Source organism: Solea solea, chromosome 20 (assembly GCF_958295425.1).
Source record: "Solea solea chromosome 20, fSolSol10.1, whole genome shotgun sequence".
Lineage (NCBI taxonomy): Eukaryota > Metazoa > Chordata > Actinopteri > Pleuronectiformes > Soleidae > Solea > Solea solea.
Genome location: NC_081153.1, coordinates 19,881,774 through 20,025,952, shown reverse-complemented (window position 1 = coordinate 20,025,952; position 144,179 = coordinate 19,881,774). Strand labels below are relative to the sequence as shown.

General features: G+C 41.4%; 2 protein-coding genes across 4 annotated transcripts; both read left to right on the top strand.

Moving 5' to 3' along the window:
* The first annotated feature begins 32,510 nt into the window (after positions 1–32,510).
* tmem170b (transmembrane protein 170B) lies at positions 32,511–42,049 on the top strand. The gene is made up of 3 exons (XM_058618464.1): positions 32,511–32,893; positions 39,590–39,760; positions 40,344–42,049. Exons 1-3 carry the CDS (start codon positions 32,737–32,739, stop codon positions 40,472–40,474), a joined length of 459 nt encoding a protein of 152 aa, XP_058474447.1. The 5' UTR covers positions 32,511–32,736; the 3' UTR covers positions 40,475–42,049.
* Positions 42,050–74,483: 32,434 nt separating this feature from the next.
* On the top strand, positions 74,484–140,528 carry hivep1 (HIVEP zinc finger 1). 3 transcript variants are annotated; one of them, XM_058618454.1, is made up of 9 exons: positions 74,484–74,574; positions 78,518–78,654; positions 126,579–126,632; positions 129,326–135,123; positions 135,215–135,348; positions 135,470–135,645; positions 137,116–137,217; positions 137,933–138,465; positions 138,687–140,528. In XM_058618454.1, the coding sequence occupies exons 2-9, from the start codon at positions 78,615–78,617 to the stop codon at positions 139,869–139,871; spliced, it is 8,022 nt and encodes a 2,673-aa protein (XP_058474437.1). In that variant the 5' UTR covers positions 74,484–74,574; positions 78,518–78,614; the 3' UTR covers positions 139,872–140,528. The 3 variants fall into 3 exon arrangements, with proteins under 3 accessions (XP_058474437.1, XP_058474435.1, XP_058474438.1); XM_058618452.1 differs by having other exon boundaries at positions 74,494–74,610; XM_058618455.1 differs by lacking the exon at positions 74,484–74,574 and adding an exon at positions 74,800–74,865.
* Positions 140,529–144,179: the final 3,651 nt, after the last annotated feature.

Genomic DNA, 144,179 nt, shown 5'->3' with positions numbered 1-144,179 from the left:
GACCTAAGCAACCTTAACCAAACCAAATGACAGGAACTTACCTCCCTAACTACTTAAACAGGATGAGGAAGTGTGTGTCGCCATCTGCCATGCTGCTCTTTTTGCCCCTCGTCGTCCACCATATTGGCTCCTTTTGTATCAGGTGGTGATCAAGTGCAGCCAATCGAGCGGCAGGGCCCAGAACCACTCCACCAATCCTGGCACGGCTAGGACACACAGCAATTTTCCTAGGAGATTGAGGACAAAAAAAACACAGGGCACACACACAAAGCACACAGCACTTCGACTGCAACATAACGACGACAGTCGTAACACCACATGAATGCCAATCCCAGCCGACGGGGCAAATGGTGGGGTTACACCCTGGACAGGTCATCAGTCCCTCCAGACAACCATCCACTCTCACACTGAGTGTCCAATCAACCGCTGCATGTTTTTGGACTGTGGAAGGAAGGAAACCCACACACACACACACACACACATACACGGAGAGAACATGCAAACTCCATGCAGAAAGCCTCTTCTTCCAACCGGGTCCCATCTCTGGTCTTTTTGCTGCGTAGGCAACAGCGCTTACACCCACCGTGTGGCCTCATGAAGACATTTGGGTGTGAATATAACTATGACATGGCTGCTCACTGTGCACAAATACAGACTGCCATCACGTACCTGTTAGGAGGTTCATTTCCTCTTCCGCCGTCATTGAATATACAGTACATACCGGTTGCGTGACACGGGCCTTAAAGTACAGTCATTGTCCATCTTGTTTTTGTTTTGTTTTAAATCCAAAGAAACCAAAAAGACACTGCGTTACCATCTGTTATTCTCTAAATGGGAACCACAGTCTGCAGGATTCTTCTTCAGGTCACTCTGTGAACACCTGACTGTCAACTAGCATGACTAATTATGTGGTGGCACGTAACGGGTTAACCTCCAGGCTGTGTTTGCTCAATGGCTCTCTGAAAACTCACTGTGTGTCCTGTGACAGTAACTCATTCATGTTCAGCAGAGCAGACGGTCGCACAGTCAGGACGAGTGTTAACATCACGGTGTCAAAAGAACAAAAACGTACTTCCAGAAATCCACTTTCTTAACACCGTCCTGTTTTCTGGCCCATGGCCTCTAACTTTACAGTCGCAAACACCTGCTAATGTTTGTGAACGCACACACACACACACACACACACACACACACACACTCGCCAAAGCACGTAAACTTCATTTACCCAATCCTTCTGAGTCTGCATCTCCAGTGGAAAATAAAACATCCTCATTGTGCTGAAGTGTAGGATTCCTACTTTATATCAAGAACCAGACTTTTGGTGCAGAGCCAGAGGGGCTCATTAGGTCCCTATTGACTCAACAACTAGGAGAACAGAGGTTGTAAATCCTTTACATGCAATGTCAGCATTGATGTAGTGGCAAATAAAAATGTGGTAAGCCCCGGTTCAGACCTTCATATGTGAAGGTTAATCCTTTTACAAAGTTTTTTTTCTTTAAACAGCATCTCACTCTTCCTTCAGTGTTCAGAAATGTTAGTTAAAGAAATTCATTTCTAGGTCTAGTTTACTTAATGTCTTCTGCAGCTTTCAAACAACTACAGTTGTCAACAATGCTTAGTCTTTGTGCACACTGCAGATGTTCTTACCTAAGTAATATCAGGAATATGCATTAAAGTCCCTGTAAAGACTGTAAACTCACACATTCTATATTTTATGGTGCTTTTCCTTTACTCAGTACCTGGTACCTGGTGTTTTTTTTTGGTACCTACTAAAATGTGACGTCAACAGACTGCCGACCACTGCTTGGTCACAGAGTGTCGTCACTGAAGAGTCGTGAGACACAAGAATCAAACTGCAGAACAGTTAAAAAGACTTAGAATCCTGAAAACGTCTTAATCTCCAACATTTAGCAAAGGAAATGTCTAAAATCTCAATATCTAACAGAGGAGTCAGAGGAATCTTTTTTAATTCTAATAATTCAGTTCCACCGAAAACAAGTGCTCTGCTCATCACTAGTTTGTTTGTTTGTTTGTTTGTTTGTGTCGCGTATCAAACGACTTCATGGCAGTTTCGTGCAGCCGTGCTATGATGATGATCCCGCCCACGTGGAGGAGGGACTATGAAGTAATGGATACCAAACTGAGTCGTGCTAGAACTGTATAATGGAAAAGCGCCCTTAGATAATATGTAGTGTCTGAGTAAAGACTGCAAACTGTTTCACTTCAGGATCTGGTTTAGGCGTGTCTAAACATATGGCTCAATTACACACAAAGACCCAGAGTTAACATCATTTCTCAAACACTGCAACGATATAATTACCCTCAGTGTGATTTATCAGTGCTTACCCGTGAGTAACTAGACCTGCTCCTGCACTACTGCCTTTGTCTTGTAAATGTGTCAGAAAAGCTCTGACACTTTATTTGAAATGACTAAAGATGAAGAAATGAAGTAGAGAAGAACAGAAAGAAGAGCAGACTCCTGCTGTGAGGCTGCAGGTACCATGGATGTTAGCTCCCCTGCTGAATTTGGTCCCCAAACGAGTAGGACAGTATGTGTGTGTGTGTGTGTGTGTGGCTCCTCCAGTGGTTTTTATTTAAGTTTTTAATCATTAAAGTTTGGTAAGGTGGTGAGTAACATATTTTTCCGTGTGTCAGAGGAGATATTTTTATCACTTTAGAGCAGTGGTCAGCAAAAAAGAAATTGGCTGTCAGCATCAGCTCTTGTTCCAGATTATTCTAAAAAAATCTGAATTTTTTGGAATGAGTTGCTAAAACGACAATTTCATCTAAAATTCAGAGCTTTTATTCTGAAAAAAAAAAAACGGATTGAAGGAGAGTCTGTGGCTAAAATTGACAATGGAAGGACATTTGTTTTATTGAAAAATCAAAATAAAACACTGCTGTTGTAAGGGATAACCAGGTTTGTTTGTTCACAGTACGATAAGGGAAAATATGGATTGTTAAGAGCATTTTTGTGGTATTTTATTCTCGGTATCTCACACAAATTTGTGTCTTAAGAGTCTTGGTAACAAGTCGGTGATTAAAGACAACTTCCACTTATCACCAGGCCACTATTGTTAGTTTAGCTTAAGGACGGTCACAAATGTGGGAATTTGTCTCTGACTGACATTTTAAGACAAAAAGCATATTTAGTTACTTCATTTTAGTCATTTTTGTACAAAATTGGATAGTTTAGATGAGAAGAAATAAGATTTAATAGAGAAACCCCCTGAGGAAGGCACAATGGGTTGGCTTGATACTCAGTTCCTTAGAGAATAAGTGACCCTCAGACAAAATGACTTGCTGACCTTAGCTTCAGAGGGACTTTTATATTGGTTTCAAAACTCCAGCTGAGAGTTAGCCTTCAAGTGTCACACTCAAACCAGACCTGAGTATCATTCCAGAATCTCTGTGGTGGAAATGATATCTTCTGTTAGATATGAAGTGGGATTATTCCTCACACTGGATGGAGAAAGGTCAGTAAAGGTCGTGGATTAATCTACCTGAGCTGCTAAAGCTGCACCTTTTCAGTCTTACAGCATTTACAGTAGGGCGCTGACAGCATGGCCCTTTCAGGTAAACTCAGTGTCTGACGTGGGAGCTTGTAAGACGATCGCCCTGTGTGCTGCGATCCCTTTAGCCTGGATTGAGGAGGGAGGAGTGTCTCGTTTCCAGTGTTTCACGCAGGACAGAACGTTCTAAGGCCACTCTGCTCCAAGGGTCTGTGGGAAAACTGTGAATAAAATACAAGTGGCTCACTCCCACAGGAGAGCGTAACCTGAGAGTGGACCACTTAAAGCACAGGAGAGCTCAGGTGTTCCTCCACCTTGTTAAAAGAATTCCTCAGGGACAGTGTGAGAGAGACATATGTCGCTGTGCACCTCAATGAAATGTTGACTCACGAGGCCCAGAGAGAGGAAAGGACGTGGTCCGGTGGGTGGGCAGCATGCTCGATTCCTTTTGTGACTCATTTACACTCAACACACAGATGGGCATTAATTATGAAACACGGGGAGCACCGCAGCCATTAATTATCTCATTCACGGCTGGATTACTAAACAGGCCGGTCAGGGACAGACCCTGAGTTCATGTGGTCACAGGGTTTTCTCACTTCCATATGAATAATGTCCCTGAAGTACACATGCAAATAATAAGGACAAATGACCACAAGAAGACAAAAATTAATGCAGAGTAATGCAAAACACATACAATGGCCAACAGCAAGACAAGAAAACAACCACAGCAATACACAGACACCTTCCATCAATATATGTATTTCCTCATCTGGATGCAGTTTGTATTTTAATATAACTTTCCTTATTTAATCTATTTAGCATTTCCAAACTCAGCTTGAACAGAATCACACTCTAATTTAACCCTTAGTGCTCATGTGGCATGGATCAGTGCTGTGGGAATAATACACAACTCCTTATATGGACATCCTGGGGGTGTGTGTTTGTATGTCACATAAACACGCTATAATAAATGGCTATTTTTTTTTTTGTGAAAGTTACGATTCATTTTATATGACATTTTTAGTAGTGATATTAAGTAGCAAGAATTGTGCAAAACAGAGCATTTTTCTTTTATTTTTGTTCATAAAAACTAGCCAAGTGAACTTTGAACTGTGACGTATTTCCACAGTTCACAAACTGAATCCTTTTTTAAACATTTTGAGTTATTTTTGCTCAGGTGTGTTTATATATTTGGTGAAAAAGTAGTAATAGAAAAAGTAGTAATGGAAAAAAGCATCCAAAGTGTTCTAAGGGTTAAACTAATCTGGTACAAATGTGGCATTAGCCTCATTCAAAAGCCTATCATTTGTTAAAATATCATAAATGTTTTGTTTTTTTTGGATTAATGCAAGTAGTGTGCATCTCTCCCTTAGATAATGATTGGACATGTGTCTCAATGTAAGGGTTTCAATTAAATTCAGGGACCGAAATCTCCAATATGGAACAATTCACTTTGATTTAATTATAATCTATATATGTATAGCCATCTATAAAAGTATCACTGCTTACCTACTACAGACATTTCATAAAGGACCGGAATCATGTGTTGATATTATTGTTTCCACTTTCACGACACATGTAAAGAAGTGAAATGATTTTCTTAGAATTAGATCCCTTGAGTTTATTTACTTTTTTTTTTACATTAATAAAAAGCAAAGTCTCTCAGACACACTCATTCCCAGGTGCCTCTTATTAGCTGTTTTGGGGGAAATGAAAAAAGGGAGGACCCTTAGTTTTTTTCTTCTGACCAAATTCTCTTTAACACTGAGAACAAAATTAAGAAAAATGTAATGTCACAAGTGGCAGAAATTAGAGCAAAAACCGATAGAAGGGAATTATATTTTAAAAAAAGACAGAATCTGTTCATAGCCTGATTATATTGATGAAAAACAGGTCACATGAAAAGCATTATCTCTGATGGGTACAGATTTATAGTTTAGGTTTTAAGCATGTCATAAATCTGCTATGAAGCTCGCACCTCGCTGCAGAGTGTTTACCCCTGAACCCTGTAGGATTCACCCCTAAACTCTAACCTTTGCCCTCAACACGTATCTCAAACTGATCTCGTCTTCTTTTACAATCCCCTGGAGAATTCCCCCTCACAGACGGACAGACTGACAGCGTGTTCTCAGAGCTGACAGCGCCACATGGGGAGAGGGTTTGTTCACAGCAGCGTCTCCAGTTTAAAACAAAAAAAAAAGAGTTCTTTCTGTGGCCCAGGAGAGTTCAGTCAATACAGTCTTAAAGCTGGATTCTAGACAACTAACCCTTGATCCAACCATCACTCAGTTGTGAAATCTGGCAAAGCCCTGATGATGATGATGATGATGAAGAGAGTTTACTCACGAGGGGTTTTTGTTTTTCCAGGTCTTGCACCAAAATGAGGTTTAAAACATTTGTTTTTCATAGACCCTTAAAGCAGCTGATGTAGTTTTTATTCATCATATTCTGGTGTGACAAACAGATAAGTCTTTAAACGGCATCGACAGAAATGTAACCTAATACTTTCAAATCCTGTGTAAGTGCATATTTACATTTGTCACGAGTTGCAATACTCTAAGTCAGGGATATATAGTTGGTTACTTAGGAATATCGCTGGTGAAATGCACTTATTTGCTTTCAAAAGGTAAATGAGATACGTAGCCTATGGAGCTTATGCTGTATTCCATTTACATTGGAACTCGGAAGTCGGAACTTGGAGTGACTTCACCCCTGAGTTCACCATGTTCCAGTTGAGAAGTCCGAAAAAAAAAACATGGACACAAACTTATCTCGAGCTCCCAATTATTAGCCATTCTTAACAATACCAGTCAATAACAACGCTCTACAAGGTATTTTGAACAAGGGCTGGGCAATCTCATTAATTATCGATCAATACAAACTAGTTATATCGTGATATGCTTTTCAGCCATATCGCCCAGCCTTATTTTGCACACACACACAGATAAACATGTCTAAGATTGAAAATGACAGTACTATGTGTATGATTGATCAATTTACTTTGAAACAAATAGGTGGAAATAATAAGTTGGAAATCCTGAGTTCAGGGGACGTTCCTGTGTAAGCACCAAATGGATCGCACCATTAAACCATTAGTCAATTAGCCAAGCTTAGCATGAAGATGGGAAACAATAAAAAAAAGCTAGTCTGGCTGCATTGAAAAAACAAAACAAACACCCACCTCTCAACGGCAAAGCCATTTTTAATCTGTGGCTTTAGAAGCAGTTCTGTGCTGTACAATAACAAACGAAAGTATTTGGCTTCTCTCTTTAGGGCGCACCACAGCAGATCATCTGACTCCATCTCATCCTATCCCTCATGTCCTCGACTGTTACACCAGCTGACCTCACGTCCACCTTCACATCATCCATGAACCTTGTCTGTGGTCTTCCTCTTGTCTACAGAAAAGACAATAACAAAGCAAAGTACTGCTATGTTTAGACTTTCATACATTTTGCATGGATGGACAGAAAAAGTGGAGAAACATCAGTAAATGAGGAGAGTGGGATCGGAAAGGACAAGTAAATATGAGGCCCAACGTGAAATGGATACATTGTATGGTATGATGGTGCCATATGAGTCTCTTTGTCCAGTGTCAAAAAATAAAAAATGTGCAAGGACTGTCAGAACCTGTCAAAATCTATCGCATTTAAGCCTATACATTCCAACTAGTTGTGCACAAAGTATATGTAATAAATGCATAATTAAATGAAAACAGACAGTGCCCTAAATGATAGTTTGGTATCATCACATCATGTGTGCAGAGAAGGAACTTTATTACCAAAACCAGCACTTCATTTGAGTCGGCTCGTTTATAAATCACATTTCAGCCAGGAAACTTGCTTGAAAGCCTTTGAACTACAACCTAAATCTCCAAATTCTCTAATAAATTTCTTATGCTCAGTGACAGATGTTTCCTCAGTTGGAAACACAATCTAAAATGTGAAATTAAGTATGGCATCATGGGTCAGAGTCATGGAGACAACACAGCTGTGAAGGCCTTTCTGAATCAAACTATAAATAGCAGAAATGCAAATGAATTCCTGCAGCTTTCATCCAGGTGCATTGTTAACATGATGAAACTTAAAATGATGCAAGACGGTAACATCATCAAACTTTTATAGCTTTGATTATAGAGCGGTGACACATTTTACGGGTTTGTTGTTCATTTACTCAGCACGGGCAATAAAATGAAATGACAGGCTTCTCCTGAAATAAAAGTACGAACCCAGTCACAGGTTTGAGCTCATCAGAGCTTCACAGCCTCAGCTCTCCGCTCTGCTTCTCTGGTCGTCCATGTTGTCTTACGGCATTACCTCATCCATCAGCCTTGAGTTTGCCGCTCACAGACTGTCACTTACTTCAGGAGACATGACACAAGTGCAGTTTATCATTTGCCAAGAGGCGAGCCAGCGCTTCACAAAGAGATTTACTAGGTCTAACGTCTAGTCAATTGGGATTATGAGCGAGGATACAAACGAAAACAGGATAAGAAGAAGCAATGTGTGCTGTGAGGGATAACTGATGGGAAAAATGACCATTAACTGGCTCATCTGCTTTTCCACCTGTGTTGTCATCCATTTAAAAAACAATCTGACGTGAATCCACACACTTGGATTAGAAATCTTTTCATTAATCCATCATCCTGCCATCCATCCAATTCAGAAAACAATCTTTTATCCAATATGGTTTCTTAGCATACAAAGTGACATTCGTATTGCTTATTACACAATTACAAGTAAAACTCAAGTGTAATTCTTGTCATTTCTTTCTTTGTAATGAATCATTTCTAATTATTGTGACTAGTTCCTAATCTCTGAGATTTGTTATTCACACATTTTGAATGAAATGTTAACACCAAATAATGCTAACACAATGTTAGCTTAGCTGGGCCTTAGCCTAATGCTGCCATAACTTTTGTAATGTGAGATATTTTATTTACCCAGTGTCACTGTGGGTATATGTGCTATGTTAGGAAAAACAGGAACAATAATGGTAGCTTTGTTAGCAGTTTCTTCTTTTTGTTTAGCTGGACAATCGCAATCTAGTTGTTAGCTAACAAACCTGCTAACCAATCATTAGCTGGCCGGTTAGCTGGTTTTTTTAAATGCTCCTCACTGTTTCACCAGTTGGTTTATAACAAGTATAATCTTTAAGTAAAAATGCATTCTGTGGTAAACAGTTCAATCTTAACTTTAGTCATGTTCTCGCTCTACAGCGTTTCCTCGTAATTAGCAAGAAACATCGTTTGTTATTGACGGAAAGGGGACAAAGAGGGACAGAAGCTGCTGAAAGTGTTGATTGTCATCATCATTGGTTTCTTTGTGTGTTTAGAGACAGAGCAGTTGTTGACCAATGAGACCACCCACAGGCTTGTGTCATCACATTAGCTGCTCTCAGAGGATTAGCTCAGCTCCCTGTTGTGTTTGGATGTGTGGGTGAGAGAGAGACAGACAGAAAATAAAGATTAACACACACACACACACACACACACACACGTCTGTCTCTGATGGCAGAGACTGATTTGAAGACTTTTACATTTTAAATAGAAATCACGTGGTAAGATCGACAGAAGTGCATCATGCTTTTTTCTAATCATTAGGACTATTTATATCAACATATGTGTATGTGTGCGTGTGTATACATATATGTATGTATGTATGTATATATATATATATATATATATATATATATATATATATACATAACGACAGCATAACGAAAATAGGCGGGCTGACAAATTGAAAACCAGGAAGTGACAATCTTTCAATACCTGCTAATTTTGTACCAACTTTCAGGACCAATGATTTGGTGATAACCTGTCTTTAGTGCCACCATGGGGTTGGGTCCCATACTATTGGATGTAATGTTATGAATCCTTTGCCCAGAAGATTTGATGTCAGTATGTGAAAAAGGAATGAACCCATCTTCAAATTCATTTCTTAGGGACACACAGTATGAGTTATACACTGATAGTGCTTTCATATTGTCATATGGTACGCTGTCAACTATAAGTTATAGTTGGGAGGAAGACGGAAGAACAAAAAGTGTTTGTGTCGCGTATCAAACATTACAGCAGTAATGACAATGCCAGTCATGTTACATTATAATTGAAGCCGCAGATAAAAAGATGTATTGATCATTTTGAGCTGTGGTTTGACAGCAGCAGCAGCAGCAGCAGCGGCAGGACAGGAAGCAGCAGTGGACACAGGAGACGTCCGTCTGTGTGTGACCTCAGTGACTGTCTGTGGTTCCACCTGGAAAAGCAAAAAGTTCGGCCATCGTCAGACTCCCAGTCTGTCCGACCAGCCTGTCTAAACATGGACAGAGGTTCATCTCTGTCATCGGCCGGGCAGCGCGTGTGTCATACACAAACACCGACACACATGTTGACTCTATTAGTTTGAAGAGTGGAGACGTGAGCGACAGCGGTGATAAACAGTTTGAAGAACATCTAAAAACGCAGCGTAGGTCGTGCAGTTACTCTCTTTCTGTCAGCAGCACATTACATCACCCTGCAGTTGTTTCATTTACTCTGTTTATCTATTATTTATCTATTGTTTACTTAGATCTATTATTTACTCTATATGTAGTGGTTTCATTGTAAATGTGTAGCTGCTTTTAATACATGATAAATACAGTTTGTGTGAGTTCCTCCATATGTAAACCTGAGATAATCATTTCAATTTCTTCTTAACTCCTGTGATTTATCCATGAAAACAGTTAAGTGGTTTTTGAGATATGAACCGTGCTGTCACTGAAAGAATACAATTATTGTTCAGTAGAAATTTTGGGAAAACATGCTCACCTTTTTGTTTTCATTTGAAAAAAACAAACAAAGGGAAGATTATGTGATATGAGTGACATAATGCAGTGAATATAATTTAGCTAATGCATTTTCCAACCTAAAATCTCAAAGTCGGACTAATGTATCTTAATGTAATGTACATTTTGGCAATACTTGAATAACTGAATTTTAGAAAACTTGTATGTTTTGTAAGTTTTGTTGATTTCAGAGCTCCAGTGTGTAATTTCAGTTTCATAATCAGACGTGTTTGTTTGTTTAATTTCCTTCACTCTCTCTCTCTGAGTAAAACAGCTGAAACACTGTGACGTGTGACTTGCACGGCTGCATGGCATAGTGATACAGGCCAGAAAATAGTGCCAAACTGATGTACAGTGTTTTTATGCATGCATGTTTGTGGTTTAAAACCTGTTAGTTATTTGTCCCAAACTCTCTCTCAGAACTACTTTTCTCGGCTCCTAGGGTCTGTGTCATAACTTAATGTTCCAAAACTATCCCTTTAAGTCAGCTTGCGATAATTTGAATGTAAAGGACATTTATTTTTAATTAAAAGTGATACCAATATGTCTTTTGGCTTGAGAGCCTGAAGGAAACAACTGTGTATGCCTGTAATTATTTTACCCTTTCTGGCATAAACACTGAGTTTGTCAGGGTCTGTAGTCCTCATTGAGACCAAAACCTGGTCCTTATCTCTGGTTAAATTTAGGGCTAGGATTTGTGATTGTGTTCAGGTTAGGGTAAGGCATTGACTGGTTAATGTTGGGGATAAAGCTTTGTTTAAGCTGTTTAAATCAAGCTAAGAAGAATACGTGTTCAAACCTCTGTGTGTGTCACACTCACACTGACAAAAGCAGGCTAATGACTTGCTAATAAACTTTCCTCCTTCTGTATATAATTAAATTTCAGTCAGATAATGTTGATGTTATTTGCAGTTAGCGGTGCAGAGGAGGCTGATTTGTCGCTGTTCTCTCTAACTGTTTTCATGATTTGCATTTCAAATTGCATTCTCTCTTGTGGAAGACGGACTCCTTTCACGTCCCTCTTCCCTTTCACGGTGTAAATAATTTCTTATTTTGTCTCACAAATGCAGGGTAATGACATGCAAATGAGTTCAGCAGACTGAGAGAAGAGAAAATAAGACGTGATGAGGAACAGATAGCACAACTGTTTGTCTTGGCACTGCAGATCATTTTGGGAAACCGACGAGTTTATTCCACTGCGCTGGATCGAGACAATAAGAACATTTCCAATTTAAATTGTTGAATACATACAGTCTGAAAATAAAATAAAACAACTTTATACCCACAAAAAAACTCTAATGAAAGTTTGTCCAGTTAATAGGAACTGGATTATGATCATATTTATTGGTGGATGAGTAAATTTTATTTGGTGGATTTTATTGCTTCTTTTGTTTAATTTATAGTTGGTGTGTGGACACACATCAAAGGAGTGAGCAGGGGTGTTTCGTTACAATTTGTGGGCTCTGGGCAAAAGAGACCAGGGGGCCCCTACAACAGACCAGAGAATGATATAGAAGAGACTAGCATACAATACAATAATCGATACACCAGGGCAAATATTTATATTTTAATTAACAAACTAAGGTACTCTAAAGTTATCATTCTGCCAGTTTCATTCACCGGGCGACCCTACTTCATGTCTCCTCATGGTGGTGCTGCTCAAATGAATGAGGAAGCTCCATCCACATTCAATACATAAAATTTACGCACTTTGTTCTCTATGTTGTGAATAAATACAGAAATCGTAACTTTTCACAGAAGTTTTGTTTTCTTCAGTTAGACCGATATCGTGATGAATCGCTATATGATTGTCTTGCAATATATTGATTACCATAGAGTCATTGTATCGAGATATTATTGGTATCGTGGACCATGTATCGTATCGTATCGTGATGTAACCTGTGATTCCCATCCTCAGAAGAGATGGACCACTTACATCATTTTGAATAGAAAAGTATGTATGAAACATATCCCACCCCCTTCTTCCCAGAGACCAATCCTCTGCTTTGTAACAGAATCAGGAAATGTATCTGTATGGACAGACAAGACATTTATTCAGTATTTCAGTATTTCCACTTCTCTATGCTCTCTGTCCTCTCTCTGCAGATACCTGTGACTCCACAGCTGCAGGATCCAGATCCAGTTATGAGGCAATTATAACCACTCTGATCATTATCTCTGATTATCGTGTTTATTGTGGATATGTTTACAACATAATGGTGTATCATGGCGGCAGCATATAGAGGAGTGGCTGAATCTATGAAAGCACAGCTGCATCTTTACTTATCTTGTATAAATGATACGGAGATTATGGAATTATTTGCATTGCTGAATCATTCAGTTTGTAATAGAGAGGATCAATCAACAGTAATGTAACGCAAAGATCATGGTCACCTGGACATCGATTTATTGAAGCGTGTTAAAACAGGACTTATTAGCCACTACAATAATACTATAACAATTTGATTGGACTTCCACTACTTCCTTAGGTGTCCTCTGTACCTAATAAAGTGACCAATCAGTATATATAGCATTAGATATTGACTTAATTGTAAATTAATACATATTTACTGTATATAGTGTAGTTTTTTTGTATTTCTGTTCAAATAGAGAGGGAAACAAAAATAAAAACAATCAATGCAAATGAATTTTCTCTGGCTCCAAGAATGATCCACTTCAAAGCATCTGTATCCAGCTGTGATGGACATAATGGTTTGCACGTGTCCCTTAGGACTTTGTCTTCCGATGCACTGAGCGCGCGCACACACACACACACACACACACACACACAGAGCTAAACAGCAGCAGCACATTGATAATTTCAGGAACACAGCTGGCTACAGAGTCGGCCAGGAACTAACACGCTAATGATTGGCAGTAATTGAAAAATGAGAGCTGCTGTAGCTGCTCCACGCTCAGGTTGAATGATGTGTGACCACGTTGACCCAGTTTGCTCTAACTCAAGTCACCTGCTCAATGTGGACTGAAATAGCTCATGCAGGAGGAGTGGGCTGGATAATCAGGTCTGTTTTTAATAAACAGTGATTGAGGATGGATGTCACTGCAGCGTGGCCTGCTCTCCTCACATCAATGGCCCTTTCAGTCGTCTCTGAAGCCTTTTTCACACGGAAATTAGTGGGATTTTTAAAAAAGGGTGATTAACACCATAGTAGTTATTCTGACCTGTGGTGTTTTTTCACTCCTGCGTCACCATAGACAGACCCGTCCTTGTCTTGTTTAGACTGCAGCTCAAATAAGATCTGTAAGCAATATCCGATCAGATTCTGATCTTCCTCACCAACTGTTCACATTATATATCACAAGTGATCTAGATACAATTTGTATATGCTTAAAAGTCTGAATGAGGCCTTCCAGGATAGGACTGAGGTTAGTAAGGGTACCCTGTGTGTCTGTAAGGCGAGGTATACAACACTCCTGGTATAGGAACGGGCTGCACAGAACAAGAAAAACAGAACAAGTGGGAGGAAGAAACAGCTCCACTGTTGTCTAAAGGCAAAGCTAATGGCCATAAGATGAATGTGTCTTGCAGTAGTCCACTGGAAAAAGTGCATCACTGGCAAAAATGAAGCAAAAAAAGTCGAATAAATGACCATTTTCTCCTGGGTCTTATGTTCCCACTGATAACAGTTATTTGACACAGGAGTGAATGCAGATTAAACACATTCCCACTGTTTAAACCTGGTAAATAGAGTAAATAGGTATTTAGTGTGAAAGGGGGGTAAAACACTCCAGGAACTTTAAGGAACAGAATGTGCCCTCCGGATCCAAACCCCCCCCCCCCCCAGTCAATAAAAACCTGGCTCCCCGCCTTTCGTCACATCACCGCCGGGCACTGAGTGAATGGCTTTGAGACTTTGCCGTATGTTTATCCGATCATGTGCCCCTGCCATGACCACAGAGCTGTGCTTCCTCTCAGTGTCCAGTTTAATTTTTCCATGGGGCCTTGCTGGTGAGAGCTCTGTGGCTTCAGCTTCAGAGTTGGGATGAGGGTGGATCCTTCTTTGGATGTGAGCGGGCAATTTTTAAAGGGAAGCCTGTTATTATGGGCATCTGGGCAGGTAATTACTGGTGCAGTTGCTGTGTTAAACCTAGAAACACCAAGGTTCAGGTTCTTGTGGGCTTTCTTCTTTTTGTTTACATGGGTGACTTATTGTTAAGTCTTGTTGGTGTCCTCTGCGGCTCATATTGTGGTCAGATACTAAACTCATTCTCATGCAAATAGGTAACGCTCGAGCCAATACAGAACATAGTTTCAGCTCATTGACGACACATTTAGGGGCATTTCTGGGCAGAGTTTTCATTTTTTCCCAGTGACTGTGTGGGTTTTCTCCAGCTTCCTCCCACAATCCGAAGTCATGATTGGGGTTAGGTTAATTAGAGATTGAGTTTAGTTGTTTGTCTGTTTACACCTGCACTGGAGTCCAGACACTTCCCAGAAATGATCCACATGACCTCAATGTGAGAAGCTCAAACGTTTTCTGGAACTTTTCCTCCCGGCTCATTAGTCAAATGTCCAGATCATGTCAGACTGAGCCCATATAATGAGAACATTGCAGGAAAAGCTCCAAGTAGAAGAGCGTTCTACCTCCTGCGTGGTCAAACCGCATCTCGCCTCAATGTTCCAGACATTCTGCTGCTGTTCTGTCAGCTGTCAGCTGGGACTGGCTCTAATGTGGATGGATGGATGGCTGGAGAACTCTTCAATGTCCTCTTGTTTACAGTTTCGGGATGATTTGAAATCCCTATCATGACTAAACAAGAGTGAAATGCCGGTGTCACGCGAAACCAAACCAAATCCGTCGCTTTCATCAGCAGTCAAAACAGATTAGTGATCCATACACAGACCGGCTTTAGTCTGGAGTACAAACCAAGTGGCTTTTCCTCCTCTGGCAGAGAGGATAACTCTGTAACCTCACAGGAAAACATGAGTGCCTGATCCACTTCAAGGGATCCTCATGAACCGTTTCCCACCAGCTGAGGTTTTGCCCTTTGAAGACGTTCAAAGACCACATACTTCATATCTCGGAAGCTGAGTCACTGCGGCCTTCCTGACGCAGATGAAGATGCACAAACACGCTGCACATGCAGGTGAACACACTGACTCCGTCTCATTCTCTCTCTCTCTCTGTGGCAACAAACCTCTTCATTTGACTGGCTTTTATCCACCGCAGCTTTTTAAGCGTGGTGACCCCGGGATCAGGCCCTGCATGCCTTCCCTTTGAGCTCAGCCCGGATCATGAAAATACTCTGCATTCTGGGCACTATGAGATCGGGCAACTCTGCTAAACATATCAGATGGGTGAAGTGGGAGGGTTTTATCCTGAGGAATGTCTCTGTTCAACACGCACACATGCACAAACCAAAATCTATCGTCCGACCCCACGTTCGGCCCCTGCTATGCTGCGTCTGCTGTTCCAATACTGTCAGAGGAAGAATGTGAAAATGTTTTGTGTATGGAAACATCATTAAAGCTGCAGTACGCAGGATGACCAGAGAAATATTGTTCAGTTTCGTCTCGTCGTAAAAAGTTTGATTTTTCTACGGTTGTAAGGTTCTGACACATTAACAACACTGACTTTTCCAAATGTGCTCCCATTTCAGTGAATTAACCTGGGATCAGGACTCTCTCACAAAAGCTCACCTATTAAAATCTGCACCTGCTTCTACTGTATTAACTCTTCTGTGACCATCCGTCACTGACAGGGTTGGGCATGGGTACTTCTCATTATCGTGTAATTATGTACTATTTTAATTATTTGTGTCTTATGTATTATAATCTGTTTGTATGTGTCATCTTAAATCTGATAAAATAAATCAGGGTTTTTTAGATTTAAAGTCACATGATAACATTTGAACTTACTAATGGAGGCAGCAGTGGATCAACAAGTCATATGTCCTATGATGTAAAATTTAGTATTTCCTCTATAGACTTTAGTGCAGGTGAAATGTTGGAATATAGCACTATAGCACTTATTCACCTTTTAATCGATGCATTAACGTTTGCACCTCCCTTAAACATAACATTGTGAGCACAATATTTCAGTTTTCTTTTTAACTAAAATGTGTAAATCAAAAATTGAACTGGGCTTGTAACAGGAGGGTTGCCGACTCGGATCCCAGCCAGGTCATGGACTGGGGAACACCTGGGCAAGGTACCAAATCCCCATTGATTACTGTTGTTTGGACACTCTATTTTACATACAGTTCTATCACTACTCTACTAGCTCTACTCGACACGGCTCGACTCGGTTTGGTATCAGACACGTTTGTTTTCCATTAATTCACAGTATCTCCTCAACGTGGGTGGGGGGGTCGTCATAGCACGGCTGCACGAACCTGCCGTGATGTCGTTTTATCTGGATCCGCTCGTCATCCACCAAATACAGGAACTTCTGCACCGTGCTCATGACAACATGCTGGTCAGTGGCTGTTATTATCACTAATGGCAAAGAAGTCAAAAGGTAAAAAAAAAGAAGTGTAAATTGAAAATGGCTGATGGAAACCTACTAAATTATACACCTGGACATCACACATGTGCTGTGTGATGAAAGACACTGAGGGAGTGTCAGTGGTAAAGCAGATGGAAGAAGCAGCCATCCCTATCAGGCCTTCCTTCCTCCTCATTTGAAGCTCCACCGCTGAACTGTGAACCCATCGAGTCGCTGAGCCAGGATGCATAATGACCTGCTGCACCTCAGCTGCCACCACACACACACACACACACACACACACACACACACACTGATGATACAGAGCAAAGTGAGAAGCTGGGCATCTGTTGTTCATCCAATCCCTTATTAAATATTTTAAGGGGAAAGGGAAATAAGAAAGGAGGCAGGAAACAACAGAACAAGTAAGAGCATGAAAACCACAAAGATCTCGTTCACTGTGCAGTTTGAAGACTTGGCAGCTTAAACCAGCGGAAAGCACTTGTTTTGTAAACACAAAGGATTGAACAGAATTGTTTGCCAAAATTAAATAGTAAAGGCTGTGATATACCACTCTGTCTGAGAAAAGCCTTGTTTTTATGTCGCAAAATTAAATATTCTGTAAACCTTGTAAAATAAATGTTATTTCCCGTTGTTTATTATTATCAAATCACCATAATAGTGAAAAATTCAAGAAAACCATTTGTTTCCATTATTTAAATTTCACCCATTTTTTTCTATTAACTTGTCAGGTTAAATAAATGTTTTATTGTCATTTTTTTATTACCCCAGATGTGAAACTTGTTCGACAGTCACGTTCTCAACAATGAGAGTTATTATGTTGCTGTGTTCCAGACCTGGATCATAACCGTTCACATGCTGTGGGAACTTTCCCTGCATTTCTGATACTGTCAGAGTTTTGATGCACGCTGTCAACGCCAAAAACTCTAAATCAGTCTTCAGTGAACTGTCGTCTTTTCCTAAAACTGTCCACTTGTGTCCAAGAAAAGCCAGATGTGCACATACAGGGCCTTTTAGTGTCAGTGACACTGTGAACCAGCTCTAGTGCATGTTGTAAGGTCTTTCTACATCACACTGAAACTGCACCAGGCCACAGCTATGGGACCTAATTTGGGGGTTTTCTCCCCCTGGTGTCATATAATACACTTTAAATTAAAAAACGGTTACCAATTCAAGAAATGAAGTTACCAAGTTGCATTTATATAACTTACTTTTCAAACGGGGTGATGGTGCCTGACTTGCCTCGAGGTCGGGGGTTTGATTCCCAGCTCAGCTACTCTACATGCCTAGAGAATGGGTGTTAATGGGTGAAACTGAAATGCTCTACAGACCACAACACTGCACTATGTTTTATCAAAAATAACTTTAGAAATTGTCGCAGCTGCAGTTGTTTACCCTTTTTTTTTTTTGGCATTGAACGCAACATAAACAGCACAAATTTTCTCCCTAAGTTTCCTGTAGCTTTTTGCTAGGCTAAGCTAAGTGTAGCTAGCGTCAATCTTGTCTTGTGACTCTTACCAAGAAGGCGAACGAGCCAAAGTGTCTTTTCAGTGTAATGTCAGGGAATTTTCACAAATTGTTCTATCTTAACATATGCAGGGTGGAGGTGGTGGTGCATGTTCTCCGTGTGTGTGTGTGTGTGTGTGTGTTTTTTTCTGGGTTCTCCGGTTTCTTCATGCAGTCCAAAAACATGCAATATGGGGATTAGGCAAATTGGACACTCTAAATTGAGTGCGAGTGTGAGAGTGAATGTTTGTTTGTCTCCCCCCCCCCCCCCCCGTAGTGTCACAGAGAGGCGTCAATCAGAGAAATCAAGCCGAACAGTGCTGAACTTTAGATCAGTTAAAACTACTTAACAATCCTAAAGAAGTGGGTTAATCTCCAACAACTAGTCATTTGTTTGTGTGTGTGCGTGAGTCGTGTATAAAGCGTGGTCAGCCGTGCAGTGATGACTTGAGTATGTACTTTTTTTGTAGTGGAGATGCAACCTGTGCCGTGCCGTGCCGTGCCGTGCCGAGGCGAGTAGAGCCAGTGGAAATAAGCCACTATATGGTTTATGGACGGGGTTTTTAGTGATGATGGGTGCAGCGTGGAGTTTTGGACCAGTTGCAGTTTATGGATGAGTGAGGATGGCAAGTCAGCTGAACCAGTGACATTATCGATAGAATGCTGCTTTGGATGAACTGTGGACACGAGTCGCACTGTAATATTTTTTCAATTGATTATGAAGGGGTGCCTTTTTCCCCATTTGAGCCCCTGTACTTGAAATGCCTGTACACACCGCTGATGAGCTCCAGAGTCATCCAGGTGTGGTGAAGATCCGTCCATGTGTGGCTGCGTTGTCGTGTCACGGTTCTAAGCTCTTACTCAGTCTTTCTCTTGTAGTGTTGCAGCGTACTGTAAACACATCATAACATTCAGACACTGTAGAAAGCAGAGAAATGTGGACCAGAATGAAGTCCAGATGTTTAAATGGTAAAAACCACACTGGAGCTCGGAACTGCTCAGGAAACTGACACATATCTCTGTCATCCTATCAACACTGTGTTGTTACTTTCCATGTGTCATGAAATGCTCAGACTGCTTTTTATAGCACTTGGAGGACATAACAACCAAGAATAGTTTCCAGCATTTTTCTCTCTACTCTCTACTGCTTTTTTATAACCTGTGAAAAGTGGAAACGTGTTATTTTAACTGTCCATAAAAAGCATAAAAAATTTACTACTAATCACAGCTGCTAATTTTGGGCCGTTTTTTGAGAAAGGAACAGAAAATAATCCCGTGTCATCAGATAACGACGCAGCCGTGTCAGTGGACGCTGTGTTTTGTTTGGTCTCTGCTGCGTCTCCAGGTCGGTGGTGAGGGCCTGTAATTTTCAGCTGTGCTGCTGCAGCTCTGAGCCCAGTGACATCAGCTCTGCGGGCAACAAAAGCCAAAGAAAAATGATTTTTTGGAGCAGTTTCTCATTCTGCAAAACAAATACCAGTGAAAGAGCAGCGTTAGTGTGCAGACAGGCTGAAATGTGTTCCTCCTCTTCTCTCGGACTGTTTGTGCAGGTATTGGGCAATTCTGAGGTTCACTCTTGTTATGCAATGACGCTCGTACCGCAGCCTTATATGGTGTGAGGTTTGTTAAGGATGTTTGTCCAGTTAGTACATGCCTCTCCGTTTCCTGACATTGGCGTTTTGTGAACAAAGTATTCCAGTGTAGTGAGATTTTTGAAGGGTTATTGTCCCGAAACACTGTATGCTCTCGAGTCTCATGAAATCCCAGGCAAAGGTGTAACATGACCCCAGACGTAGGCACCGTACTCGCAACCACCAGTGATTAAAAATCTCCAATAGCATGCGTCTATGCCTGTAAACAACATCGCTGTCTGTGGGTCAGAAATTCCACAATCCTCCTCCTGATCTCAGGTTTCTTTTTGTCAAGATTAACATGTGAATCGAGTCACGTCGACGCCAAGATCCTGCTTCGCTTTTCTTCCTTTTCACGCGTCTTTGAGACAAAAGGTAGCGGTCTGACTGGGACGCTGCCGCTTTGACAAATGTGCACATCCTCCACATCTATTTATCACGTCTACAATAAGTGTTCACTCACAGCCACACGCTGCTAACCCTCCGTGCTCTTCTTGAATTGTGCTGAATAATTTGCAGGGTTGGCTCTCTCCTCCTCTCCTCTCTTTTCTTCTCTTCTGCTCGAGCAGATCCTCGTCTCAGCTGGAATTAGACGCTCCACCTGCCCCGCGACTCCCCGTTCTGATTAAACCGTCCAGGCGTGAAGGGGCTGATTGCAGGTCTGTCAGGGAAATCAAATCAGCTAGAGGAATATTTCACTGCTGTGGATTTGCCACTCTTAAAGCTGAAATTCATTGTGGAATCGATTGCGCGGCGTAATGGCAATTGAAAAATGACACCATCTACTCTTACTGCAGGTGCTGCTGTCACTCATATATGAAAATGATGAAGTCTGTGTTAATGAACAGTGCAGAAAGAATGATGGAAGATCCATTTGTATGGAAGTCTAAGGGGGAAATGAGCCTAATTCTCTCTTGGTTTATAACATAAGTAAATATTTTCCTGAGGAGTTAAAGGTCTCAGTCACCAGTTTCTGCTCTTTTTCAAACAAACATGATGTCGCTTTATCCTCCGTATGAAGGTCACAGGGACGCTGGAGCCAATCCCAGCTGACACACGGCGAAAGGTGAAGTCACACCCTGAACAGGTCACCAGTCCATCACAGAGACAAACAACCATTCACTTTCACACACACAGTCAATTTAGAGTGTTCAATTCACCGAAAAACACACACACACAAACACACAAGGGGAGAACATAAACCCCACACAGGAAGGCCCTCAGTCAAACCAGGACTCAAACCGCTGCCCTTCTTGTTGTGAGGCAACAGTGCTAGAAAATCAGACAATAAAGCATGACACCACTGTGATTGACAGCTGCTATCGTCCAATAGGAGCCTGGTTGGCGTTGACACCTGAATTTGTGGTTGTTGAGGACTTTGAACTTGTTTAAATCCATCTTTCATACTCATCAGCAGCAAGTGAGTGATTTGAGATCAACGCTTCACTGAACACGATGCTTCATAGTGTGTGACGGCCCTGCTGCTCGAGCAGGTAAGTGGGCGGAGTTAAACAACACCTGGCCAGTCTCCCTGTGTCTTCACTCTCTATCCAGCACCATTTCAACTCTTTAGTTCGCTCAGAGGCATTGTTCTTTTATTCAGTATTGATTATTTTTTGTGTTAGGACCCATGAACCAGGTCTTGATATAGTGTCACACAGGAAAAGGTGCAGGCGAGTGTGCAAACCCTGCAACTAGACTGATAAAGATAAAGGTGTAGATGGTGAAATGAGGCGTTCACCTGCGTGTCATTGTTACATCAGAGCTGATAAAAACCTGTATCTGTTACAAAGTCAAAGTACCATTGTCGTTTCCAGTGACTTTATGACAGGGACCGAATGATATCTGTTATAGCAGCGTCTGTGATGATGGTTTTGTTTCCGTTGGGACGGTCTAGTTGCTGTGCAGGGCTTTGTCTTTGAACTGGGGTCCAGACTAACGTGACAAATGATGGGGATAATGGTGACAGTGACACGTACACACTCCCACCAATGAGATCAGATCTCTGAGCAGTTCCAGTTTGTTTAGTCTCTGACCACTGCCCACTTTAAGCATGACTCATCCTGGGTAATGAATTCAATGGAAAACGTATGGTGCGTATGAAGTCATACGCTGTACTACGACTGGTTAAGCAACACAACCACGGTGTGTGTGTGTGTGTGTGTGTGATAGCCTGACTCCTCCTCTTGTTAAAAAAGGCAGACAGGAAGTTGTGTGATGGAGGCTTTTACTCTGACAGGCTCATCAGTGAAAATGGCCCCAGTGGAACTGACAGTGTTTTGAGATGGAGACGCACCGTCTGTCACGTCTATAAATCTGTCACATTAGTGAGATAAACGCAGATAAATGACTGAGAGAGATAACACAGAATTTAATAACAGTTTCTCTTTGTAAACAGTTATCTGCAAACCTACAAATAAACAAAGGTTTTGCCTCATTATTGTATAAGAATAATGTATTAAGTAAATAATATTATTCTTTTGTTATAGAGTAATACACCAACATTGTTCTTAGTAATACTAAATTAATGCAATTAACAATTCTTTACATGTGATTTCAGGGGTAAAAGCAACAAATGGCATGAAATTATTTTACAAATTAGTTTTCTCTGTGTTTGGAAAGTGAAGCAAATGTGGAAGTGCCTGAAACCTGTATTCTCTTGAATGGCCATCAGGGGGCGATGTCTAAGTCTATGAGAAAAAGATCCAACTTGATCAACAGTTTCTTGATGGTTCCAGTCCCTTGTTCCATGTCTTCATCTTCAAAGAAAGCGGGACATATACTGGAGCGTGGACACAGAGTGACTGACGACTGTCCAGCAGGTTCATGGTAACACGTGGACGTGTTCTCAGTGAAGCCTGCTCCCATTCTTCCAAATGTGGTTACATCTGGTTTCAAAAACAAAAAGTTACTTCACTCCTCTATTTCAAGAGACTGGTGCGTAGGTGCATTCAAACAGAGAACAAAGAATCCCACACATTGTCTTACGTGCACTGATGAAATGATTTGCAATGTGTTGGTAAGTCTAATACCAAAATACTTGTTGAAGGACTGGCTTTAGTGAGAGAGTCTGCTGGATTCTTTGTTTGGCTGCTTGTTCTTTTGTTTTTTCTAAAAAAAAAACAAGACGACACTGACATAAATACTGGATTCATGGATTCACAAAGAGCAGCTGGTCACTTCTTAGTTTTGATTTAAAGGAGAAATACATTTTAGCAGTGAAATTGGCAGTTCACAAAGTTCCTTTTTGCCAGTGAGGTCGCCCCCTGATGGCCATTCAAGAGATCACAGGTTTCAGGCACTTCCACATTTGCTTCACTTTCCAAACTCAGAGAATACATCCATGTTTTTATGGCATTTGTTGTTTTTTTGTTTGTTTTTTCCCCTGAAGTCACATGTAAAGAATGCTTAATTGTGCATGTTTGTGTTACTTCGATCAAATTCATTCATTCATTCATTCATTCATCGTTTACCACTTCATCCTCCACCTGATGGTCGCGGAGAGCTGGGAAAACACATAGAACAAATATTCACTCTCACACTTAAAGTCAATTTAGAGTTAAGAAGGGGAGAACGTAAACTGCACACAGACAGACCCACACATTCACACCTACGCTCAATTCAGAGTCTCCAATTAACCTCTGTATGTTTGTGAAACTGGAGAACCCGGAGTAAACCCACACACACACACACACACACACGGGTAAACATGCAAACTTTATACAGAGAGGCCCTCGCTCGCACCGGGTCATGAACCCTGTTCTTTTTTTCCTGTAGTGCAACAGTACTAGCCACAACCCCACCATGTGGCGCTCTGAAATGGTTATGATAAGGGAAATAGTGTTTTGAGGGCGAAAAGCGTGTGGAACAGTCCCAGTTCAAATAAGAAGCTACAGTATAGTCGTAATATGAGCTCTACTCTCATGTCCTCGTCTGTCTACTGTCTATTGAGTCTATTCAGTTGATGAGTCTCTGACACATTCTCCGCTGTTGATGCGGGATCTATACTCAGGTATGTGGTGTACGTCCTTGTCCTTTACTGCAAAAACATGCGGGCTCTTATCTCACAGGAGGTCTCTGCTCTTTGTAATCCAAGAGCTTTTCTGTCACAGTCAAAGTATAAGACGTTCAATCAACAGCAACCGTGATGGTCAACTGAGAACGAGGCCGAGCTGCATGTCACCTGGACTTTGAGATGCTTCAGAGTTCTGATACTGACAGATAAGCCTGAGTGGCTCATTGTGTCCCCTCTCGCCCAGGAGGATGTGTATAAACCAGATCCCAGACGCTGATAGGTCTGCAGGGACCGGCTGCCCGACTGACTCAAAACATGCCGGGAACATTTACGCCCCTGGAAAGTTTGGTGTTAAGCTCGTCTGCATCAGCCACATACCACTGGTATGTAATCCCCCCCCCCCTCTCGTCTCCAGACGGGTTATAGTGACCCTGGAATGGATATAGGCCTCTGGGGAAGGGTTAAGTTAAAATAAGTGAAGTTTCAGATTTTGGCAGTTTCACTGTATGACTGCAGTTTACGGTGCAGAAACAGAACGTGCGTCTTTTGTTGCACTACTGTTTTTGAATTTGTGACATGTATAGAGACATCTGCGATTACACTCCACATACTTTCCTTTCACTTTGTTTGATGTGTTCAGTTTTAGGTTTTCTACCACATAGTTTATCACGTCTTAACCATGTTAGCGGTTTTGTCTGTTGACAACTTTTAAAGGTGCTATACGTTAGATATTTATTATATGAAGTAACAGTGGTGTGTTTCCTGGAAATTTCCTGAATTCTTATTTCCAGCTTGGAAACTCAGAGCAACCTCACCAACCCCTACGTTCAAATTTTTATTTGTGGAACACGAACTCTGTCTATGTTTTGGTTTTGGTGTTTTGCTCACCCAATAACACAGCTTGTATCACTTCAGCACTATTGTTGGTTTATTGTCTTTATTATGAGAGCACCCACAGATTATAAACAAGCACGTGGTGAAAAATAATCTTGTGGAATAATAAAAAGCTTCATCTGCTCTCTTTCTTTGGAAACCTTCCTGTTTTTGATGTTTATTTTCAAGCAGAAACATGTCATGGATTAAGCCATGACAAGATGATTGACCTATGTATTGACTGCTTTGCTACTAAGAACCTGCCACTTATATCAGATATCAGAACTGCTGCAGAACATACCAGTGTTACCACGTACGTCAGTGCCTGTATCATGGCTGTAGATTTTGTCCATCACCTCTGGAGTCTAATGGTGCAGAAAAAGCACATTTTTATCTATTATCTGCCTTTAAATATTCAGTTTTTGGCCTCTTGTACAAGGTTATGTTTTTATTGAATTCAACTGGTGTTAAAATAATTGAAAAATTAAGTTCCAGACTGTTCTCCTCGTGTGTGCGTGGGTTTTCTCTGAGTTCTCTGGCTTCCTCCCACAGTCCAAAAACATGCAATATGGGGATTAGGTAAATTGGACACTCTAAATTGGTCATATGTGTGAGAGTGAATGGTTGTTTGTCTCTATGTGTGGCCCTGGACTGGCAAACTGTCCAGGGTGTCCCGCGACCCTCCTGTGGAGGATAAAGCAGTAGAAAATGGAGGGATGAAGTTCACAGACTGGGAAGAGACACTTGCCAGGACCATGATAGAGATGAAGAATACTTTGCTGATAGTAATATTGCAAATTAAGGCATATTGCATAAACATTTTGCCAACATTAACTTTGTTATATGACCCATTGTTAGTTTGAAAAAATATGTATTAATAGTAATTGATAACAAATTAGGTAAATGAGTTGTTTTCCTTTCAGATGTGTTTTGTTAAGCTTCACAATTTGCTTGCTTGTAAATCCTGAAAATATCAAGTAGAGAGATGGGTGTTGTTCATAGTTAAATGCAGAGACCTCAAAGAAACAAACACATTTTGGTAAAAATGTTCATGTACTTTTCCACATTCCGACTTCAAAGCACACAATCACACCAACATGTCAGTGACTTTTCCAAAAATGGGGAAAAGGGACCTTCCGAGAATCCCATGAATGCACCATTATTTTAGTTGCAGTGTTGTTACTCCTATAACTCATCAAAGTGAAAAGTTGGCTGCTTCCACTGCATGATTACCTCCCTGTTTTCTGACACTGTCCAAAACAGAAAATGCTCCCTGAGGGGAAAGTTTCCTCGACGATGGCGCAGATCCACCCACGTGCAGGAACATGAAGCAGCTCGTCCTTTCTCTAATGACTCACCCACTGCTGGAGTTATGAGCCTGAGCTAAACAGTTCAAACCAGAAGCTAAGGTCTGGTCGTCTTTCATCAGAATTGCATTGCCTCGAGCCATTTGGATCTCAGTCCGGGTTTCCCACAGTCGTAGAGCTGCGTCAGTGGTCACTCAACACTTTTTTTTTGATGTAAACCTTCAAAGAGACCAGATCCCTCTAATTACTGTACATGAACCACTGAAATAAACTGCCTGTACTACTACATTAATCCTTTGTGTCATGTTGTTGTCTTTACCCTTGAAACAAAGGAAACTATTAGGGAGAAAGAGAGGAGGATATTTTCTTAGAAGTGCCAAAAGAAGCACCAGGAGATTGGGAGTTTTCTGATGAAGATAAGGGAAGATAAACAGCTGATTGAATGGAGTCAAGTGCATCCTGGGGGCAGATTTTGTCAGACGCAGGTGCAGGCGTTGGTTGTGGTCAAACGCAGGGTCTCTCAGGTGCAGCTAGTTTCACAAACAGCCAAGGCGGGATCAAACCTCCATTTGTTCCCTGGTGCCACTTCAAACGGAGTTGCTGTTTAAACTGTGATTGTGAACACCTGCCTTTAGAGAGCCATCAAAGGTGAGCTACAATATCCCTGCTCATGATCCACCGGGAGCTGCTTGTTCTCGCTACAAAGGGAGTCAGTGTGCCTGCCCACGTGAACTCTCTTTGACTTTTGCATTTGTGTACCAGTGCAGCAGCAAAGAATTGAGGCTTACTGAAGTTTTCTTTGTGTGAAATAAATCACACGGGCCCACAATTCAAGAATAGGCATCAGCCGTTGTACCAATGTTTCATGGAATAATGCATTCATTCAAAAATACATCATCTTAAATGAATGTGGTCATTCTTTTGTGCTGCTTGTACAGTATATTATTGACGACAGGACAAGAATGAAATTCAATGACATGAAATGATGAAATGTTATTGACCACTCAATACAGGAGTATGTACATATGTATACATATATGTATACATATATATATATATATATACATATATATGTGTATATATATATATATATATATATATACATATATGTTGTCTTTTTACTGAGAGTTAAATGAAAACCTCTAATAGCACTCACTCACACATCTGTACAGAAATCCTGAAGCTAACTTAAGCGAAAAAAAGCTAACTCGCATAAAGCTAACATAGCAAAAAGATGTAAAACGAGAGAAACAATCTCCTTAGCAGAGCTAAAATGCATAATGTAATTGATTAAATAATATTATTTCATTATTTTTTTGAATTGTCCAAAACTGACATATAAAAACACAACAAAACATTGTTTTATAGGAGGTTAGCATATAGCAGTAGTTGTTTGTAGCATTTTATTTTTGCACGCTTGTTTTTAGGAGAAAAAAATATTTTGTCGACTTAAATAATACTGTAATGTGTGAAGGAAAATCTACACTCATGCCTCAGGTAAAATTAAAACAAAGAAACATTACAATGAGCAGTTTGGGTTTTTTATGTCGTGGGCTACAAACTAGTTTGGTCGTAATTTGTGTATTCTGTATTTTGTATTATCGCAGTTGTATTCATTTTGTCATGTCAAATAAACAGTTACAACAAGTCAGGTTTATACTTCTTTATACTTATACTACCTTGATGCTGTACCTATGGGGAGTTCCAAAGTTGCCAAAGACCTGCTGCTATAGCTTCTCCGACTAGTGATGAATTGCTGTGCGTCATTCAGAGGATTACGGCTGCCGGCATCAGTGTTACCCAAAACCAAAGTTGAATTTTCTTGCCTAAACACAACCAAAGCGCCGTATCAACTGGGCGGAATTCTGATAGTCAGCTCTGATGCAACACCGGCTTGTAAATTTAGCATGCACTTACTAATCCAGAAGGAAGAAGCCAGACCTGGCAACCAAGATGAACTCTTGTTTTGTCTTTTTCATTTCTTGACCTCTTCTGAAAGTTTCCGCTTTGGTTTCATTGGCTCCCCCTTGAACTCCACAGCATAATGTACCTGACAGAGAAGGCTTCCTTGCAGAACGTCGCACATGTGCATTTTGGACTTAAAGGTCCGTCCTGGATCACAGGCTGAAGAGAGAGCCAACGTAAGAGAAATGCTGACATTGTGGAAATGGTAGAGCGATCATTCATCATATCTCCAGCCAATATAACAGTAAAATAATTATGATGGATTTTTGTTGAGGTAAAAACGTTGCCCTGTATTACTTTAAAGTATTTTGAGGTTTGTTTTTGTAGGAAGTTTTCTTTAATTTTGAGAGGGACAACCAACATATTTTGACCTTATTAGAGGTTTAAATGCACATATTGGATGTAACAGATGTTCATCCATAGAATGGAAACACCTGGAGGATGATTTGATGTCTAATAGTAAAGCAGTTGCACCTTGAGTCATGACACAGCTGGTTGGTTCCAGTTAATGTCCTTACTGTGACAGTGATGTTACCCAGATGGGGCGGGGGCTTTACTGATGACTCACCTGAATGAAGGCCATCTGCCTGAGGGTGGGCCAAAATGAAAAAAAGACAAAAAAAAAATATGGTGAAAGAAAGAAGGACAGACAGAAAGACCACAGCGCCCGCAGATGAACGGCTTCAAGGGCCAAACATCTCACCTTGCAGATTCAGTTACAGCGACGCAAGAATTAACACAATAGGCTCAATGTACATGAGATCAAACTTTGGATAATAGGTCCAAATATCGCTGCAGGTCCTTACAGAAACCCCGGGCTGACTCCATGACTGAGCACAATGCCTGCGTGAGTCTGTCCGGGATACAGTGACGTCTCATGTTGCCCCAAAAAAATCCCCATTTCAGACAAAAAAACATTTGTTTGGGCTAAAAAAAAAAAAAAAGGAGGGGATTCAAATGTCCTTTGAAGATTATTCCTCACCCTCCAAAAGCAGTGACTGACAGTTCAAAAGCCTTTAGTCATACTTTGCTTGGTGACATTCATAGAGACAATGACAGTGGCAATGAGTCAAGAGTTCAATACTATAATTTTATCTCAAAGCCAGGCAAAGGTCAAACACAGTAACCCAATATCCTTTTTTATCATATTGTGTTTAGTTTTTTTGACATTTAAACATGGACTTGATTGTTGCAAAAGAAAAACCCTCTGTTATTTGAGACTAAAGGTGCGGAGACTTTGGAAAAATGGGAGAAGGAATCCACCTGCTGGCCAAATGCATGAATCACAGCACTGATCAAAGCAAGGAGTTTCCTGGTGGGGGGGGGATGATATTTCAAAGCATAGACATTTTACATGACATTTTAATCTGTCTGCTGCCCTATTCACTGAGAATAATTCATTATGTTTCCCACCTAAATACTGCGTGACCTTTATTTCAGCATTTAGTCATCGGCTCATTAAATCTACACTGACTGTTAATAACTTGTTTGTTTCGCCTGTGGTGGATCCACAAGTTAGATTCTCATGGGGTCAGAGTTAAAGCAGAGTTAACCTTCACGGCATGTGTTTGTGGTTATTAGGCAGGCAGGAAACTAAAGAGGCGAGAGCTGTACGGTAAATGCGTCTTTTGTTCTTGGAGCTGAGACAGTTCAGATCAGTGCAGGGACGCTGTGGGAGAGTCAAAGAGTTCTTTCATCCCACTGCTGTGACCACTGATGCGCTTACTTCTTCATCTCCTCCCACCACTGCAGCCCGACCTCTGTCAACACAGCTGACCTGACTCCACACACATTACACTAAAAATCATTTTTCTATTTTGGCGTTAATGCAAAAGTAAGATAAACTATAATGTAGTTGATAAGTTTAGGCATTGTGATGCATTTATTGTTGAACAGGCCAGATGTTTCCAAAATGTGGACTGTGGTCCATTGATGGGCCTTGGGGGTATTGCACAGGGGCCTCAGGGATATACAATTTTATTCATTGAAATATGTATTCTTTGTTCTTTGAAGCAATCTAAATTAAAAAGATATTAATATCAATATGTCTCCGTTTGTGATTTACATTTTAATGTTTTATTTATGAAAACCTCAACCCTCTGAAGTTGGGAAACCTACAAAATTCAACACAGAATCTTAAATTAGAAGTTGTTTCTTTTGCTTTGGGTAAATATTACATCTGTTCTTGATGTAAGATTTGAAGCTGAAGTAAACATATTTGTTTAAGAACTTCTATTTCCTTTAAAGCCTCAAGTTAAGTATTTTGACCAGTGCTACGTTTGTTTGTTTGTTGTTGTGTTTTTTTTTTTTAATCAGAAGAAACCATAGAGCTTCTACAGACATCTGCATCCAGGCACTTAATGATAGCACTAACTGTCAATCACACGGTGATATCTGACAATAAATGGGACCATACGTACAAAATGTGATTAAGGAAATAAACTCCTCTGAAAATGCACTAAATTGAGTGAGAAACTGGCTTAGTTTCTCATAGACTTACATACAAAACTAGGGAGTTGCCCCCTGGTGGCCATTCAAGAGATACAGATATAAGACCATTCCATATCTATATCATTCGGACAATACGTCCTTTTGACATTGGTTCATGTGTAAACCTGCTCTTTTGTAATATTGGCTGTGCATGAATTCCCCACATGACTCAGCAGGTTTTTAAAATCCCACTCTTTTAACCTTTGCATTGTGTAGAGAAAGATCTCCAGACTCAGAAGAGGTCACATGTCAGACGTGGCCCTCGCCCTCGTACATCTGAACTGGGCCACATCTTAAAATACTGCATTCCTCTGAGAAATGTTCCAGAACATTCATTTGTGTTCATTTCTCACCGTCTGTCTGAGGAAGGTGAATCAATATATGTTACTCAGCAAAGACGTGTGGATTTATTTTTTAAACTCAGACATTTAGTCATATTTTGTGTGTTTTAAACCAGAATCTTTTAACTAAAACATACTCTTCCTTTGTGCCCTGCTCATATTCATCCATTCATATCATTCATGATTATATCAGGCATTTTGGATGATACAGGAGCCAAAAAAACAAAAAAACAATACTTATTGTTACACAATGTATAATGTTGTTTTAAATGTTATGTACCTGCAGGTGTGTTCCTCTCCTCTGATTGGCTGAGAAAGTAGGTGCCAGATGGAACTATTTAACATAGTAAAAGGAAGATAATTATTTTAAAACGTTTGTATTTATGGTAAAGTCATCAGCAGCAATTGAACATACTTGTTGATGATGACATCCTTTTTGGTGACGGTGCTTGGAATATGATGTCATATTACCATTAGATGTCACTATTGGTAATACACATAAATGCACATTTTATACCACTAAGGGTCCAGTGCATAACAACTTTAGCTGCCTGCCAATTCTTCATGTTTTATTCCATTTACATAAGAAGGTTGTTGGTTGGAACTCACTGAGTTGAACATTTGAAAGTCGGTAAAAACATGGACAACTTGTGTATTTTTAGCCAAACCTCACTTTGCTAGTGTTATAGTCTGTATTGACAATGAACCGATCACTTTTGTGCAGGGTTACAAGAGATTAGCATTTTTGTCTTGTTTGTTTTTAAACTGAGAAACATAAGAGAGTCATGTGGAGTGGAAACCCCAATTTTTGGTTCCCAGTTCTGGGAACGTTATCTTATGGTTGCGGGAACTTCCCTGAAGGTTTCCGCTAGGTTCTCCTGAGGTTAACATGAAAGGTTTACCTAACGTTAGATTTTGGTTGCACATTTGGTTCCCAGAACATTGTCACATCCTTTAAACAACCTTTAAAGAACATTCTCTTTTGGTTCCCAGAACGTTCCTCTAATGTTACTTTTCTAGAACCTTCATACAACCTTTAGAGAACGTTCTCTTTTGGTTCCCAGAACGTTCCTCTAATGTTACTTTTCTAGAACCTTCATACAACCTTTAGAGAACGTTCTCTTTTGGTTCCCAGAAAGTTCCCCTAACATTGCTTTTATACAACCTTTAGAGAACGTTCTCTTTTGGTTCCCAGAACGTTCCCCTAACGTTACTTTTATACAACCTTTATCAGCATTGTGTGAAATTATATGGCAATGGCTCGAATAGGACGGTTATTTATATTTAAAAGTTACATACCACAGCTTTAAAGTGGCCTTTAGAGAACGTTCCCTTTTGGTTCCCAGAACGTTCCCCTAACGTTACTTTATCAGCGTTGTGTGAAATTATTTGGCAATGGCTCAAATAGGACGGTTATTTATATTTAAAAGTTACGTACCTCATCTTTAAAGTGGCACATTTGAATGGAAACCTGCCTAATATAATAATATATGATAAGTGTAAACGCCCACATCCACGTCACATCATGAGGCAACTGTCCCTTTAATGGTGATGTAGCAGGGTTAGCTGATGTAGGACGGTGCGTCTCCTGCTGCTGCTGCTGCTTCACTCGCGCTGAGCTCCACCATCATGGCCTCCACACCGACACCACCGAGGATGAAGCGAGCAGCCAGCGGCCCTTCTTCCCTTCTTCCCGGTGCGGAGACGGACGTCAAGCCGAAGCAGAGGCACCGGTAGAGGCGAGCCGCGCCGGGGAGGAGCCGCCGCCTCACATCCCGATGCCACCCCGGTCTCCTCCATGCCTTCGTCGAAACACAAGTACAGCTACTCCATAAAGAAGAGCGGGGAGAGCCCGGGCACGAACATGACCACCAACCGGGATTATTCCGTGAATCTGTCGGTGCAGCAGGTGCTGAGCCTCTGGGTGCAAGGGACGACGCTGCAGCATTTCACAGGTATGAAGGGAGGAGGATGGAAGGTGCAGTTACTCTCTGTTTTCATGTGTTCACACTCAAATCATCACCATTATCATCACCATCATCATCATCATCATCATCATCATCTGCAGCTTTGGCTGTGGAGCACAAACCTTCATGCACTAGATATATAAATATGATTGAATGGCTCAGTGCTGAGGGAGCAAAGGGAAGAGCTGTGACCGGGTAGAGGAGCTGAACACCGGCTGCAACGCTCCACTGTCCACGCGTGCACTCCGTAGTTGTTGGCACAGACATCCTCACACACCATGCGGCTAATCAGTCATTCCGCTGCGTGATTGTGTCTTGACTGTGTAGTAAATGAGGTGTTGCCCCCTCTTTATCCATCACGCCATCCCATCATCATCCCTTTGTCTTGCAGTCCGGTGATCAGAGCTCTCTGGGTGTCAGTGTGTGAAGAACGTTTGCATTCTGAGGGAAAATTCACGTTTTTGTCAATGGAGTTTTGAATGGAAGCCTCAGATACTTTCTTAAAGGGATAGTTCTTTTTTTATTTTGCTGTTGTTGAAGTGTGGTTATATGAGGTAGTGACACATATGTGTTGTTCAGTTCTAGCTCGACTCATCAAATTTTTTTGCTTTTCCATTAGTGATGATACTTGGTGTTTTTCTTTTTTATCACCTGCTCTGACAAAATGTGACGTCAACAGACTGCCGGCCACTGATTGGTCGGATAGTGTCGTCACTGGAAGAGTCATGAGCGCAACGTCCAACACAAGAATCAAACTGAAAAATGCCAAACGGTAGATCAGTTAAAAAGACTTAAAAGTCCCTGAAAACATGTGTTAATCTCCAACATTTAGCAAAGGAAATGTCTAAAATCTCCATATATAACCATATATAAGTACACCATATATTGAGTGGTATTTCAGGAAGTGCTGAACGATTAACGTTTAAAACAACGTCATGTCAGTTTCATGCAGACCCCGCCCATGATGAGGACGCACTATGAAACAATGGAAAATGACACCAGGACAAACAATTTGGCAGAACTTTCAACTTTAAGATTTATGTGTGTATGAAATGATTCATTTACCAATTCGATAAAATTAGATAATCCTTAGATAATCCGACAGTGGGGAGATTTACGGTGTCACAGTAGCAAAGACAGTAAAAGTAATAAATAATACACATGCATTTCCACATCTTTGAATGTATAATTAAGAAGATATTGACTATTAACATTATAAAAAAATAGAATATATTACACAGTATATACAGTACATTAAGTATAAACGGAATGGGCTCAGTATTTACATTGTAAACCAGGATTACATATGAGATATTGCACATTCTGTGAAAATTACAGTGTAATATTAGGTGTAAATGATTTGCTACATTTTGCACAAATTTGCAAATTTGATATTGTTTTTTTCAGGGCTGATATTGATATTGATTATTACGAGTTAATGAGGCCAAAAATCAATATTTGCAATCACTATGCTGTTATGAAAATTCAGAATTGTATATACCCGCCTAAAAAATAATCCAGTAAAAATATTTAAATAGATAAAAAAATGAAATCAAAAATAATCAGCCAGGCCAATAATTGGTTGATCCCTACTAGTCATGATAGCCATCGTTAAAAACAGTGGATGTGTTCAGAGGCTTTAAGGAGAATTAGTTGAGGTTAAAATAAATAAAGTAAAACAATTTAGGAACATGAGTGTGCAGACGTCTTATCAACAGTGCAGGCACACCACACTTCCTGCCATTCATTCTCAATATTGTAATGGTATGTAAACGTTAGTTCTTTTAAGTTACGGGAAACAACAGAATATTCATATGAGACTATGAAAAAAGACTGCAGCAAAGGCGGACATGTGGTCATAGCTGACTTGGCACATACTGCACTGTTCATGAAGCACAGCTGGCATCCTGTGTTAGGAAACACATTAAGCAAAAACAAGAAAAAACAAGAAAAAAAGAGGTAGTTGATGATGCTGAGTCAGCAGGAAGCTGCAGTGCATGTGTTTTTTTTTTTTTTTTTTTTTTTTGCGGAAGCCAGTGAGCAGAACCCTGCGAGGACGAGCTGACACCGCTTGGCTTTAGTGAGCAAGGTTCATGAAACTGTCACCCGATCCTTCTTAAACCCACACTTAACCAGCCAGATGAAAAATGACCTTCTGGGACATTAGATAAGGTCAGGTGGGGGCGGGGGGGCGAGTGTGTGAATCTTAAACATGATGGACTCCATAGGCAGATGTACACATTTGGCTTTCTGTGTACTGAGGCCCATCGGGAGCTGATTAAACAATCACATTTCCTGTTGATAACTTGAATTCCCACAACAGTTTCAGCTCAGCACAGGAGAGAACATAAACATAGTTTGTCTTATGGTTTGAAAATAAACTATGTGTCTAATAATCCACGCTAGGGATGAACGATTTTGCATAAATATGTAATTGGGATTATTTTGACTGAAATTGAGATATGATTTGCGATATGAGAGGGAATGGTCATTTTTACGTCATTATTCTCATTTTCATTTGAAAAAAAAACATATTTAAAATGATTACTGTGCGATATTTGCTCAGATCTGTGAGATTCTCCCCAGTCTGTAGAATAAGATGTGTATAAATCAAGGCAGTAATTCATCTAAAATTATCATTTTCACACACATTTTGGCTTTAACATACATTGCGCTTGTATTGCAATTAAAGTCCAGATACTACCAGATTTATCTCTTCTCATCAACGATATCGCAGCTCTCTCTTTCTCAAATGTGCAAAACTGCGGCATCGTTGCAAACTCCGTGCTTCGTCACAATCTTATCAAACTAGTTCATGGTTTACTGTTGACAGACGAGCTCTAAAGCTGTCTGTAGCTGTGGTTTAGCAGACGTTAACGTTGCTAAACGTTCTTTGCTTCTCTGAACATGACACAGCACATCTCTGAGCCCACAGCTGCTCACCTGCAACTGCTCTGCCAAACATCCGGCGTCTGCTAAACACAAAAAAATCACCTGCCAAGAGTGGTTTGGACCGGCCTGTGTCAATGTAACGAGCCGTGGTTTCCCTCTCGCCTTTTTCTCTCGCTAGTGTTATTTAAAACGTAATAGCACACACACAGTATATTAAGCTTGTAATTCATAATGAAGTGCAGCAGGAATCGCTGCAACCAAAGCATTAATATGTTGCTCTGAATGTCGTCCACCAGCCTGACAGGTAACGGTCCCTCGTTAATCCACCCAAGACAGATTTTACTGGCATTTAATTCTCAGCAGCTGTTAATGTCAGAGCCCACCCATCTGTGCCCAGCAGGGGGGAAAGAAGCATTCAGATTAACCAATATAGGCATTTTACACTGTGTTTAGTAAAATACTTGCACGCATTCAAAAATCGCAAAAAAAAAAGGTTTAATTCTGCATAATTCTGATCCCTTGCATTGATATAGTCACTGATAAATTAACCCTTAGAACACGGAGCATTTAGGCTGCATTTTCCCTTTACTATGCTAAAATGTACAGTATATATAGAGGGAATAAGAATACGCAATATAGAGTGTCTTTTATCCTTTTTTCAAGCGTAACATAGAAAGTCTGATGATTTTTTATTTTTTTTATTTTCACCAACTATATAAACAAACCTGTGCAAAAAGTAAGTAAGTAAGTAAAAGTAGTAAAATTGAAATACGTCACAGTTCAAAGTTCACTTGGTTTGTTTTATGAACAAAAATAAAATAAAAAACGCTCTATTTTGTGACTTGTGCACAATTATTGCTACTTTGTATCACTATTCAGGAAATAAAGTGAATCAAAAAACACACATTTTTAAAGCCTGAATATGTGACCTATAAACACAAACCCCCAGGATGTCCATATAAGGAGTTGGGTATTATTCTCATGACATTTTATCAAGGATGCACTAAGGGTTAATACTGATGCATCTTGTAAGTTGTTATATAATTTACATAACTTACAAAATTGACATTATATTCTATCAAAAAATACCTGAAACTAATAACTTTAAGACCATTTACTTGTTAGTAACTGACATTATAAATAAAGTGAGAAGTAGAAGCTCATTTTGTTTATTTTACAAAGGTTATTTTTCATATTTGATCACTTATTTTGTTAATTTAAAAGAAAAGGGCAAGTTGTCTCACACCAGCTCCTCTAATGGGGCAATATTTGTTTTGTACAATTAAAAGCTGAATTTGTCCAGTTTTTAACTAGGGATTCACTGCAGAGGTGATGGAGTCAATAACCGATAATGATATATATAAATTATCCCCTGTGCCCATCTGCACTGATCATTTTGTCTCTTTTGTAGTGAAATCACACAATATTTTGCATTTCAGCAGATCGTAGAAGTCAAGGATGTAGCAGCTTATTCACTCTACTGTTTTAGTCATTCGTCATATTGGGGGATCTTTGTATGTTTGCCATTATCCAATTATGCATTTTAGAAGTCAATATCGGTCTATACTAATTTTGTGCCAATAAAATTGTGCATTCTTATGAATAGATGAGGTTGCAGCTGCTGACTGTGTCCTTGTGTCCCCTGTGTCCCCTCTGAGACACATTGAAGGGACGTGAACGTCCTGGATGATGTTGACCTCAGTCAGTGTCTGGTTCATGGGTTCATGCATAATGACAACGATGGAAAGAAACCACTGTCGTCCTCTCCTCCTCTGTCTCCCATCTGTTTGTACGGCGACATCAGTGAGAGGCCCGTGATGCGTGATCTAACTCAGTCACGCAGAACAAAAAGCCATTGTGTTCCTGTGCTGTCACATCTCTCTCGAGTCGACTCGACAGCCAACGACCTGATCGATAAATAGATGCAGGCGCTCGGTGGACTGTGGAACAACCAGGTTAAGTGCTTCGATGCTAAAGAGCTTCCCACTGGGCTCCAGAACTGAGAAATACTTTGTAACGTGATCGAGTCTTTGGGTGTTTACACCCACACAACAATGTCATATTTCCTGTTTGTATTGCTCCATCCAAACAAGACAGGCTCAGTCCTTTCACACAACATTCCCCCTCTCTGGATTGGTCACAGTTATCCTTGGCCGATCTCTTCTCTTGTTGGATAATCTCAGTTCCAGCTGGCTCCTCCTCGCTCCCACGGTGCCAGTGGTTCAGAAGCACTAGCACTTGCTGGCGGAGTGGGATGATGCTGGAGCTCTGTATGCAAATCTGTCTTTTTGAGACAGAAAAACAGAGAAAGACTGAGGGACGAAGAAGTGGATGAGAGACTAATGATATCCTCCAGCTTCTGTAAAATAGTTTCCTATTATATAAATAATTTATACAGACAGAGGCGGCACAATTAGGGATGGCTCGGTGCCTCTTTTTGATTCTGATACCAATATCACAACTGGGAGTCTCCACCAATACCAATCACACTCTGTGATATTAAGGCTTTTGGGATCATTCCAGAGTTTGACCAGTGTTGGACTGACACCAATACTGATTATCAGGGATACATGATATTGGTATTGGCAGATATTGACTTTTAAATGTATCAAGGATCTAAGAGTGGCTTAGATCTGACTTATAGATTCTGGCTCCTTGACTTCTATGCTGGCGCCTTCTCCAACTAATATTGTTTATGTTGATTTATTTTTACACAATTGATCAAATGTATGAATGATACTGTTCATTTCACTACAGAAGAGACTCAGTGACCTTTGCATACTGCATACTGTATCTCAGTATCGTAAACATGACTCAGCTAAAATGGGTTTGCTGATTTTTATTTACATTTTTACAGTCTTTGCATAGTGAAGCAAGCAATTCAAAAGCCCCCCTGGCTCACAGCTACTTGTGCAGGTCTGATGATACTGTATCTCTGCACCTAAACCTGTGTGCTAATCTGTGAAATGAATCAGGAAATATGCCAATGGTCCACATAGCTGGATTATATTACATCTGAGCATTAACATCCCAGAAACTGCATGACAAGGACATTTTATCTTTACTTGACCAGGAAGAAATGAATCTATATGTATGTTTTTTATTCTATATTCTATATTATACTCAAAGTGTTGATTTAATGTTGTTCTGACTGATGTAATTGGACTGAGAGACAAAAAATTATGAGATTTATTGGTCTAGATCCAAAAAGTATTAGATCACATATTCTTCCTGTCTTCCTGCAGTTTTTTCACATAAACATGTAGTTTTTTAAGTAAAAATAGAAATACCCTAAAGTAGAAACACCCAAATACTCTATACTATTAAGTAAAAGTCATCTTGTAGTTTTGTTATTATGCTATATTATGTGTTTTATTCACTAATATTAACACATTTAAAGGGTTAGGGTTAGGGTTAATTGAGGTATTGACTACATTCTCATACTTGTAAAATCTTGTTTAAATGATTGTCATTTGGCAGAAATTGAAGATTGAAGAATAATTATACAACCGTCTTTACTCCAGAATGAGCCTTCTTTATTTATATTATTTATATATCAGGAGTTGGCCATCATCCACCATGTGCTTTGTGTTTTGATTCATCATGAAGGCTTCATAGGCTCTTGGAAGGGAAGGTTAAGGTCATGGATATTCAGCTGCATTCCCCACACTGTACCTTTACATTAGTACACATTTCATGCATTCAGAAATGTGTGAAAGACAACAGGTGTTGTTGAGAAAACAAGTGTTTTCCGTTGTCTTCAGCTCGTATCTGTTGTCTTCTCCTCATCAGAAATGTGGTACTGGGTTTTCCTGTGGTGTCTCTTCTCCTCGCTCTTTGTCCACGGGGTGGTGGGGCTGCTCATGTTAGTCATGCTGCAGCGCCACAAGAGAGGCCGCCTCATCACCCTGGTGCTGGTCAGCGTGGGTTTCCTGGCATCGCTCTCTGGAGGCGTCATCACCAGTAAGTCGGGTTTTTTTTTCTTCCCTTATTCTCCTTTACTTTCACATTGACCACAACAGCAGTCAGTGTCCAGAAAAAGACACGACGTGACACTGAGGGACAGAAAAGAGGATGGTGGGAGTTTCTATGTCGACTCCTGTCAACCAAGAGCTGACAGAGAGTCAACCTTACTTTAGTTTATGTAGCACAAGATGTTTCTGCTATTTATGTCCAATAAGGACAAAACATGTTTAATTGATATTATATCTATTTAGAAAACATGATGGTATTTGAGGGCACAGTGTATCCGTCCTACATTGACACAACCAAATAAGAAAACATCACCTTCTTATTGAGCCAAGGGTATTCAAACTGTGCTTACAGCGCCATCTGCTGGACCCTGCAGTCATTACTACAGTCTGATGGGCATCTAGGCTACATATTTTCAAATGTTAAGGTCTAGGTTTTAACTTTCCCCTCAAAATTCAAATGGATATTTGAATTTCAGATGAAACCTGACTTTATCCTGGTGTTTTGACAATATAGGATTTTAGCACTTCTCACACTGGTAGTTTAAACACTGCTGCCGTGTTTTTCCCCTCAGGTGCAGCGGTGGCAGGCGTTTACCGTGTGGCAGGGAAGGACATGGCGCCACTGGAGGCTCTGGTGTTCGGTGTGGGCCAAACCACACTCTCTGTCGTCATATCCTTCTCACGCATCCTGGCCACTCTGTGAAGAACAAAAAAACCCTCGACAAGCAGAAGGACAGATGCCGACACCACGCAACATGAATTGAGCCAATCAGAGACTTCACGTAACTCGCCATGACCTCAGAGAAGAGGAGGAAGGCAGATATCCTTTGGACCTTTAGGGCTGGATGGAAGGACAGAGCGCCCCCTTGTGTCTCTGTCCTGTTACTGCTAGAATCACAGAGCAGCAGCAGGTGGAGATCCTCTGAACTTGAAAGCCATGATCGGGGAGGGGGGGTTTCCAGCGTTTGTGCCAATGACCTTTTCTGGGACAAAGATGCTCTCTGTTGCACTCGTGTGGGAAAGAAAAGCAATTTTTAAAAAATGTGAATCAACAGTGACGACCTGTAGTCACGATGTAATGAGAACAAAAGGAGCTACGAGGGGGGAGTTTAGGAAGCGACGACCCAACAGTGTTCAGGAGCAGAAACACCCTCTTCATCAGCCTCACCATCATGCAGATACAGGCTCAAAAGCTGCACCATTGAACTCCTGAGTCGAAGATACAGCTTTGAATTGTGCACGTTGCATTAGTTGGAGACGCTGTTTGACCTGAGATGGAGGTGGAGCTGAACGTGTGGAGGAGAAAACCAGCATCAGTGCTACGTTGGTTTGTCGTGTTGAAATATTGATTTCTTACGTGTCAACCAGAACAAAACTCCAAGAGGAGACATTTTGGGGAATACAGTTGTTTACGTAGTGTAACTCTTACTCTTGTGCCTGTGTGGTAAAAGATTTTGGGTCCAATTGAGCGCCAGACCACATAACCTTTGAGATTGAGTATGAGTCTGGAAAGGGTTTAGTCACCTCCCACGTCCAAGTGGCATCATCAAAATGCCTCTATACGCAATTGAATAGACCTACAACCAATCAGACCAATGATCCAGGTGAAGTATGGCTTCTTGACTTCCAGACGTGTAGTGAGAGGATTAACAGACATAATCCTAATCTTAACAACCAGTCAAAAATCTTTGCAGTTTTGACTCATTCATAGAGTGATTGTACTGTATCTTGAGCATATTTGCTGTTACACATAACTCACACAGTCGTCAAGGGGCAAGTTTTGGGTTCAGTGTCTTGCCCCGAGGACGCGGAACAAACTAATATCTCCTGACCCTGACGCCATAAACTGCATTTGATCATTTATGACGCAGAATCCTGGTGTGTTAAAGGAGCTGTGATGTGTATGTGTGTGTATATGACAGCGAGGGGCCTTTGGAGCAACGACAGCTGGATATTAAGTAACAATAAAATAATCCAGGTCGTGCTGCAAAACGAATAAGGCAATTTTCTTTTTTGCAAAAACATTAATAATCTGTTTTGCTCTAAAGTCACAGTTGATGAGGCGAGTGTGTGGTAATCCCCACTCTTAAATCATGTGTTTATCAAACTTACATCAAATATCAAATATTACAAGTTGGGTCTGAAGTCTTGCACACTCTTGCTCCATATGTATACATTCTTACTTGAAGTGATGACGTTTTAGTCTTCAGTGTCGTTGTGACATTGACACTCATTTATAATGTAGGTCACTCCTCCTTGACACATGTGCTGGTCATCACAGTGAACAATCAAAGGAGATTTAACAGTTTTACAAACACAGAAACAGAATACACCTTCAAAAAAGTCAAATATTTCTAATGGATGTACAGAAAAGGCTTTAACGTCTTCATACATGCCATAAATACAATTTACTGGACATAAAAGGAGAAACAGAAACACTAGGTCACGGTCAGTGTTCAGTTTTCAAACATTTTCTCTCCTTGAAAATAAAACCTTAATGTTAGCTCCTCTTTTGGGGAGAAGATACTTTTTCAGTACCAATGAACCTGAGAGATGGTTACATTCAACAATTATGTGTTCTGCAATTTGTGTCATACTAGTATAGTGTCAATACTATACTAGTTTTTCCAACATGTGACTGACCAAGGGCAATTAATGACATTTGTATGACTCATGTAATCAGAAATGAGGTCATTCCTTTCAAAGAAATGTATTTATGTGTCTATACAAGGATGTTTGAAGATGTTACAAAGAATAATCTAATATATTAAAGCTAATGAAACAAAGCTACAACATTATAAAGCTAATATAATGAAGCTAATGAAACAAAGTTACTAAAACTAATGAAGCTACTAAAACTAATGAAGCTAATCAAATAAAGCTAATCAAACTAATAAAGCAAATGAAACAAAGCTACTAAAATTAATGAAGCTAATCAAATAAAGCTAATGAAACAAGCTACTAAAACTAATACAACTCATTAAGCTAGTACAATAAAGCTATTATAATAAAACTAATAAAGTTAATAAAATGAAGCTTATAAAATAATGCTAAAACTAATAAAGCCACTGAAATACAGAACACACACAGAAGAGCTGCAGAACATCTATTAGAAGTCTTTTTTGTGTTGATATATTGTGTTTTTCTCTGTGTTAACGCTGTTAAAACTCGATTGTTTGTTCCCTCCTACACAGGTGGAGGCTAATTGTTGTGATTACCAGCGCCTGTGTCAAGTGTGAGTGACCTACATTATAAATGAGCGTCAGTGTCACAGTGTTTCTGGTCTTGTGTCATCAGTTGAAGTCAAACGTGTGCATATGGAGCGAGAGTGTGAGGCTTGTTCATGTCTTCAGTCTTGTTTCTTTGTCAGCTTGAAAAGCAACATTGTTACGTGCTTTGCTTTTTAAATCTTTTCAATCTGTCATTGTATCCGTTTGCACACATATTTGTAAGATCTGAGGATCTTCTCGTGTGTGTCAAACCTCAAGACTGAAAACAGGAAACATAATGTACACACCAGCTCCTCTGTATATTCATAAGAACACATTTAAAAATAAACCAAAAAAACTACAGATTCTGGTATTTTAGTTTTGTGGAGGTTTTTCACTTTTAATGCTCTCAAATGATTATTATTATTATTATTATGTGATTTTGTTTGGTTAATCTGCGTGCAAGAGACGTTTATTCAGATCCAAATCCAAATATTTGTCATAGAGGGCAGAGAAAAGCATCAGGATAAAACTGGATGTTTAAAAGAAAGAAATGTTCGGTTGTTAAATTGATTCAAAGGTGTCACAGAGCTGCATTTAATCTTTAAAGTTGTTCTTATTTCTTTCGTACAGACACAAGAGTTCTATATTCTTCACATCAAAGTCTCAACAGGAAAATGAACAAGTGTATTTCCTGAAGGTGTTAAACTGCGTCTTATAAGATAAGGTTGACGTTTGTCTTCAGCGGTTTTATTCAGGTCTGGTTTGATTACGATCTGGTTTTTCTACATCAGTTTTAAAGGGAAGTGTGTCAGGGTTGTGTGTCTGTGTCTCTGCAGTTTGAGAGCAGATTTTTTCTGTGCTAACCCTGAAAAATCCAGCCCTAACTCTCACTAACTACTGTCAAGTTACTACTCCCACAAAGTCGTCCGTCCCCAGAGAAGTTCAGACACATTCTGCTGCTCAGATTTGCCTTTTTTTTTTCTACGGCTCCTTCTTTTCTTTATGTCGTTTATTTACCCATGTTCCGTAACTTTAACTTTGCATTTTGCACTGAATTTAATCTGCCTTGTTTTTTTTAAGCATGATGTGCTGATGATGATACGACTGTGGTGTACGTGTTCCAGTTCAGTATTTACACCAAACATGAAGAATGTGCTTGAAACTACTCTTTTTACACATTTCAGTTCTTCATTATTGAAGAACAGCGAGAAATTGATTCAATTTCAGTTTATTGCCCATTATAGGTGCAGTAGGCAGGATATACATATGTGTATATATGAATATAAAATGTTTATGTCTTGCCTACTGCACCTTTACTTGCTCATTCATTGGCACAGATCGTCAAGCAGATTTCTTTTTTCACAGCACCAAACCCGGGGTGAGAGGATTTATGTGATAATACCAAAGTATCACTCACATTATAGATTTATTTATCTTTATTTTTTACATTTTTAATTAATACTTTAAAAGATAAGTTTTAGTTTTCATCCATTTTGTGACATTTGCACATTGGCTCGGTATCACTGAGCTTGTGAAACCACAATCTTATGAATTTGGAGAAACAGACTTTGTGTAGTGAACTGTGTGCTGTATGTCGTTATGTAATTGTCCCGGCTCACCTTCAGTGCTCACTCTGCTCACAAGAGGGCGATATTGCACAGCGAAGGAGCCTGAAGGAAGAGTTTGACTGTTTGGACTGAGAATTATTTATTTGATTCGATTTTTTTTTATTTACCCCAAGACTCTTATTCTTATCTTAAAAATACACATTGTGAATGTTTTAGCTCAGTTCTTCAGGGACCATGTGTGAGTTGCTGCTGATGACTCACCTGCTGTCACAGCACTGATCTCTCTCTGTTTGACGGTGTCTGAGGGGCAGCCTCTGCATGTGTGTGTGTGTGTGTGTGTGTGTGGCTCGTAGCAGACGTGACATGTGAGTGTTGTTGCCGTGTTCAGTGTCGTAGTTAAACAGGAAAATCTGTATTTTCTTCTCTTGTTGTTGAGGTTTGTGCACATTTTCTCGTGGACCCTCAATTTGTCAAAAAGGGTGCGGACAGGTCACTGAGCAATGTCTGACACGATGTGTCAGGAAACGTTGTCAGGTCAGAGTTTTTGTTCTGCATCCTGAGCTGCGTCGAGTAAAAAGCTTCGCACAGAAGAGTGCACATCACAATTAACATGGATTATATTTTTATTTTTAACCAAGGTGCCAGGATCATACACTATACTGACACTGTATGTTTCTGCAAACCATCTGGTTCCAAACGTACGTTACTTATTGACATGTCTGCAGATATAGGCACAAAAAACACTCGTTATTAGTAGGAAAATGGTTGTTTTCTCATAGTTTCTGTGTCACATCATGAAAAAACACACCTGGCGTCCCCTTGACTCCTTTAAATCTGAAAACACACACTGTGTTGCAATGTAAAAAGACTGGTCATGTCCCTGTAACACCCTCGAAACAGAGTACGCACACAACTGTCCAAATCTCTGGTTTAAAACACACCTGATGTGCCCGTGAAACCTTTAAATTGATAATAACACACTGTTTCACTGTGGTAAAAGACAGTGGATGTGCCCCACACCGCTGTCCAAACCTGAAAAACTCACCTTGTCACAGTGTTAAAACCCACAATAACACTGTGAAATCCATTAAACACTTTGTAACAGGTGTAAAAAGTCATCTTAGCACTGTAAAAAAAACGCTATTGTTACAGATTTAAGTTCTCATAATGCAGAAAAAAAGCCCATAACACTGTAAAATCCATGAAATCACACACCATGTTACAATGTTAACACTGTAATATCCACAAAGACAGACAGATGTCCTCATAATGCTGTAAAATCTCGACTTGTGACTGCGTCTGTGCAGAATTATTCAAATGTTACATTTGCAGAAAAGAAACGAGTGTTCCCACCAAGTGCCATGAATGTCGGGCTTTTGTTTCATTTTGCTTCAGGTTTTTCTGTGATTCAGCCACGGTGTGTGACTGTGTGTGTGTGTGTGTGTGTGTGTGTGTGTGTTCCTGCAATATCTGAGGAGACACCCAGCAACTAATAACACCTTCTTAGACCTTTTGGAAATGCCACTGCACTGCAGCGAGATGCCCGGCTCAATAATCCTGGCTCCTTCACAGGCTTTTAAATGAGGCTGCCCCTTCAGTCCGCTGATTAAATGCCACATCTCCTCTCCATACCACGTCGTTCCTGCAGCAGCTCACATAATGTGTGAATGGACTTTACGGACAATCCAACAAGAGACAATGTCGTACAAAAACCCAAAGTGGCACATGTAGATAGTGTACAATATGTTTTTTTTAATTTTGTACCAGCCACACTGCTGATATTTATAACTATTGCCTATTTCTGTACAAAATAGTTTTCCTGTACATACTCAACAGTAACTTGAAATAAAAACATCTTTTGCAGAATAATTGCCGTGTCTTTTCTTCTGCGTCTCTTCATAGCCTTTGACCTGCAGCTGCTGTCGACCTCCGCTGATCCCCCCCGTGACCCAACATCGCTTCCCCTCCAGTTTTCTGGCTGCCTCTCGACTTTCCTCCACTTTTTATTCACATCCTCACCTCCCTCCTCTTTCCAGTCGTTACCTCAATGTGAAAAAGTGTGGAAAAATACTTCATTAGCTGAGGACGGGAACAGTTCTCCCACTTTAGTCCAACTCAGCAAAGTTGTCTGTGTTTAAAGTCATTTAAGTCCACATTCGTTTAAATTCCATTTGATCTTTTTTGGAAGGAGCGATATCGATTCTTTAAAGTCTGGAAAATGTGCTGCGGAGTGAGGAAATAATGTCTGATCTTGATGGCGTCTGCGGCCTCCATCAGTTTAAAGTGAGGATTTTTCCATCATTTATTAGAGATTATGTCTTAAAAAGCTGATGGTGTTGATTTGGGAGGGTGTTTTTGACGATGTTTTTGAATCACTCTTCATTTCAGAGGAAAATACTGTGCTTTTTTTCTCTGATTTTATATTGAAAGATCATATAATAAACTCAGAAATAAAGAGGTCAAAATATCCATTATATCATATTATTTAAGTTGTTTTGGTTTAAGATGATGGTGCTAGTGTGACCTCTAGTGGCAGTAAATATAACCATCATAATCTGAAAATAGAATTTGAGAGGAATTTAGAGAACATAGTATTTATTCTATATTTATAGAAATGTTGTGTTTTGAGAACTTTATATTACTTCATGAGCAGGTTGTTGTTGTGCTTCCACGACAGCGTTTCTGTCTTTATATTCAAGAAGCTCTTCCAAGAGCATCTTCTGTCCTAGCACTTAAATTACCCCCTCCTCTGCACTCTCACCTTCTGTCAGTCTACTATTCCTATCTAGTGGATTTCTTTCCAAGACTTCTTCTATGTAGATTATTCCTCTTTTGAAAGTCACTTTGGATAAAAGTGTTTGCTAAATGCTTAAATTGGAGATAAGGGACCTAGTCTGATTGAAACACCTGAATTCAATACTTAACAGGTGTGGCCAAATCCTTTGTATTTATGTAGTTTAGATGCGACTAGCTTCTACGCACTGTTCTTTTAAAGGTCCATTTTGCAACATTTAGACGGGATTATTGACAGTAATTCTTACTTACATTATGTACATTATGTATATGAATGTGTACATGTATGTGTTCAGGTGTGCAGCTATACTATATGCATATATTTTATTTTTTTCCTACTTTTTTTTCTTGTTTATTGTTTTCTTGAGTATCAACATGGACACTACATGGTTAGCATTTGAATACCATATGTAACCATAATTATATTATATTCACCGCATTGATGCTGCTCATGTTCTGTTTGTTAAAAAATCTGAACAATAAAGTAAAAAAAAGGGCAGCAATAGATTATAATTACAACCAAAAGATTAGCTTGATAGAAATAAGAAGTATTTTTGCTAGACCTTTTTCGACGTTAAACACTATGAGTTACTGTGAGTGTTATCACAGGGAGCATCAGGCGCGGACACAAAGCCTTAGTTTGTGAATGCGTCATTATTCACTCAGTGTGTCTCTGTTTTCCATTGTCCCCGGGGTCAGAGACGTCCTCTCCAGTCATGGCTCGTCTCCTGGTGGCACCAGGGCAGACGGAGCTCATCAGAGAGGTCGCCACGTACTCTGCTGCCACCCAGCCACGCAGGCCCTGCTGCGCTGTGCTGAGCTGTGCTGTACGTGCTTCCCTGCAGCATCCATTTTTAGAGAAGCAAAAGTTGTGTTTTGTCTGCCACCAGGGCAAAAGGAAACTGGCTGTTTTCTTTTGGTGGTATGATACCCAAAAAAAGCATCTAGTACACGAAGCCTCATCATTGTAATGACAGGGGCAGGACCTCCTGAAGCCTCCACGACTCCATGACTGAACAAAACACAATCCTGAGCCAGACACAATTCCTTATTCTCGTATCTGATCTGACATTTTGTTGCTATTTCAGCCCCGTGAGGTGCTTTCCTCCCCAGCATGAAAGGATTTGAGCGCTCGAGTGGTCAGCTGTCTCCGCTGCTGAGTGTAATGTGTTTATAACGCACAGAGGAGGCGGGGAGGGCGGAGGAAGCTATGAATAACATTGATGGAATTTAATCAGCATGCTTGTGGATTCAAAAAGGACAAAGGTCTGGAGTTGTTATCACCCTGTTTTTTGTTATTTTATTCTTTAATGGTGGATAACTGAGCCTGTGACTGGCCTTGTGGTCTCAATTCATCAGCAGCACAAGTTCTAACCAATAAGACTTCAGGCTGAGCAGAGCTGATAAGAGGTCATGGGGATGTTTTACAGGCTCAGGAAGTGTTTCATAAGACGCCAGAGAATGTGGCCTTGTATATACGTGTTTGATGTACGAGTGTCGCATTGCATTCATGTGTATACTGTGTATATATATATATATATATATACAAGACTATTTTTATGCACTTGAATACTGCAGCTATGCATTACTGTTGTTTATTTAGACGTTGAAACAGTATCCTGACAACAAAATATGTAGTGCTCAGTTATGCTAACTGTATCCACATGGTTTTCTTAACAAACTTATGTAGCATAAGTTATGATCTTAACGTAACTTATGTCTTTTGTTTTTAAAATTGGTTTGTTTTATTTAGTTTTTAGAGCAGGTTTGCTAGTTTTTATTTTTGTAAATGTTTCGTTTTAGTTTAGTTTTTATCAGTTTTAATTTTCGTTTGTAATACGGAGTATTTTCCAGAATACCCAACAAAAGATGCAATTGTAAAAGTTTATTAGAACAGATGAATCAAATTTAACAGTTTAGTACCAGAAAGTTACATAAAGTTCTGAGATTGGATGCGGTTAGTGTGAAAGGTAAACATTCACAATTGAATATGTTTTGTTTGTATTTGTTTACATCTGTGCTGTAAATTACACGATCTGACAAATGTTAGAGCTTCCTGTTAGCATATAGCTACTTTTTTTTCTGCTTGGCTAGCAGCATAAATGTACCCCAAAAATCTATTTTCTAAGATATTTTTTCTGTTGAGAGTTTTTATTTCTTATTATACAAATATTATATCGGCAAATAAATATGATTTTTTTATAACATGAATGGGAGTTTGTTAGCTGGCTAACTAAAGAGCTAGTTGGTTTAGCCAACTTCTTTCAGTTAGCACAATTAGTGATAAATGGAGGTGCATACAACTCATAGGTTTTTAAAATTCACACATACATTTTTACGAATTTAGTTAATTAATGTCCCCTGTGTCCACTCCTGGCAGTTTTCAACTTTTTAAAACTTATTAGAAACTAGTTTTCACTTCCTGTATTTGTTTTAGTCTCCAGAAGTACTTATGTGTTTTTGAAATGATACGCACAGGTATGTTTTATATGCTTTGTATAAATTATTTTACTTTTGTGTCTTGAAAAATAACTTCAATTTATGCTCAGTTATTGTGATGAAAGCTTTTGGGGAAGTGGAAACTGTAACAGTTCAGCAGAACCTCGTTGGTATGTTTAGTGTTACATTGTTTACGTTTCGTAACGGCTACTTTACATATCAAAACATTTCATCATAAAGTCCAAACTCCTCCCTCACGCTGAACACTGAGCCACTCGCTGCTATTGTCTTATTGTTTCCTCTGCAGGAAATACTCAAGAGCAGAGCATGAGTGCAGACAAGGGGATTGCATGCAGTCCTGGGGGGGGGAAAACACCCCCTCAACAATGACTGGAACCAGACCAAGTCTTTTGACCCAGCAGATCACCCCACATTACTGACCCGAGCCTTTGTGCTCGCTGACTTGACTCCAGTTGCACATAATGTAAAGTATATAAAGTGCAGACAGCAGACAAACAGTCCGTGAGGCCAGTCTCCTCCAGAGGTCCGACCCGCTGTCAGAGCAGCGCCAGCCATCTGGACCGAGCTATGATCTCTGTCTACGTTTACTTTCAGAGAGATTCTCCATCCTGACCTCCTGCGTCGCCATGTCCCAAACACGGTGTCAGCGCTGTGAAGTGTGTGTCAGGATGTGGAGAGCATTTACAGTCAGAGGAATGTTAGAAATGTGCTTTATTCCTCTCCAGGTTTCCAGTCATTCTAAGGTTGAGCAGTGGGAATGAGAGTTTAACTCAAGGGTTCCAAATTGTGAGAATTAGTGAGTGATATCTAAAGGTGAGACTTCAGCTTGCAACAAATGGAGGATTGAGTGTGGTGCCTCAGGGAACTACGGTGGCCTTTGCACACCAGAAAACTCTCTCCACACTTCCACTATTACTAGTTAGCTTCAATTTAAAATGTGAAATACGCAAACACTAGTTTGTCCATTGGAGCTGCTGTAGAAACATGGTGGCACAAAATGGTGGATTTGTCAAAGCTTGACCCTTTGCCTAAAGTAAACTATAGAACATTTAGTTTTATGATCAATAAAACACTTCTACAAACACACTTATGTGTAGTACGTAAAATTTCCAACAATAAACACTAAATGTTACCCAATGGACCTTTAACCCTTTAGCGCACACTTTGCATTACCCTAGTTACGCAATAGTTTGTGCTATCGGAAAAATTCCTACGGTTTCTGGAACCTGAGAAGTTGGTTATTTGTTTATTAACTTAAACAAATGTTATTTTAAATATGTTTCACTTAATGATGTTGTGATAGATTAGAATATAAAAACAGCCTCAGACAGATGATGCTAATGAGTTTTTACTGTTCATCAGGTCAAATCAGTTTTACAGGAATCAATGAAAGAATAGAGTGCAGGAAGACTGCAAAAATCTTTACTAACTAAACTATCTTTAGAAGCCACCTCATCCTGTGTCAAGGTCTCCGTCTCACTAAATGATGATGAAGTGGAAAAGCAGCTCAAGTCGGTCTCCATTGTTCTGCTGAGTGTCTGCTCCACACGTCCCTGTGTCTCCTCTTCAGCGAGAACAATGAGGGGACCACGCTGGGCTCCTCCTTCATCTGTAATAAATATAGTTTGTGATGAGGGGACGTCAGTGTTGGACAACAGTGGTCGCGTGCGAGGGAAAGAGTCACAGATCAGCCGACTCCCATCATCCTCTGCTTTTGTCCTCTGCATCAAACATGAAGACATGTACACTTTGGTGGACGCATATGTAACTGGACTCACTTTGTTAGGTACACAGGACAACACATGCTGCAAGGTTCAATGTCTTTTCTTCTGCATAACTTTTCAACATGTTCCTTACTGTGTCATGATCTTTCCTCTCGGTCACCTCAGCTCCCAGTGTTTCCACAAGCCCCTCCTTCTCCTCACCTGCCTGCCAGCCACTCCCTTCTCATTAGTCCAACTCTCCCCACCTGTTGCACACCAATCAACCCTGTATATAAACTCACCTGCAGTTCAGTTTTGGACTGATTCCCCCGGTTTCGACCCTGCCTGTCCCAGACCTGTCTGCTCTGTTTCGGTGATCGACCATGCCTTCCTTCCTTCCTCCCCTGATTATGGATTCTGCCTGCTCCCCACCTGTCTTCGGTCTGCTCGCTGTGACGGAACAGCTCAGCCTCAGGTCTGTTTCCTGCTCTCTCCTCAGAGTCTGTTTGCTCGTCATTGAACTATCGCTGAACTTTGTGTAAATAAACGTCATTACCAACTGTCTGCCTGCCTTCGTGTACGACATTTGGGTCCTTCCCTGACTCGTTATAGCGCGTGCATCGTTGTTTGAAATGTTTGGCCACTTATGTAAAATGTGGCCCCTTTAGGGCCCCTACCTTAAAAGTCCTACATCTGCCACTGCATGTTTAAAGTCACTTAAATCACCTATTTTCTTCATTCTAAAGTGAGGTTTGAACTTCAGCAGATTGTCTTCACTGTGTCCTTGTGCCTTAATGCATTGAATTGTTGTAATTTGACTGAGTTGATATTTACATTGACATGCAGTTAAACAGGTGTACCTAAATGAAGGGATGGATATACTGGGATGGATTAGGATCCAGTGGGCCCTTGGGCAAAGACAGGAACATTACCTTTGTTATTTGACTAAAGGCTCCATCAAGGGGTGGATCACATAACCTGTGTTATATGATAGAAGGGCCCTATTAAAATATCAGAGTGACATAGAATTACAAAGAAACAAAGATATCAGGGGCTCAGGGTTCAGGGCCCGTTAGGCCCATTAAGTAATCCATCCTTGAGTGTATATGCTAAGACACCTGGTCTTTGTTCCATTAAAATCAACAACAAACCTTTCATTTTAAATGAATTGTTAACCTCACCAAATTCATCCATTTTCTACCGCTTTATCCTCCACATGAGGGTTGTGGGGGGGACTTTGGGGGTGTTCTTGCTGCAAAGGCAAGAGTGCTGACCACTACCCCAACCGTGTGGCCCCTCACCAAATTCTTTGTTTTAATTCCAGCAAATAAAAACTCCAACAACAGACAGAATGTGAAGAAATTATAATGTTTTAGACTTAAGGAATCATCACTTATTTTTTTCCATGTACATTCACCCCCTCATAAGTCATCCATGCATGACTGATCATGTGGCTCACCATCCTCAATCTGCTCCACTGATGCTCTTGTAAATGTTATCCCCCAGAGAAGCCAGGAGAGGGCAGCATTGCCCGCCTCTGCTCTGTGGCTGTCAGCCGTCCAGCTCTGACTTGTCTCACCCACAGGGAATCCTGCAGTGATTCATCCTCTGAGCCGCTGGGGCTGAAACCTGAGTCAGAGAGCCCATCACTCATTTAAGCCGGCTGATGTCAGATGAAAGTGGTGGTGATCCCCTGTAAACAGAGGCATTAGCCTCACATTCACCTGTGGTGCCTCATCCCACGTTTGAGGCCGCGGTGTGGAGAGTCTAGAGGCAGAACCTGTGCAACCAGGACATGGAATAGGTGTTTGATTAGTAATCGACAAGTGTACTATATGGACAAAAGTATTCGGACGCCTGACTATTACACAAACAGGGACTTTCATGACGTATTTAAACACTAATTAGAAGATATTCCTCAAGATTTTGAGGAAACATCTTTTGAGTTTTGGTTCTAAGTGAAGGCTACACTTGGAAGAGAAGAGTGAAGTGCAAAAAAACTGACACTGTGCCTTTACTGTCAGTGTTTCCTTTAGGTTAGGAAAAGACACATTTTACTATTTCCTGACATCAAAAAATCAGTTAATTGATTAATTGCATAAAATAATCTGTTGGTGATGAGTGATGGACATGTACAGTAGATAAATACAGACATAACTGTCTAAAAGTCTAAGTAATTCCAATATTTATCTCAACCTTATCTTAGCATCTTTTTTTTTAAAAAAACATTGTAGCTTCTATTTAATTCTAGACAGAAGGAACTAAAACATAAAAGATAATGTTTTATCTCCAGACACAACATTTGACTGACGGGTGAATTATCATCACTTAAAAATCAAAGAAAGAAACCTTTACTTTTACTCAACATTACTGTCACAATAAATAAGCAAGAAAAAAACAAGTCGGCAACATTCAATATTTAATCATGTCATATACGAACAGTAATTCCATTCTCAGCCTCAGTGCCAACTCGCGATGATCTACGACAGGAAAATAACATTTTCATCGCAGTAACGTTGATACAAACGCGACTGTTCACTTCTGCACAAACACAATCTGAAGAGAGCAGAGAGGACGAGGCTGAGAGAAACAGCAGCAGCAGGAAATGATGGGATAAATATTTGTCAGAGTCGGGTTTATTTTCTGTCAAGTTGAACCAACAGTTCCTCAGCAAGCACTCAGAACTGCCTTCAAACTCTTGTTTCTTTTCTGGAGCTGGAGTTTGACGCCACACAGGCTGAGGATGAAGCTGAATGTGAATGTGCCTGATGCTTTCCCCTCTGTTATGTAACGTGTTCACATCAGTAGTAACTGCAGAGTTAGCGCTCTCTTCATCCTCACGAGTCCGTGCTAAAAACAACCTCCATCTTCATCTATAATGCATCTCCAGAGTTAAGAAATGTCTCCTGTCGTACTCCACATCCCACCAGGACGTTTATGTAACAGCAGGAGTGGCTTTGGAAAAACTCTGATAAAGCTTCTTACAGGGCCAAAGATTAAAGGGACATTCAGGCTAAAGAGCTCCCAGTTCAACATATCATATGTCACAAACTGTTGTTTTTCTTTTGCATATTTTTGATTGAATCTTTGTATCGGTAACTTTGGTCGTTGCCAAGACCAAGTCCTATTATTCTCAGATTGCCCTTGAAAAGGTCGTCCATGCTTTTCGTTAAGTCTAGATTAGATTATTGTAACTCCCTGCACGTCGGCTTGGACCAATCCTCCCTCACACTCATACACAAACGCTGCTACTCCACTTATTGTTTTTACAGATTACTGTCATTTTATTGTTTTTATTCTCATCTATTTATGTATTTACGTATTTTTGTGTGTAACCTGTGCCCCCTTCTGTACAGCACTCTGGTCGAGTGCTGGTGTTTTAAAGGTGCTCTAGAAATAAAGTTTGAGTTGTGTTGAGTGTTTGCTGGGCCACATCTGGGATCCTGAGATTGTTAGAATTGTTTTGCACTCTTTTGGTATCGATTGAACATCTTTTAGGGTTGTTTTTCACATCTCTGTGGTGGTTTTCTGTGTTTTTGCAGTTGTTTTATGCATCTTTTAATATGTTTTGTGTATCTCCTTGGTTGTTGTGCATCGCTTTTGCATCTAGGGGCTCATTTTGTGTCTCTTGTTTTGACATGTATTGTGTTTTGCATCATGGTGGTTGTTTTATGTATCTTTACTGTCTGGTTGTTTTGTGTTTGATTGTCTTTCAAAATGTGCATCTCTTTGTGTCTCATTGTGTCTTTTTGTGTTTCTTCTGTCACTTTGTGGTTGTTTGATGAGTCTTTAAAGTTGTTTTGAGTATCTATTTTGTTTCTTGTGCTTCTCTTTGGAATGGTTTTTGCATCTTTAGGGTTCTTTTTTGTCTAATACAGCTCCGGTAGCTGACGTCACACTACACTGTTCACCTCTATAGATGTGTGTACTCAAGGCTTCCTCTGGTGATACTTGGAGGAAAATCAGAAATACTGTTTAAACCAGGGTATGTGATCAGAGCGGAGCTGAGGAAGTTTGACCAGAGTGCATAGAAAATGAAACAAATAAGTAAAATAATAATAATTAGAGTCATCTTATCTCTCGCTCCATCTTAAACTAATGTCACTGAATTAGACGAAACATAAATCAGGCATTATGTGTCTTCACCGGTTGTTTTCATCATAAAAGTGAAGGTTGTAGATTGATAGATATTGTTCCCTGGATGCCAAAACAGTGGGGAACATTTGACCAGATCCCTATAGGTCCAGACAGATCCAGATCCAGATCCAGTGACTACAATGCTATCTTTAGCCGGTAGACTCCAGAGTAGAATGTTTGTCCATTTGTTTCCCTCCAGGCTGTTTTAAACTTTCAGTGACTCTCTGGAGTGAGATGAAGGGAAGTTAATCAGGAAGTTCAACATGTCAGGAAATAATGTAACCCAAACTGGTAAGAACTACACTATGGGCAACATAAGTGTCAGATACAGTCACTCTGTCGAGCTTCATTGGTTGATCTCTGTGGATGTAATGTGACAGTGAACTCAGCATGGCAGAGGCATGTGACGTCCAGAGCTCTGTCGTTTGTGTCTTTCTGCTTATTTTGAGTCTCTTTATCTTTGTCTGTTTTGGACTCTTCTGTTTGGAATTCTTGTGTGTATTTCTGTGGTTATTTTGTTTGTTTTGTTGTATTATATATTCTAGTTCATCCCTTTGGCCTCAGTTTTCCCATGGCACAGTTAATAATAATAATTGGATTCTTTAAGAATAAATGATGGTGGAGCGTCACTGCCCCCTCTGCCTCCCTGTACCTCGGGCTTCCTGCCACACGGAGATGATAACTTTTTTGATTGAGCCCACTTTGCTGGTGGAGGGAACGAGCCGCTGCTGAGATGTCACTGCTGATTTGGTGTTTGTGTGGGATCCTGCTACTTTCACTCAGTGAGTGGGAAGCACAGGTCACTTTCATCCTGCTCATTACTCTCCGTCTGCTGACCAGGACACTGACCTTTCTGCTAGTGATAGCTGGGAATCAAATGGCAATTATCGCAGTTGTACTGAGCAGGAATGGGACGTGCTTTCAGGTGTGAGCTGAGTCCGCACATTTATGAATGCCAGATGAGAGGCTTCAACGCAGGTGTGGCATCATGTGATGAGATTTCATTCTGGATTTGTGCTGACTGCAGCCGCTTAACAAGTCACCATGCGAGTGTAATGCACCAAATCTGATCTGCTCCTGTCAGAGCGAGCGCAGAGCAGATCTTTCTAACTGGACGTTAAAATGAGCCACTGTTTCAGAGCGTATGAACAGACTGAATGAGTCACAAAGAACGTGTTCTCATGTTTGTGACTATGTGACACAAACATGACACGTTTATTGCATGTGCAGTGCAGGGACACGGATATTGTATTTGTAATTGCATGCTCACATTTTACCTATTTCGTGGGAACAAATTAGTATTTGTGGGAACATTTTACCTATTCCGTGGGAATAAATTAGTATTTAGTGTAAATTAATTAATATTTTGTGTGCACATTTTACCTATTTCGTGGGAGCAAATTAGTATGTCGAGGAAACAAATTAGTATTTTGTGGGAACAAATTAGTATTTCATGGGAACATGTTAGTATTTTGTGGGAACGTTTTACCTATTCTGTGGGAATAAATTAGTATTTTGTGTGCACATTTTACCTATTTCGTAGGAGCAAATTAGTATTTCACAGGAACAAATTAGTATTTCATGGGAACATATTAGTATTTTGTGGGAACGTTTTACCTATTCTGTGGGAACAAATTAGTATTTTGTGTGCACATTTTACCTGTTTCGTAGGAGCAAATTAGTATTTCACGGGAACAAATTAGTATTTCACGGGAACAAATTAGTATTTCAGAAATAAAATTTTGGGGTTCCGTAGATTAGTTTGTTGCTGGTGGTTTCTTGGGCGTTGGGAAGAGGGAGTCACCACATTGTTGTTGTGATCAGGTTGTAACATTATTATTGATAATAAAAATTGTGATGAATCATTAAGAGCATAAGCACAGTTTATAAAATGAGCAAATTTGTGTAATCCTGGGTTGATACATGAAAGTGGTCGCCCTCCATATTATTCAGAAAGGTTGTTGAACTGGAAAGGATCCCAACACACATATAGGGACATATTTATCTAGAGGCTGGTTTGAATTGAGATTTAATGACATTTTGGGTTTTGATATTTATTCAGCAAAACCTGAGAGGCGAGAAAACGAGCAGAGCAAAGATAGGAGAGGAAGTGTATTTGTTTGAGCGAATGTGATCCTAAAGGAGCCTGATTAACCTTATTATATTTATATTATAGGAGATGATGTCCCAGATCTCACTCAGGAGATAAAGTAATGATGTTATAACAATATTGTACAGTTAGGAAAGCGATAAAACTAACATGTTTTCTTCTTTTTTTTGTCTTCATCTTCTCCTTCGTCTTACAGATAGGCGGTGGGTGGGTGGGTGGGCAGATTGAGGGGTAAAAATAAAGAGCAAAAGAGAATGAGTCACTGTTCCCTCAATCCCAGTCTGGATATAAATACATCCACGTAGACACACACACACACACACACACAGACACACACATATATATATACGTGCATACGCTTCTCCACGCGTGGCTGACATTACATAAGCTGCAGCGTGGGAGGTGTGATGTGAGGCATGTATAATTCATCAATGTGGGACTCAGCTAAAGGGGCAGCTCTCCTGAAAACTCCCCCCTCCCCCCTCCCCCCCAAACACATCACCCGTGTTTTGGGCTGAATGTGATGCACGAGTGCGAGGATGAGCCTGAGAAGTGAACTCTGGAGGCGAGCGTGAAGTGACAGGTGACCCAGAGGCTTCACATACGACAGAGAGGGTGGAGCAGAAGTGGAAGCAGGAGGATGTGAGAGGAGGATGGAGTCTCATCAGTGTAACTAATCCAGATTTAGTTTGATTTGTGTCCATTCAAAGCTGCATGAAGTGAATTTAACACATTTTAAGTAGATTTTGTTAAACTTCCCCTGTTGCAGTAAAACACCCAGGAGACAATTTCTTTTCCAAAATATTACCTGTGTGTCTCCGTTTTTGTCCACAGGGGGCAGTAGAGAGTTGGAAACCCAGTGACTCCACTGCAGCGGAGTCCTGCAAACTGAAAAACATACAACACTGGACACATGATTTCCTTCTGTATCATCTTTAAGCAAATGTATTTTACATTGCAATATTGCTGGTTTATAAACTTATCTAAGTGTTCGGTATAGTTACATATATGTGGAGAGTGCCCTTGATTTTGATTGCAGCTAATATCTTTTTTAAACTGCATTAAATCCCATGTTTCCAGTGGAGAGTTCAGATTTATGACCAGTGAAGATGAAGAGGAACTGGAAAAAAAGCTTTGATTATACAATGAGAGGAAACTCTGTCCACAGTGTGAGATCAAAATGTCCAAGAGGACAAAGTAGCAAAAATAATGATCTCATATAGTTACACTTGCATTTCACTGTCCATTGGAAACACAGGAAGTCGTTAGAGCACCATACGTGACCCTGATGTGTTTTTAAATGACACATTACATAAATGTTTGACATAGCGACGCTCGCAGCCGCCCTCTTGCATTTGTCTGTGGTTTCATATTTAACATTCTAACCGTCCAGTAGCTGCGCCACTTATCCGCTGATGGTTGCTGCGGTAGCAGAAACAAATCCCAGCTGACTTTGGTTGAGAGATGGTCAGAGTCAATTCTGAACAGGTCACCGGTTTATCACAGGGCCAATGACCTCAGTCTTAAAGGAAACCTGTGGAAACTCCAAACAGAAAAGGACGAATCAGAGCGGGATTTAAACGGGGAATCCTCTTGAAACGCTGGGATAGACAACGTCTTTAACTATTTAACTATTTAATTCCTCAGGAGGGGGCAAAAGAAGTTCTGCACTGGAATTTTAATTTAAATTTTAACTGATGCAACACCGTCCATATCTATATTTCCACACAGCCAGCGGTGCTTATTATGACATCCCACTTGTTCTGAGGGAAAGTCCATGTGTCCTTAACAGCATCTTGCTAAGCCTTTATCTTTATGGCTATGACGCTTGTTCATATAGAAGGTGAATATGCAAATTTTTGGTTGCACAAAATCCCCATTTGAGCCAAAATTTTAGCATAAATAAAAAAATATATTTATCTTTTTTTTTTTTTTGGCCTACAAACTTTGTAGTTTTTTTTCCACATGCTGTTGCAACAACTAGTAACGTTAGAAAAACTACTAGAGCGGAAACCAAACAACAGGCACGCTGCACACACGACAAAGAGTCGTAGGCTAACGCTACATTTCGAGTGGATGGCGAGCACTGTGCGCTTCTCCGTCTCCAAGGGGGCTCCCCGTATCCAACGCAGCCTGGATCATTTCTCGACGCACTCCCCACATCCAAGTAATGATGTATGCAGTGTTACCAACCAAGCTGGCAGATCCCCGAGCCGTGTTAATCGTAGAAATCTGAAGACCGCTAGCTCCTTTAGCTCGGATTAGCTCTTTTTTTTTTTTTTTTTTTAAATAAACAAAAATATATATTGTCTCAATAAAGCAAGCCGATCCACTTTTCTATGTTGATAAGAGCATTAAAATGAGAAAAAATAATGGGACAAAAAGAAGGGACATTTACTATAGATAAAAATGTGCACTTAATGTTTTTTAAATATTTGAATCTTTTGACAGCACTGCAAATAAATGATCAACATGGTTGATTGTATCAGCCGTAGACGTCTTATTCACAGACATGTATTCCTGGTTAAATTGCGTTGACGGGAAATAATTGCTGACTCAGGTCTGTTGGGAGGAAATGAGGCAGATATTTTAAAGCACAATCAGCTTTATTGACTGACTGTGGTACAAAGCAAGTACAGACTGCAGCTTCTCGTGGTTTCCACCGTGTTTACACACAAACAATGAGCAGGAGGAAAACAGCCAAACACCAAGGCAACTGTGCATCGTCCTGCAGTCCAATCAGCAGGATGTTTCCTTTACACTTACACAATGAGTTGTATATGCACATGATGTACAGCACAGGAGACAAGGCTGTTCCTGTCTCCTGCTCAAGGACTTTAGCCCTCCTCACTTTCACTTCAACCTCACAATGACAGTATGTGGAGGACAGACGGTGCTTTATTTTGACAATCCGCTCTTCTTCCTACTCCATCAGGAGGAGTGATCGATCTAAAGAGACTCTCATTGTGACTGGGGAAGATTTGGGATTAAAATGGCGCCGTGTCACTATCACCTCCTGTGTTTTTGGAACCAGACGTTCGTCTGTCGCCGTCTTCTTCTTGTAAATCACACTAAAGCATTCATATGGAATGTGCTTTCTTATCTATTTTCCTACAAAAACTGGCATCATGTTCTATTGACAAAGACCTGAAACTAGCTATTGACACCATTAACTCTTTGTGACGTGATGTTTAATGAAGTTATAAAATAAAACCAGAAGTCCACTCATTTTACAATAGACTTCCATTTAAACATCCAGTAATAAAACAGTGTTGACACCCTGAAACATGGCCGCTTTGACTCTAAATAGGACCATCCTTTACACAGTGGACATAGTATTGTATTGGAGAAGACCAGAAACTAGTGATTAAGACGATAAAATCCTCAGGAAATTGTTTATTGATGTTGTTCAAGAGCGTAAGTAAGGTCACTTTCTCATAGTCGGCCCTGAAGGAAGAAATTCCAGTACATGTATTTGCAGATGACGCCATGTTTTCAGTAGATTAACGGAGAACTGTGTTGTAATAAACCACAGTTACAGTATCCTGGAGTTCCCTTCAGTCTGTGTTTGTGTGTGAACACGTCGATAGACTCAAACCCCTCCCAGCTCTCACAGAACAATTAAAGGATCAATAAACTGGATTTTGGAGGTTCCCTGGACACTTCAGCGTCTCTCTCTCTCTCTGTGCTTTCAGGTGTTGCACTACTTTGATGCTCCCCAGGGCCGGCGCTCGCAGCGACAGTGCTTTGTGTAAACCATAAATCAGCTGATGCATGAAGTACCCCGGGCTGCTGCGTCCGGCTCCTCCTCCTCCTCCTCCTCCTCCTCCTCCTCCTCTCCTCGGCGACTAATGCGGCAAACCCAATGTGTTTCTTTGTTTCCTGCCCTCCGTCTTTTTCCACAGAAGCGTCTAAAAGTAGCAACAGCGCAGCTGACAAGATCCTTTTTTTCCCTGTTATTTCTTCTGCCCGCAGATGTTTTCCATGCATTCAGAGGGCAAACAAGTGTAGACTCAGTATGAAGTTGACCGAAGAGTGTGTTGCTGCATGGATATCTCATGAAGTCCTGAATTCAGAAGCAAACACAAACTCACTTACGGGATGTTTTGCTACGAGATGCAGCTCTGTGCAACCCTCTGTAATAATTCTTTTCCACTCCTCCCTGGAAAGTAATTATTGAATCTCTGCTCCTCTCAAAGCCGAGTATTTATTGTCATATAGGCAGACACTCAAAGCATTTTCCCTTATTAGCAGAGTCTGGCCTTCCTAGCAGCAGGGATTTTTCCCTCTGTGGTAGCGTCACTGGAAATGTTGACACAATCCCAGGCTTCTCCCCGAAACACTCCTCCTCTTCTTCAGGGTCCAGGATTCCTGGAGTCTGGCCTCCCTCGTCCCACATCCCACTGCAGGGACACTGTTGGGATGTCGTCACAGCTCCGTGTCGGTGGAGCGAAAGGCCGGCGTCTCTGGCTGAATGGAAACTCTGCAGGATTGTAGTCATTTACCGGCATATGTGTGTGTGTGTGTGTGTGTGTGTGTGTGGCAATGACTCAACACGGGGCGACAAACTCCCAGAGAAGCTTGAAGGTGTTTATTCGCTATTTGTGCAGGAACACAGAGTCCAAGCAGCACAGAGGAATTCTTGTGAAACAATTAAATAAATAAATAAATAAATGTGCAAAAATAGGCAAGGCAACAATGATCAGGCCTGGATATTTGACACTACACGAAATATAAAAACACATACATGTACAAGAAGTGGGGAATAGTCAAGCTTTACGTTGCCCAAAGGAATATTTGAAGAATGAAGGATGTTGGCCCTGCTTTGATTAGTGGCTTAGAAGTACTTTAATTTTCCTTTTGTGGGTCACAAAGGAACAGTGAAGAGAGGGAAATTTGACTTTTCTCATTTTGCAGGGCATTGAGAGCACAGAAAACAAACAGGGTTTTTACCTCAGCTCGCCTTTTCTTTCTTTCTTTTTTTATTTCCAAGGAGAACTTTCTGAGTTTGGAGCTGGCAGTGAGCAAAGTGATTTCCTCACCAGGGGATTAGAGCACGGCGTGAAGTCTTTCTGCGAACGCAACATCTTTCCACTTCTGCTCTGCTGATTAAACATCAAATCCACACGTGAACTGTACAATGCTGCGAGTTGGCCTTAAAAAGTGGATTTCAGCTTTAAACAAGACTTACACAAAATAACAGGGCCACCTAAAATAGACAGAAGGACGACGGTAAACGTGGAAAATGTGTCACAGCGACTGCAGCTGGGCCAGTTTTAACCATATCATACTATGATTAAGGCCACACGGTTGGTTTAGTGGTTAGCACTCTTGCCTTTGCAGCACCTGGGTTCAAGTCCCAAATTGAACATGGTTCTTTCTGCATGGAGGTTGCAGGTTTGTCATGATTCCCCCTCACAGTTCTTCTCTTCCTCCTTCTCATCACCTACCAGCCACTCCCTCCTCATCAGCCACTCCCTCCTCATCAGCTCAACTCCACTCACCTTTTGAATGTATGTTGTTTTCATCGTCTTTGCCGTGTTTTTCATGCTGTATTTTCACGTTCTCGTCTCGTGTTTTTATGTTGCTTTGTCTTTGAAGCACATTTTTTACGCATAATAAAATGTGCCGCATGTATAAAATTGTCATCGCCATTTTCCCGAGGAACTTAAAGTCTCAGTCGTTAGTTTCAGGTCTTCTTCTTCTTCTCTGCAGCACGGCGTGCGGTTATTTAAATGACGGTTCCATAAATAAAGAAAGCACGCTTCGTTTTGTCACATGCACACGTTAGTGCACGGTTTGCATAACTTAACACTCTGCTGCACATGAAGCAAAAAGGGAATCATGCATTCAATGCACAGCTTTCCACAGCCGTGATGGATGACGTGGGGACACTTTAAGGGCCAATAATTATCACACACACACACCACTTGTTTTCATGTCTTAGTCAGGACACCTCATAGACATAATGCATTCCTGAGCCCCTTACCCTTTCCCTTACCTTAACCATCACAACCAAGTGCCTAAAACCAGGTCTTAACCCTGAAAAAACACTTTGAGCTGTGCAAAAAAGGTAGATTTGGACCTCATAAAGACAAGTACACACATACTGTCCTTTTTGCTGAGGATTATCTCGTCCATGTTTATGTAGATGCTGTAAAAACTCATATACCAGATATAAATGCATTATCCACACAAGCTTATTAAGTTATGAGCGACCACTGAAACATTTAGACATGACACAACTTACTGTAAATTCCACATATATCTCTAAATATCACTACAGTGATTCATGTTCTTCTGCTGAGAGAGTCATCACGTGGTTGACATTTGGTTTTTAGTACAACATATGTACTATACCACTTTTTGTTTGATTCGTTTGTTGCTTTTTGACATTTGCATTAAGCTAAAAACACCACAGTGCCTTCTAAGGTCTATAATTCACTAATTAATGAAGTGTCTCAATCCCAGCTGTCACAGGGTCACACACAAACAACCATTCACTCTCTCATTCACACCTACGGTCAGTTTAGAGTGTCCAGTTATCCTCTGCGTGTTTAATAACACGACCAATCTCTTGGAGCGATTGGCTGGTGTACCTGCGTTGGGTTAGATCCAGGTAAACTGGTTCTGGCTGCATCTATGTCGTGCTTTTGGGCTCAAACCTCCTGAGTTGTTTCATTACTGGAGTTTCCACAACAAGCCAGAGAGAGATCTACACTCCTGAAGCAGTGATGATAGCCAGGAGTTTGTGTGTCCGTGAGTCATGTGAATAAAATGGTAGCGACCGATTGGCCAAAATTTACATTTGCACTGCAGCCAAAGCTCCCAGCGCTAACCAGGCATGCCTTAGGAAAATAAAAGTCCGACTTATACACCCTGATTATTTTTTATTTTATTTTATCTTAATAGGGACCAGGAATATCATGTAAACATACAAGATTATAGTCTTGATTACTTTTTTCTACGTCACCTTCGTAAAAAGCCACCACTGACACTCCCTTCCCCTCTTCTGTCCATGTGCCCCGGAGCCATGACCATGACCATGACGACTGAAGAAAACATCCAACTACCCCCCGAAAACAGACATCGTTCATAAAGAAGGTCGTGCAAACGCCTTTACAACAATAGCAAACGTCGAGGAATTGCAAACACACATAAACACATAGAATCAGAGAGTTTATCCCAAAGATACAACAGCAAAAACATCTAAAATAATGCTCTCGCTGCCTTGATCTTGGAGGTGTGTGTGTGTGTGTGTGTGCCGTAAAGCTATTCCTCGCCAGACCTCTGATTTGGGGTTTTCCACTAACAGACAGTAGGGGGAGTGGAACAAGCCATTTAATTATCACAATGTTAAATGAAGGTAAAACTCCTGCATTGTTCCACTTTCATTTCCTCAGGCGAGATCGACAGATAAATATGAATCCTGAAATCACACTTTAATGTGACGGACGCGCTGTTATGCTCGAGAATGTAAAGAAAAGACTCGCAGGTGTCGGCCATTATTCTCACGCACCCTTTAAAACGGCAGACGGGTAAAAATAATTGCAGAAAAGTGGATTTTAATTGATCCGTTTGCTGACAGCTGTCAAGGTTCCGCCAGCCAGAGGCGTCTCCTTGTACCTCCTGGACCTGAGGCTGCTCGGATGGGCTGTCACATGGTGTTGCAAGAGGAGCGAGTCCTCAGCGCTGTTCCCCTCAACACAGAGAGACAGCTCCAGTAACGGGGGGAAGCCTGCTGACGCGAAGCCCCTCCGCTCCTCCTGAACTTGAATGCATCGCGTTAAGTAATGAAAAATGACTCACTGTGTTGCCATTCAGGTCTCTGACAACACACACACACACACACACACACACGTGCGATGCGACCTGAGAGACTCGGCGAGGCCTCCAGGGTTCCGGCTGTGTTTTGATGGACAGCCATAAATAACAGGTTGTTTCAGTGCTGGCAGTAAAAATGTGGTGAATGTTTAATTTGTTTATCAAACAACACCGGGGTGAGCCATCGTTTAGGAGCCGTTTCGCCTCCTGGTGAGTGTAAAATATCTCTGAGGAACAACATTTTCCGATCACCGCGGCAAGCGAGGCCATCTTGTTAATAGTGTGTGTCAGCGGGCGATAAATCAATCAGTCAAGTCCTGTGTGGCTGGAGAATGTCCTGAGCGTGTGTGTGTGTGTGTGTGTTTATATTGTCTAAAGGGCGGTTGGGTGGAGGGGAGGGGCGGGGAGTTGGGGGTTCTTCCCGTTGCCAGAGCAACAGCCTCAGTTATGTAACATCATCTGCTGTGGTGTAAACAAAGCATCTCGCCGTGTGCACACCCTGCCGTTCGCCGTGCAGCGCACACGCAGACGTTATTTTCCATGACAACTGTTACATGTAACAGCGTGCCCCCCCCCCACACACACACACACACACACAACAACAACAACAAATACAAATCACGCCGAAAGCAGGGAGCGCCACTGACCTCATAACTCACCTCCTTACAGCCACGCGTGTCTGCTCTAATTGAAAATAGTGAAATACAGTTCACGGGGGAGGCGAGTGGCTGTTTGAGTGGAAGAGTGTCACTATATGAGCTGCAGCTTATCTCCACAGGACAGCCCGTGTGCCACAACTATTGGATTGTATTTATATATGTGTTCCTGCAATAGGAAGAGGGGGGATGAAAGGACAACACCCCATAAATACTTCAGCAACATCAGTCTCTTTCTCCAAATGCCTCATTGTGTGCCAAGAGAAATAGGACACTCAGGCATCCCCTTATGAATACGCTCTTTCTTCACAAGGTCGCCTTTAATAAACAACTATTTTTGATAGAAGAGGCAGAAAAACAGCTCAAACAACTCCATGGATACTGGTAACACAGACAGCGGTGCCGTCCCTTCACATAAGAAGCTATTGTTCAGTGTGACAGTTCTGCTGGGCAGCTGTGTGGGTTGTTTTTTTTCAAGATATTAATAGCCCTGCTGCCATTTAGTGCACTGCTGTGGGGGCAGTTGAGGAAGTCCCCTTCTGTTAATAAGACCAAACTGTGATTACACTGCTGCCGTGACAAAGGTTTCACTGACACAGCACAGTTAATGTCAGGGAGACAATCGGCGGCTTTGTTTTGGTAAAAAACCTGCGATGTAAAGCTGCTGACGCTCAGAGTTTTGTCTACTCTCTGCTAAACGTATTAATTATTATAGTAAAACCAAATGCACATAAACAGGTTAGTGTGTTTTTGTTTCTTTTCTTCTGGATTGAGTGATGTGATGTGCCTCAGGTGTGTGTGTGTGTGTGTCAGCATGAAGACTCCATTGGGCCACTGCCACTGTCCTGCTTGCTGATTGGTCGCTTCCATGACGACGTCTTCCTTTTAATCCGGCAAGAAATCACTCAGCTTCCGCCTGACCCAACCAGCCACATCCATCGATTACTTATTCTAAAATTCTACTCAATCTTAGGATATTAAATCTTTGTAGAGATGGGTCGCGAGTTATTTGGGACTCAGTTTTCTCCTGAGGTCAACTGACAGGTAAGATGTGTTTGATTTCTAGTTGGATTTGTTTGTTTGTTATTTTGGCCTTTGACCATGCTGAAGCTACAGTATGTGCTCCTCTTGTTTATTTCTTGTAAATGAAAACGCTTCATCAGAGTCTTGAGGAAGTTGAGTACTTTTTATGTTACGCTTCAGCCGCCCCAGCAATGCCACCAACCAAAATCTGTGAGGGCAGGGTAGAGCAAACCAGTCAGGAACATGACCAAGAAGAGTGTGTATGTGCGTTTAACACTGGTTTGCTGGCTGCACTCTGACCCCTGGAGGTACAGTATGTAGGGTAGAGACGGAGATAACGTTTGGTACGGAAGTAAAATGGACAAATATTGAGTGTGAATTGGCCTTTATATGTACAAGTAAAACGTCTTCAATGGCACAAAATGGCGCCTGACTAGCTGCCAGCTAAAGCTGTTTTGGTCTTTGATGTATAACGTCAACCGGAAAACACCTCTCATGGCACTTTTTCCATCACACAGTTCTATCACTACTCGACTCTACTTGACTCATGTCATGTCGCTGTTAAAGCTTTTTTTTTAACCCCAAAAGGGTTAAAGTAAAATGTTTTGGTTGAGAAAAAACACTTGAACACCAGATTTTACATGTTACATTTAAAATTTGAACAGTACAAAACATATTTAAAATAACATTTGTTTGAGGCCAAAAAGACACTGATTCCGGGCTTCAAAATGACCGTAATAACCACTCGCTGGCTTTGACGTGCAACTTCTCAGCTTCCAGAAAGTACTGCAATTTTTCCAACAGCACAAACTGTCGCATAATTACACTAATGCAAAGTGCTGTCTGCAATACGTTTGTAAACCCAACAGATATCACTGATCTAGAGTGTTTGCTCAGTGACATTGTTTATGGATATGTAAAGAGTTGGAATTATTATTAATTCTTATTTTATTTTTTTAATTACACAGTACATCGTACACTGTGACTAATAATAATAATAATAATACTGTCCTCTTCTTGCCCAATTTTCTTCTCATCTATTCACACGCTCACACATTCGTACACACACACACACACACTCACAATGACAGCATCATCATGCAGTGTCTTACATAAGCACCTTTGAAGGTCTAGATCAAATCTCTGACCTTTAGATTAGTGAACAAGGATCTTTTCATATGATGTGGACATGCTTTGTCCAGGACTGGATCAACTTATGTAACATCCACTTTTTTCCCAGTAAAAGTATAATATTAATGTTGAATGATCTACATCTGAGTATCATCAAACGCAGCTTTAATTCAATCAAGAAATGAATAAAACAACTGCATACAGAGTATATGTACAGTAAGTAGGTGAATAACAGAGCAGCCGGTGTCTTAAAATGTCATTCCTCTGAATCGACAGACACTTCTGGAGCGAAACCACAATTAGGCTGAACCTGAAAGCCTCAGATGGCTCAGATTCAACTCCACCCTCTGAAAGCTGTGATGTGATCCACGCTCGCTCCGACTTAAGCCAACAGGGTGGCAGCTGAAGGCTCAATTAATAAACAATTACTCTACTTTTGGCATTGCTGCGGCTCAAACCAAACACGCTGTCCTCTCAGGGAAAATGTGGTTATATAAAAAGGGTTCTCACATCACACGCGCTCACGCGAAAACACACTGCGCTCAAAAAAAGCCCCGAGAACATTGAGATTTTGAGGTGGGTGTGTCGACAGCAGTGAGAGCAGATGTATCACAGAGACGAGTGAGCCGCCTTTTTAACTGATGCTCAATGTCAAACTAAATCTTTACGTATACGTTGCATCCATTCATTCATACGTACGCGACGACTTCCCACATGCACACAAAGGCTGTTGGTGCAGATAAAGTTTCAAAGAAAGAAAGAAAGAAAGAAAGAAAGAAAGAAAGAAAAAAATCCTCCACTATTCAAATGTGCCATTTAAAACTGTTGCATTTGAAACAGGTGAGTCATAAAAGCTCCACCGAGCCAGGAGTCCCACTCTGCAGTCTGCAGGAAGCCTGTGATACGATGGTGGGCGGCTGTCGCACAATCACTTATTAATGGGTAGATCTGCCTCACTGCAGTAAAGTTTCTTTAGGTGACAGTGTGTGTGCTATTTTTTCTGTTTTCTTCTTCTTCTTTTTCCGCAGCTACTGACTTGTTTTGGAAAGAAACTAGAAAGTGTTCAGGCTGCAGGTTTAAAATCTGCTCTTGTTCGATAAATTAAACCCAATTTAAATAAATTGACCTTTTTCTGCCTCCACACCAGAGACTGCAGGCATCCTGTTTTCACGTTGATAGAATTGCTTCAAATTTGGTGCAAATATTCACCTGGTCTCAAAGATGAACTGATTACATTTTGGTGGTGAAAGGTCACTGTGGCCACATGTTTTCATTAACATGACATTAACCCTGAGAACTCTACCCTTTTCCATTACTATGTTTAAATGTACAGTATATACGGAGTGTATAAGTGTGAGAGTGTATTATATCCTTTTTTCACCAACTATATAAACACACCTACGTATTTAATTTGGGAAATTTGGAAAAACACCACGGTTCAAAGATCACTTGGCTCGTTTTTGTGAACAAAAAGAAAAGAAAAACGCTCTATTTTGTGACTTCTGCATAATTATTGCTGCTTTATATCACTATTGACTATTGAACACATAAGAAGACGAAAAAAAACCCACATTTAAAGCCTGAATATGTGCTCTAAGGGTTCTAACGTGGTGTCAACCCCCCAAAATTTGGACAAATTTCAGGATGCCTTGGTAAGACTTTGGTGTGAGTTCAAGGCAGCTATGACATTTCAGATCTTGTGAATGTGTTACCTTAAGAACACCTTAAAATAATCAGATTATCTTAAATCTTCAGATTTGGATTTCGAACGTAACTCGGCTAAAATGTGACTCATTTGTTTACACTTCATGTTGTTGTGCTTGTGCGCTGCCTTTCAAACAGTTGGCAAATATGTGGGTGAAACGTTACTATTTATTTGCACTCATTGTTAGAAGCTGTAGAAGAAAATAGCCTGACCTTTTCTGACTGGTGTGTCATCGACGGAACACGTCACAGTTTGAGCAGGAAAGGATAAAAATAACTGCACCTGTGCACCAGCAGCATAACAACTAACTAACTAACTAACTAACTAACTAACTAACTAAATAAAAGCAAATAGGTAAATCCTTCTTGTTTTGCAGACAGAGTGGGCTGCGAGACGTATTTCATCATATCCTCACCTCCTTAACACTGAGCAAAAGGGGACCTTTAAGGCTAAATGGTGTATTCAGCTAGGGTGGAAAATATGGGGTGAAATGGTGGAAACAATAATGAAAGTGAGAGCAACGTGACCTATATAGATTAAATGTACATAGGAAAGTCATTTTGTGTTGTTCAAAACCAACTGCTGCAGTCAAATGAGGCAAATGATTGTAATCCACCAATTCTGTCGTAATGTGTTTGCTGACATTTTCAGAAACGGTGAAGGTTGAACACTTCCTCTTTTATTGGATTATAGGTTCAATACTGTATAATGTGAGTAAAGTTGGTAGTAGATGTTTTCCTACATATGCCCACATTAAATCCGCTGATATTCACAACAGCTTCATCTTCTCTTGTCTGAAGAAAATAACCAGCTTTCAAGGGATCTGAGAACTTGTGTTGACAGACATGGACTCAAGTCCCGAGAACACAGACAGTTGAGAAACTGTTCCTAAGACAATCAATTCTGAACTCCATGTGACCAAAATTGTAATAAAAAAAATCAACTTCCACAGGCTCTGCCATTTTTTGAAAATGTCGACAGCTTTTCACTAACAAAATCAACACGAGGTGGCATTGAAATGCACTTATCACGTTTAACATGGCCCCATTTGAAGGTCCCAATTATGGTGCGTTCCAGTTTTATTCAGAAGTCAGAATTTCCTCAAGTTGGATTTTCCAAAACGGAAAGCCAGAGAAACCTATCCAACACCCAAGATGGCTGCCCTTTGTACAAACACTTGCAGTTTGACTGTTAATTGCGTGTCAGTCATCGACAGCTACTGCTAACAAGGGCTTAGCCTGTGATACATTTGCAATTTTTGACTTCCAGTGTAAATGGAAAGCAGCATTTCTAGTTTCTAGGAGTCATATTCACTACGTTAATGAATTTAAGGTCCAGTGTGTAAGACTCTCTCTTTCCATAGTGCGTCAGGGAACTACGGTGGCCTTCACATACCAGAAAAGGATATGTAAATTATTCCGCTTGCTTTTGCCAAGAAATAGTTTAAGCATTAGTGTTAATGTTGTGTTGTCCTTCAGCTGTTTTTCATTTGTGTTTAAGTCCAAAACACAAAGCACATGCTCGAGATGGTTTGTTTGTTTGTTTGTTTGTTTATTTGCGGCTGCCTGGCCGCACAAAGAGTGTCGAAGCAAAGGGTGGCTACTGTGAAGAATCTAAAATATAAACCATATTCTAGTTTCTTTAACACTTGCTTTATTTACTACAACATTTCATATGTGTTCCTTCATAGATGTAAAAAAATAATAAAATAAAAGCCAAACTTCTGACTGGTAGTGTGTGTATATATTTATGGTCAAATAAACCTGCTGAACATTACATACTAGGCCTTTAAATGGCTAATTCATCCATCCATCCATTTTTGTGTGGCTAATCCATGTTGTGTCAACAAATTGAAATAGTGAATAAAATAAATACTTTTCACACTTTCATGCTTATGAAACAGGTATCGCTTTATATTGTATGTGCTATTAAAAGGTAAATTCCTGGACATTCCCAGGTCCACATCATGGTTGTTGGAGATGAAAAATCCCATATAACAGCTGTGCTGTGGGAGTATTCGCCAACTGCGCTTGTCTGGCACTAATGGAGGCCACAGTTCGTCCATCTTTATTGTTTACGTCTACGAGCAGCCGTCGTGATGCAGAGGGACCCGCAGTTCAGTGTCCCCGTTGCGGGTTAGTGCATGGGAAAGCCCGGCCGTAAGTGGCGGAGGGGCACGACGAGACCTGACAACAAGGAACCTCCGGGAAAACCGTCAGTCCTAAACTATGTGCACAAGAGAGGGTAGGTGGGGGCCCGGCAGAGGAGGGGGGGTCACGACAAACGACACAATTTACGGCGCTACAGCAACGACGCTTCAGGTGCATTCCACTTGTTGTCGGAAGTCCGAAATGGGATTCCAAGATGGCTGCTACTGCTACGTTTACAGTTAATTGCCATATTTTGTTTCACAGTGAATGATTTGTACACATAGTACTTTTATATTTTTATACATGCACATGTTACTGCAGCTTAGAGTGTTTTTATGGCCTGGTACTTCTTGCTACTCCTCAGGAATGCTATCAACTCAGATGTAAATAGAACACATTAGTACATTAGTACATTGTTTCAGGCCAGACTACTATTTTAATTTATTTTAGACAACATGTTTTTTTTGTTGCTATGTAGGTTAGCCAGCTATTTATATCCACTGTTTTGAATAGGCCAGATTATTATAATTTGATAGGCTATCTTATGTATTGTCATTTTGTCCTCATTGTTCTCTGTCTACCTGTCTGTTAGGTTTGTTTATGTATTCTTATTGTTCTTATTATGTCCTGATTGTTATTTGTTTGCCTGCCCAGGGCCTGCAGATGTAAATTAGCTATTAGCTAACTGTGAAACAAACTAAACAATAAACTAAACTAAAAGTGAATATAGAAGACGCTACTAGGCCTATATAATGTGGATTTTTTTTTAATTGTTTTGAATTTTTCAACATTTCAGATGTCCTGTTTGTTTTATCCCTCATTTGCATCCATGAATTTTCCAGAATGTCGCCAGAATGTGGTGAATTCAGAGGAGACATCACTCCCGGTTTTAATGTCCGACTTCTGATGCAAATGGAACCATTCATGAGAGCTCTGCTGGAGTTGTTCAGAGTACAGTGCTAGTCTGAGCTACTTCAAGCAGAGGTGGAAAGAGTACTGAAATATAGTGTTTCAGTAAAGGTACCACTATTTTGATACAATTTTACTGAAGTCCAAGTAAAAGTACTGGTCTATAAATGTACTCAACCCAAAGTAAAAGTGTAGCTTGTTTAAAATGTATTCCCGTAAAAGTTACATAGTTACTTTAACAACAAGGTTGGGGTTCTTTCTTAGTGCAAAAAGGACAAAGGACATATTTTTTTTAATAAAAGGCAAACTTTTACAAATTGTGAAAGTGCTGATAAAATAAAAATATGTAAACACATAATGTATCAGTCAAATTTTTCACTCACTCAGAGACTTCAATTGCGCCAGTTTACCTGTCCTCATCATTCTCCTGTCTGTCGCATCTACGTTTGTCACTAGGTACGTTGCCACTGGATATGTCGGTGCTGGATACGTCACCACTCTTTCAACTCAAGGTTGTGAATGAGTATGAAAGATGAGTGACAGAAAATGCGCTGCACACAGATGAGTGTGAATGGGTGAATGGCAAAACTGTAGCATAAAGCACCTTTGAGTGGTCATCAAGACTAGAAAAGCGCTATATAAATACAAACCATTTACCATTTAGATATATCGTCCCTGAGGAGGAGGCCACTACATACGTTGCCAGTAGATACTTCGCCAGTTGATATGTTGTCCTACCACTAGGTAGGTCAATATGAAATGTCATGTATATATATACATATATATGTATGTGTATTTATATACACATATGTGTATATACTGTATATATATATATATATATATATATATATATATACACACGTATATGTATTTATATATATTTATATTTTTTATATATATATATATGAATGTTGTATATATATATATATATATATGTATGTGTATTTATATACACATATGTATATATATATATAGACATATATATATATATGTCTATATATATATATTTATATATGTTTATATATATATAAATGTTGTATGTTTATATATATATATATATATATATATATATATATACATATATATAAAATATACATGAATTTATGAATGTTTTTGCACAGCGTAACTATCCACACGTTCATGTGGCGACAGGTTATCCGTGGCACTTTCCACTCTTCATAAAAACCGGACTAAAAGCATACAGTGTACTGTACGTGCTTTATCGCCTGCAGAGGCAGCGCGGCCGTCGGGAGCCCCCCGTGGCCTGAGAGAGGACACCCCGTAGCTGGGAGGCGGAGACGGGACCCCCGCTGACGTCAGAGGGCCTGCCTGTTTCCTGCAATAGAAAGTGAGCGACAAGGTGAAGGGAGAAAATATAGAGCTGCCGTTCCCCCCCACCTCCCTCTCTACTTACGCTATAAGGTGTGTGTTTCAAACCGTGACAGTTAAACTGCACTTGTGAGTATCACTACATTCACTTTGTGTGCGTTTGTTTTGCCTTTCCGTGTGTGGTTTTTGAGTCCGGAGCGGGGTTTGTGTCTGTCAGGTCGCGGTCGGTCGCTGCAGAGTCGGACATGCGTTAACGCTGTCCACCGTTGAGTGTGTGTGTGTGTGTGTGCGCGAGAGTGAGTGTGTGTCTCTCTGGTCTAGTTTCAGCTCGACTTAAACTTTCTGTGGTTTATACTGAGTGTCGTGTTGATGACGAAGAGACAGGTGAGCCTGTTGTGTTTGTCGCAGTGTTGGTGTTGTTTTTCCTTGTGCACAGGGGGGGAAAAAACTGCCAGCGAGGAGCCAACTTCGCTCTTTGTTGCTCGGCGTGAGTCAGTTTGTCTGCGGTGTGTTTACGTGGGTCCGCATTAGGTAGGAAAAACGTGCAAGTGTGTGTGTGTCTGTGTGAGCTGGTTGGAAGGTTTTATTTTCGTGGAGCGGCTGTTGCAGAGACGGTGAGGGGGCTTTCCCTGGCCCCTCCCTCACTTGCAGGGCGTTCACGTGTTGCAACAGGCATTAAAAATACGCTATTCCCACGCGTGGCGGTGGTGGTTGCTGACTCCACTGCGTGCACTTGAATTATCCCTCTCAGAGTCGTGCACCAGGTGGATTTCTTCTCCATGCAGTATGCATTAAAAGCAAAAATAAAATAAAATGCATGCCTCCTATATTTAAGCGTTAATATTTAATAGGTGCACACACACACCATGTGTCACTGATGATCTGCGTTTACATAACGCTGCTGGTTCATCCCCGGGGAATTATTAGTCACCTGCCGAACGCATACAAGCCTGATTGGGTTTAAGGACACGGCGTTAGGGCGCAGAATCAGCGCTCTCCTGTCAGTGTCGGGGTGTTCCCTCAAATATCTCTGCACACACACAAAGACAGACAGACAGACAGACAGTAAGTCAGTCAGGCAGACAGACAGATAGTCGTCTCACTGCCTCGCAGTCCAGCCTGCACTGACACAAACACACGGCGCGCAGCTCCACCATCATCACCACCACCACCACCATCAGCAGCCAGGTGAGGATCTCTACATGTTTATGTCGTGCCACTCCTGCATCAGCGTGTGTGTGTGTGTGTGTGTGTGTTTTATTGCGACCTGGCACAGCGAAATCCACCGTGCGATGATGTCATTGCTCTAGCGCCACATGTACCAACTGCATGCATGGAGAGAGAGAGAGGAAAAAAAAATCCTCCTCCTCCTCCTCATCATCCTCATCATCCCAGTTGTAGTAAGTGTTATGTAATGCTGGTAAAACATATGAAGGCTGGAGCACATGCAGCTGCTGCAGGGTTTACAGAGGTGTCCACGAGAGATGATGCAAAGGCAGGAAATACTCCAATAAAATATGATCAATTTAGATTTCTATCCATGATTTATTGTCCGTGCCGAGGTGAGTCTTTTCGTGCGTGGTAACTTCAGCATCCACCTTTCCCCCTGTTGCTCCGACTGAAAGCAGCATTTGCATGAATGGGCATGTTGTTTTTTTGATTTCTTGCGAAAAAGGCATCAGAAATGAATGGAATAAAATCAGGTTTCTTTGTGCAGGTGGGTTGAGTCATGGCTCCCCCTCATGTTGAGCTCAAGTCACCGGAGACATTTTTCCAATAAGCTGTTTTCAGATATGAAATCTGGATAATGTCTGGAGATTTGACTTGAGATGTTTGACATTCACACACATGAGGAACGTAGAGAAGATAGAGGCAGAGACACGATCACAACGGCAGCAGAGGAGTAGCTGTAGGATCCACACTCATTCATTGAGGTATTGATATAAAATATTCAAGACAGTCACAATATCAATACAAATTCTTTTCTTTTACTATCAGTGCACAATAAGATAAAAAAAAGGTAATATTTTTCAGCTCTGTGACACTTTTACTGGCTCAGAGTGGTTTCATAAACAAATGATATAAACCTTATACCCACACTGTGCTAAGGTTTGACTTCCTCTCATGTCAGAGCATGTTTTTACTTTCTTTCCAGTGTAAACAGGTTGTCATTAGATGTCAGCTGTTATTCCAGCAAACCCTGTGTATATGGACATTTTAACAAGTTAACTATACAGTTTCAAGTTAATCAGTTAACATGACTCCTCCTCAACCGCTGTAACGATATAAATACCCTGGGTGCACTTTAAGTGGCATCTACCCGTTCACTTGTGAGTAAATGCACCTGCTCCTACACGACTGGACGTCTTGGATAATCTACATGTGTCATAAAACAAAACCCAACACAAACAATGAGGCCTCTCTCATAATTATTTTGTGTGCACTGTGATGGGTTTTATTTAACTCGTGTTGCATATCTGACTTCCTCTTCCTTTGGGGAAAGAGCTCTGTCTCTGGACGAGGACTGTCCATCTCCCAGCGGGGCGGCCCCCGGGTGGTGGTGGTGGTGGTGATCGCGTGAAGCCCGTCCGAGTTCCCATTCGACTACGACCTCAGATCAGACGAGAAAACTTGCTGAATTTAAGCATAATTACTAAGCAGAGGAAAAGAAACTAACCAGAATTCCCTCTGTAGCGGCGAGCGAAGAGGAAAGAGCCAAGCGCGGGATCCCCGTCTGCGCCCGGAAATGTGGCATACGGAAGGGGCCTGAGTCCTTCTGATCGAGGCTCAGCCCAGGAACAATTGTTAGGTGCGCTCTTACAAACTTACCTACTGATCTGGTGAGCTTCCAAGCGAGCTGAGCCGATACTAAAATGTGACATCAGCTGTTTGGTCAGGGAGTGTCGTCACTGGAAGAGTCGTGAGCGCGCCGAACTGTGGATGAGTTTAAAAAGATCCTGAAAATTTGTCAATCTCCTACATTTAGCAAAGGAAAATGTCTAAAATCTCAGTATTTAACAGCGGAGAATGGTGTATTTGAAGCTGTGGCGATCATGAGCCGAATCACAACCCGTTCAGCTGTATTTTGGGTCAGTGACTGAACGATTCTGTGAACAAATCTTTTTAATGGACCGATTCTAATGATTCAGTTGCACTGAAAAACAACTGCTTTGCTTCGCCACAAGTTTGTTTGGTTGTGCGTCGCATCTAAAACAACGTCACAGCAGTTTGGCACAGCTGTGCTATGAAAACCTCGCCCACGTAAGGTACTATGACGTAAAGGAAAACGACGTGTTTGATACCAAAGAGAAGCCAAAACTGTGTCATCGGCAAGCGCCATTAGATCTTCCTGGGTTAGAAAATTGACATAGCATAACGAGGCCTTTTTCGATAAAGGATGATGCATAGGAAGTTTAGTTAGTTTGATACTAAGAGTGACTTCTGTGGACGTTTGCGTTCATGCATGCAGCTCTTTCCCTTTCAGACTCCCTGGACTTTGCTATAGTGACCTCTGTGTGGCTGCAGCCCAGCAGCCCCGAGCGTTCATCCTCGGCTCACACAGGACCTTATTGTTTGCATCATTCGTCATCGGCGCTGACATTCGTCACGGCGAGGAGCTGGTTCTCTCTGTATCAGCCGTCTATGTGTCGGTCCGATGCTTCCCATAAACAACAGCAGATCCTGCACCTCTCTGTCAGAGCAGAGCAGCAGATTAGCAGCTTCTGCAGAGGTTATACTGAAAGAAGAACACACATTCTCACCGTCTCTCACTGACAGTCGCCCGAGTCCACGCTGCACATTATTACAGAGCAGCTCAGAGAGGAGAGGGGGGCTTGATGAAAATTCCAGTGAGGGCACCTGTTTGAGGAATAAACTCAATCAGCTGCTCTGTCCTGGACTCCCTGACAGGTGCCGAGAGAGAGTAGAAGGCAGACTACGCAGTGCAGTGTCGGCAATGAGTGCCTTATTGATCTGTGGAGTTCACGTTTAGCTGGCTCTCACTCCATTTGTTTGTGTGTGTGTGTGTTGTCTGTAGATGCACCCAGACTGTGGCTCCGGAATCGAGTCATCTCGAGGTCCAGCGTTAGACGCCACTTTCTCCAAGATGCACCTGTGAACCGGAAGGCGGAAAGATGCCGCGCACCAAGCAGAACAACCCCAAAAATTTAAAAGGTGAGTTTGCAAGTGTTTGAATTTTCTCCCAAATGTTTTGTGGCGTTGCACCTCTGGTCAGCTGGTGGACCTGGCGAGGTCTTGGTTGTCTGGATTGGCCTCAGTTTTGTTATCCTCCTTGAATATCACAGAGACAGAGAACGGTTGGGTTTGGGAGCAGCTTTTGTTACACGTCTGCTGCGGTTCTAAAAGTGCAGAAGATAAGTTTGTTGTTTTTTCTCCCTCGTTGTTGTTGAAATTAAGTCTAGAAGACGTCTGGAAAAAGTGTCTGGACATTGTGCAGAGTTTGCCACTGACATATAATGAACCCAGCAGGAAATTGCCTGGGTCAGACACTTTCCCAACGGCTGGAGAATGTTCGGAGCATCCGAGGAGACGGGACATTTACAGTGTGAGTGTGTGTGTGTGTGTTCTCACATGAGCCTTGAGCAGCTTTTTATGGACTTTTGCATTCTCACATGCAGAGGCCCTCCGGACAAATGAAATGTCTGCACTGGAGTTCTGAAAGCAGCTTTACAATGCTCACATGCATTAAGATGTCCTGCTGCAGCCTCTTATATGAGCATAGTGGCTTTGTGCAGGTGTAATGAGTCACCGTTCAGGTTCAACACAAGATGGATGTTCTTCGATGACATAACTCTTGTGTCGAAATCCAAAACAAGCTGCTGTTGTGTTTTCGTTGGTTGACAACGAGACAGGTTCTGATGTGTAGCCTGAGCATTAGAGACTCGTTTTGCCGCGACATGGGAAATGACGACTGTAAATTGGTTCATACCAACTTCAAAGTGAATCTGTCAGTCACCCGTGAATCACATCTGTCACAAAGTGAGGACTTGGAAAAGACGTGATGTGATGCAGCTTCAGAAAAAACGCATGCGAACAGACAAAACACATGTGGGAATTAAGACAAGGCTATTAAAAAACAATTCAAGGTTAAATATCGACCAAAAGAGTCAAAAAAGACAAATATATTGGGAATTAGGGGCATGATATCGCTTTTTTGTGTCCGATACCAGTACAGATATCACAAACTTCAGTATCTCAGTCTGATACACTACGTTTCAACCTTAGAACACAGAGCATTTCGGCTGCTTTTTTTACTGTTAAATGTTAAAACATTATAGGCTATAAGAATGTGCAATATAGTCTCTTATATCCTTTTTTTCAGCACAAAAAAATATTTAATTTTCTCCAACTATATAAACACTTGAGCAGAAAGTGCTCAAAATGTTTAAAATCAGATTCAATTTGTGAAATTTGGAAATACATCACACTTTCTAAACATTTTTTAAAGCCTGAACATGTGACCTATAAACACAAACCCGCAGGATGTCCATATAAGGAGTTGTGCATTATTCCCACAGCAAATTACCATGGGTGCACCTGTGGCATAGATCTGTGCATTGTTAGCACTAAAGGTTAAACCTGTTAAACTATTAAGAAGTGGCCAGCAAGCGATTTGAAAGACTGTGAAACAAATATTCTTCTCCCATTTAAGATGAAATGAGCAGCCCATTATGTGACTCAGCTAAAATGCTGTTGTTTATGCTTATTTACAATGTACGTGTTTCCAGGGGGACACATAAAAGTGATGAACCCGACAAGCATGTCGTTATTGACATTGGTTCCTCATCAGTGGTGTTAGAAAACCACACATTTCTAAAATAAACAAGACAAAACATCTGTATCAGTATTGACTATTGGCCAAACTGCTATTTTAAAACCTCCGTGAGGGCTCACTTTTAAATGCATGTATACAGCAGAGGCTGTGGCTGCGTGGTTTGCCACCAAACCCCCTCAAAGACTGTAGTGTGGTCAAACACGGGCTGTGACTCATTAACATCTTTCAGGAAACAGGCAAACACGGGACAAAAATGAGTCTTAAATGTTACAACTGCAAGTTCCTTGCACCGAGTGCCTCCAAGGACTCCGTGTTATGTCGAGAACTGACAGATTTACACGTCACCAGACGTTTGCAGTGTACAGATGTCTGAATATGCAGCGTTGCAGCATCACCACCCTCTGCCCAGCTCTCGGTTCCTCCGAGCAGATCTCCTCGTGTGTGCGCGTAGCCTTTTAAAAAAAAAAAAAAAAAAAATGTATTACTGTATATCAACACTTCCTGTGCACTGTTTTCCTCGTCTCTGTTGAGCCCGCTCGGACAAACAACATAAATAAATAAGTTTTAGAACAATACATTACATCACCAAACACAGGGAGGGAGAAACGGCAGCCAAATAAGATTCGACTCTATTTTTAATGGAGACTGTTGCCTTGTTTGCAGGCGGTGCAGACAACAACGCTGCAGCTGCTGCAGTGTTAAAGGACTCTTTTTTTTATTTATTTTTTTATTTCAGAGGACCAAAAGCTGGATTTAAAAAGAACATAAATGGTAGTAATTTGACTGGAATGGATGATGCTTAATTTGGCTGGGAGAAATGTCCAAATGAGGATGTTTTTATAGTCAACTTGTGTCTCTTATGTTGGTGTTTTGCTTGTTTTTGCAGCAATTTTCTGTCGCTTTGTCCATGTTTCGCATCTGGTGGTCGTCTTGGTTCTGTTTTCGCATGTCTCTGTAATCATTTTCATCTGTTTGTTTTTTTTCCTAAATACTTTTAATTACAAAGGATCTCTTTCTATACAGTCGTTGAAAAACATCCATCCCATTGTCATGTCCTTTTAATTCCTGTTTGCTCTCAGTGACTTTCTTAATAAGGGAAAAAAATGCCTCCAAAAATGATTCAATAATTAAATAAACACACGCAGTACAAGTTCTTGTAAGTTGACATATTGCACATGAAAATATGTGTATGTTCATTAGTGCTGCTGGTACTAATGGTTATTTTCAGTATCATCTGTCAAGTATTTTCTTGATTACTCGGCACGTTGTGTTGTTCCTTAGATGCAGAAAACACTGACAAATATTGCTCAGTGTTTGTCAAACCTCAAAATGAGAACATCCTCCAAAGGCGTGTGTGGGCCACAAACCAAAGGCTTTTAGTCTTGATATTTTTTTGACAGTTAAAGTATAAAAATGATAAATGGAACAGATTATGCAGCATCTCGCAATCTGTTTCACACAGTCCAAAAACCATGCAATATGGGGATTAGGTGAATTGGTCATCTCAATTGACCGTAGGCGTGAGTGTGTGCGTTTCCATCAAGTCCTGCCAGCCGAATAATGGGAGTTAGTACACCAGGATGAACTGTAGGTGGCAACGAAGTCCAATCCCCAACAGAAGGATAAAAAGCCGCAACTGGATGACGTGAATAAGGAATGTTGTGTCTTCGTCCTCTTTGCCCGCTCGATCCACTGTTTCCACTATTATTCCAGCAGAGCAGGAGCGACGTTTCAGTCACATTTTATTTATACTTCAACATTTCTGCCCCATAAAACTCTAAATGCGAAGACTTTTTTACAATTTAGTGAATTCACATGCTTATATTCGCAAAAATGCACACAAAGAAGTCACAAACACAAACAAAGCTAATTTGTTGTTATTTGGAATGGTACGATGCCACTTTTCTGTGTCCGATACCAACATCATTATAAACACATTTGTGCCATTTCATGCTATATCAAAGACATAATTCTCCAACTGTGTAACAAATATTCTTCTCCCAGAAAGAAGAAATAAACAGCCCACAACATGACTCAGCATGTTAATTGACTATTTTACAGACCGTGCATAGGGAAGCATGTTATATTTAAAATGTGACACTGATCCAGTGATTTTGACCAGTATCAGCATGAGTATCTTCTTGGCTCGTCCTTATTTGTTAACTGGGGTGTTTCTGGTGTAACCCAGTCTCGGTCTTCGTCTTCTGATAACGCACCATTAAGGCATTTGTTTCCAAGCCTTATTTTGCCTCTTGACCCGGCTCATCACCATCACCATCACCATCACCGCCCCTGGGCCTCTGCTCGAGGCGTCTCCTTCATCACACAGGGAATGCTATTTGCATGGCATGATATCACATGCTCCAACTCTGCTGTGAAGAAAGCCCTTTTCCAGGAACCCTCGAAACGACCCGCCTCACGCTGCTGTCAAGCATCACATGATGATGTTCAATGACCGGGGGAGTGAAAAAAGAAAAAAGAAAAAAGAAGCTAAATGAGTCACAGTGTTTTCTTTGCTTCACAACACAGAGGTAATTAATCTCAGAACAGAAGCAGAGGTGGTGTTTAATCCTCCTGACTTTTGGCTGGATGTTTTGGAATTTGTCGTCTTATTCTCTGGTATTTACTGGCAGCACTTGGATTCTGATTCCACAGAAACCATTCGTACACTTTCCACACTTTTTCCCCTTCTGCTCAGTTTAAAGTCTGCGGTGACACTCTCTCTTAACCCCCCCACCCCCCCCCCGCCCCGCCCCGCCCCCCACCGTCCGGACGAAGAATGTCTTGTTTTATGGACGCCGCCGCGACTCTGACCTGGCTGCACCGCCAGCATCTATCAGGTGAATTTAACGCAGCGTGCCGTTGTTGCTGGATACCGTGTTAGAGAGGAAATGGAGCATGCAGGAGGCAACGACTACAAGCTTGTAGTCCATAAAAGTGCAGCCACATTTGTAGACAAAACTTTATATGAGCCGTGACGAGATCATCGCTTTATGTAAGAGGCTGTTGTCACCGTGACAACCGTTTTCTTTTTATTCAACTTTTCGTTATTTATCATCTTCCAATTTCATGGTGGTGCTGCGGTCAGGACTCGTGCCTCACAGCAAAAGAGGTTTATGGTTCTACTCCTGGTTTGACATGTAGTAGAATCATGTCAAACCATAATCATAATCGATTAATCTGTCCATTCTTTTCTCGATTAATCGTTTGGTCCATAAATTATCAGAAAACCTTAAAAAATGTTGATCAGTGTTCATCAAACCTGGAAATGATGATGTTCTCAAATAACTTGTTTTGTCCACAAACCAAAATGATTCACTTTGAATGATTTCTTTGTTATCCAGAGCAAAGAAATGAAGAAAATGCTCACATTAAAGAAGCTTAAACAATCGGAAATCTTGTTTTAATCATGAAAAAAGCTTCAAACTAATTAATCAATTATCAAAATAGTTGTTGATTAATTTTGTAATCGATTCATAGTTTCAGCTCAAATTAAATGCTGTTTAAACAAAGGATTACATGACCACTTACTCTTATGAAATAAAATAATGAATGCTAGTATAACAGTATGATCACGTAGATTAAAACAAACAACAGAGAGGAAGGAAACAAGAGTCTATTTAGTTTTTTTGTGAAATATTTTGGAGAAATTCCTGACTCATGTTAACAGGGTAACGAAACAGAATCATCTGCCGCGTGCTTGTGTTCTCTGTTCCCCTCTGGTTTTTGCCGTCTCCTGGGACACGAGAATTATTTGTCTTCGAGGTAAAAAAAAAGAAAGAAAAGTTTGACTCGAGTCTTAATTTCACAAATATCTCATGCATTTTTAATAAGGTTTTTTTTGCAGAATGCCCCAAACACTCTCTAACCCTGCCTGTGTGTATATATTTAAAGTCTGCGTGCATGTGCGTGTGTGTGTGTGTGTGTTCTATGACGCAGTTTGTGGGCAGGAAGTGAGGAACTCCTGTGCTCCTCCTCTGAGACTCAGTTTACTTAAGTCAAACAGCTGTGTGTGAGCAGCTCCGCACAGATACACAGTGGTTTCCTACACACACACACACACACACACACACACACACATATTCTCAGTTGACCTCGGTAGAACACACACGGTAAGACTACTAAAGTCACTGGGGGCAGCCTGGCCCTTGGTAATTATGTGCCTCTGTTTCCCCAAATTAAAAAGTAAGCAGATCACTGTCAGTGTTGTGAGTAACGTGGAAAGTTCTCGTTGACAGCTGTTTGTCGACACACGTCACACTCAGCTGCTCACAACAACCACACACAGTGTTAATAATGGTTCTTGAGCAACCTCCAGGTGCACAAATTCTCATATTCATTTTCCTTTTTACGGCGTTATTAGATTATCGTGCGCAGCGTGAGTTTTCCTTCGCTCTGCCGTAATCTGTCTGAAAACCTATTGGTCTCAAAACCAGCTTTGATGAATGAGAGCGAGATCGTTTCACGTGCGACGCCGTGTCCTGATTTGCTAGATGTTTACAGTAGTGAATGGATGGAGTGTGGTTTTATTAATATAAAAAAATAGAAAGAAAATCAAACAATCACTAATAGCTCAGACATAAACTAATAACTGGCCACAATGTTTCTTCTACTTCACTTTCAAATGTTATTTTTACCCAAACTAAACCATATAATTTCACCATTAAATGTGTTGCCTTCAGGGTCCCAGCGAAACTGCTAGGTTTACTTTACACTGGTGCAAACCCACAGAGCATTTATTTAACTTTTCTTTCTTTCTTTTTTAACCTCAATGGTTTTTCCACTGAAGCAGAAAAAGGTCAGTGGTTCATGTTGATAAAAAAAAGTGTCATGTATCCTGTGACATGCACATATATGTATGTATGTCTGTATATATATATATATATATACTGTATATATGCATAATGTATAAGCTGAGTTTCCATACAGTACTGTAATTAGCAAAATGTTGACAACACAATTTACCTATTAGTCACTTATAATGATTTATTTGAAATGTTGACATTTTTTAAGGCAAAAAATCCAAAAGTTCTGAAAAATTATTTAAGCTGTCATCCCTGAGATCTGTAGATATTGAGCGTTTACTTTTATTAAATTGGAAAAAAGGAGAAAAAGAAGCACCTGGGTGGTCTGCTTTTCTTTTCTGCTGAGGAGGAGAAGCCACAAATGTTCTTTTTCTCATCCTCCATCATGGAGGCTGTTATTGAAGTAGGACCATCTCCAATGAGGTCATCGTATTAGCTGTTCTCACACAGAACAGCTCACAAGAGAAAGTGTGCACAACAACTTCAACAGTGTTTTTTTTTTAATGTTTTTGTTTTTGCTTAAGAGGAATGAAAAATATTATTAAGTCAATTTAAATAGGATACAGGGTATCGATACAATACGTGATACATGGTAAACAATACCAATAATATCACGATACAATATATTGCAAAATACATCACGATATCATAGAGAAGTCTTATGTATTGAACGTGGATGTAGCATCTCTTAGCATAGCTTTCTCCACCATTATCCCGCTGTAAATTCCCTCTTCTTCACCGCGAAAAGATTTGAAGTAGTGACGGCTGCCGACTGAAACTGGCAGGGACTGTTTACGTTAGAGCACCTTAATTTGTTCATTTAAATATCGATATTTTCCCGGGAGTATTGATTATCATATTGCACGAGGAAGGGCGACGATATATCACCCAATCGATATTTTGGCCCACTCCTAGTAGACAAAATTAGCGTATAATCCTGATTATATTTGTCCTGTTTGAGTTTTCACAGCAGGGAATGGAATGTAGATGTGAGTCATAATCTGATTATCTGCGTAACATGGAAACAGGAACATTGTATTTGCAGTTCATGTAAACATGACAATCTGAAAAATTCACCTCTGCACCTTCTGCCAATGCTGCTGGCTCAGTTGTTAAAATCTGGATTCACATTCATGGCCACATGGCGGAGGTTTGCGACCTGTGCCTCTCTCTCTGTGTGGAGTTTCGTCAGGGTTCTCCAGCGTCCTCCCACAGTCCAAAAACATGCAGACATTAATTGGGCACTGCCCGTAAATGTTAATGTGTGAGTGAATGCTTGTTTGTCCTGGTGACCTGTGCAGGGTGTGACCCCACCTCTCACCCTACATCAGCTGGGATTGGCTCCAGCTCAGGATAAAGTGGTGGAAAAAACCCAAAAAAAGACTTCCTGAGACCAATTGTCAGATTATTATTGTCTGATGTCAATAATAATCAAGAAGTTTCAGCCTAGGTGAATCAGTATTTCATGTCTATATAAAATATAAACATAAAATACTGATGTTTAACTTCAAGCTACTTTAGTTTTTGCCATGTGTTGTCTTTGCGTCTTATGAAGTAATTATAATTTCCATTTGTTCAGCAGTTGCACTCGTCCAACATGAAATAAAAAACAAATGGTGCAGTTAAAAAGAACTCATCCAACTCTGCTTCAAATATAAAAGTTGTTGCCGTGCACGATCGCTGTGTTGTTGTTGTACGATGGGTGGCCCGGGTGGAAAAAACGTGACCCGCCGTTAAAACCCAATTATTTGGAAACAAGTGCAGTTTATTAAACCTCCTGACAAATTGCACTCAGCTGTTTCTGCTCCCTTTCCTCTCACGCAGGCAGAATCTGCAGTGAGTTTTCCTTTGTTTTGCTGCAGCGACGTGGCGTCATCCAGACAATATCGACGCTGGCTCCGCGGTGTTTGTCACGCGTCCGTCTCTCGGTTCCTCTCTCTCGTCTGTCAGAGTGCCCCTCTGAAAGTATGCCCAGACTTGTTAGCAGTGCCAGTGTTTACAGAACTGACTCCGCATTCATTGCGTCTCGTGAAAGTCTCGGCGAGTCTGGTCCTCCTGCTTCTGCCGAGAACATGCTGTGTGATAAATGGTGGAACAACTGCGGTTTTAACTCGGTGGAAAATGTTTACCCTATAAAGACAACGAGGGGAGACTGTGATGGAGTTTCCCCGTCCCTCCAACATCCCTTGCTGCTCTGACACAGAAATGCATGCACGTTTTGTGCGTCTTATTACATCAACCTGATGGCTGATTAATCATTTGCAAAGGTGCTGCATTTATTATGCGTTAAGCAGGTGCAAAATTGGTTTTTGAGGATCCGAGATTTGACAGCTGGGGTCTTGTGTTTTTCACTGCCTCAGCAAAGTTGCAACACACTTCCTGTTAATGATTCACCTCGTTTATAACCACTGTGTGGTGACTCTGGTTAAAAATGCAGGGTCAGAATTAACCGTTTGTTTGTGGCTTTAAAGCTGCAGCTGGGAGTTCCTGGCCGTCAGGTGCAGGTCAGTGTCTTGTTACAGAGGTCAGAGGTCAATGAGGCATTTTCTGTCCTCACCATGTGGTCAAGTGTAAACAAGTGTGATTTTGAGTGTTTTCCCGTTGAGGCCAAAAAGGGAGTAAATATATATTGAATAGCCACCAGGGGGCAACTCTGCTGGTTGCAGAAAGTATGAATATGAAAGTGCAAATTAACACTAGGCCAATACTAATAATAATTAATACAATTGATAACATTGTTACATTTGTATCATAATAGTCAAGCACAGGCTATGGCAGGTGGCAGGAGGGGTGGCCCCAAAACAAATTCTGTTTAGGGCCACATAAAATATTGTGCCGGCACTGCATATAAAAAAAAAAATCCTTAAATCAATGATTTACTTTGTGAGTTAAGCTGACAATTTAATTCTTTTTCCAGACCAAATAAACAGCAACATGTGGACCTTTCACTCATGTCCAAGAACGTTCTCAATTGCTAGGTGCTTGTCTTCTCCAATATCACGTGATGTCAATTTTGTAAATTACTTTTCCACTCAGGGGAAAATAGATACGACACATTTGAGTGGACAGCAATGTGACTGACTGGCTTGTATGCCAAGGTCAAATGTCAAGGTCACAGTCGCCTCACTTAATAATGTTTTTAGCCTCTTGGACATAAGTGAAAGGTCCACATGTCCTTGCTGTTAATTTGGTCTGGAAAAATAATACAATTGTCAGCTTAACTCACAAAGTAGGAAATTCTTTATATGCAGTGCCGGCACAAGATTTTATGTGGCCCTAAGCAGACATTTGTAGGGCCCCCCCCCCTCCCGCCACCTCGGAGTAGCTTGTGCTTGACTTATGATACAAATGTAACATTATCAAATGTATTATTTACAGTTGTGTTATTATCACTGCTCTTAGAGGTCAGTAAATCCACAAAGTATTCATTTGCACTTTCATATTCAAAGTGAAGTGTGGTTTTACTGAACTTGAATTAAAACCATATCCCAAATACAACAGCAGACATTGCATTTGCTGTAAACAATTAAAAGTGCTTATTGGCTTTGGCTTTTGATGTGCAAATGTGCTCTACATGTGCAATTTTCTACTACAAAATAAAATAAAATCACTCACTATTTAGATATCTATATCTTTAATGTTTTAAAATGTTTTGTCTTTCCCCCACACCCTTATGATCGGGCGCCCCAAGCTGTTGCTTAGTGAACTTATGCCTTGGGCTGTCTGGGGATGTAGATTATGGTCAAAGGTAGAAATGATTGGATTTCGTTGGCTCTCCAGACATGGAACCAGATTTGTGATTTGTTTTTATAGCAGTTGTTAACTTTGAGATAGGGGAGTGTACCATATTGTGTGAAAACTGAGCAAATATTTGCCTCTAGTTGTTGTTTTAAGTGTGCTGTAATTAGTGTGGCCTCTAGTGTAATTAATACAGTTCAAAAAAAGCACGCATTGCTGTGCCTGCGAGGTAAAGAAAGAGTTAACATCCTGGCCTTGGCGAATGGATTTTTACATGTTGTGTCATGCTTAGGCAGCCAAACCAGTGTTTCCGCACAGTCCCTTCAAATTACAGTGTGTGTGAATGTAGAGAGATTCAAACAAAGGGAACTTCTCTCCCAGAGGCAGGAATAAACCGGGGTTTTAGCAACAGTAACTACAACAGACAGGCTGAAACTAGTTGAGGGATGTCTGTTTGGCTTGGTGGTAACCTCAGAGAGGCTTTCACTTTGACAGAGAGGCAGCGCTCAGATAGGGAGGGAAACCAAGAAGCGAGGAATTTTTATGGCCATATTTTGTGTGAATGAAATTGAATAGGATGAGAAAAAAAACCAAAAAAAAAAAACCCAGAAGGCCTGACATTGCCCTCCTTAAATGTGGGTTAATGTCTATTCCTTCTTTTAATGGAAGAATAAAAGCTTACACCGAAGTGTTTTTGTTTTTTTTCCAGTGTTAGCGTCAGCTCTTAGTTCAAACGCTGCAAAATGAATTTCTGATGATGGAAAATGTGATTATAGGAGAAGTGCGACTCGTGCCCTCTTTCCATTTCCAGTGAACTCTTAATTGTGAGGTGCATCTCACTAAAGGCTGTGTTTGAATCACCTGGAATGGAGGGAGGTTGCTGGATGACAAAGCAGCCCTCAGGCCATCGACACCACGGTGATGAGGAGGAACTTAAGTATGAATTTGTTTTCCAACGAACGCCAGGAATTGGCTGAAACCTTTAGCGGTTCAACTGAACATCTGTAAAAGTCCATTTTCAAACAAAACATGCCAAATATTAAATACTGTGGCCTTAAATATGGCATTTTAGACGTTGAAAGAATTTAAACTTGAACTGCAGTACATTTCACTCTCCCATTTTTACCAGTTTTTGTTGTACAATAGAACAAAAATCACATTTTCACCTCTAATATTTTGATGGTCTCTCGTGCTTTAAAAGTTAAACTGTTCATTAAATTAATTGCGTGGAGGATTGTGTGTGTGTGTATATATACCTTTTATTTTTTTTGCATTTCCAGATGCATTTTGTTATGATCACTGTGGCCCAAATACTAAAGAGTCTGTTCATTCTAATGAGGCTCTTTTTTAATTATAGCTCTGTAAAGGTCAGACAATTAGGACTTTAAGTGACTGTTTTCGATCAAATTCATTGGACGTGCAGCGAATGTTTGAGATTTAACCAAAATGTGCTGATACGTTTTAAGGTCAAAACCATTTTCATTCGAAATTAATCGCCTAATTATTTTCAGTCCTATCCACCTACTGAACATTACCTCTCTACCTCCTGTAGCTGAAACAAATGCCCTCTAATGAGTCTTTTCTCCAACAGAGCGTCTGAAAACCCCATTCCATTAAGTTTGCTATCATGTTACACAAAAAGATCTGTAACGTTAGGTCTGTGTGTGTTAATTCCAGTGTACAGCAGTTGTGTGGCTGTAGCTCTGTGTTCTATTGAAGTCCCACTTTTAGCTTTTCTACTCCCACCTCCGCTAAAAACATTTGCTGTGTGCAGACTCTCAGTTTGAGTGTCTGTCAAACTCCGCCTCTTCATGAGAAGCTGGTGACTAATACCTCGGCTAACACCACCCGCGCTCTTGTGCAGAGAAGGTCCTGTGTGCACATGTGTGTTTGTTTCTTAATTTAAAGCTGCAGTGCCTTATCTGTGGTGACTTGTGTTGTTGTTGTTGTTACTCTGATTCTGTTGATCTTTGTGAACAGAAACGGTATTACATTATTTATATGCGAGGTCCTTCATCTGGAAAGGGACCATTGCCCGTTTCCACCAAGTGGTACACCAAAGGTTTTTGGCTTTTCTGTTGAGTCGTGTTTTCATCGATTGAAACGGTTTACTTTGGTATGGCATGCTATGTATTTTTTTGCGTTTCCACTGGGAATCGTAGCAAAATAGCCAGCCTCCACCATTCAATTTTTTGGTCACCCTTCTCTTGCCTACCAGAGTAAAATGGTACGGTCGACGTCATGCTACATACTCAACTCGCTGACTCGCTATGTGCAACTGTGGGAGAAAATGGCGGTGTTTTTCCGTTCAGCCTTCTCCTTTAACAAAGCGTGTTTTTTGATTAACAGACGAATGTAGAAGAAAAGACATGAAACGCTATATGCCCTGCATTGTTGCTCTTTGTTTACCATGGCGCCTTCGTCTTCTTTGTTGGACGCCTTTATGATGTTTTGCTATTCACATAGCTGATGTATGTTACATAAATATCTAAATGACCCAAGTAAGATCACGGTTATACCATTTTTGAAGAAGTAGAATTAGCAGTAAAATTCAGTCTCTTATTTTTTAACCTGTCATAGCTCAGGTGTCCACATCTGAGGCAGATACACTGTATAGACAATAGTTATTGGCCACACCTTTTAAATATTGACTCCAGGTGCTTCAACCAGACCTTTAGGCTACGCCCCTAATCTCCTCTAATGAAGGACAATCTTAACACTTCAGCTGACCAAGACATTTTGGACGATGCTTCTGACTTTGTGGTCACAGTTTGAGGAAGGTCCTTCTCTGTTCTGACCTGACTGTGTCCCAGTGCACAAAGCAAGGACTATAAAGACAAGGTTTGACGAGCTTGGTGTGGAAGAACTGGTCTGACCTGACCTTCACCCCATCCAGCACCTTTGGGATGAACTGGAACAGAGATTGTGAGCCGGACGATCTTGGTGCCTGACCCCATAGATGATCTACACAATGAATGGACACAAATTCCCGACATTTAAAAACCTTGAGGAAAGAAGAAGAGTGTGTGCGTGTGTGTGTATACGTGCGTACAACCCACTGAAGACAGATGACCTGTCTGTTTACAGCAGTGTTTGTGTGTGTGCTTTTGGGGTCAGTAACAAGTGCTGCTGCCCAATCAGTCAAATGATTGGACTTAAACTTTTCAAACCAGAGGATTAATGAAGGGCTCAGGCAGGCACAGTTAAATTGGATCTAACGAACGGGGACGGTCTTCCACACACACACACACACACACACGTCCACCTTCTCCCTCCACAGGTGCGCGTCTGCAGCCTGCAGAGCCACTTCCTGGAAACTTAGTTGAGCCGCATTGATGTTGGCAACTCACAAAGGTGAGCGTTGGCATTGGAGCAGGAATGATGAGCAGGGGGAAAGAACAGGGCGGTGGTGGGGGGGGGGGGGGGGGGGGGGGGGGCAACATGATTTGCCTCTGCTAACGTCAGCGCAGAGACCCAGAGCAAGGGGAAGAAATTCTCCATCGCAGAGGTAAAACAGAACCGACGCCACGACTGGATGTCACATTGTTCCGAGATGTGCTCATGACACACGGAGGGGGCGGCGAGCTTCTGTGCACACTGAGCATACACTGTATGTCATCTGCAGAGAAATACCCCAACAAACCTGCCTCTGTTAGACTGAGGCTGTTCATTCCCAGGGGGTCCGTGTTTTTTTTATTTTTATGGTGGCAGGGAAAATGTGATGCAAGTTCAGCTGCTGGAGTTAAAGGTTAGAAAAAGTAACTAAAAAAAGCTTTGGAAAAACTGCTTAAATTAAAAAAGAAGGGAACATTGGGCAGCCGGAAACACTTAAAAGGTGGTTGTGTGGGGGCGCTTTACTGTGTGTGTGCACAAAAATATGTGTGCAGCTGTGTGTGTGTGTCTATGCAGTGCTGGCATTGCTTAATGGTTTGCACAAGCAAAGCCCAATGAAGGGGTTGCCAGGGAAACAGAGCAGCATGAGTCTCTGTCTGCAGGTGCTGCGCCTTGTGTCCTACTGCTGGAACCTCCTACGAATGTGGAGGGAGGGGAGAGAGGGGGTAACAAGATGAAGGAGGGCAGAAAAGCATTCTGGGTATAAAAAAAAAAAAAGAATACTCCAGCGTGGCTCTGGTCTGACATTCTCCTTGTGACATTAATTTAAAGAGGCAACAGACAACTTTAATGTTCCAAACAGTTCCAGGTGTATGATTGTTTGGTCAATGTTGAACAGACGCAGCAGTAGCGAGACGCTGGTTATTATACAAGTGCTTTTCCATAGCGCTGGTGTTGTGACATTTTAAGCACCGCTGTCACAGTGTCAAAAAAGTGACAGATCGCTATGTTCTGCAGTGCTGTGGTCACAGAATAATGGAGTTCCTTTGTGCCGCGAGTCAAGTTGTCATATTTTTTCCGTGAAAATTGAGTAAGAGGCTTAGAGTTTATCTCTGGTGTAGAACCACAGCGACCTGTTTTCACATGCTTCGGTGTCAGTCATAGAGGCTGTCCACATATTTCCAGTATTTAATCTACATAGAAATAGTGATTTGGGAGCCCTGAAATGCTATTTTTCTACAACCAAAACGCGACTTTGGGACAACAATGATGTCATAGCCCCAGGTCTCTCTTGCGCTGGCATTCACCGTTGCTATCTTCGCCCTGTCGTCTTTGTCATCCTCCTCGTGTTTGGAGACTGTTTGGTCTGTTTGCTTTATGATAACCTTTATTTTCCCTGGCTTGGTTCTTTTTGTCTCTGTTTCTGTGATTATATACGTTAAAAAAACAAAAAAAAAACAAGGTTACACACAACACACATGCTTTAGTCACATACTCAACATCCTCTCAGGCCTGACATATTTACTGCAGTGTTTAGAGTCAATGCGAATGTTTCGTTCTGTTTTCCATGTGCTTAGTGCAATATTCAATGATAACATTCAAAGTGGATTGAAGCCCAAGCTGCACTCACAGTGTCCTCTGCTGGACCAACACTTTAGACAGTCTGATGCACATCTAGGCTGTATAATTTAAATTTGAACAGGTCCTCCTTTTAGTATGAGTGGAGCCGTGGGCACTGTATGTGTGACTGGAACACGTAGGCGAATCTGTAGATACAGAATGCGGAAAGTATGAAGAGCTCTTAATAGTAGAAGAACATTGAAGTCATTTGAAATAAATTCAGTTTCAGGGTTTATACAGGCAACTGTATTGAACATAATTAAAAAACAAATTGACTAGGAAATAGATAGAACAGCTTTTTTTTCTCGTATTTCATGCACCAACATTTATTTATTAAATCCAATCTTGTTGCACTTAATTTTATTCAGAATTTCATATGCTCTCCTCAAATTGAAAAAAGCTCAAAAAGGAAGAATGCACTTTGTGAAACCGGGGGAATATTAATGCCAAAGCCACCTATATTCTGAATGACAAAAAGGACATCACTTAAATGGCTTGATGGAGCCTCTGAGAAAGGACGCAAGCGGACGGAATGGACCGTGGCAGCTTGACAAAAACCAAGGTCACACACTGCGAGACGCAGGAAGGAGGAGACGCATCAGTCCTGTCGATTCAGCCTCGAACGAGCCGAGGCGGCTTTGTAACTTTTGTGCGGATGTCAGTGTAGATCCTGGAGCGCGAGGCACTGTTTCCAAGTCTGTCTTACGGGTGACAACCCCGGAGGTACGTTCAGACATCGGTAGGTGGTTCATGAAACGCACTACGCTGTGATTTCCTATTCTCTCCTCGTCAAGCGCAGTCTGTCTGGTCGGGTCATGCATTAATTCATTAGGCTGTGAAGGAGCTGCACACTCTGATGACTTCCCCTCTCTATGTGTTTATGAATACATCCACTCTGCTATTACTATTAATGAGCGTAGTTTGCTGCAGAGGCATAATAGCGTGGCGTATAATTAATTCAATGTCGGCGTCTTCATTCTGCACACGTGCTGAATCTGGGACTGTAAAGTGATGGAACACCTTTTTTTGTTTGACGGTTAATAAAATCATAAAAAAAAACAAAAGATACAGTTGAAGTTTCAGGAGACCTCGTCCTTGAGTCACAGTGACAGGTCCTGTGCTGCTGTGCTCACCAGATGTGAGCAGGTGGGCAGATCTGTGAGAAGGCAGAGGTTGCCTGTGTGGTTTCCTTAAGGTCAGGCCGTGGGCTGTATTTATCAACACTGACACTTGCTGTGTCTCTGCTGCGTGGGACGCCTGTCAGCATCGATGCCGAACACCAGCCAATCGGAGCGCAACTGTGTGGTCAGGCGTCTTCAGCGTTATATACATCAGGCAGAGCAATGACTAAATAACTGTCAGGCCTCGTGGGAACGGAGGCGGGTGCTTTGCTTTACACATTTAAAATGTCAGAAGAGAAAACACACCACACTTCATTTTTAGAGGCTGTCCCAGCGCTTCAGTGTCCCACCCACCACCATCACCATGAGCGCTGAGTGATCTGTGGAAAGTGAAGAAGCTTAGAGGGGAAATTTTAACAAGGTTGTGCACTTAGGCACACAACAAGCAATTTGAAACTATTAGAGAAAATTGCAGCAAACCTTTTGTTGTGTGCATGGAATGATATGCTTCTGTGTGTTTGTTGATACAGCAGTGCTGTATGTAATGTTTCAAGTTGTCTCAAAACAAATTTTGTTGGACTATTTGACTAAATGTTTACCCATGAAAATGTCAGTAATTGGTTTGCAAACTACCATCTTGAACCTGCATATTGAGGTTTTTGTTTTTGTTTTTGTTTACGTAGCTTACTGCATTTTAATGAGAGGGTGGAGCTAAGAAAGGACGGGTGGATCTTGCTGGGAATGTGAGGAGTGTCGTCATGCCTGACATCCATCAATCACATCATTGCCACACCCTATTGAAAAATAATTTACAAAATGGACATTGTGTTGTATTGAGCTTCAGGTACAACTGCATTGGCAGTAATTATTTTTGGACCCAGAGATGAAACAGTGTGTGTCAGCTACAGGTTATGTTCTTTTGCAGATGATTCTGTGATTTTAGTAGGTTTGCACCCAGTGGAACCGCCCCCTGATGGCCGTTCTGGAGGAGATGTACATTTTTACAAATATATCTTTATCCATGTTAAGCAAACCACATCTCTTCATCTTCAATGAACATCTAGCAAGTTTTGTTTATTACTGTTCTCATGACTGCTTCATACATATAAACAGCAGAGCACAGGAATATCTGAGCCAGTCAGAGGGGAAGTCCTGCATCTTCTCTGTCTTTTGGTTGGTTTTTACAATATATTTCAGTGTACTGAATCATTAGAATCCGTTAATTAAAAAGATTAGTTCAGTACTTTGAATCAGGAGTTGTGATTTGGCTCACGATCGCAGCCTTTCGGCAGTGATGTGGCTAAGTACATCAGACTCCGCTGTTAAATATTGAGATTTTACACATTTCCTTGCTAAATGTTGGAGATTAACGCAAATTTTCAGGATTTGTAAGTCTTTTTAACTGATCTACAGTTCGCCATTGTTCTGTCTCATGACTCTGTTTTCTGTTTTCTGAGTTTGGGCAAATGCTTATAAAGATCAGTGTCTTCACAGATAGACATAGGGAAGATAAAAGTCCAAGGCGTAGGCGTACGAAATGTTAGGCACTTTAGAGCTGTGTAATATGATAGAACGGCAATTTATTTTCAGAATGGTGTTTCCGTATGCTGAATGTCCACAAATAAATGTTATGGTTTTCCACTTTCATCATGTTTCAAAGCGCTGCACCATAAGCGCTGAGTGTAAGTCGGTATAAGAGAAACTGAACTGCAGAGACACAAAGACCCCCCATTTTGTTGGCATGAAAAAGCGAAATATAAAACCTGTAGCACTTTTCCAACTGTTGTGTGGAAAACCCATTCTGTATCAGCAGCTGTTGCAGTGATAAGTGGATGCCACGATGATTCTCACAGACAGAAGTAGGAGGATTCCGAACAATGTATAATTTATTGGATGTTAATAAGATTACGAGTTTGACCAAATGTTCTAAACCAGCCTTGAGTCTGGACCGTGGCCACTTTCCCCCGCTCTGTGAGTTACACGTACACTTCATGTGAAGGCCGTGGAAGCACACAGGCTTCAGTTGTCCGTCAGCACTGAGCAGGATGCTGAATAATGGAGCAGAAAGCAATATAACTCGAGAGTGTGGGTGTTTTACAGGAATCAGCGGACTCATTGCATGTCGGCAGGCGAGTTCCCTGTGTAGGGCCTCTTAAAAAAAACTGCCTGTTCATTCATAAACTCCGCTCTTTGTTTTGATTATTTCCTCACTGCTTGTGTAGGCCACTTGCCATCAAATATGTTGTTGCATCTGTGTTGTCTGTGTGTTTGTAAGATATTGACTGAGTGAGGAGGTGGTGGTGGAGGAGGAGGAGGAGGCGTAGGAGGAAGAGAATGTTACCCTCATGAGGTTTGGGAGGGGTGAGTTTGGTCCATGGCTGCTCAGACCCAGTGGATTCCAGTCAGTCGATGGTGAAAGATTGAAAGCTCCCAAACAGTGAGTGAGTCATGGGGAAGGCTGGGAAGGCGGGGTCAGTGAGGTCAGGTCAATATTTTCACACACACACATGCACACACAGAGTTGTTTAGAGCAGGGTCAAGAGGTTGTTGGTCATGGTGACAGGTGGCATTCAGGTGTGAGAGCGTCATCCAGGGAATATGCAGCTCTTACAAATAGGTAGACAAATCGGTCAGGCTGATTAATCGAGCCACGTTTTAATTAATTAATTAGTTGATTATTAATGTAATATAATGTACACATTCCTGTTCTCTTTTCATGTTTAAATGTATTAAATGATCTGTTGATGCAGACCAGGGTTCCCACAGGTCCTTGAAATCCTTGAAAGTTGAAAAATTTGAAATTGAATTTGAAAAAACAATCATTAAAAGTCACCCTAAATAGACATGGGTCATTGAAAGTGATTGAATTTCTTGCAAGAAAGAAGTTATTAGTTAATATATAGGTAAATGTGCCCCTGTTTGTTACAGGACAAACATGGAGTCGTAAGTACTAGCGGTGTTGCGGACACTGTCCACACAAATGACGTGATGCCTGGGAAATGCAAATTCCAAGCTCTCTAGATCACCAAAGAAAATGACAAAGACTCACTTAGACAAAGATCCCAAGGGCAATCACTTGTCCAGATGCAGAGTGTGCTGCATATCAATAAAAATGGAAGCCATGGACGATACAATTTCACCTCCCATCTTCAGCTGTGTCAGCACATTTGGTCCTTGAATTTGAGGGAATTTGACACAAAAGAAGACTGCAGAGACAAAAAAAGTTTGTTTTCAAGGCACAAACGGATGGTTTTGATGTTAAAAGGCCTTTATTTTTTTTAGCACTAAAGACTCAAGCCTTTTTCTTGGTGTCAAGAAAAAGAGATCAAACAAATATATGTTGTATTTAAAATAAAACAACAGTATCAGCCATAGAAAAACCCTTATTGGTCAAACAAAATCTATTTTTTTTACCACTCTGCACTGGGCTCTACAGCACAGCATCCCATCATCCCACTGCAGAGTGTGTGAAAGTATGTGTTCCTCTTATCAGTGCTGACACCTCAGTTGGTGAAATAACGTTTCATAGCTTCCCTCAGCTGAGACTCATAACTCTCTCTTTTACTATATATCAGACGCTCTCACTGGTTAACATTCAAAGTTGATATTTATTGTCAGTATTTAAAGGCGCTGTCAGTGATGTTGTGTTTTCAGCTGTCGGCTAACGTCCCGTTCGTTGTGTACTGTCATGTTGCGGTTACACAACAGGTTTACACACAAAGTCACATGTAGTTTCATTTCAACTTTGGTGAAAACTCCACCGCCATTACTGCGTTGGCACGTCGTCGGTCACTCTCTGCTGTCCTGCTCTGAGAGGTCTGGATGTTAATTCAAATTGTCGCCTATTTATTATACTACTATATACAGTAGCTAATTATGATTTCCAAAAGTAACTAAGCAGATGACAAAAAATGTAAAATTACAGACTTAAGAAAAAGTTTCCCATTGGTCACTTTCAGTGTGACCACACCCACTAAGAGGAACGTTAGACTGAAGCAGAGAATTTGTAATGTTCATAAAATGGCTCTCGACTGCACAGATGAGAACTCATGTTGAAGCTTATATTTTGATGTTGACGCCATAAAATCGCCAAAACTTCACATTCCGTGTGACCACAGCTTCACAGTCGTAATACTGAGAGACAGGTGTCACTGATCGGTGATGGATGTTGAAATAAAGAGCCATTAAACACATATTTGAACTCAGTGTGTCCACTCACAGCAGCTCTAGAGCTGCATAAAACAGTCATTTACATTTATCTGTCTGCTGCTTTTACACTGAACCAAACAATGGTTTAGTCTGAAATTCAAAATGTCCATTCATCTCTGCTGAGATGAACATAGCGTCTTCAAATGACTTTCCAAAGTATATATGACAAAATAAACAAATTATTCCCTGAGTTGTGAGGCTGCCATTGGATAATGTTTTGTAATTTTTCACCATTTTTGTCTTAAAAACTTAAACTATCAATCAATAAGTGAGTCATGATTTCAGCTTAATTAAATATTGCTGGGAAGGACTGGAAGAATGTAATATAATAAATTGTCCCGACAGCTTTAATATTGTACTTTAATTAGGACAATGATAAACCAGATTCATCATGTAAATAGACATAGATTTCATTTCCTTCTGACGTTATAAAAAAGCTCATTCATTGCTGAATTTAGGGTGGGCCGTTCCAATATTTTTGCTTGAAAAACCACTTTTCATCGACAATGGAGCGTTTGTTGTTGTTTATTAGATTCAGCCGGAAAGGACAGAATGTAGTAATGTAATGCAATTTAATAAAATAAAAACAAGTCATATAAACTGATTTAATATTGTACTGTAATACATTGGTGTGAACACATAAACAGGCACTGCTGCACTTCCTTACCCGCTTCCTTCCCCTGTGCGGGGTCATGCGGTCGCATCAAGCCTCCGTCAAGCACCTGCATCATTCTGTAGAAATAGAAATTCGGTAGAAATAGCTTCTGCTTTTCTTTTTCTTTTTTTTTCCTTGTTTCCAAATGGAAAGCCGGTGAGCCGTGGAGCAGCGGTCTTTCCACAGGCATGGAAAACCAAAAGGGGGCAAAGCCGCAGTCGAAATGGCCGAGAGCCAGAGTTAAAGGTATGAACGAGAGTGTGGTGGAATCAGAGAGTGATGTGTGGATGAATGTAAGGAGGGTTTTTTGGGGGGGGGGGCGTATGAAAATAGGTACAGTAGGCAGGAGAGGGAGAAGGGGGTGTCTGTCTGTTGGTAAATCTTCGTCCTCTTGTGCAACGCGGGCCGTCTCTTCCTTTAGCCGCTGTTGCCATGGGGAGAGATCAGGAGGGAGGGAGGCAGGGGGACTCTGAGCTTATGATGTCTCACGGGTTTAGAGACTTTGGGGAATTCTGAGCTGCGACAAGAAGGAACACCGAAAATCGGAAGAAAAAAAATCGCTTCCACTTTCAGATCTCACATCCTGGATGGTTTCATGGTTTCATAGTAACCACATCCTCCCCATACCAAGACCAATCTTAAATCAAAATACAAGAAGGGAGAGAGAGAGACACAGAGAGAGAGAGAGAGAGAGAGAGAGAGAGAGAGAGAGAGAGAGAGAGAGAGAGAGAGAGAGAGAGAGAGAGAGAGAGAGAGAGAGAGAGAGAGAGAGAGAGAGAGAGAGAGAGAGAGAGAGTTCCCTGTGGGAACCTGCAGGGTGTGACTCAGATTCTGGTTCAGGTGTGTCTTTTTAAAGTCCAAGCATTGTTTGTAACCACATTTTTATTTCCATGTTAATGTCATGACTAATGGTGAGTCTCAGCGGAGCGCGCAGGTGTTGTATTAGTTTGCTCGCTCTCTGTGTGTGTGTGCGTGTGTGTGTGCGCGTGTGTGTGATGATGAGGAAGAACTGCCTGTGAGCGATGATGCTTTCGCGTTTTCACTCACACTGTGTGCTAGATTGAATTTTATATTCATAAAACTCTGCTGTGGAGTCTCAATAACCTGTGACGATAAAGTGAAAACACAATTGTCTTTTTTTTTATTATTATTTTAATCTAATCTAATCTTTCACAAAAGTATTTTCACCCTTTGCTGTTTCACGTCAGCCTTTGGTCGGTCGTGTAATTTGACCCAGGTTGACCTCCAGATCATCTCCGTTAATCACCTTCTCAGCAGCTCTCTCTCAGTCAGGCTGGATGTTCAGGACATCCTGTTTATGGATCGACACAGCAGTGAGTTGTCATGTGTGAGGACAGAGTCTAGTGTGTTTTTACACCATCACAACAGCTGGAGGAAACACGCTTATCAGTCCTTTAAAACATCCCAATCCTTTTCATTTTGTCACATATATTTAGGGCTGCGTCTCGTGATTTGTTTTATTTTTAAGTTATTTATCAGTTGAATATTTACTCGAATCAAATCAAAATTAGACACACGTGGTAGCGAAGAAACCAGAAAATATTAAATATATTTCCAAATGCTGAACAATTGGACACTTTGTTTTGTTATTACAAAAACACTCTTTATTATAAAAATAGTTGACAGTGAATTTAGTAGTTGATTATGAATCAGTTGATTGATCGTTGCAGCCCTGACACAAACACTCACTGTCTGTGACCTCACAAAGCTTGATTTTGTGTTGTGAAGAGCCTCGAGACTCTCAAGGTCAAAGGTCAAAGTCATAGTGGCCTTGCATTGTTATTTTTGATTAGATTTGATCATGTGAAGATTCCCAAGGGCCAATGGTCCCTTCAGACCTTTTTTTTAAAGTTACATACAAATGCACTGTTTTATCATCATTTTATTTACCTTGTCACAATTATCATTTTTAAATGTCAGTGTCAGATATCATATCATAATAACATAGTAGGAGGTGAATGCATGAATCCGTTTCAACTCCTTACCAGCTGAGCTAATGGGGACGACACGTGAGGCTGATTTTCTGTCCCTGGTCATAAATAATATATTATAAACTGAAGCTGCGGGTCATACAAAATCTGACGGAGGGCCGTGATTGGCCCATGGGACAGACTTTGGACACGTGTGATCTACTGTGCCTTGATATTTCACACAAACAAAGAGCGTAGCAACTATAAACTATAAATGGAACGCACCAAAACTAGAATATGTGCATTTCCCCCTGAAAATACTCAGTACTCTTACCAACTGTTGCTAACGACGACGCTGTTAATTACACAATTGTGCTGATGAATTTATGGCAAAGCTGGTCATTTCAAAAACATTTTATTTATCAGGACAGTGTACAATTACATTATGCATAAAACAGCAGAGATGCTTGTACCAGACTTTAACTTAGTAGCTCATTTCCATCTGTAGTCCTAAGGGGAAGGGGTCAAAGTGCAAGATATATAAATAGTGCAAGTTAATACACCATTCAAATACATTAGCTAGACATTAAAACCGACAGCATACATCCTGATATAATCTAAAAAAGCACAACTCAGCACACACTAACACTCAGATTAGGTGCAACCTTCATCGTGCATACAGTACAAGTCAATCACGTATCAATAATCTCAATAAATCAGTTAAATCACAGATGTGTACATCTCTGGTTATCTGAAAAAACATGTTTTTGCTTCTCTTGCAAATGAAGTGAGTGAATTCAAGCTCAGCAGCTACGATGGGAGCTTGTTCCACTGTTTGACATCCTGGTCACATAGTATCTAAAAATAAAATAGGAACAAATAATCAAAGAGTGTTATCCATATTGTTCACCCTGATGACAACTCATGATCAGGGCTGCAACAAACTATTTTGATTGGTTTGAGTTGAAAAAACAACAATAAAAAAAACAAAAAAAACAATTTCTCAGTTGTTTTTTTTAAAGCTTTTTAGACCAACTGATCAATTCATCGAGAAAATAAACGACAGATTAATCTCTTATGGAAATATCCATTGCAGCTCTGATCATGCTACTCTGTAAGGGTCACAATATTGATTAGCTGATACATATCGATATTTGAATGATCCAATGAAGGCGCTCTGAAGTAAACAGTCCCCTGTCAGCTTCACACGCCGGGTGTCACTACTCCATGTCTCCTCATGGTGGCACTGTTCAAATAAATGGGGCAAACAGGTGGAATTTACCTGGCTGAAGAAAAGGGAGTTTATGATGATCACAGAGTCACTGTATCGTGATTTTATTGATATCATATGATATTGTGAGCTCTCCTGTGATTCCCACGCCTAATACTCTTAGATGTTCAGGTCCAGGTTATCCCTGTATGTCCTCTCCCTCCCTCCCTCCCTCCCTCTTTCTCTCTCTGTGTGCGTCTGACTCTACAGATTGTCTTTCAGTGGCTTCCCTTATTAGCCCCTTCATTAGTCTCACTCTGTGTGTTGCATGCTTGCCCTGCAAAGACAGGATCAATGCAGAGAACGGATAGATGAGTATTTATAGCCTCTGTGGGGGCGTGGGAGGTTGTACGCCACAAGTAGGTTAGCGGCTAATCTGACGTTGACCGTGTGCATCCGAGGGAGTTGCGCGTATTGAGGAATTAGGAGCTTGAGCGTGTCCTGCTTTGTTTTGCTTTTTCTTTTTTTTTTTCCACCGAGCAGCTATTCAGCTCAGGGAAGTCAGAGCTCAGGCAGGGAAGGAGGGCTTTCCCTGATTTAGAGAAGGGATTTAAAAAAAACAAAAAAAAAAGGAGGGAGGGAGGGAGGGAGGAGAAGAGAAGGGGGGGGCAGGAACACGAAGGCAGGCGGGGTGGAGAAAGACGCGTGGTCGCCTGCACTGACAGTGGAGAAAGCAGAGAGAAGTGAAAGCACAGAGACACAGCTGTGTGTTGAGGACAGACGGCAGCCAGACGCTCGGCTTTCCGCTCTGCAGAGGCATTTCACTTTCTTCCTTTGTGTGTGTGTGTGTGTGTGTGTGTGAGAGAGAGAGAGAGACACGGAGCGAGGCAGAGGAATGTCAGCGGTTATTGGTTGGGAAAGTGTCTGTCTGGGTTGGGAATCTCAGGTGTTCCCCCACAAGCGTGTCTGAATCCAGGAGGGAAAAGCAGCAGCAGCAGCTTCAGCAGCTCTGAGGCAAAGTGTCGACTTTGTTTGGTTCACTTCTTCCTGCTTTCAGGTACAGTGCAGTGTGAGAAGCTCGTCTCTGAGCAGATCGGTTTGTGTTTGTAATCCTCGCTGCAGGCTTTTGTGTCAGTGTCTGTTTTATCTGTCCATCTCTTCCTCTTCTTTTTCTCATGTCAACGCTCTTGTCATTCCCTGGGTCCGGCTGTGTGATGTGATAAACACATTAAAACTGGTCACTTAAGGTTATTTACATGTGTAAAAGACACGGTCAAAAAGTGACTTCCAAAACCTATAGTCCAAGTCTTGTTTTGTTTGTTTGACACTGTTTTCAAGAGCGATATAAAAAGCTTTAAAATACTAGTTTTCATGGTTCTGTTTTATGACAATTGAATAATGTAATACTTTAATTTGAATATTGGAAACATTCTCATCTCATTGTAAAAGTTAATATTGTGTTTCACCATTTTATTAAATCTTTAACGCAGCGATGTTGAGCAGAAGTTCGACTGATCGCAAACCAAATCACATTTTCTTTGAGAGGAATATCATTTAGATGTTTTCTCCATATCGTTCAAGCCTATAATGCATTATTAAAAAGACACATTTATTCAAACAAAGGTGGGCAGGCTCTTGGAGTGCGATGCCAATGATGAGCTGATTCCGAAAATAAATGCACATTAACGACGACTCAATTAAGCCATTAATTGTTTCAGCTGAACTCATTTGACTTTGTGAATTCACGGGGGAAACGAAACGTCATTAAGTTCCCTAACGAGTTTTCCGTCGTAATCATTTTATTCCACTGCCCCAGTGCCGTCATCGCCGCCTTTCCTTCTTTGATTGTCGACACTATTGGTCAAGGGGTCACAGCGAGTCTCGCGGCTCATTAACCCCCCGTGGATGAGTGTTTTCAGCGCGTGCGTTCATCCCTCCTCTTTTGTCCAAGCTGCTGTGGTGGCTGACGCACGACACGAGCGGGGAGGACGGGATAAGCGAGATGAGCTGGAGGCGTTACGCAACAGCTCCATCCAGAGATAGAGCAGAGCGGAGCTGAACTTCGACACTTCTGACTTCTCCTTCCACACACCGTGAGCTCATCAGGCTCATGCAGCTCCACTCCCTCTCCCCCCGCTGGGCTACTTCATGTAAGAATAGATGTACTCGTTACAGTGGAAAAGGCACCACGAGGTCAGCTGTGAGCTCGGGTCCGTGCTCTTCCTGACTTTATTTGTCTCATCCTCGCTTTAATCGCTTCCCTTTTGTCTCTTCTGCTGTAACTTCATGACGTTGTGTGAAATGCATCATCTTATTAGAGCTTCTGGAAAACAGCAGCCTTCTTCATGATTATTCCTCCAGTGTTACCCAACTTCCACGTTTTTCAGTGGAAGTTCCAAGAATAGAAACAAAAGTTAAGCGAATAAATAGTGACGTGCTGTGAAGCGTGTGATGTCAGTGGAAGTCAAAATGGAGCCTCATCCCTGGCCTTGGTTATTCCTCCAGTGTCACCCCCCCTCTCTCCACATTTACTTTAATTGAAGGATGCCTTCTCTTACCTGTTTGTATGCATTTTTTTTTTTTTAGTTTCCACGGTAAAAAAATCACCAAAAATAGAAACGATAGTCTCGATACTTTGGCTCAGGTGGAAACATTGAATCACCTACTGTATGTAAACAGAATGTGACGTAAACAGAGTCGGAAAATTAATTATTTCATTTTGTGCAGTAAAAATCACCAAAAAAATAGAAGCAAAAGTTAAAGGCAAATAAATAGTGACGCATGAAGCATGTGACTTCAAAGTAAAAAAAGGAGGCAGGTGTAAACAACAGTGATCAGTGTGATGCAGCGAGGAAACTACAAGCATGATTTCACATGATGCTTTTCTACAGCGCTCTCCATTATCTGAGGTTTAACTGATGCTCCTCTAATCGTGTCATCCCTCTTCTTCTGCAACGGAAAGTTAGTACCACAAACCGTCTAACCCTCAACATTCACAGTAACTCTTCACAGAATGTCTTCTTGAAACTGGGACTGAACTTGAATATAATCTGGTTATTGTTTTGGAGGAAAGGGCAGAGCTGTCACATTCTCAAATGTGCAGCTTTTTGGTTTGCTTTGCTTTACGTTGAAATAAAGTGAATATTTTTGGGTTGTGGGCGGCTTTGTCAAACAAAACAAGCTGTCTGAAGATGTTATCTTGGGATCTATAAAACAGTTTGGTGTTTTTCATTGTTTTCTGGTGTTTCCTTGGCCAGACAATGAAGTGATGAAGAAGATAATTGTTAGTTGCAGCTCTAAGTGGCACTGACACCAGAGAGTTGTGAGCAATAACAGTTTGGTTTCATAAGACTCAGAAATGATGTTGGTTACCATGTCCTCGCACTGTTTTTAAACCGTGATGTGATCAAAACAGAGGAGTGGGCAGTTCAGGGCAGCAGGGAGCGAGGGAGGAAAGGGGGTGAAGCTGAGTGAAAGAGGCAGAAATCAAGGAGGAGAGCGGGATGACAAGGTGGGGAAATTGAGAAGAAACATCAGCAGGAGGAGGAGGAGGAGGAGGAGGAAGATGAAAAGGCAGTGAAGGAACGCCGTGTCTCTCACGCTCTGCGTGGTTATGTAACGTTACCTCCTGCCTACTCCTGATGGCAGAGGAAAGCACAAAGTAAGAGCAGTGAATGGCTCAGAGGTGGGTGGCAACAACACAACCACCACCACAGAGGAAGACGCTTCAGCACAGACCATCATATTACTGACAAGAACCAAAACATCCTTTTTACCTTCCTGTAATTCCAAGAATTCACCTGTGCTGAGCTACATTTGCTGCAGATGAAACATACAGCGTCACCAGGAGCCTCAGACATGCAACCGAAAATAATGTGGCACCATAGATTAATTTATGAACAAGTACTGTGACTATTTGTAATATATTAAAAAGATAGAAATTATCCATGGTTGCATTTATAAAAGATCATCTCTCTACTCCAGTGACTATTTTGTGGGGCAGCAGCAGTTTTGTGGACTGCATTCATTTATGGGGTTTCTTGAATGCAACTCGAAGCTGCTCCTCTTAGCTCAACAGCTCTAATTTGCCGGCGTTTAGAATATTCGACAAATAATACAGTGGAATATTCAAATAGCATTTTTATTGGAAATGCCCATATCATGACGTGTCGGCAACAGTAACCCTGCCTCTTTGACGTCCACGACAAAGTCCGCGAGCATCACCCACAACGCTTCATTAGCCATGATTGACGACTCCTTGCTCCGCCTCCATATTATCTTGCGCAGTGTCGTGAGCGATGATTGGTGAGGGTCATACTTCTAGTGTTGCCAGTTCCCGAACCATGCCACTGTGATTGATAATCTGACATGGTGACCATCAAGAGACAAAATATTTTGTCGTCTGTTCCCGGTGTAAGGCCAAGCTGTGCTCATAATGCCCTCTGCTGGACAATCTAGGTTTTGCATTTTGAACTTGAATGGGATTTTAAGGTTTGAGTGTGAATTCCCACCCCTAAGTATACAAAAATTATAATCTTTGAGTGCCTTGCATATAGTTTTTGGACTGTGAGGAATAATGTAGTAATATTTGCTCATGTCTCTATGAAGAAATCACTGAAACTGCAAACAAAATGACACTTTTTTTCTGTTAACTCCCTCAAACAGTTCATTCCTGCCACCAGTTGTCAACGCCTCACTGGTTGACATACGCAGGGCAGTCTGTTGTGTGTGGCCACGTCGAGACATGTCCCTTCTGTGTTTACATGCAGGGTCGGCCGTGTATATGTGAGAGCGCGTATGTGCTAAATGAGCTATAAAAGCAGATGGTTGTCTGGCGGTGTCCACAGAGACAGAAACCAGAGAGAGCCTGAGAGCAGCTGCAGGAAAACCCTGTGGGAGTCTACAGAGCCGGCCACCGCTCTCCCCGGGCGAGCCAATGGCACACTGTAACAACACAGTGTGCCACAGAAACACACTGCTGTGTATGTGGAAAACTTGCTTTGAAAACACCGCGTCCATGTTGGATTGCATCACTGAACAGGACAGTATTTCTCTTTTACGTTTTGGCGTCAAGTTTGATATTTATGTTCCCCGTCTCCTCGAGCTCTCCTGTCAGTCAGTGACGACAGGCTTTCTCCGTATATGATGACACTTGCTGCTCACGCCTTCTGTTATATAAAACAAGTCACTACCAGCTCTTTATATCCCATCACATCTATTTCTGGTTGATAGGATGAGTAATGGACTCTGTGAGAGGGCAGGTTTATTCAAAATAAATGTAGGATAAGCTTTTAAACCATTGAATAAATAAATAATGGAATTCTACTATGATTTCTTTGTTCCACATTTGGTACAAATATTCATTTGATGTGAGGATGAGTTGAATATGGAACTTAGTGGTCAAAGGTCAGCGTAACCTCATAAAAACAGTGGATCCCCGCAACCTATCCCAGAATTCATTGCGTGCTGGAGACAAATGTTTTAATCTGAGATAATGACATGATAACAACCTTCTGTAAGACATGGGTGTGAGTGTGTTAAATACCTGTCTTGCATTGTGTTGGCTGAGTGGAATGACCTTAATATTATTGTTTGTTTATTTTATTTATTTATTTATTTTTTTTTAGAATGACTAAATGTCACTTTTAAAAATTGGAACCATGCATCGCCTCAAAATATCAGTCACATTACACTTCTACACTTAACTATTTAATGTTATTGTCATTTGATCCTTTTCTCTTGAATAATTGTGTCTAAAAATGACACAAAATAATGGAAAATGCCCATCAAATGTCTCTAAACTCTAAAACATTTAGTTCACAGAGAGACAACACACACACAAAAAAATCCCTCTAACTTCTGAAAAGTGGATTTAAACGGTTACACATCGACTAACTGATTAACCGCGTATCTATTCATGAGTCGGATAAAAAAGAAAAGAAAAAGAAGGACTTGTTGACATTTGAATCACAATGGCCTCCATGACATTAACATGCCTCACACATCGCCTCACACAACACCACGACACATCCGCTCACTACGATCACAGCAGCCTCATTAACATCTCAGCTCCTCCCCCTGACGAGTGGGAGGCAGCAGATGGAGGAGGGTGACGGTTGAGAGACGAGCCTTGTTTTGCACTCAAAATAGAAAAAGAGAGAGAAAGAAAGAGGGATGGGTTTGAGGAAGCCAAGAATCAGGATCTGAGCCTGAGCAGAGTGTGATTGCTGTTTTGTAACATGATCAATGACCTTGCGTTCCATTCGGATCCTTGTTTCCGGTGTAGACTCGCTGCCTTTTGTTACACTCTCACTGTACTCGGCCTCATAAGCTCCACATCTAATTGAGAGTTGTCTCTTTTCCTAGAAGGCTTGGTGCGGCTGTAATAGTCTCTCCTCCTATAGGAAGGAAAGTGCAGAGATTAGATTTGGCTGTTCAGAAGCAGCATCTGTCAAACGTATTGGCCGCCCTCGCTTTAGTTTCTTGTGATTGGCCTCGGGTTTGCATCACACCTCTGCGTCTGATGGTAAGTGGTGGTCGTGTACAGGAATTTCCACCACACCATTACAAAGGTTGTGCAGTAAAGGTACAACATTACACAGTTAAATGCACCTACATAAGGTATCCCTTTAACACCTTAGTCTCAAAATGGCTGTTTGGACTTTTTTGCTTATTTTAATTCAAAAAAGGGCCAGAAAATTTCCTGTGAGTAAGTGCTTTTGCCCACTTTTCGAGAATAACGTTCAATATCTGGCAGTAATTATTGACAATTGACTGCATGTACAAATAATGTATTAACAATTTAAAATGAAAGCAAAACAAAAAGTTTTATTAAGAAAAACTACTGTAGTTGTACATGTACACCAGATTGTGCGTGTTAAATTTGAAATTCGAACAGTGTAAAACATTTAAAATAACGTTGGTTTGAGTCTTTGTCTCAAAGTCCAAAAACAGGCCAAAAACTGAAAACTCTGGAACCGCGATATTAAGCACGAGTAAAGAAAACTCAGAAATTGCACAAACCGTCACATAATTACGGTAACGCAAAATGTGCGCGATACGCTCAGTGTTAAAGGGTTCAAATAAAAGCCTATACTATACTATACTATACTTATTATCTGTATTGTTTCAGTATTGGTCAAATTCACTGGTTTGGATATTGGAAAAATCTGAATCAATCCAACATATTTGTTATACACTTATGTTATTGTCATTGAAATGGCAGGTTATAATCATAATTGGTAAATAAATCAACACAAATGTCGCGTTAAGAGATGTAAAAATAAACAACAATCATGGCACAACAAACAATTGATCAAAAATGTGGAATCCCATGTTGCACCAATCCTCACAAACTATCTGCCCGAGCTGTTTAGATTCCCCACACTCCTATTATACACAGTTTTATGGTCAGGTTGCATCGCCTTGGCAACCATTGATGCCCCCATCATGGCATCATTTTGTATTTTCTCTCATCGTATAATCAAGAATATGTTTAAAAACATGAAAAAGTCCGTTAAAAAACAGTTTTTACGTTTTTCATAGTAGTAGTAGTATAGTGTTTTTTTCCTGTTAAATGCTGTAATATTTGATCTTTTGGGGAAATGTTGGATAATCTGAATTTATAGAAATAAAACCATTTGAGGATATTAAATTTAATCCCATACTGTTTTTAAATCTCAACAAAAAACCCAAACAGCGTTCACTGACCATGTAAAAGAGTTGGCAGTTTTAGTGCTTCATATAAATAAATTTTTTATTGACCTAGTTTCTGTGTGTTAGTGCTTTTATATTCTGTTTTTATTGGCTTTCTTATATTGCTTTTTTATTGTTTACATTGTGTCATATCCTGTCTGTTTTATGTATTTATGCGATGTAAAGCACTTTGGTCATCTCGGTTGTTTTCAAATGTGCCGTAGAAATACATTTGGATTGGATTGGATTGTTTTAATTTAGGCAGCACATGGCCAAGTGTGAGGGAATTGGTTCTTGTTGCCAGTTTTAAATCTTGGCAGGTCGAGGGCTGAAGTGCCCCTGAGCAAGGTACCCAACCAAGTGCTGCCCACTGCTCCTGCACGTGGTGTGTGTGTGTGTGTGTGTGTGAGGATGGGGTAAATACAGAGGTCAAATTCAAATGTTGGTGTGTGTGCAAATCGAAACCAATACTGCTTTTATGTTTCCAAGTGTGATTTTGTAGTCACAGATGAATGTAGTGGAGTAGGAGGTGTAATGAAGTGGAAAAATAAAGTTTGAAAGTACTAAAGAGTGAGTGCCAAAAAAGAAAAAGAAGCCTGTGCTCGAGTACTTTCCACTACTGGCCATCATCGATGACTCCTCTGGTTTCAGAATGATGTTTGACCGTTTCCTTCTGATGAAAGTTGAATCATCTCCCCTCGGTGTAAAGGCGATGAATGCGAGCCTTTGTCTGTGGGAATGCATTTTTCTGATCGCTTCTTTATGCATTAACTTATGAGATGAAGCCAAGTGAGAGGGAGGTCAGGGCAGGGAGCTTTTGTGAAGAGTGTGTAACTGTGCGACTGAGTTTTGTTATTCATCAGCTCTCTCCATGTGGTTTTGGATTGGTTTCAGTTTGGTATTCAGAGTATGAAGGGGTCAACGTGGGCGGCGGGTTGACTGCAGAGAGGAGAGGAGAGGAAATTTTTAGCAACAAATGTAACTCGGCACAGGATTGTGTCGAAACTCCACGACTGAGGGTGTGTGATACTGGTTTATTATATGTGTGTGTGTGTGTGTGTGTGCACATCTTTAACCTCACGGACACCTCGGCACGTAGAGGGCAGAGTATTAGAGGTTACGAGCTGGATTACTTCATCCAGCCTCTGTTGCATTATCGCCAGCTCATCTGTCGTTAACTCACATGTTCCCACAGGGATGAGACCGTGTGTGTGAGACCTCGTTGTGCAAACACTAGTGTCGGACAGTGTTTACAGAGTGATCCCTCATCGGCTCATTTTTAAGACGAGGTGACAGCACAGACTCCTCAGGTTAAAGGTGTTTCCCATAAGAACATTTTGCAGCTGCATCCGTGCTCCTATCGGATGATACGAGTACAGTGTGTGCAAGTTTTAACACAAATATATTCCAAAGCTGTGCAAATTGCATAAGGTTTTAATATTGGGTATTGGGTATTTATATCAGATTAGATTTGACTTTATTGATTCACGACAGCAGCGGCAGGGTTTGTGAGCAGAAACAACAATTGGATATAAAATACTTTTTAACCTTTTACTGTTGTTTTTACTTTACATTCACCTTGTCATTCTTTAACATTGCTGTTATTATTGGTACAAGGAAAAGTCTAAAAGATACCAAACCCCATGTGAACGTCAAACAAATAAGGCCTGGTCTCAATTTTCCAGATTTTTTCCAGGGTTGGTCGAGGGCTGCAACGAATAATTGATTTTTAATCTATGACCAAATTAATAATCTGCTATTTTAGATGATCAATTTATTGTTTGGAGTTGTTTGTAGTTCTCTGGGTTTTTTAATAATTTAAGGATTTTCTGACGTCTCATCGAGGAAATCGGAAAATAATTGCTATCTTCAGCCTTAGTAGTTTTGTGACAGCAGTGTAAGTTGTTGTGCGTACCCCGTCTCTCAGCTGGGTTTGACTCCAGCTCCTCGGAGGATGAGCCTGAAACCGCACAGAAAGGACGGACGTGTGGTGACGCAGCACGAATGTGTCTAAAATGAGTCACTGCTTATTTTTGTTTTCAACTCCCCAACACCAACTTCTGTCGCTGTAGCAGCTTCGGTCGGCCTGTAATTACAGACGTGGATGTCGGTGCTGGACTTTCTGCCTGTGAAGTGTTTATCTTCTGTGCCGCCGCAGTGACGCTGCACAAAGTGCGCGGTCATGGTGTTTGTGGCCCCCGGGCCTGTGTCAATAGCACCTGAAACTCTTCGGTGACCTAAATGTCAGAATTCCCCCCGCGATGACTGACGAACACAACAAAAGGGAACTTCCTCTTTTCTGAGGTGAATTGTACAGAGGAGCATCGTTCAGGAAGACGCTCCTGCCGTTTAACACTCAGTTAGTGTTGTGTACTCTGCAGACTGGAGGTTTGTTGTTCGTGTGTCTGCCCCGAGCAGAGTGTGATTCCCCTCCCTTTTAAATATTGAACGGTTCTTCCACTGACCCTGCAGCTTTATCTCAGTGTGACGGTGTCAGTGAGTCGCTGTTTACCAGGCGACTCCACTTCTCGTTTGAAAACTTCAACTCAGAGTCACAATTAAATGTTGACTTTAAAATATACTCCTGTAGTTTTCTCAGCCACTTCAACGCCCACATGCAGCCTTGAATGTCTCCTTTTTTTTTGGCGGGGGGGGGGGGGAGTTAAACTGAGAAACAATATTGCTGCTGGGTGTCTACATTTTCCACGGATTACCTCCCTTTAAGATAGAGATTGCTGTTTTATTAATAGAACAAGACAAACAGTGGATTAAAACACACATACTTTTATGCATGTTATGTTTCCAGTGAGGAAGAAGACGTCTTTTTAAGATGTGTTTGATAAAGTTATTGCACTTTTTGTGCGTCTTGGAGCTAGGGCTACGTGATACAACCAATTAGAGCTGCAGCTAACGATTTATTTTCTCGATTAATTTTAATTAATCGTTTGGTCCATAAAATGTCAGAAAACCTTAAAAAATATTGGTCGGTTGGTCGGTGTTGGTCGGTGTGTCAAACCTGGAAATGATGATGTTCTCAAATGTCTGGTTTTGTCCACAAACATAAAATATTTATATTTAAGAAGCTTAAACAATCGAAAATCTTGTTTTAATCATGAAAAAAGCTTCAAACCAATGAATCGATTATCAAAATAGTTGTCGATCATTTAGTAATCGATTAATTGTTTCAGCTCTACAATGAATATTACTATGAGAATATGACAATATGGCTCAATATTGCTAATTATCATGGTAAATTATCGTGTGTGTGGGTTCTCTGGTTTCCTAACACAGTTCAAATACATACAGATTTGGGGATTAGGCAAGTTGAACACTCTAAATTGATTTATGTGTGAGAGTGGATGGTTGTTTGTCTCTATTGGCCCCAGCTCGCCTCGGCACGGCACGGCACGCTTTAGTTTGGTTTTCCACTACAAAAATAGTAGTCACATATTTTTTATTGACACCTTAAAGTGCGATGGACAAACGTATTGATATACATTGAACCTCAGATTAAACTGCGATGTGTATTGTGACTGAATTATTCCCCAGCTCTATTTCAAACACATCTGGAGGGGATCTTCCAAATTTCCAATGTTTCCTTAAAACATTAGTGCCAAACAGATTTTAATCACGAGCTAATGATCAGAGACTGAAATGACAGGATTAGAGGGATACAGTGTCGAGCCAAGCGTTTTCTGATTCAGTCTGAGGGGGATTATGAGGACACTGCTGGCAGAGAAGCGGCAAACTGAAACTAAACAACTGCAAATACACAAAAAAGGGGAAGTGAAAATGTGGCTTCAAGGATTAACGTTGTTGTGAAGGGGTTAAAGAGAAAAATGAAGTCATCCCCTGGTTAAGCAACGGTGTCTTCCTCAACTCACCCGGTGAGTGAACTGTTGGGCAACCAGTCATTGGCAGGGCGCGCTGAATTCCTCCCCCTCGAACACAAACAGAAAGAGGGAGGGAAGACGGAGTGAAGGATCCCCTGGAGGGTGCCAAAACCGGTTTATGTGACGTCACTTGGCCTGCTCTGTTTGGGCAGCTCCCTCTCTCTCTCTCTCTCTCTCTCTCCCTCTGTCTCTCCCCCCCCCCTCTCACACACACTCTCTCTCTCTCTCTCTCTCTCTCTCTCTCTCTCTCTTCCTGGGCCTTACAGGAATTCCCCTCCTCGTCACATTATGTTGAGGAAACCGCTGGCTACGCCCCACACCGCTGCACAGCCACAGCTGATAGGGTGGAATCACAGACTTGCGACTGCTTGTGTTGACACAGGAGTGTTGTATGTGTGAGTGTGTGCATGCGTGTGTGTACGTGTGTGCGTGTGTGTGTGTGTGTACTCGTCGTTCTCTCTCGAGCTGTTTTTGTTCCTGAACAAAAGGAGTCACTGATTGTTTGTTCCGTGAAAATCAGCAGAAATCAGCGGGTAAGACGTGAGCATTCTGTCCTTGCAGCAACAAGCGCACAGAGACGCACTGTATTCTGTCTCTGTGTGAAGTGACTGTCTGTCTGTCTGTCTGTCTGTCTGTCTTGTCTGTCTGTCTCTGTCCTGCTCTGAATGGGACTTGAAGCTCTGAGGTGTCTTTGTGTGTGAGTCTAACTTCAGCTCCACTTTTGTGTTTGTTTGCGTGTCTACTGTGGAGATGAGACTGCCTGCTGAAACATCGCCACTCCCGTCAGATTAAGATTGAGACGTGAAACAGCGCAGACAGGAAGCAGTCGGCGCGCTGTCACTCAAACGTGGCGCCGCACTAACCAACAACAAGTGGGCCGTGTGAAAGTCAATTTGAGCCTGAGGATTTACACTGTGATTTGAAAGTGTTGAGTTCAAGTACAGGGACAGTTGACTGGAACACGGTGCTGCTTTTAGCTTTGAGTTGGTATAGTTTTTTAACTTGAACCTCAAAGCCAGTCTGTACGTTAACATGCACAGTTTAATCCAGCTAAAGCCATAGTCCGACTAAGACGGACAGTCCGAGTATACACGGAGGAGGAAATCGATTTATTGGGCCGTCTGACTCCGTTAGTTAGTGTGTATTGAATGCGTTTCCTGTTGACCTTTAAATCACAGAACAACAAACGACAAACAGTGAGATGGATCGTGCTGTACATGCTAGTCTTCTCCGTAACCTAACGTACAGGTTTGTTATCCAGGACTAAGACTAGACTAAAATAGGACTTTTACCATGCATGTAAATTCAGTGAGTGGTGCTGTGCCTTTGTCAGAGATGATGACATGACATCCACTCTTGAGCAAATAGTTCATTCCATTGCCCAATAATTATTGAATATTATTAGCTTTTGTCATTTTATCTTCATTTGCAGCGTTTGGTGCTCACGTCTGTACATTATAGCCCATTAATTCATCACCAATGTTCAACATGAACACGTGAACATTTGGCTTCACTTCTGAGTATAGCAGCTAACAGCTAAGCTAACAGCTGAGTCTGAATTCTGACTTCCTCGTCTACGTTTCAGTTGCTTTGGTGTCGTGATTGTCGTCCGTGTAGTTTGACTAAAGCAAACTTCGTCGCTGTCTTATTTTTGTAATTTACTCAAAGTGGATATAAGGTGGAGCTGCACTCACAGCGCCCTCTGCTGACCCATGCATTAGTTACATATTAGACTGTGAATGGCAGCGTGTTATGAACTCGAAACATTGTTTTAAAATGACAGCCCTAGCCCGAGTCAAGAGATTAATCGATAATGGAAATCATTTATTCATATATTTATGTAACTGCAGAGTCTTACAATTATCTACATCCCAAAAAAGGCGTGACACTATCCATGATTTGCTCCAATGAAAGCATGAAGTCACTATATACAATTTTTTGTGCATGCAGATTGTTATGTTTTTTATATTTTTTGGGGGGAAAGTGGGGGTGATAAAAAAAGTATAAAAAAAGATGGAAGAGGTAATAATCATATTCACGTCCGTCTCTCTGCCTGCACTATTAAGCCCCCCTACACACACACACACACACACACACACACACTTTTCTAGCCGCCCAGCAGATTTCTTGTTATATCAATTTTTCACAAGGATGCCCACGCATTCCCAATAATCAGTGGCCTCCAGTCTGCTGCTTCTTCCACCTACGGTGTTCTGCGGGGGCAGCAGTACTGTACAGATACAGCACCACACCACTGTCTTAGTCTCTGTGTGTGTGTGTGTGTGCGTGTGTGTGTGCGTGCAGGAGGGGAGAGTGTGATCAATATTTTATCGGTTGACTCGGTGTTTGCAGCTTCGTCACAAATCATCGCTCGTCTCTAAGTGTTGTTATTATAGAAAATGAGAACGGTAACTCAGACAGGTAAATCCTCATTCCCATGTTGGTCATCGCTGTGTGTGTGTGTGTGTGTTGCACCGTATACATCTCTCCTCCTTTATAGCCATACATTATTAAAAGGCGGCTGCCTGAAGCTCTACTTAATGCTGTATTTTATTTTTTTTTACTTGTACCTGCTGCCTTGGCTCGGTGTTTTCCATTCAGCTCTTTCATGCTGCATATAAACAACGTCTCCCCAGTGGAGGAAAGCTGGAGCTCAGCAGCCTCCCTCTCTTTCTCTCTCTCTCCCTCCCTCACTCCATCCTTCACTGGTGGGATGTTTAGCAGTCAGCAGCAGATGTCCAGGCTGCAGAAAGAGCAGGACTCACTTCACTGCTTTGTTTTATGCTGCGTGTTTTTCAAAATGCTTCCACTGTCTCTTCATCTGCATCCAGGGTTGGATGTCTTTTTTTTTTATTTCTTTTTTTAAACACAAACATTGTTAACTCTTTTGTAAATACATAATACCTTGCGCTCTGATGTTTTTCACCCCATGTTTTATTCAATCAGAACACTTGTCCCGCATTGAAACGCTGGTAAATAAAAAAGCAGTCTTAAATGGATACAATACATGGAAGGATAAATGAATTATTTATTTTTATTTTTAGCTTTTTGTTTTTGGTTAGAGACAAAGCAAACACAGTGACAACATGAGTGATAAAGTGTCAACATAGGGTGGAAATATGAAGAGAATATTTCATATTTTTCGGGGGTTTTCAGACATTATAGAACACCTTATTTATGAAACAAGATAATTATGATTTGCTGCTAAAAGAACAAAGATTATTTCATGTTAAAAGTTCAGGTTAAAATCTAATCTGTATGGTGGATCTGATATTCAAACCCCGCTGATTGATAACAAACAGTTGGGCGTCCTGTCAGTCAAACAACAGCAGAACCAGGAAACGTTGTGGTTGTGTGTGCCGAGACAAGCAGCACAAATAAAACTCCAAGTTTAAGATAAGATAATTGATCATCACACTTGTGAACCCTTGCATTTCTGTCACACTTTGCACCAAAAAATAATTCATACTCGATACCCAGCTCTGTGTTTTTCCATCTTTATTTATCTCTCCATCTCTGTTAATTAGTGAACTAGAGGTCAACTCATACAGGTTTCTACACGGATCTAGAGAAATAGATGCCAACGTTTTTTGGCCGATATGTGTTTCTCCATCTGATAGTTGAATCATTATAAGTCGTGCACAAAATAGCTTAACGTCTGTCTCTTTAATCAGCATTTTGTGTCCATAAAAACATTTAAATAGATAGCAATATACATTAAATACACAAAACAGGTCATGACATAATGAAGTTTTAGTGACTGAGCAGCATTTGTCTCTGTTTCTGAGAACAGTCGTAATCAGCTGATGGATTAGATAATAATCTGTTGATAGTAATTCTATGAAAATGTCAAAAATCGACTGCCCATGAGGAAGGAGAGGGAGAGAGAGGCTGTGAGCTGTGTGATGATGACAGACTGCAGGTTAGTGAATGGGAGATTCCTCCGCTCTGCTTCATCGTCCGTCCGTGATGATCACAGAGGGAGAAGTCGATGCAGCGCCTGTAGCGCTCGCTCTTTCTTTGTCTCTCAGTCTGGCTCGTCTCCCTGGAGTCCCTCTTTTTTTCTTCTTCTTTTTTTACAGGCGTGTCTTTGACCACAAAAAATGTGTCAGATGCTGACAGTAACCGTTCTGGCCACCGACTGCACTGGTCAGCTGCTGAGTCCTCCAAAAACACAGCGTCTCCCAGGCTCGTCCCGTAAAGGTGACAGGGAATTCTGCAGAGCTCAGGCATCTCCCAGCTGTTGTTATGACTACCAGAGGAGGACACGTCCTTGTTTAATAATAGCATTATTCTCATGTGAAGCCTGATTGCAGGTCTTCAGTGAGTGACTTGGATTCTCTGTCAAAGCAGGAGAATATTATTGCCTCTACATCTGTTATATAAAACTCTAATTACACCGAGGAACAAATTGGGTGTTAATCACAGTTAACACAACTCAGACTTTGGATACAAACCACTTTTCTTTCCCGCAGCTGCTGTAGCTGGCAGACTCTGAGCCTCACTGCCTCTTTATCCTCCTCCGATCACAGTTAAGGAAAAAGTCTGACGAGTATGAAAACAGCTCCCCATTAATTTGGTTATTTGGTTAAAAAATTTCCTGGTATGACATGTTTTTTTTTACTCTTAATAAATGTGTTCATCATCAATTAAGAAAACATACAGAAGAGGCTGAATAATTCTTGGCATTTTTGCTTGAAAATAACACAAAATTGTTGTGTGTGATAGTTTCACGAGTCAATTAATGACCGAGCTAACTTCCTCACTAAGTCTCAGTCTTCTTTTTTTAATAGTTATTATTATTGGTTCAGTTCCCAAAGCCCGTTTCTTCAAAAACCAAACCTATTCAAAGAGATTAAATATGAAAGAAAAAAAAGGGAAACTGTTTTTTTTTTCATTATTCTGTTGATTGCCTAATAATGCAACAGGAAAATTCCCACGTTGTATCATCAGTCAAAAATCTATAACTTCACTATTGTATAAGACAAACTAAATCACCAGGTTGTCACAAGTATGACACTGCATCAAGGGAACATGTGGCGTTATGGATTATAATTTAATAAATGATCAAAACACTGCCCGTGCTGTTTATTTTCCTGCTCGGCAGCAGATGGTGAATCATCTCAGCTGTGCGTTTAGGCGTTTGCTCAGTTTCTGGCGAGTTGGAAAATGTCCTCGTTAGTGACACAATGCGCTGTGATGATGGTGCGTTTGATGTGTGTGTGTGTGTGTGTGTGTGCTCGTACCCAGCCGGGTGGGTACTGCAGGCTGGTAAAAGGTGCTCGAGTTACATAATGTCCATCACCCTCCTGCACAGTGAAAGGGAAGAAGGGGGCAGCTGCCGACTCCCATCACGTCATCTTCAGGCTGCACAGGCATCTCTCGCCTTTTGTTTCCTCTCCTCCTTCCCTTCTCGGTTTCTCCCTTTCCTTCTATTCTCCTCTACATGTCTCATTTTCCTCTCCTTCCTCTCCTCTTTCATTTCTCTTTTTCTTTTTGTTTCACCGCACTCTTTTGTCCGTCTTTCATCTCCCTCTTCTCGTCATCCACTTTTCTGTGTAATACCTCAAATATGGTGTGGTGAAGTGCCTGCTGCAGCCCCCCTGTGTATCAGCTGGTGCAGCTGGTGGACGCCCATCTGCCCACACAGTGTGGTCCACTGGCATTGTTTCAGGCGTGTTGCTGGCAAACTGGCGCAGCGTCGCGCATACTGATGACACCTCACCCTGCTCGCAGCTTTTTCAACAAAACGCACATCATCCACGGAAGGCGCACACCAGAAAACAAGGGAGCGCCGTGCATATGGCCGCCACGAGAAAAAAGCTGTCACTGCGCCACTGACGGCCACCATTTGGCGTGTTGAGTCCCAGCAGGGTGCACACTGTCAAGCAAACATGAATGTGTCTGGAGCTGGCAGTGGCGCGAGGAGGGTGTGTGTGTGTGTGTGGAGCCTGGTGGATATTTGTTGGCCAACAGGCAGAGGATGCTCTCAGGGGACAGGGGACAGGGGACGGGTGGTGGGGGGGTCCAGTGCCAGGAAGACACATGATACCGCTACCGCTGTAGTTTACGCCTGTAGGCCACGTTACGGAGCAACACGGGTGTCAACACTGCCATTTAGTTTGAAAACAGAGACAAAACGGAAATGGTGTCACTTCCTGCATTCGTTCATCTTGTGACTCCGCCCATAGGTGCAAACAAAAAGCTTTTTAGTTTCACTGAGCATTTTTGTTGTTTCTCATTAACAGTAGAACTGTTAGGCATTTATTGCTCTTTTTCTTTTGGTAAATAATTGGTTAATGTTGATTTATGTTGCCAAATGTACCTCCGTATTTTTTTTTGTTAATATTTGTATATAAAGTTTTGACTCATTTGAATCATGATATCACTTCCCGTTGAAGACTATTTATGGTGCTACCACTTCCTGTTTGGCTGCAAACACAGCAGTCATGAGGTGTGCTGTCAAGAATTGTTTGTTCCGGTAAATCATCATCGAAGCAGCGTCTTCTCGGGCTTCAGTCTTTAGTAAATGGAGTTCCTGCGCTCTGCACGAGAACAGTATGTACGCCTTCTGGTCCTCAAAGGCCACGTGTCAAAACACAGGAAGTCACAATATAAAAACAGGACAGGTCTCACCGCCGTGTGACACCCTGACCCACTTGGGAAAGGGAGTCCTCTGTTTGTTTCATCATTAAAGTCTAAGATGTCATCATCTGTCACTTCTACTTACACACTAGACCTTTAATTTCCAGGTATAATGAATAATCCCAACCTAAACAAAGCATTCAATTTCCTGTTGATAGATTTTGACTCGTGAGACCTTTTAAAACATGGTGGTTTGGATGTAGCTCAGTGTCAGCCGATTGGTGCCACTTTGTTGTGATGTAAAACTCTTATTTAGTCTGGCTTCCATTATTTCCACACTGAAGTGAAAGTTCACCAGGTCCATTTTCCAGAGGCGAGTTGGTGCTGTAGCTCGTCAGCATGTGTTTGTGTCTGCGGCGATTTGCTGATGATTATCTGTCAAACGTCTTAATGAACGTGGACGGGCTTCCCCTCCCACTGAGCCGCCCCCTGTGGCCGTGGCTGACGGGTTATGAACATCAGGAGGGAATTGGGATTCAAAGTCGGGCGCATTTTCTGCGCTGTGATGTCACTTTGGCCCCGAGGGCACAACTAATCACATTTCCCACTCAAACTTAGATGGAGCAGATAGAGGTGTGGGCTGGAGCATGAGGGGGTGGGAGGTGTCGACGTCACATGACACTGACCACAGAGGAGATTGACTCCTTTGCCCACAAACTCCTGCCTAATTGACGTGCACCCGCCGACTCTGGCCCCACCCACTGTGGTCCTTGCCTGTCCGTGGGTATCACGTCACATAGATCACAGATCAGGAGTCGGACACCTTGAGACTGAGGGCGAATCTTCATTTGCATTTCACTATTGGCGTATTTCCCGCGGCTCTACTCGCCTCGGCACGGTTTAGGTTGCATCTCCACTACAAAAACGTGGGTGGAGTCATCACTGCACGGCTGCGTGAAACTGCGATGACTTAGTTTTATACGCAACACACACACAAAAAAGTGACTAGTGACTTGTAAAGCAGTTGTTTTCAGTGTAACTGAATCAAATCACTAGAATCAGTTAATTAAAAATATTGAGATTTTAGACATTTCCCTTGTAATTGTTGGGGATTAACCCACGTTTTTAGGATTGTTAAGTAGTAGTTTTACCTACTCGGCACGCTTTTGGAACCTCAAAGGAGCAGTTACTCAAAATAGTACCTGGTACCAGGTACTATGCTAGTGGAAACGCTACTCAAACCGTGCCGTGGTGAGGCGAGGCGGTGGAAATACGCCATGTTACTCTGTCATCTGATCAAACAACCTCAGTGGAAGCACTGTTACGTGAGAACGTAGAGTGAGAGGTCACATCAGTGAAGATGGAAAGATATACGTCTTTAACAGCACGCTACAGTTGTCAGATCTCTGTGGTGTTTAAGTAACACAAGCAAAGTGTTTTTGATTCATATTTCACTAAATTATTGAAGCCAGTCAGATACTACAAATACTTCTTATGGTGCAATTTATTTGTAGTCAGAACTGCAATGAACCGACTTCTGTCTTCTGATGTAAATGCAACACAGCATTACTTCCTACTGTAGTTTATGTTTTTGTGTTGTGATGGAGATGCCACTTTAACATGTCTGATGCCAATATCACAACATATATGACGTATATAATATCTACCAATATATCACTTCAGTACAGTCTTTTTAAACAACACTTTTATGCTGATGTATTTATCGTTTTGCCATAACCAACCATTGGAGTCATAAATATACGATGTGGCGATGCTCTCTTTAGAGAGCCTGCTGCCGTAGTGATGCATTTCCATAATATCATACATATTTCATCTTCTTGACACCCAATCTAGTGATTTTTGACCAGTTTTGGACAGACACGGCTCTGAGCATCAGATTGGTGCTTCCTAGTTTTCTTGTAGTTTAGGCAAAAACTACAGCGATGATTGTCCTGGACCTTGGTGGGAAGGAAGAACCCATTGACTTTTTAAGTGGATTCAATTAGGGCGTAACAATTGATCGTTTTCACATCGAAATTAAAGCAATTCGCAAATCGCCGCAGCTGCAATCTACTGCAAATTACCATTTCAGTCTCGGAGATTGTTTAAAACAAGGTCCAATTGTTTATTCCTATGATGATTGTTTTATTTGATCATCATTCAATTTATGTAACACAGTCACAGCTTTTTTTTTGCTAATTGTTTTATGTTCTAAAACTAATAAAATGTGATTTTTAACACAGTGAAAATTGGCTTTAAAAATGACTCAGTAAATCACAATATCTTAGAGTTGATGCAGGATTTTTTAATAGAGAGAGATTTTTTATTGACATCAATTTAAGTATCTAAAAGAAGATTATCAGTGCTAATATTTATGATCAGATAAATGTCCAGTGTTCTCAGATTACTTTCTAATTTACTCATTGGTTTAGCTTGTGAGCATTACTTGTACGTTTGAAGGATGCATTCATCTTGTGCTGCATTTTCTCTAGCAACACTTTTAAGCAGAGCCTCATGAGTTCAAATGTTCTCTCTCTGCCGTTCCCTCGATCCTCATGGTCATGTTCCATAATGTGCTCTGGTTTTCATCAGCAGCAGCGTTTGTGTACATTCCTTCTATTGTTCTCCCGTAGTTACAGGACAGTTGCACAGATTTCAGATGGCACGACGAATGTCTCTAAAGCCCCGCGGTGTAACACGGAGCCGTCACCCGGATCACCTCAACAACCCCAACGTCCATAATGAGGGAAATATGAACGACTGTATAATCATTCCCTGCTGTTTTAATAACTGGGAAACGGTGGATGGAATATTTTTTTTCGTCCTTTTTTGAGGTTAACGCCGCCTTGTCCCTTTCCACTCATTTGGGCTGGTGTTTCCTGTTCTTTTTCCGTCCTCCAGAGCTCCACTCCATGGGTGTCATTCAGCACAAGGGGTCTTGTTTGCGGCTTGTTATATAAGAAGGGCGATCCGATGTGTAATAGCTTACACTCTGCTCTCCTAACAAACGCGACCACTAATACGATTTTTGTTGGGCAGTAACCGCTTGTTCCTCGGTTTGCCAGTGTCGTCTAACGCAAGACATATGCACAGAGCTGTGCAAACAATGAAGCACAAACTCAAATCTCCTGACCACGAAAATAAGCGTTTATTTATCGGTGTTGCGTTGCCAGTTTCTTGTGGACGCCGTGAGGTTGAGTTGCGGTTGTCATGACTGTGAGGAAAGCTCGGGGATCCTCCCTGTTTGGAGAAATACCATGCCAACGGTGTTGCCAGGAAAACACAGCCTGCCTGATTCTTTTGTCTGACTCGTGACGGCGGTCACATGCTTGTTTTGTATGTGCATGTAAATAGAGCGGAGAAGAAAACACACACACACACACACACACACACACACCTCTGTCTTTCTCTCTCTGGGTTTACCTGTCTGTCAAAGACCTCCACATAAACAAACACCTGCCTGCTCCACATGTGCCTCGTTTGCTGCGTTCCGGCTGGCAGGGTGCCTCTGTTTTGCTCCGCAGCAGTTGCAGGGGTGTGGACGCATTATGTAATCTGTGGCGTGTGGCTGGGATCTAGAGAAACACACAGAGAGAGAAAGAGAGAAGGGTGCGACTGTAACACACACACACACACAATGACATAAACCACTGACCTCCTCTTTGGCCCTCGTTGTGTCCACCTCCTCCTCCTCCTCCTCCGAATATTCCCGGCATCGCTCTCTAATTTTGGGAACCACAGAAGAACGTCCTCCCTCACCCTTGATTAAGGTTAATGCAATTTAGGATAAAATTGCTACTACTGGTCCTTGAGGACTCTTCGTGTCATGAGCAGGGCACGAAAACCACAACCTGCTTTTCCATCGAGTTTCCATGGCCGGCAGTAACAGGCTTATCCAGTGACAGCAGGATTTTCTCTGTGGTTAATGTGAGCGTGTGCACTTACATTAAATTTAGTATGACTCACAGTAGAGGCTAAACAATTTATCATTTGCAAATCAAATTTGCAGTTTTGTCGTAATGCAATTGGCAAATGTTGCGAATTAATCTTCATTTTTTAGGTTTCATGTCATTATGTAAAAAATGCAATTCATAAATTGGTTCCCATCCTTGCATAAACAGTTAACCCATGTGGTAATGCTCCATCTTGTTTTACACTGAAAAAGGAGACAATCTGAAGCTTAACTTAAGTAATGTATATCATAATTGGAATATATGTCAGGTAAAATTTCAATTAGTTATTTTACCCATATCGTTCAGCCCTAAATTACAGGTAAACTAGTTTGAGACCTTTTTTCAGTGGATAGGAAATGAGCCAAATGTGTAAAAATGTTACATTTGTCAACAAAAAACAGTATAAATCCACTCTAAATGAATTGATTTATACCATTAATTAATACATTAGTAGTCAATGTTCTCTCAATATCTGAAGTGAGTAGTTTCTTGTTGGAAATTCCTCTGAAAAACAATATTTTAGGATCAAATTCAATAAGAAACATGTCATTCAGTATAAATGAAGAATGTTGTATAATAAAAAGAATATTGTTTCACATAAAACAAAGACAAAAAAATAAATTTGCAAAATAGCTGTTGATGTTGCAGGATATTTCTGTCCAGTAAAATTAGCATTTCAAATATGATTTGCCTAACACTGATTTTCCACTCATATTTCTGTATTATTATTTCCCATAAACCTGCTGGTTGAAGTTCAAACTCGTATCATTTCTGCATTTCTTCACTGAGAATAAAAAAAATCTGCTCGCCAAGGAGTTGTCATTACACATTCACAACGCTTCCTCACACCTGTGGAATTAACCCTGCGAGAGGAAAGCCGAATTTACCTCCTCATTTTCTCCCTCTATTCCACCGTGTCTAACCCATTCACACCACACTGAGCCTGTGTATATAATTAATATTGATTACAGTAACACACAGTCAGTGCCGTGTCACCTCCCACACGTCCATATGGCTCACACACAAACAGGTTCTTCACCTGCCGGAATGTGGGTGATGACTGTGACGTGCGCGAGGTCGGAGGGGAAGGAGCTCGTCCTCCCTCGAGGTGTAAACAACATTTGAATATGCAAATTATCAGTGGGCTTGATCGCGCTGTGATAATGAGAATGAACCCGCCATATTGACTTGTTTGCAAACTCAACCGGTGTTTTATATATACATATATATATTTATTCCTCATGCTGTTGTTTCTATAAGCTTAAATGGATGTGTTATTGCATGTGTGTGTGTGAGTGTGAGTGTGAGAGATGAACTGCCCACTTCGTGATCACACTAGTTTCCATCCTGGAATAGTTCAATCTCTCGGCGATGGAAGAAGATCTGTTTCTCATTTTTTAAAAGGACCTTCATCCTGCTACAGCTGTGTGGGAAGCATCCCCAGTATCATTAGTTACATTCACTCGCTGCACGAGTCTCTGTGTGTGTGTGTGTGTGTGTGTGTGCTCGGCACTGCTCCACTCCGCTGAAAATATCCTCTCTTTCTGTGTTGCAGATAAAATCGAAGAAGCACAGAAGGAGCTCAAAGACCCCAAAGGCCCACAAAAAGGTAAGAGACATGTTTTATTTCATCAACACTCATGAGTTTTAAAGGAGAAATGTGGGCAATGCTTCCTCTTTTTATTTTCTGTTAATAGTTTTAAATGCAGTTTTGTATAACTACAACATTTTCACTTTATTAAACTTAAATTTAAGTGATCTTATCATGCACTTTAATTAATGCTATATTTAAACCTAAGTTGCATTATTCATATATATGTATAAATACACATAAAATATTAAATACAATTACAAAAGTATAGAATATGTCAAATGTTTTTAAAAATGATACACAATTTAAATGTGCAATCCATATTCCACAGTGCATCTAATTATAAAAGTAGGATTATATATTGGTGATTATATGTATAATCTTGTTTGTCAGCAGTGAGCACATCTACATGTTGTGACATAGTGATAAATTGTAAACACATGTGGTGCCTATACGTTTATCTTTACATTAAGGCCGAACAATTCATATTTTTTTTAATCAAAATTTAAAACAGCATAATTATCGAATTGTAAAGTAAAGTAAATTAAATTGTTTGTTTGTTTTTTTACGATCGGTTGTTCTATGTGCCAGTTACAAAAGTAATACATACAAGTTGGAAACAATTAATATCAATAAGAATATAAAGAAGGTACTATATTTATGACATAGTGTGATAATCTGAATATTGTGCAAATCTTATCAAAATTGCAATATCTGTGAGAAAAATTGCATATTTTCCCACAAATGACTTAGCTCTATGATACATACACACTGCACTGCGCTGTAGGTGTCCCCACAGCAATGGCAATATTCCACAAATATAAAACACCTTGTGTTAAATGGGTTCTTACATAACTGAATTAAACACAGGAAGTTTCATGGTTGTGTATTTGAACTGTTCCGGAGAATTCATCAGCGGAGCTCAGTAGAGTCTCTACATTGTCCTTAAAAAACAAAACAAAACAAAACAAAAAGACAAATACCCACACCCAGCACATTTGCAAGGTTTGATTGAATCACCATTGTAAACAAACTTGGGTGGAGACACTAAATAGAAACCGAGAGTGTTTAAGAATATCTCCGTCTTAACAGACTCAGGTCGTGATGTCCCCACCTGTCATTCAGAGGATAATCCCCTCGACAGCTACTTAAACAAAAAACAACGTCACTCTGTCAGTGACTGGAACACTGAGGAAAAGGTCTTTGGTTTGTAATAAAATAATATTTTCATGTAGTAATGGAATTTAAAAATGTGTCATTGTGTGCAGGGGAGAAAAAAAAAATCAAGATCATTTGCTGGTTGATGGAATTTGCTGATTAGAGTCATTTTTATTTCATCTGGAAATAGCCTAAGCAGATTTTTTCTAACAATAGAAGTTACAGCTGAAGTAAGAAGTGGACAAATGTTGTTTGTTTTCAAGGCAGTGTTTATGATGGAAAACCTGTGAGGTCATGGAATCTTTCTTTTTTCTTCTTGCACGTTTGTCCAAGCAGTGCGGAGAAAGAACTAATCCCTTTCCCATGTATTTTAACATCTTATTAGAGGGGGTTATTTCAGAAGAAATCCGAGGGTTTGTTTAGAGAGCATTTTGCGTGCCTCTTCTAAAGCCTCGCTGGTTGCATGTTCGCATGGAGAACGGATTAACCTTAGTTAAGACAAGGAATCCTGACCACATCGTGGGAAATACCCACACAAGCAAGGAACACAGGAAAGTGTGACAGGGCAGCGTGGACATTATGCAACATGTCCTTTAAAAAACACTCGCCTGAGTCATTACTGCACACATGAAAGAACACCATGGTATGGGTGTGCCCGTTTAAAAACAGAGTTGCATTATTATTACTGTTATTGGAATGCAGTGTTGAATGCATGCATAGTTTCTCATAATTGTCAGACATGTAGCGTCAAACATTCTCATGATCAACCAAGCCCTCATAGGTCAACATATCCGAAAGCAAAGGAGGGAAAACCCATCGTTTACTTATGTAGGTAATGGAGCGCGAGTCTCTGTGATGTTAGTCACTGAGCACATAAATAAAATGGAGGGTGGCGTGTCGAAACTTGCACAGTGATTTAGTTTTTTAGAATCTTTTTTTGGGCCTTATGAAATTGCTGAACACATACCACATTAACATCTGTAATAGAGCAACTTGCTTTAAAATCATGTCAGAATTAGTGACATCTAGTGGTGAGACTGCAGATTGTATCAAACTGTGGACTCCTCCGATTACCCCTCCCTCTTTGCTGTAAAGGTATGACAGCGTAAGATGGCAACCACTATAAAGCAAGGCCCTTGCATAAAGTTCATATTAAAAGCAACAAAAATGTCATTATTTTAATATTAAAGGAATTATACACTTGTACAAAAAATACTTGTGGGTATTGTATTAAATTCCTGTTACTAAATAAATGCTGAATTTACTTTTAGCAAAGTGTCTGCTGTCAGATAGTAATGACAAGTGCACTCTTAATACAAATTAGGAATCAAAATTCAATACATCTCAGTTTTAAAAGACAGTTATACAGTGAACTACTAAAACCAGTACAGCTAAGGATATAATGTATGTATTGTCTCACTCAATTCTCCAAATTTTCATTTTAGTAACATGACAATAATGCAAATCTATTTTTTCCCTCTCAGCAGAGATTTGTCATTCTGCCAGGAAACTTCTGCTTTTTTTTTTCCTCATTATTGTGTCTTTCTCCACAGGAATATCTGACATCAGTCGCAGAAATGCAGATAATATTAAAGGCTTGAAGAGGAAAAAGGTTGTTGCAGAGAATCAGCTCAAGAAAATTCCCAAATCCCCCGTGAAGAAGCCCCTGCAGTCAAAAACATCTGAAACTGCGCTCCCCGGAGCATCGTCCAAGGAAACTACACCTTCTTGCTCTTCCTCCTCAAACAGTCCTACCCACAGTTCTTCATCCAGTGGGAAAAGAGACCCACAGAATGACTCACCAGTTGCAGCTCCCCCTGATGAGGGGTCATCTTCTACTGATGCTGAAAGGCTGAAGCAAGAAGAGACGTCGTCGAATCAACCATCGCCCGAGCACGCTGATGTCCAGGAAGGCTCTGTAATTGCTGCCAACGTGTCTCATCCCAAAGACATCAAGAACCAAGACCCCAGCCTTGAAGGAGATCCATACCAGAGCAGTGCTCCACTCGATGTTCTACTTAAAGCCATGGAGCCTGACTTAAGTACACTTGCTGAGAGGAATAACACCTTGCAGGTCACAGCCATTGGAAAACCAGCTTCCACCATTCAAGCTCAGTCCAGTGAGGATTTATGTAGAATTCCAGCTGTCAATGTTGGTCTCCAGACCCAACCTTCCCATATGCAGACTTACTACATTGACAAACAGGGCAACTTTATTGGCATTGCAGCACCATTACAGGGGAGTGTGCAAGCAGCTTCACAGGGTACGCCAATGCAGTCGTCTCCACTGGTTACACCGCAGTTCATGCCTGTTGCTACAAATCCAGAAAAGCCTGCCTTGCACATGAGCTTTAATGCTGGACCAGCCACTATAACTCATGCACCTGTTCCCTCGGGTTCCAATTCTTTGCCACAAAGCCAACCACCTATTGTGCAAACATGCCAGTCGCTCTCAGCAAGTGTTCCCAGCACCATTCAGGTCCCCGTCACACCTGGGAGTAACCAAGTTCAAATGGCCACTGTGATGAACTTTGGTGCTGAACAGGTTTGCAAGGGCCAAAAGCCTAAAAAGCCAGGGAAATACGTGTGTGAATACTGCAAGCGGGCTTGTGCAAAACCCAGTGTGCTGCTCAAACACATCAGGTCCCACACAGGAGAAAGACCATATCCTTGTGTTACTTGTGGCTTCTCATTCAAAACCAAGAGCAACTTGTACAAGCACAAGAAATCCCATGCTCATGCTATAAAACTAGGTCTCATTGCACGCTCTGAATCTGGAGGAGGGTCACTATCTCAAGAATCTGACAAAGCCCTTGGGGCACATTCAGAGGTGGAGGAGAGTGGAGATAGTGATGAAGATGGGAGCACTGCAGACTTGGACCCTGACTCATCACAGAGTAGTGTGGCAGCTTTGTCTGAAAACAGTTTACAAAATGTAGGTACAAACCAATCAAGCCATGGGGAACTTGACTCCCCACCTACGTTTGACTTGGTCAAACCGGCACCTGGCCAGAAGGGTCATGAGCCCAAGGTGACAGCCGCGCTTCCAAAAGTTGTTGTTTACCCAGTGAATGTCTCTCCTCTGAGGGCAGATAGCCCAAGAGTTACAGGTGCAGCACCAGAACAAGCAGCTGCACAACGCCAACGAGACTTCCAGACTGCCAATCTGCGATCAAGCATCACAGTCCTGTCCTCTCTGAAAGAGGTGGATGGTCCAAATCCCTCACTGGATACTGTGAGTGAAGATGAAGACCAGCAGTGCAAGTCTCCACTGTTAGGTGGACACGCTCAGCTTCAGAGACAACAAGCAACAGACTTTTCTCAACAGCAACAAGCTAAGTGTCTACTTAGTCCACGCAGTTTGGGAAGTACAGATTCTGGCTACTTCTCACGCTCTGAAAGTGCTGACCAGGCCATGAGTCCACCTAGTCCTTTTGTCAAGATAACTCCACCGGTAGACATTGACATTGTCAAGAATACTCCTCCAAATATCCCACCTGTGGTTAACACAGTTATGCATGTAGCAGCTGACCAAAAGCCACGGGCCACAGGTGGACAGATGCGTCCACCACTAGAAGTCAAAGCACTGTCTCTGGAGGAGCGGATTTCAAAGTTGATATCTGATAACGAAGCAGTAGTTGACAACAAGCAGCTGGATAGTGTAAAGCCAAGGAGGACTTCTCTTTCAAGAAGAGGAAGCATTGACTCCCCTAAGTCATACATATTTAAAGACTCTTTTCAGTTTGACCTTAAACCAATGGGAAGAAGATCAAGTTCCAGTTCAGACATCCCCAAGTCCCCATTCACCCCCACAGATAAATCTAAGCCAGTATTCCTTCTCTCTGTACCTTCTCAATATCCACCAATGGATTGCTTGCCAATTACAAGGAGTAACTCTGTGCCTACTACACCTGGACACTCTGCATTTCCTGTTAATGTCCCTCCCCTTCCCCACCCTTTGCGAATTTGTCAGTCATTTGATGAGAAAATTAGTACATTGCACGACGATGTATTTTCATCAGCCCCATCAACCCCAAATCCAGCAATACATTCTCGTACATTAGTTAGACAAGCAGCAGTGGAAGACTTCTCTACAAGTGAAGGACATGGCCTACCTACAGTTCGCTCCATGGATGAGGGCTATCACGGTCCAAGCAGTAACATTGAAGTAGTGCAAAGAAGCAGATCATTTGAGCACAGTCAGGACAGAAACAGAAAGCCTCTGCAGAACAAAGGCACAATGTACGAGTGTGAAACCTGTCGTAACCGGTACAGAAAGTTAGAGAACTTTGAAACTCATAAAAAATTCTATTGTTCTGAGCTTCATGGGCCAAAAAACAAGCCACATGCTGTTAAAGAAACGGATCAAGATGTTTTTCTTGTTAACATGCAGCAGCCCGTAGTCCCGAGATCAACTGGTGGCTCGGGGATAATTGATCAACAGACCTCAATTAGAAAAAGAAGGATAATGAAAAGTGTTGGGGATGAGGATGATCAGTCACCAACTGACACCATTCCACCATGCCCCGTTGCTTTTGAGCTACCAACAGCTCTTGCAAGTCAGACTTTTTCTCAGCATGCTGTAATAGTAGACATACAGCCCAAAAACAGTCAGTCAAAGCTACCTCAGATTCAACTGATAGCAAGAGGTATGAATACTTCAGATTCCAGACTGTCACCCATACGAGAGACCCAGATTAGTACCTCAACTAAAGGAGAGATGCAAAGACAAGGCAGCGGTACATCAGTCATTAGACACACCAACTCTCTGAGTAGACCCAATTCATTTGAAACCGAGTCTATTGATAGGGCCTCTCCTGTTGATATTATGGAGAAGGATGTCCTGAACAAGCCCAAAACAGATGCAATAGTAAATGTCTCAGCCGACAACTTTCATGAAGAAACATCCAAACCTAAGAGTACTGACTATGGAAAACAAATGAAGGATCAATGCACTGACTGCACAGTAGCAGCAGGGGAAAACTCTACTCCTGTCCATCAGTCACGTTTGGTTCGTCAAAATAATATACAGGTTCCCGAGATTCTGGTCACAGAGGAGCCTGACAGAGAGCATGAAACACAGACATCTGAGCCAGTGGAGAAACCCACCGATCAGTTCAACTGGCCTCAGAGAAGTGAGAGTTTGTCAAAGTTGCCAGCAGAGAAACTACCACCTAAAAAGAAGAGAATTCGTCTTGCTCAAATGGAGCAGTCTTCAGGTGAATCAAGTTTTGAGTCTAGTCTCTCAAGGAGCCTCAGCCGGGACAGTAGCCTGTCTCGTTGCTCCAGTGTCTCAGCCTCATTTGACAGAGATGAGCCATCTAGATCAGAGAGTCCATCTAGAGGGGAATGTGTTGGCAAAATTCCAGAGCCCCAAGGGTTGCCAATAGTCTTCAACACCCTCGGTGTTCCTGGAATGATGAGACGTGCTGCATCTGAACAGATCACTTGTACCCAACCTTCTGTGGAGATTTCTTGTGACTATCGTAGCAAGTCTTTTGACTGTGGCAATGTTTCACCGAGCAGATCACTGTCACCTGTTGGCCAGCCAAAAAGTGGAAATATCACCCAAGTTTCCCAGGTGCCACTTATTGAAAGGAGGCGAGGGCCATTAGTTCGACAGATGTCTTTAAAAATTGGCCCAGAGAGTCAGCCACCCGCTAGGAAAGTCGTTTTACCCCTTGATAAACCTCCCATGACAAATGTTAGCTCTTTAGCTCAGAACCGATCCCATCAGATTCACATTGCCAATAGTCGTCCCATGGCTCAGCCTTTTATCCTGCATAGTGGTGAAAAACCCTTACAAAAGAATGAGCAAATGGTGCAATGCATTAATTTGGGCAGTCCAACTCAGCAGCCTCAAGTGCATGGCCTTCCACACCCCTGGCATCAAATATCAAGGGTTCAAATATGCCAAAAGATGCAACAACCAACAAAACAGATTTTAGTTTGTCACGAGAATGTCCAAAACAAACCCACTGACTCTGAAGAAAGGAAAAGTTTTGTGCCCAAATACCAACTGCAGTGTCCGGCTATGAGATCAAGCCAAACATTTTCCTTCTCCGGCACACAGGGAAATCAGATAGCCTTGCCAGTTTTAACAATACCAATTGCCAATCCTATTTTGACCATGTCGAAATCGCCAGATGTAATCCAAAACGTTTATGTTGCTCAACCAAATCAACAGACCTCTGACATTAAGACGCAAACCGTAGTTTTGTCCCGTGAACAGCAAAGAAACCCATTTGATCAGACGCAAGCCGGTGCTTTACCATTGCCACAGATCCTGATAACTCATGAGCAGATGCAACCTGCTCCTTCTGTGTCTAGTAAGAACAGCCTCTCATCCTCTCACTGTGTGGATAGTGATTCTCATGCTGTACCGGCTGCAAAGAAGGACTGGATTCAAACTAAAACCGTCAACACTCACAGCCACAGTGGAGAACGAGCACCTTCTCATGGGTCTTTACACTGCGCTCAGAAGCTGGCATCGGTGACTCTGTGTCCACAGCAGGAACCCACTGCTTCAAGTAAACGGATGCTCTCCCCTGCCAACAGCTTAGACATCTACATGGAAAAGCACCAGAAACGGGCCAAGGATGAGCATGGCGTGGCCTGTCTCACCGATGGCCGATCGGTCAACTATCTTAATTCCAAGATGTCAGAAGTGACACGACAGCGGAAGTTTACACTCGTGAGGCAGGTGTGCACAACAGAACCAGCGGACAGTCCCATTGAAACGGAGGCTCCATCATTGCCCGAGATAAAAACAGATGAAGTGAAGGACTCTGAGGCGACTGATGATGTCAAGCCTATGTCACCTGACAGTCCTGGGCTGGACAAAGACACAAGCACTGTTATTCAAGAGGCAGGCCCTGCTATGAATACTACACCTGGCAGTCAGAGCGTCTGCACACAGGCTAATGACAAGCTGAGGCCCCAAGAGAAAGCTGAGGAACAGAGGTGGACCCCTGCTAAATGCCCTATTAAGCCTTCAAGTTTCTATGGGGGTCAGGTGAAACTGACCACGTCTGTGTCTGTGTTCAACACAAAAGACAGTCACCGCTTGTCTTTCCCAAGCCTGAAGACTTCGACCACATTCACGTGGTGTTTCTTAATGAAGAGGAAACCTCTTCACGTTCCACAGACTGACCTGAAGACGTCAGCGTATGCTGCCTGGACAGTGAGCCCCAATAATCCGAACCCGCTCGGGTTGCCCACCAAAGTGGTCATGTCTCTGTTTGACTCCAAGCAGAGCTCCAAGAAAATACACTACACCTCAGCCATAAGAACAAATGGAAAATCCGATTTCCTGTCTTATTCAGGGAAGCTGAAAGATATCATGCCAAGGGTAAGAACTACATTGCTGCTCAATTTCCAAAGAGAATCCATTATTTGTAATGCTTATTCTCAATTAACACATAATTCACTTATTTCTCTAGGTGACAATAACCCAGCGATCTGTATCAGCTGAAACCAGAGGAAAAGTGCAATCAGAAAACCAAGCCAGCAATGACTCAGACAAGGACTTGCTGTCTAAAACGGAGCCCAGACGAGTGAAAATATTTGATGGCGGGTATGATTAAAAACAAATTGCAAAACTGATTAATTTCCTTTTTTATTACTTGTGGGAATTGTGTTTCCTCTGCTTTATATGTTGGTGTTCCATCTCATGTGCCTCTCTCACAAACCCACAGATACAAATCTAACGAAGAGTACGTGTACGTGCGGGGGCGTGGCCGCGGTAAATACATCTGCGAAGAGTGTGGAATCCGCTGTAAGAAGCCCAGCATGCTGCGGAAACACATCCGCACCCACTCCGATGTGCGGCCGTACCACTGTGTTCAGTGCAACTTCTCCTTCAAAACTAAAGGTCAGCTCTCACGACGGGACGCTTTAAATCCAAAGCCAGAATTTATCCACTTGTGTAAATGACGTACTGTATGATAGAGATGCTTATGGTGATATTGTGGAATTATTTACTGCTACACAGCCCTCGTCACTGCCTGTTTTTGAACACGTCTTTTCTCTTTGCTGAGTTGAATCGGTGTGAGTTGTGCCGCGTATGGGCTATGTTTTTGCTTCTCACATACTATGTATGTTATTTTGTGTTTTGTGTTTTTTAAACGTTTGCTTTATTACTATGGTTTACTATGTTAACACCTAAGCGTCAAAATGTCCATCTGGACTTTTTTTTTTTAAACATTTTAACCGTAAAAAGGCCAGAAAATGTCCTGTGAGTTAAGTGCTTTTGCCCATTTTTCCAGAATAACTTTCAATATCTGGCAGTTATTTATAATTTACTGCATGATAAAATAGTAAAATGAAGAAAAACAAAAGGTTTTATTCAAAATAACACTGTAGTTGTACATGAACCCAAGATTTTGTGTGTTAAATTCGAATATTGAACAAACTTTTATAATAACATTTTGTTTGAGTCTCAGGCCAAAAAATGGAAACAGGCGTTTTACTAACTCTTTCCTCTCTGGTGACTAAAACTCTGATTCGCTGGCTTCCTGCTAAGGTGTCGTCTGCGATAAACTCTGTGTTAAAGGGTTGTTTTAATAGATGTGTAGGGCTGCAGTTAACGGAGTTATTAGTTGAGTCATTGATCCCACATTATTGTTTTCCTCCTACATGTTTAAGCCAGTTTATTAATTCATTCATCATCTGCTACTAAACTGTGCTTCTTACACTATTTGAAATATTCAACTTTTTTCTGCCAATTTTTTCCATTAATGGTGCCCTCATTTGACGCAGTTACCAAAAATATATGTAATGAAAGACAAAGCAAAAGTTGGAATTACTAATCTTTTAATTTTTCATTCTTTCATTACAGTCAAGGTCATTAGTTTGCCTCAAATTGTTTGTCAACATCCTGAGATGCTGTTTTTGATATCCAGGCTAGAGCAGAGATACAAGAAAATACTGACCTTTAAGAACATAAAATCACACAAAAAACAATCTTTTTATTAAAAAAAAAATCCATTATCTGAATAACTGGTCATCGTTTTAGTCGTTGATTAGTATTTATTGAATGAAGAGTCGAGCCGCTGCAGTTCACTCCGTCCTTTAGAAGTTATAACATTATGATGATGTTTAACCATCTCTTAAGGCAAGACAGTATGATTCACCGTTCTTTATCGAACTCGCCTACCCACGCGACACTGCAGCACAGCACTTGGTGTCAGAGCAGCCCACGTTCATTTAAAAATGTCTTTATCAGTTACTCACCCTGTACATGCAGCCTGACCAAGGACTGCATTCTCTTACATAAACTCCTTCTGTGCTATTGTTCGAGCTCTACCCACCCGTAAGACCTCGCTGCCTCTGTTTTTCGCAGGAAATCTGACCAAGCACATGAAATCCAAGGCCCACAGTAGGAAATGCATGGAGATGGGGCTGCCGGAGGGTCTGATTGAGGACCAGGATGCAGAGGATTCTGGTACAGTGCTTCATCGCTCATGCTTTGCTTTAGAGGGAAATCCAAAGGGATCCGTTAGTGCTTCAGAGCTGTCGCTTATCATCCAAAACACACAAGGGTGTCATTAACAATATGCTGTTAGATATTTCATAGACCTGTTTTGGTGAGAACAACAGAAATTACCCCCCGTTTGAAGGGTTTTCCTCCTCATGACACGCGTGACTCCTCTGTGCTAAAACAGGAATTGTCCCCGCTTGTGCTCTGTTGCTATGTCGATCAGTAGCGTCGCTACAGTCTAATTAAAAATGCAGCTTGTTCCTCTGTTAACTCAAAGCACATGTGGGCAGCATTCACAGCATTTAGAAAGAGGAAATTGCTGCATCTAATTTTAGAAGGAAAAAAAAGAGCGAGAAGCTGCCTGAAAGCGTTCTATAGTCCCAGTCTCTAAGAGCATATTTGTTTTTCCTCCTCTATCCTCTATCTGTGATGGAGCTGCGGGGTGTGTGTGTGTGTGTGTGTGTGTGGTGGTTGAGGGTGTGAAACTGCAGCATTAACACACATCACAGGAGTGTGTTTTAACGTGTTGGCTTTCCTCGCTGTAGCCAACAAACCAGATGATCTTTAATGAATGAAAGAGGGTGCATAGGACCAGCGAGTCTCTCCGTTCATAGTAACTGTGGTGACTCATACTGCTAAGAATAGACTTCCCTCTGACTTTCCCCCCCTTTATCTATAGGAGACCGCAGCCAGTTGAGCAGCGCTGACCGCCAGGATTCAGACGGCGACGACTCTGACGGCCCCGACGACGAGGAGAACGATGACAATGAGGAGGAAGAGGAGGACAGTCAGGCCGAGTCCGGCCTGTCGACCAACCCCTCTGTGTCTGCCAGTCCACAGCACATCCCGTCCAGAGAGGCTGAGGTCCCTCCGAGCGCCCTGCTCGCCCAGATGTCAATCAGCTCAGTCTCTCTGCTTTCGTCCCAGCCTCCAGCTCCTAAATCCTACACATCAGAGTCAGAGTCTGTCCCCATGATGAGCCCCGTGTCCCTCAGCAAGCACATCTCCATCTCTGGATACTGCTACAGCCCACTGCCCCTGCCTCACTCGCCTCCGCCCGTTGCCGCCACGTCTGAGTCCTACACCTCAGACACAGAGTCAGTGCACATGATGAGCCCAGTGTCACCATGCAGGCAGATGTCCATCGACTACCCAGACTTTGATGTGCCCCCGAGTCCCCCAGTCACAGGAAAGGGCTCCAGACTAGGCCAGGTGAGACACTCTCCACCCTCTGAATCCTGCATGCACTTACACAAAGCTCCTGTGAATGATCTTAGGTGAATATTTTATTAATACTGATTTAATTTGGTCAATATTCCAAATAATCTTCCTCTTCCATTAAAACATATTACTCACACAACCTCTCTTCTAAAGAAAACTGATTGTGTCCTGGTTGATTTCAGATAAATGACTAACCACTTCTCGTCTCACAGGAAACCTCAACCACCCCTGCTGCTGCTACTGCTGCTGCCGCTGCTGCAGTGACCAGTGACTCAGGTGTACCAGTAGACCGCGGCACTCAGACTTCCTCCTATTCTTCTCATGGTCTGGAGCACTTTCCTCCACAGGGACTCTCTCAAACACCAGGAGCAGGAACCCAGACCCACCTGTTCAGTCACCTGCCCCTCCACTCCCAGCAGCCGTCCCGATCCTCGTACAGCATGTTGCCAGTCGGTGGGATCCAGCTGGTGCCCGCCGGCCTGGCCGCTTACTCCACCTTTTTGCCACTCCAGGCCGGCCCCATGCAGCTCACCATCCCAGCAGTGAGCGTCATTCACAGGAACACAAGCCCTTTACCGGCCCCCCATACTTCCCCTCAGCCAGACGGCCTGCAGTCACAGCCACTTGTGGTCCAGGAACCAATTAGCAGTGTTGTTCCCTGCTTCCCTCTCGGGCAGGTGACTGGCCTGCAGGCTCAAACGATACAGTCAGTCAATCTGGAGACGCTAAATCTCATGGGGCTGAGCAGCACAGGCCTGACGTCCACACAGCTGCTGCCCCAGCATGGCCTCACCCTCAACGCCACCCTCGGGCTGCAGGTTCTAGCTGCCAGCCCCACTTCCCAAAGCAGCACCTGCCCCCAGACTCACGTCCCAGGTCTACAGATACTAAACATCGCTTTGCCCGCCATCATTCCCTCGCTCAGCCCTCTCTCCGCTCTCAGTCCTCTCCCTGGTTTTTCAGAGAGGCAGGGCAGCCCCGAAGCTCCAGGAGCACCGCCGTCCCAGAATGAACAAGGGCTCGCTTCTCTGCTGAGCTGCATGTCTGCTGCACCACCCGCTCCTCTGAAGGTCAGCGGCTCTCCAGGACTGACTGCAGGCAGCAGCGGAGCAGAGTTCACACAGACTGCAGAGTGGGAAGAAAAGAATAAACCCACTCCACAGCAGCAGCAGCAGCAGAGACAGCAGCAGCAGAGACAGCAGCAGCAGCAGCAGAGACGGCCTCCATCACCAGCTCCTGAGAACAAAGCACACTGCAGTGCTAAGGAGTCACCAGCTGAGGGAGCTAGTGATCCTGCACCTCCAAGACCGCCGCCGGTGACCAGATGGCAGAAGGTAATTGATGACTCTAATGAGGTGTCCAGCGATGATGAAGACAGACTGGTCATTGCCACCTAAAAAAAAACAAAAAACAAAAAAACAAACGAGTGGAAAAGCTCTTCTTCTCCTCTTTTTGTAATTCTCGTCACTTTGTAAGACTGAAAACACTTTTTCGGGGTTTGTTTCTGAACAGATCTCCTCTCAAAGCACAGATGCTGACGTTCATATTGTATGTGCAATCACATGATTATTAAATAATGATGACCAATCATTTTATTTTTACTTTCTTTGTCAGCTCCAGACATTTTCTTTTCTTTGTTTTGGTTTTTTTTCTTCTTCTTTTGTACATGTTGTATAGACAATTGTGCCTTTATGGAGTTTCTTGTTTAGGAACCTGTACATAATCCCTCATGAATCCAGTAGTTGCTTGTGTTTATTTCCAAAAGACAAAGAAGTAAAGAAACGATGCAGGACGATGGAGAAAACCTGTTTTATTTTGGAGGATTTTTGTCATTCGTAAATTTATGAAATTATAAATGTTGTACTGGTAAATGTACATTTCTATGGATTATAGGGCAATGTTTCTGTGTACAGATGTTGTGTTCCACTATTTATTATAATCCATCTAGTGCCCATTATGAGTCATAAGTCCATAGGTATGTGCATTATAGTAGCTTTACATTTATGTATCAATATTCTTAACTGTATCAGTAAAGATTTGTTTACAAACAATAATGTGGTGTCACTGTATTTTTGGGACGTCTCTGAAAGAAATGAATCTGCAATAATTAAATAACAATGTTCCTGCACAATAAGTGTTGTTTTAATAATTGATCAATAATTCTCTAATAACCTTTCACCACATTTGGAAACCAAGTGATCAGCGAGAGCGAGAGAGAGTGTGATACTAGCCGACAGTGTCGAGAGGATTGACCAATCACAGAGCAGTTCAGAGAGACGGGAGGATCCTATTGGCTGTTCTCTTACATCTAATCTATGACCAGGTTCCCTCTGAGGAACGACTGTAACTACACCTGCAACCTCTTCCTAGGCCACAAAGAAAAGATTCTAAAAGAGACTCACACACATTTAAACGCAATAATCATGCACATCATCTATTCTACTCTGTTTTTGTTTAAAAATGCAGGAATTCTGCCCCACGTCTGCCCGTCGTCCACATTACCTTGATATATTTTGCAAGACTGGTCACTGTTTCGCCTTTTTTCGCCTGCAGAGCTCCCCCTACAGTTTTGGAGTGCATATTTTTACGACACCGCCGTAAACCATCCATCCATACATTGTCGACTGCTTTATCGCTGATGCTCGCCTCTCCCTTTCCCTGCATGCTTTTTGTTTTTCAACTCTCGCCATTTGAAAAAAGCCGCTCTGTCTAAAATGTGTGTGTGTGTGTGTGTGTGTGGTGCCTGATTCTGAGGACTCTGGGTCAGTGTCCCTGTTCTTGCAAGGCTGGTTTTCCAGCTAACAGACATTAGGGGGCAGTGGACAGAGCCCCCAATCTCCCCACATCAAGACACTTAACCATCACAATGACTCTGAAGCTGTTACATTAAGGTAAAAATCCTGCTTTAAAAACTCTTTGAAAGCCTCAGGGCTGTGTTTTAGTCCGTATGCTGATGAGGTTTTGTCTGTGCACAGTTTTCTACAAACCTCAACAGAAAGAACAAACTTCAATATCGTTGGTTTGTTATTTTTAAAATGACACAAAATTGTCTGTGGACAAAAAAAAAAAAAAAGGCTCCCTCACAGGAAAGACATATTTTACGGCGGAGATAATTCTTGTTCCATCCTCACGAGGAATCCTCTCATCGTCACATCAACACCACTTGATTAAAATTCACCATTTGGCAGCCAAATGAGTGGCACTTGATTTTTTTTTGGGTGGTTTTCTGCAGGAATCAGAGTGAAGAGCTCACTGAGGACCATCCCATTTAAAAGGTGACTCATCCATCTACACAGTACAGATCCCATCATCCTCCTCCTCATCCTCCTCATCCTCATCCTCCTCCTCCTTCTTTCAGAGCTGGGCTCTAAAGTGGATGTTATAGCAAAGCAAGCAGAGACCCCTAGAGGCCAGAACCTGCTCCTGCAGCAGCTTTGTCAACCACTCAGCCAACCAAACACTTTGAAACTAAACATCACAAAAACAGCTCCTCCAGTAGACGGTCACATACAGACACCAGACACTTTATTAGGAACATTACTTTGTTCTATGGCTTGTAAAATGTCATTCATACATAATTGTTATGAAACATTTTAAACCTTATTTATCCCAAAACGACGCAGGTTCACAGACGTCACTTGCACTTGTGTCTGTTTTCCTCTAAATGTGAACGAAAATGGCGAGTGAGTGGTAAGTGTTTTCTTTTATGTAACAACATGCCCTCAGCAGCCATTTTATTAGGTACAGATGTTCAAGTACATGTTAACTCACCTATCTAATCAGTGTGGCAACAATGCATTTGGACATGTAGACGTGATCAATACAAAGAAAGATGATGAAGTGGATTTTCACAGGTCAGGTCAGAGGAGAATAAGTCATACAAAGGCGAGACACTATAACTCAAACGTAACTATATCTTGATACAACACAATCTACTGCCACTTTATTAGTTGTCCTGTGTGCCTAATAAAGTGGCAGCTGAGTGTTCAAAATAATACTCCTCCTCTTCCTCCTCCCAGCAGCTCGAGCTGTTTCCCTGGCAGTCAGTGGAAACTCTTAAAACCAGAATCTGATTTTAGGGCCTCACAGTTGCAGCATGTCACGATACTTTACTGTGAGACTTTTCCACTTACACACACACACACACACACGGTCAGTTTTCCACAGCACTCTCCTCTGTTTCCACACTTTATTACGGCTACAGCGGTAACTTAAAGTGGCAGTGACAGTGTAACAAGTGTCACAGCAGCTGCAGCAGTGGCAGCTGTTGGAGAACAAGGTTCATGATGAGACGTCAGTGTCTCTGTGGATGTTTGACACTCTGCTGTCCCGTTATCTGCTGAGGTGTTTGTACGAATCAGCACAACATGATGATGATGTTTACACTGGTTATGTAATGAAAGGTCAAAGGTTTGTAACCCTTTAAGTCTTTGTAGAACAGATGAGGTGCAGATGACTGAAAAGGGAACACGCTCATGACGGGACTGTATCTTTCTCTACTATCTGCCCTTTTTTTTCACTGGGATGTCCATACACTACAAGTATATGTCACCTCAATATTTAAATAAAAGTCAAAATAAGAGAATACTTTTTGTTGCCATGTTTTTTTTTTATAAAATACCAAAGAAAAGAAGTAGATAGTGACCCTGAAACACTCATTCATCAAAGATAAATAAGCTGTAATTATACATTTCCCACCGTAATAAAAGGCATCTACACAAATATACATAAATATATTTCAAATATAAAAATATAAATTTTGGACGACATACTATACTATGCCTTTTTTTACCAATTTTGGACGACATATTATACTATGACTTTTTTGACCAATTTGGACGACATACTATACTATGACTTTTTTGACCGATTTTGGACGACATACTATACTATGACATTTTTGACAGATTTTGGACGACATACTATACTATGACTTTTTTGACCGATTTTGGACGACATACTATACTATGCCTTTTTTTACAGATTTTGGACGACATACTATACTATGACTTTTTTGACCGATTTTGGACGACATACTATACTATGCCTTTTTTGACCGATTTTGGACGACATACTATACTATGACTTTTTTGACCGATTTTGGACGACATACTATACTATGACTTTTTTGACCAATTTGGACGACATGCTATACTATGACTTTTTTGACCAATTTGGACGACATACTATACTATGACTTTTCTGATCGATTTTGGACGACATACTATACTATGACATTTTTGACTGATTTTGGACGACATACTATACTATGACATTTTTGAACGCTTTTGGACGACATACTATACTATGCCTTTTTTTTACCAATTTTGGACGACATACTATACTATGACTTTATGACCAATTTGGACGACATACTATACTATGACTTGTGACCAATTTGGACGACATGCTATACTCTGACTTTTTTGACCGATTTTGGCGATATACTAAACTATGACATTTCTGACCGATTTTGGACGACCTACTATACTATGACTTTTTTGACCGATTTTGGACGACATACTATACTATGACTTTTTTGGACGACATACTATACTATGACTTTTCTGACCAGTTTTGGAAGACATACTATACTATGACTTTTTTGACCAATTTGGACGACATACTATACTATTACATTTTTGACCGATTTTGGACGACATACTATACTATGACATTTTTGACCGATTTTGGACGACATGCTA

Bases quoted from the DNA above. Each gene is read 5' to 3' on its own strand.
- tmem170b (XM_058618464.1), top strand. From the start codon at position 32,737: ATGCCTTCGTCGAAACACAAGTACAGCTACTCCATAAAGAAGAGCGGG. The intron at 32,894-39,589 runs GTATGAAGGGAG...TCTCCTCATCAG, and splicing joins GACGCTGCAGCATTTCACAG to AAATGTGGTACTGGGTTTTC. The intron at 39,761-40,343 runs GTAAGTCGGGTT...TTTTCCCCTCAG, and splicing joins CTCTGGAGGCGTCATCACCA to GTGCAGCGGTGGCAGGCGTT.
- hivep1 (XM_058618454.1), top strand. From the start codon at position 78,615: ATGCCGCGCACCAAGCAGAACAACCCCAAAAATTTAAAAG. The intron at 135,349-135,469 runs GTATGATTAAAA...ACAAACCCACAG, and splicing joins GTGAAAATATTTGATGGCGG to ATACAAATCTAACGAAGAGT. The intron at 137,218-137,932 runs GTACAGTGCTTC...CTTTATCTATAG, and splicing joins CCAGGATGCAGAGGATTCTG to GAGACCGCAGCCAGTTGAGC.